General features: G+C 56.9%; 5 protein-coding genes across 9 annotated transcripts; 4 read left to right on the plus strand and 1 right to left on the minus strand.

The window, feature by feature from the left end:
* Positions 1–6,571: 6,571 nt before the first annotated feature.
* Positions 6,572–15,021, minus strand: SSC4D (scavenger receptor cysteine rich family member with 4 domains; the record flags this gene model as incomplete). The annotated part of the gene is made up of 10 exons (XM_080830459.1): positions 6,572–6,888; positions 7,506–7,583; positions 8,576–8,887; positions 8,999–9,073; positions 9,642–9,719; positions 10,847–11,161; positions 11,928–12,005; positions 12,652–12,957; positions 13,225–13,260; positions 14,853–15,021. 10 exons carry the CDS (start codon positions 15,019–15,021, stop codon positions 6,572–6,574), a joined length of 1,764 nt encoding a protein of 587 aa, XP_080686585.1.
* An 8,041-nt stretch (positions 15,022–23,062) lies between these two features.
* On the plus strand, positions 23,063–30,168 carry ZP3 (zona pellucida glycoprotein 3). 3 transcript variants are annotated; one of them, XM_080831062.1, is made up of 8 exons: positions 23,063–23,394; positions 25,087–25,205; positions 26,051–26,154; positions 26,234–26,411; positions 26,496–26,613; positions 29,220–29,311; positions 29,450–29,592; positions 29,936–30,168. In XM_080831062.1, the coding sequence occupies exons 1-8, from the start codon at positions 23,077–23,079 to the stop codon at positions 30,154–30,156; spliced, it is 1,293 nt and encodes a 430-aa protein (XP_080687188.1). In that variant the 5' UTR covers positions 23,063–23,076; the 3' UTR covers positions 30,157–30,168. The 3 variants fall into 3 exon arrangements, with proteins under 3 accessions (XP_080687188.1, XP_080687189.1, XP_080687190.1); XM_080831063.1 differs by lacking the exon at positions 23,063–23,394 and adding an exon at positions 24,646–24,852; XM_080831064.1 differs by lacking the exon at positions 23,063–23,394 and adding an exon at positions 24,687–24,867.
* Positions 30,169–39,644: 9,476 nt separating this feature from the next.
* Positions 39,645–75,713, plus strand: DTX2 (deltex E3 ubiquitin ligase 2). Of its 2 annotated transcripts, none has more exons than XM_080830376.1 (10): positions 39,645–39,791; positions 40,967–41,131; positions 52,730–53,086; positions 55,418–56,054; positions 62,118–62,218; positions 69,854–69,927; positions 71,321–71,479; positions 72,038–72,199; positions 73,414–73,503; positions 74,529–75,713. In XM_080830376.1, the coding sequence occupies exons 3-10, from the start codon at positions 52,819–52,821 to the stop codon at positions 74,754–74,756; spliced, it is 1,719 nt and encodes a 572-aa protein (XP_080686502.1). In that variant the 5' UTR covers positions 39,645–39,791; positions 40,967–41,131; positions 52,730–52,818; the 3' UTR covers positions 74,757–75,713. The 2 variants fall into 2 exon arrangements, with proteins under 2 accessions (XP_080686502.1, XP_080686501.1); XM_080830375.1 differs by lacking the exon at positions 39,645–39,791 and adding an exon at positions 66,753–66,893 and having other exon boundaries at positions 40,999–41,131.
* Positions 75,714–76,806: 1,093 nt separating this feature from the next.
* On the plus strand, positions 76,807–84,005 carry UPK3B (uroplakin 3B). Of its 2 annotated transcripts, XM_080830476.1 has the most exons (7): positions 76,807–76,950; positions 77,103–77,252; positions 77,477–77,714; positions 78,945–79,024; positions 79,842–79,971; positions 81,071–81,146; positions 83,708–84,005. In XM_080830476.1, exons 1-7 carry the CDS (start codon positions 76,863–76,865, stop codon positions 83,717–83,719), a joined length of 774 nt encoding a protein of 257 aa, XP_080686602.1. In that variant the 5' UTR covers positions 76,807–76,862; the 3' UTR covers positions 83,720–84,005. The 2 variants fall into 2 exon arrangements, with proteins under 2 accessions (XP_080686602.1, XP_080686601.1); XM_080830475.1 differs by lacking the exons at positions 81,071–81,146; positions 83,708–84,005 and adding an exon at positions 80,383–80,999 and having other exon boundaries at positions 76,817–76,950.
* A 7,110-nt stretch (positions 84,006–91,115) lies between these two features.
* UPK3BL2 (uroplakin 3B like 2) lies at positions 91,116–95,511 on the plus strand. The gene is made up of 6 exons (XM_080830550.1): positions 91,116–91,458; positions 92,977–93,129; positions 93,324–93,543; positions 94,026–94,102; positions 94,344–94,464; positions 95,244–95,511. Exons 1-6 carry the CDS (start codon positions 91,338–91,340, stop codon positions 95,350–95,352), a joined length of 801 nt encoding a protein of 266 aa, XP_080686676.1. The 5' UTR covers positions 91,116–91,337; the 3' UTR covers positions 95,353–95,511.
* Positions 95,512–107,887: the final 12,376 nt, after the last annotated feature.

Genomic DNA, 107,887 nt, shown 5'->3' on the forward strand with positions numbered 1-107,887 from the left:
AAGAAGATATATAAATAGCCAATGAATAGCCAATAAGAATAGGGAAAGATACTCAACATAATGTCATTAAAAAGATGCAAATCAGGCGGGGGATGGGGAATGGGTATTAAGGCAGGCACTTGTTAATGATGAGCACTGAGAATCGTATGTCAATAATGAACCACTGAATTCTTCCTGGAACCAGTACTGCACTGTAAACCAACTAGAATTTATTTTTTTTTTAAAGATTTTATTTATTTATTTATTTGACAGATCACAAGTAGAGAGGCAGGTAGAGAGAGAGGAGGAAGCAGGCTCCCTGCTGAGCAGAGAGCCCGATGCGGGGCTCGATCCCAGGACCCTGGGATCATGACCTGAGCCAAAGGCAGAGGCTTTAACCCACTGAGCCACCCAGGCGCCCCATAAACCAACTAGAATTTAAATAAAAATTTGAAGAAGAAAAAAAGATGCAAATCAAAACCAGGAGATACCACTTCTCAACCACTGGGACGGCTAAATTTTTTTGGTTTGTTTTTGTTTTAGATTTCATTTTATTTTATTTTTAATGGGGAGGGAGTAGTAAGAGTTAGCAAGGGTGTGGAGAGTTGGAACCCAGGTGCACTGCAGGTGGGAATGTAAGATGGTGCAGCCACTGTGGGAAATAGGTTGGTGGTTCCTCAAAATGTCAGAGGTGGAATTACCACATGACTCAGGAATTCTCTTCCTAAGTACATACCCAAAAGAACTGAAAAATTCTCAGATGCTTGCACGCCAATGTGCATCGCAGCATTAGTCATAATTGTCAGAAGGTACAAACAGCCCAAGTGTCCATCAACAGATGAATGGATAAACACAATTGATTGCGTCCATACAAAAGACCAGAAAAATTCCTTTTTCACCAGAAAAAGGAATGACGTCCTGATACATGCTTTAATGCAGATGAACGTTGAGAACATTATTCTAGGTGATAGAAGCCAGACACAAGGCCTCATATTGCATGACTCTGTCTCTATGAAATGTCCAGAATAAGCAAATCCACAGAGACAGAAAGTAGATTAGTGGTTGCCAGGAGCTGAGGGAAGAGGAATGAGGAGTGCCAGCTAATGGGTGCAAGGGTTTTTTGGGGGGAAGGGGGATGAAATGTTCTGAAATTAGGTAGTGGCAATGGTTGCACGACTCTGCGAATATGCTAAAAAACAAAAACAAACCACTGAGCTGTATACTTTTCAAGGGTGAACCTCATGATAACTGAATTTTATTTTAATGAAACTGTTATTCAAATAGGGGAGAAAGGGGGGCACCTGGGTGGCTCAGTTGGTTAAGCATCTGCCTTCAGTTCAGGTCATGATCTCATGGTCCTGGGATCAGGTCCAACGCTGGGCTCTTTGCTCAGCGGGGAACCTGCTTCTCCCTCTCCCTCTGCCACTCCCCCTGCTTGTGCTCTCTCCATCTCTTGCTCTCTCTCAAATAAATAAACAAAAATCTTAGGGAAAAAAAAAAAAAGAAAAGAAAGCAATGAGCAAAAATGTGGCGGTCAGAGGGCTTGCAAAACAGGAAGGAGAAGGAAAGAGGTAATAGGAGAAAGGGAGGGTCCCAGCACTGGCATAGGCTGTTAGGGCTAGAGTAGAGAAAAATGAGTGAAAAGTATCTGGAAATGTGAATGGGGGGGAGGGCAGTGGTGGTGTGTATGAATATACAAGGGCTTTGTAAAAAAAAAAAAAGTATCTAGGGCGCCTGGGTGGCTCAGTCATGATCTCAGAGTCCTGGGATCGAGCCCTGCATTGGGCTCCCTCCTCAGCAGGGAGTCTTCTTCCTCCCTCTGCCTCTCCTCCTGCTTGTGATCTCTCTCTCTCAAATAAATCTTAAAAATCTTTAAAAAAAAAAACCACCAAAATATCTAATTTTCAATTTTCAGCTCTTCATTGGGTCTTTGCTCCAAATCACCAGCCAAGTGTGTTATAGGTACAGCCCCGAATTGGTGAAACCAGGAATAAAGGGCTTAGTTAGTGAACAAGAGAAAGGAAAATTACAGGGGAGGCAAAAGCAGATAAAAGATTCCGAGAGTCAGGTGCCTGGGTGGCGTGCAGTCAGTTGAACGTCCAAACCTTGGTTTTGGCTCAGGTCATGATCTTGGGGTTGTGGGATCAAGCCCCACTCAGGGCTCTGAACTCAGGGCAGAGACTGCTTAAGATTCTCTCTCTCCCTGCCCCCTCCCCGCTCGTGCTCTCTCTCTCTCAAATAAATGAATAAATCGAAGGAAGGAAGGAAAAGGAAAGGAAAGAAAGGAGAGGGAGAAAGGAACGCAAGCAAGCAAAAGTCAGCAAACATCCGGAGTGCTTGGCGGATTCCAAGGTTCTGAAGAACTCCTGGAGGTTTTGGTAGGGATTCCGGGTATCTGGGAAATACCCAGCTGGCTTGGTTCTTTCTTTCTTTTTCTTCCAAGTGCCAGTGTGTGGATGGAGGGTGGGGCAGAGGGAGAGGGAGAATCCCAACCAGGCTCCACACCCAGCTTGGAGTCTGAGCTTGATGTCAAGACCCTGAGATCATGACCTGAGCCAAAACCAAGAGTCAGATGCTCAACCAACTAAACCACCCAGGCGCCCCGGTGACTGGGTCCTTTTAAGTAAATTTTAAGAGGCAAGGCGCACTCAAAAAGTTGAAAGAGGTGGAAGGTATTCAAGAGATTGCCATCTGGGGCACCTGTGTCATCCATTTTCCAATGGATTCCTATTGCCCTTAGAATAAAGCTCCCCACAACTTAGAAAGCCCCAAGTGTCTGGTCCAGGTCTCTTCTTGCTCTGGAGCTCCAGAGCCTGGCCCTGCACATAAGGGCTTCAGAAATATTTGCTCATGTCCTTCACTCACCCGACAACTAGTATTTGACCAGCTGCTGTGCATGGCATCCTGTGCACGAAGCTGGGCATGACAGCTCCAGCCACAGCCCTCAAAGGCCCCCTGAGCTAGTAGAAGAGACAGCCAAGTCAGCAGTCTCGGCAGGGGTGAGTGCTGTCCCTGGGGAGGTACAGAGTATGAGGCTGGCTGTGCCTCATCCACACCGGGAGGAGGAGGCATCAGAGAGGGCGTTCTGGAGAAAAGGAAAGCTAAGACATGAGGCTAAATTAGAGTTGACTCAGGGGAAGGAGGGGAGAGGGTGACGTGTAGCACAGGCAGAGAGAACAGCGTGTGCAGAGGCCCGGTGGGAAGGGAGCCCAGACATTAGAGGAATTGAAAGTAGTTCAGTCTGGCAAGGACCTGGCAGCAAGTGGCAAGAGATGATGCTGGAAACACAGGCAGAGCCAGGCTGGAGAGGACCTTGCAAATTGAGCTAAGGAGTTGAGGAAGAGCACTGGGGAGCCATGGGAGGTGTTTGAGCAGGGTAGTGGCAGCGTTAGGTTTGTAAACAGGTGTGGGGAATGGGCTGGAGATAGGGAGACAGTGAAGAAGCTGGGGTGAGAAATGTGGGATGGAGAGAAGTAAGCAGATTCTAACAAGGTTTGGGAGATAGAATTAGTAGCGTTTGGTGACTAATTAGTTTTGGGGGGTGGGGATTGCTGGGGATAACACTCAGGTTCCTGGCTTAAGCTAGTGATTGCTAGCGTTACTTACCGAACAGAGAAACCCAGGTTTAGGTACAGGTGACAAAAGTTCTGAGTGGGACAGGCTGAGTTTCGGGAAAGCCTGTCCCACTCAGGGACAGCAAGTCAGCAAGCAGTTATTATGTGAGTTTCCCCAGGGCATAAGCACTGTCTTTTTTTATCTGTGTGCTCCCAGTCAGCAGGCCCTGGCCCCACAGAATATTAAAAAGGACCCACGACAGGGGTGCCTGGGTGTCTCAGTGGGTGAAAGCCTCTGCCTTTGGCTCAGGTCATGATCCCACGGTCCTGGGATTGAGCCCTACATCGGGCTCTCTGCTGGGGGGGGGGGGGGCCTGCTTCCCCCTCTCTCTCACTGCCGGCCTCTCTGCCTACTTGTGATCTCTGTCTGTCAAATAAATAACATCTTTAGAAAAAAAAAGGACCCACGACAGAGTCATAACAACAGTGCTAGCCTTGATAACTGGGTGGAAAACAGGTCTTAGATAAACCCCACAGGCCAGGGGCCCCTGGGTGGTTCAGTTGTTAAGCATCTGCCTTTGGCTCAGGTCATGATCCCGGGTTCCTGGGATCCAGCCACGCATCAGGATCCCTGCTCAGGAAGAAGCCTGCTTCTCCCTCTCCCTCTGCTCCTCCCCCAACGCATGCTCGCTCTCTCTTTCTCTCAAATGAATAAATAAAATCTTAAAAAAAAAAAAAAAGGACGATAATGCTTCCACAGGGCTGCTTTGAGGGTTGACAGAATGTTGATGAGAGCAGTTTGTTTAGATGGGAGAGAGGGGTCCAGGGATGGGAAGCTGTGATACTTCTCAGGACAGGGAGGGGCACACCTGAATGTGGGTGTGGCCAGAGGGGCTGAGCAGAATCTGAGTGCGAAGCATGCACTCAGCTCTGGGGGTTTCAGGCTGGCAGGAGGGTCTCTGTCCCTCTGCCCCGACTCCTGACTCAAGTATTTTTGTTCCTTTCATTGCTTGGTCCTCATCCTTCTAATGACACAGTGGGTCTCAGCTCCCTGACAAATGGAGACAAAGCCATTCCTGCCAAGTGCTGATGGACTGTGGAGCTCAAGTGTCTGCCTGGCTCCTTGGCTGGGAGCCAGGACCCAGGTCTGGAGCCTGTGGGAGGCAGAATAATGCCCTCCCCCACTCTCCTCCCCCAAGATGTCCCTGTCCTAATCCCTGGAGCTCCCAAATGGGTTACTTTACAGGGCTAAAGAGATTTTGCAGACGGGATTAAGTTAAAGACTTTGAGATGGGGGAGTATCCTGGATGATCCAGGGCTTCCCATAATCACAATGGGCTTCAGAGGACCGAAGAGGGAGAGGCAGGAGCGTCAGGAAAGGAGATGAGGTGATGGAAGCAGAGGTCGGAGTGATGCACTTACTTGCTGGCTGCAAGGAGGTCATGGAGCGGGTATGGGATGTGGACAGCCTGGAAAGTTAAGGAAATAGATTCTCCGGAAAGAATACCAACGTGCCAATACCTTGATCTTAGCGCAAGGAGACCCCCTTCAAACTGATGACCTGAGAAACTGCAGGATAGGGGCGCCTGGGTAGCCGTCGGCTGAACATCCGACTCTTGGTTTCAGCTCAGGTCACGGTCTCAGGGTCCTGCCACCGAGCCCCGAGTGGGTCTCCACAGCCAGCGAGGAGTCTGCTTCTCCCTCCCCCTCTGCTCTTCTCCTAGCTCACTCTCTCAAATAAACAAAACCTTAGGGGGAAAAAAAAAAAAAAAGCTTTATAGGATAATAAATTTGTGTTGTTTTAAGCCATTCCATTTATGATAACAGGGTACAGCAGCCATGCGAAAGCAGAGAGCCTGCAGGCCAGACACGGAAGACAGAGGCTTGACCACGCCCGTTGCTTTTTACCCACTCCGAGCCTGAGAGGGGCTCTGGCAAGATCCCCCTCTTCTCTCTGCCCCTGGAGCTCTGGGTGAGCTGCCCCTGGGAATGCCCCAGTGCTGCTCTGCTCTCATCTCCCTGCCTCTTCTCACGTTTCGCTTCTAGAGACCCTGCCCATCTTGCAATGTGTCTTGGAGCAGACCCTTTCCTTCAGTGGAAAAATTTCTCTATATGCAAAAGGAAGGCAGAGATGGGCTCGGAGACCCTATGGGGCCTCCCAGGCCTTGTATCATGAGTCAGCATTTCCAAGATGTGGGGGCCTGCTGAGAGCTCTCCTAAGATGCTTTTGGACTACCCTCCGTTCCCAAGCCAGTTTTCTCCAGAGTCCTAACCAGTCTTTCCTGCTGCTACAAATGATGCACTTTTGCCCACAAGTTAAAAGATTGGAGTGGGGGGGACAATGCTTTATTGACTTGGCACCTATGAACAGGTGGCTACAGGCCCCCAGGGTTCTTTGCTGCTGCAAAGTGGGGGCTCTGTGGTGGGGGCAGCATAAATCAGAGATGCTGGTTCCAGCTGCTCAGAGGGGCCACTGTCCCTGCTTTGGCCCCTCCAGTCCCCTTGTCCAGCCAAGCACCATCTGAGTCTGGGCCCTCTTGGAGAAGGCCAGGGCAATGACCGGGATTCTTCTGCAGCCCCAGACAGTCAAAGGTAAGAGCTGTGGGCCTCTCTTGCCTTCCCTCTTCTTGGGGAATCCCAATATGGGTGGGGGGTAAGGGAGATACCCCATTTACAGAGAGCCCCTGAGCCTCCTGGACCAGGGTCCAGGAAGTTGCTATAACAGGAGCCCCACCAAAGAAGAGCGTTAAGTCATTCCCTTCCCCCCATTTTATGTTTTGGCTGTGCAGAAAGTGGGAGCTCTCACTGAACCGGGCCCATGGTAGTTGATGACAGGTGAGGTCACACAGGAAGTTGATGGGTAGAGTCAGGCTCTAGGCTCCTCCAGGCAGGACCACACTGTCTGAGTGGGTTCTCTCCCAGACAAGAGGAGGAAAGGGTACAGTGAACTGAAGTTGTCACAGGAGGAGGGCTTCCTGGAGGAAGAGGGAGAAGCCACAGCAGGCTCCCGGAAGAGATGGTCTGCAGAACGGGCTGGGTCACAATGACCGGCACAGGACACTGGCATCCTCACTGTGGTCACAGTTGTGGGCATCCCAGCGTATGTGAGAACAGAGCAGAAGAGCACTCTCATCTCCTTGGCATTTGACGTTGTCCAGGAGGATAGGGCCTCGGCCTGGGCCAAAGTGGGCCTCACCGGGGGCTGCCAGGGCCTGGCCACAGCCCAGCTGGCGGCACAGGACAGTGGCTGCCCGCAGGTCCCAGGCGTCATCGCAAACAGTGCCCCACCGTTGCCCTAGGAAGAGTTCTACACGCCCCTCACATTGGTGGGCTCCGTTGACCAGACGCAGGTGTCCTGTGGAGACAAGGATCAGGGCTTGCAGGGGCTGGCCCATGCCAGGCCATGAAGGGGTAGACAGAAGAGGCAAATGGTGGTGGTCTGAGACACAGCATTGCTCTAGGGGCTGATGGGTAAGGGCAGACAAATCAGATTAAAATAGGATGGGGCAGCAGCCCAGACTCAGTCTCTGGACTGGAAGAGCATGTCCCAGCCTTTGTGGGGTGCTCTGCACATCCCGAGGGCTCCATGTCTGTTCTTAGTCCTCTGTTCATAATCCCAGACCCTAAGCCCCAGCGGGGCTCTCTGGAGACTGTGATTGTGTCCCCTGAAGGTCATCATCTCCACTCGCTCATAGGTTTAAAAGTGAATCCTTTATTTCTCTCTCCAGGAAGGAGCCACATTCCCTTACTTTGGTTCCTGTCCCTAGGAATCCTGAAGATTGCTCCCTTAAAATCCCCCTCTTTTTGGACACCATATCTCTATTAATGAAAACAGAGACTAGCACAGAACAAAGACTCTCAAACCTGGTGCAAATTGGTTGAGCTGGGTAACCTCAGGCTATGCTCTCCCTTGATTCTGGTCCTTCCTATCCTGATGCCTCTACTTCCATCTTTAGGGCTGTGAGCACCTACCGTCCCTTGGCCGAGGAGTGGGTGCCCGGGTGGTCTCAGAACTATCCTGCTGGACTTGCAGTCCCAGCTCCTCTGGGCCTGGCTCAGCAAGGACAAAGAAAAAGAAAGAGGTGGCCGTCACATTAGGGAACACGTTCCTTGAGGTCAGGTTACCTCCCGGCCTCCCAAGGGAAGCCTGATTCAGGGGTAGAGAAAAGTTGTCCTGATGGACAACTGCTCTCTGCCACTTGGATCAGAAATGGGGTTTGCTGGGCCGCCTGGGAGGCTCAGTCCGACTCTCGGTTTCCACTGGGGTCAGGATCTCAGGGTCGTGGTAGGTCTCCCCACTCTCTCTCTCCCCTCTGCCCGTTCCCCGCTGCTCATGCTCTCTCTCTCTCAAATCAATAAATAAGGATTGTTTTTCTTTTACCCTGGGGCCCAAAGCAGAAGCCTTTGAAGCTACCCCTTTGCGGCCAAAGTTATTAGGCCCAATGCACCAAAGGAGGGTGAAGTTATCAATTTCCACCCCAATCAATGAACAGAAGCATTTAAAACAGGTCAGACTCTACAAACACCCCTTTCCACTGATTCCTCCCGAAGGTCAGACGCTTGCTCCCAGAAAGCTGATGAACTCTCTCTGCTTACTAGAGCTTTGTGGGTCCTTGACCCAGCAGAGCCAAAGTACCGCGGCCCCTCCCTTAACACAATTTCCAGACTTTGTCCCGGGCTTTCCGCCTCTCACCTCCCGCCCGCCCCTCACTGCCGCAGAGCTCACGCCCTCCCCAAGCTCCACTCCCACTGCAGAGGGCGCTCCCTTCCCGGCTCCGCCCGCGCCGCGCAGCCGCAGAACGCGTCGATGGTCGGGCTCCGCCTCCCTCTGCGCAGTGCGCGCGTCCTCTCCGGTCCCGCTCACGCTGCCGTGCCGCAGAGAGCGCCCACGCCTGACCCCGCCCATTCTCTACAGCCCGCCTTGTCCCGCCTGCGCTGCAGTACGCGCCTGCGCGCGGCCCCGCCCATTCCGCGGAGGCCGTGCGGCGCGGCCCCGCCCGCGCCGAAGTACGAGCTTCTGCTCGGGCCCGCGGCGGCGTTACCTGAGCAGAGCGCCCCGGCGTCTTCGTGGTGGCCGCAGTTGTGCTGACCCCAGCCCAGGTGGAAGCAGTCGCTCAGGCGGGCCTCCGTTCCGGCGCAGCCCACGTTGTCCAGCAGCACCGGGCCGCGCCCGTAGCCGAAGTGGCCGAGGCCGGTGGCGCCCAACGCAGGCCCGCAGCCCGCCTCGCGGCAGGCCACGCGCGCATCCGCGAAGTCCCAGTCATCGTCGCACACGGTGCCCCAGCCCCCGGCGTACATCACCTCCACGCGGCCGCGGCACGGACCCGGGCCGCCCACCAGCCGCAGCCGCCCGCCTGCGGGGCGCACAGGCCCGCGGCCATAGGGGCTGGGCTGCGGCCTCTGGCTTCCAGAGCCCCAGCCCCACTCTCGCCCACCCTCCCCAGAACCCTGGCTCTGCCACTTACTTTTCTTCCCCGCGGCCCAGGTAGCGGTGGTGAACAGTGCCATCTCCCTGGAAGGCAGGGCACCAACTCCTGTAGCTGCAGAGACAGGGTATCTAGAGCACTTGAAGGGGACAAAGAGGCCTTCTGGCCTGCAGCAGGGCACAGGGACGCCTACGAGGTCCCCCAGCTGTACCACACCTGCACCCCACGCAGCTTCAATCCTAGTGTCGCCATGTCGGTCACCTGTGGTGCTTGGGAAACTTAACTGGAAGGAACCGAGTCCTTTTTCCAGGCATTATCCTAATTTCGATCCTAATGATAGTTCCAGACCCAATTCCAAATGTGCAGGCAGCCTCCCTTCAACCTTCAGCTCAACCCTCTCAAGGCCTCTCAATTTCCAACCTCAGCACCCACCCAAATGCTACCTCAGAGCTTCAAAGCAATCCCTTACTGTCTCCTCCCACCTTGCTGAACTTTCCAGAGCTCTGGATTTCATCCTTGCTCCACCTGCTCCTCGTTCTCTCACCCACCTCTTCACCATCTGGCGGGAAGACCTGGTCAGCGGGCCAGGGCCCCCTTCCAGTAGATCCAGAACAGCCTTTCTAATTCCCAGCCCTGCCTACCTTGCCTCTACCGTTCCAGCCTGGAAGGCTGGGCTCCTTACCTTCTGGCTCCGTGTGCCAGACCCAGTCCTCTCTTGTGGCCAAGGGTGGTAGTGCTGTAAGAGTCGGGGGGCCCAGCACTAGAGCAGGAGAGAAGGGAGCAGGGTCAGAGGCCAAGGTTCCTGGTCAGCCTTGGGCTATCAGGGGAGAATGGGAGGGTGTCCCTGGAGAAGACAGATTTTACTTCCAGTGAAAAGCCCAGTGGGGCTCAACCCCACTGGGGTCCAAGGAGGTCTGCCCTGCTTGACTGTGTATGTAATTTACTTGGGGTGCACTGTTGTACATTCCAAAGTTTATAAGGGGCTTGCAAAACAAGATTCACTCCCATCTTAAAGACAAAATAGGACTAGAGAGAGCAAGGGTCATGCTGGAGACTGTGCAGCAAGGTTAGCTGTGGCTTTTCCAGGGTTCGGTATGTGAATATGGGTCAGGCTCTCCCATCGGTAAACCAGGAATGAAGGCCCCTGGTTTGCTGTGAGACATGGGCAAACAATTTGTATCTTGTAGACTGGAGTCCAGCTGTGAAGTGCCATTACTGGTCCTATTCTTTTTTTTTTTTTTTTTAAGATTTTTATTTATTTATTTATTTGACAGAGATCACAAGTAGGCAGAGAGGCCGGCGGCGGGGGGGGGGGGGGGGGGGAGAGCAGGCTCCCGGCTGAGCAGAGAGCCCCATGTGGGGCTCCATCCCAGGACCCTGGGATCATGACCTGAGCCGAAGACAGAGGCTTAATCCACTGAGCCACCCAGGTGCCCCTGGGCCTATTATTCTTATTTGCTCAGAGAAACTCTTAAAATGGGAGAAGGACCAAGTGGGTGAAAATACTATTATAAGAGCATCCAGAATCTGGATACATCGCTGGACTACAGTGAGAGAATTCAGGAGTATCTCTGGTGCAATTCTAGAGTAATATTACTTTACTCTTTAGTATTCCATGAAGAGTGCCTAGAAATTGCTAGAAAATTCCGGGGGCAATCTTGGGGTGCTGCTAGATAATTCTGGAGTATTGCTGGCACAATACTGTGAAACCTACCCCAAAGACTTACAGAGGCACTACTAGAGCAGTACTGAGACGGACATTAAAAGGAATTTCGAGGTCTTTCTGGAAAGCACCGGGGAGCATTGAGGCACCCCCACCCCAGCCTTCCCCCGGCCCGCCCCGTTCCCGCCCCCGAGCACGCCCCCAGCCCGTCCCCAAGCTCGCACCTGCGCAGAGCGCGCCGGCGTCCTCGTGGTGGCCGCAGTTATGCACACCCCAGCCCAGGCTTAGGCAGGCTGCCAAGCGGGGCTCCCCGCCTTCGCAGTGCACGTTGTCCAGCAGGATATGCCCCGTGCCATAGCCGAAGAAGGCGTTGGTGGTGGCGGCCAGGGCCGCCCCACAGCCCAGCTGGCGGCAGACCACGGCAGCATCCGGCAGCCCCCAGTCGTCGTCGCACACGGTGCCCCACAGGCCACCGTGCAGGATCTCCACCCTGCCCTGACACGGGCCCGTGCCCCCCACCAGGCGCACGCTGCCCTCACCTGGTGGGGGGGGGGATGAGGACAGGGCGCATCTCCCACAGGGCTCTGCCTCCCTCACCATCAGTGCACCTGACCCGACGCACCCACAGTGCCTCAGGCCCTGTGCCTCAGTACCCACAGTGCATGGTGCCCCAGGACCCAAAACCAAGGAGGAGCTGCTCACCCATTTACCCCACGGCACTGCCTCCGCACAGTCCCAGATTGGGGGAGGTTTGTGGGATCAGGACAGACTGGCTTTGCGTGTGTCATTTCCTGCCTAAAACCAAACTTCCTAGCGCTGGTTCATGCTCTCCTAAGCAATCCTAACCCTCTAGGATATGCTGTTTCCTCACTTACTACTTCAGTGAAAGCCGCTTCACCTCTCCAGGTGCATTGCCAACAACTCTTCCTCTAGGAAGCCCTCCTTGATCTCGGATAGATGAGACCCACTTCTTATCTGTCCATCCTTTAGGGCACTTTCCATTGTCTCGCTCTACATCATTACCCACATTTCTGTACATATCTGACTTTCCCTTTGCATGAAGCTCCGGTATTCAGCTCTTTCGCTAAACTTGTGCTGACTATGTTTACTCATCCCACGGGAATGGATTCCTCTCTCCCTATCCAGACTGTGAGCAGCCTGGGGGGCTGCGAGGGGCTGGATGGGAAGGGAACAACTCAGCTCACCCAGTGGTTATCCCTGTCTTCCCACCGTCAAGGGTAGATATGGGAGACTCCCCTTGGGGTCCTTAAGGCCCAGGTGATCCCCCGTGTTGCCCTTACTTACCTTTCCCATGCTGGGGAGTTGTAGGGGGCACCCTACTCGTGAACACTTTCCTTGTTGGGGGCTGCGTGGGCAAGAATTCTGGGAAGGAAGCAGGGTGGGAGGGAGGAGGATACATGGATCTTTCTGCTCTTCATCCTCACACCCACGGTTGTCTGAGCAGCCGGGCATGGGCCCCTAAGGTACCTGCCATAGGGCCTCTGGCCACACAAAGGGTCAAAGCCAGGAACCCTGGGGTATGAGAGGAGAAGGGGCCCCCTGAGTCCAGAAAGCCGTAGCTTCAGATGACTTCTTAGAGCAACATCCCATTACTTGAGAACATACTGGAAATGCACATTTCCAGGCCCCGCCCCAGACCTGCAGAATCAGAAACCCACCGTCTGTGTTTTAATGCGCCCACCAGGTGATTTTCTTGGAAAACTAGAACCCTTACTCTCAAGGTCAAAGCCTCTCAGAGATTTCTGCTGCAGCTCCACACCAGATGGGCCTCACTGCCAGTACTGACCCCACTTGTTTGATTTTAAAAATGGGGAGAGGCCTCTGCTGGAACAAGAACGCTGGTTCTCCTTCAGCCAACATCACACCATGAAGCGGAAGGACCACTGGGACCCTGACAATCAGAACTAGCCAACGCCACCCCTGGCTTGGCCTCCTGCGTGGAAGTCCCTTCATTCATCCCGCCTGCAGCCCTGCTGCCTGCCCTCCCTGGCCGCAGGTCTCTGCTTACCATCGCATAGGACAGCCACGTCTTCGTAGTGGAAGCAATTGTGGACGCCCCAGCCTCGGCTGCGGCACTGGCTCAGCGCGGCTTCCTGCCCGCCACACTCCACGTTGTCCAGCAGGATGGGGCCTCGGCCTTGGCCGAAGGCCAGGGGCCGCGGCACGGGCAGCGCCAGGCCGCAGCCCAGCTGTCGACACACCACGTTGGCATCCACCACATCCCAGTCATCGTCACAGACGCTGCCCCAGGAGCCGCCGTGCAAGACCTCCAGGCGCCCCCGGCAGCGGCTCGGGCCCCCCACCAGCCTCAGCTCTGTGGAGAGGGTTGAGCTGGCACCAGAGGGATCGCAGGGCCTGATGGGCAGGACGCCCACCTTGCTGTGAAGCCGTGGGAGCCTGAGGATCAGTCCCCTTGGGGCCTCATTTCTCCCTTTCGGTCCAATGGGGAGACCAGCGCAATCCATTTGGGGGCCTTAGAGTTACCGTGGGCTGGTTAGTCATCACTCCCCAAGGATCTGTTTTAGCCTCTGAGTACTTGGGGGCAGGGCAGGGTGTGGGCAGGAGGGGCAGAGACACCTACCTGGAAAGGGCAGTGGGGCGGGCTGTAGGGCACCGGCTGAAACAGAACGAGGAGGAGCATTGGCCCCTCTACACCCTCCCTGGGCCTCCCGGCCCTGGGGACACAGCCTCCCCCACAACCCCCCACCCCCATCCTTACCACCACCCCCTTCCTCTTCACTTCCCCTGCCTTCTCCAAGCTTCTCCTCTCTCTCCCCGCGACTGCCCCAGTGGGCCTCCTCGCTTCACCCATCTCCCATCACCCCAGAGAGATCTGCCTGAAACAGGGGCTTTTTACCCCCTCCACTGCGAGACTCCACATTTCCCACAGGAGTCCCCGACCCTGAGCTTTCTCTGCAAAGCCTTCTCGTACCTTCTGACCAGCTTCCCCTGACTTTTTTTAAAATTATTTTTTTAAATTTAATTTAATTAAAAAAAATTTTTTTAAGTAATCTTGACCCAAAGTGGGGCTGGAACTCACAACCCCGAGATCAAGAGTCACACGCTGTGCCTACTGAGCCAACCAGGCCCCCAGCATCCCCCCACCTCCGACTTCTTTATATCCCATCAGTCTTGTCTCTGGGTCTTTAACCCTGCAGTGTCCTCTGCTTGAACAGTTCTGCTCATTAGAGCCCTGCAGCTCCTTCCAGATACAGCTCGGAAGCCCCTCCTCCGGGAAGCCTTCCTGGAGCCCTCAGCTAGAAGTGCTCTCGGTTTCCTCCCAATCCCTGGGCACCAGCTACATGCCCCTTTCTGGGCCTTCTGCCTGGTAATGTGGCTGTGCCCATCTCATCTCAGCGTTTCCTGCCCCCCCCCGCCCCCGCCCCAAGCCATGGTCACTAGCTCTGCCTTAAGTGCTTTGGGGATTCGTTAGGATATCCCCCCCAAACATTTACCTATTCAAGACCTTCTGCTTGAGCCCGCATGTCTGTACACGCCAGGCACTGTGCTCATTTTATGTGCCTGGCTCACTAAACCATTAAGACGACCTATGAGGTGGTGGGTAGGGTTGTGCACATGGGGAAGGTTAGTTTTCGTGAGTTTAGGCAACTCCCTCAAGGCCATACAGTGAACAGGGAGTAGAGCTGGGATTCCAACCCAGACAGCCACACTCTTCTTCATCACACAATTCTGGGCACATGGCCTGAGAGGCGGGGAGGTAAACAGGGAAACTGGCCTGGTATGGGAAATGGAAAACCCCTAACAGACCCTCGCTTGCATGCAGGATGTTATAGGTCCCAGACACGTTCGTGTACGTTACTTCATAGAATCCTTACAACAGTGCTCTGAGGTGTGTACTACTGTACCCATTTTACAGATGAAGAAACTGAGACTGAGTTTCTTCTTTTCTCAAGTTAGGATCATCCCTAGGATCATCCCTGCCTTTCGAATAGCCACTGCTGAGCCCACTCCTGTCCCTCCTTCCCTATTTCCAATGTCCCCCACCTGCCCAGACTCTGTGTAGGTTGAGCCCTCACCTCCAGCACTGAGCCCTCCGTTTCCCCAATGCAGACCCTTAACTCAACCCTGAACAAGGGTCAGCTGGAAAGAACTTCGGAAACCACCTCACTGACGAATCACGTCCCACCATAATGTTACAGCTGGGAAGACCCGAAGGGGACGGGTCAGGAGTTAGGGGAGGGCACTCACCCAGGGGCAAGAGGAGGAGGAAGGACAGGGCCGGGGGGAGGGGTAAAGGGGCGTCGCTCCTGTCTCCTGGCCTCCACCCGCTGCTCCTCTCTGTCCGCGGGGGATCAATTCGCATCTCTGCTTCCCCGAGCATCCAGCCAGGGGACGGCGGCCTTTCGGAGGGTCCCATCAAGGGGCGGTGGAGGAGTCACAGCTGGAACATCTGGAATTAAAGATCCCCCGTCACTTCCAGCTGGAAGGGGCCCAGCGAGAGCTTCAGAGGGATGTGACATTTCTGCTTGCATCTGTCATTCTGAGTGGAGACAGGAGCAGGGGCAACGGCGGGGACCGCTGGGCCAAGGACGGGGCAGAGCGCAGGACTCTAGCCAGCAGGCAGGTCTGGCGGGAGCGGAGGGGGTGTGAGAGCAAGTGGCGGGAGGCAAAGCTGGAGGCCTGCCCGGTCCCAGGCCCACGCGGGCCTGGAAGTCGTGCCGAGGGCTCAGCGCATCCCGAAGCCCGGTGTTGGTGCCCCGGGTGGTAATCCACAAAGTTTTAGTGGGTGATAAAAGGATGTTTACTCTTTTCTTTTCCTTTTCTTCTTTTCTTTCTTTCTTTTTTTTTTTAAAGATTTTATTTATTTATTTGACAGACAGAGACCACAAGTAGGCAGAGAGGCAGAGAGAGGGGGAAGCAGGCTCCCTGATGAGCAGAGAGCCCGATGCGTGGCTTGATCCCAGGACCCTGAGATCATGACCTGAGCGGAAGGCAGAGGCTTAACCCACTGAGCCACCCAGGCGCCCCTCTTTCTTTCTTCTTTCAACAGTGCTTTCTATTTATGGCAAAGGCTTCCGGTTTTCCATTTACTTGGAGCAATATGAGGTTTCTCTAAAGGGACGCGTGGCTCAGTCGGTTAAGCGTCTGCCTTCGGCTCAGGTCATGATCTCAGGGTCCTGGGATCGAGCACCGCATAGGGCTCCCTGCTCAGCGGGGAGCCTGCTTCTCCCTCTCCCGCTCCCCCTGCGTGTGCACTCTCTCTGTCTCTCTCTCTCTCTCTGACAAATAAAGTTAATTTAAATCAGAAGAAACGAGTCAAATTAAGGGGGGAAATCCAGGAAATATGGTTTCCATGACTCTCAAATATGCCAAAATGGTGAAGGGGCGCGAGACTAGTTGCCACGTGGGATGTTCTATCCCTCTGGAGTAAGGAAGCCCTTGAAGACGCTTGTTTAAGTTTTGGATTGAGGAGGGGCTCCTGGCTGGCTCAGTTGGAAGAGCACATGACTCGTGATCTCAGGGTCATGAGTTTGAGCCCCCATGTTGGGTGTAGAGATGACTTAAAAATAAGTAAATAAATTTGGGTGGGGGGTTTCTGGGCAGCTCAGTCGATTAAGCCTCTGACTGTTGATTTCAGCTCAGGTCCTGGTCTTAGGGTCATGGGATCGAGTCCCACGTCAGGCTCTATGCTCAGCGCAGTCTCCTCGTCCCTCTCCCCATCCCTTCTCAAGAAGATGAGTGGACAAAATCTTAAATAAATAAATTTTGGATCGAGGGATACAAGCCCCAAAGTGTGTAAATTGGAAGTGTAGCACTCAGCGAACATTTGCCCCCATGTAAGCGGCGTCCGGGTGAGACCCCTTGTCCCCCTTCCTGGCAGACCTTCCTCCGAGTCTGATACAGTGCCTGGACAGCAGTGGGATGGCTTGTGCGGGGGAGATGGGGTTCTGGTTTCGTGGACGGATCTGGGATGTACTGAGAGGGAGATACCTCCCAGCAGGAGAGAGCCCCCGTCTCCCCCTGGCTTGGCCTCCGTCCCGGCGTACAAACAGTCTGGTTGGGGAAGGACTGAAAACCTATCTGCATGTGGGCACGGGGTTTTCAATGCTCCATTCATGGGGCCCAGGACAGCCCCCAGTGGAATAATCAGCTTTTGTCTTCCCTCTGCCTGACCTGGGAACAGCTGGGAGATGGGGAGTGGAGGCCTGGAGGAGGGGCAGCCGTGGGCCAATCTTTGCTGAGGGGCTCTATAGTGATGGGGGCCTGGCTCTGCCTCACCTCCGGGACCCCAGGTGGAAGTGAGGCTTAACTGTTCCCTGCCCTCCATGAACTGTGACTCTCTGAAGCTCTCACGCTCCCTCCCCATCCTTTATTAGTGCACCTTTTACCTTTATAGCTTTGGTGGGGAGGCAGGCAGCATAACTCGATGCTCATCTCTACACCTACTAGCTGTGTGCCTTCACTGTCCTCATCTGTGAAATGGGCTTAGAAATACACTTCACTCCAACCATTGTTGCTGGGTTAAAGGAGCTAAAGTTTATAAAAGCTTTAGCCCAGTGCCCGGCCCACCCTAAGCTTGGTACCCATTTTACTGTTACTACTCTTTGTGGACCTTTGAGGGCAGAGGCAAGATTTTATCCAACGGCAGCATCTGGCACAGGGTGGGTACCCAAGAAGTGTTTGTTGAACGACTGAATGAAGTTTAGGGCTGCAGAATCATAGAATAAAGCTGTCAAAAGGGGCCCGGGAGATCATCAAGGGTAATTCCACATCTGACCAGTAGAAAACTTGCCATTCTCTCTCTCTCTCTCTCTCTCTCTCTCTCTCTCACACACACACACACACACACACCAGCAAAAGTGAAGTATTCATACCTGGGGGAATGTTCTAGGCTCTTTCTGTCCCCTCTTCCACAGTCTTTCCAAGGTCAAATTTCAAATCACTTTTTCTGCCCCCAGGAGTTTAGGAGGGGGAAGGATCCCCCGAAAGCAAATCAACACAGACCTTTCTTCTTCTTTTCTTTCCAGAGCTGGAAGATGAGCAGAGGCAAAGTCCCCGTCCATGGAGCTGGCTGGTGGCCCCAGCCTGTCCCCACCCGACCTCAGGGGCAGAGGGAGGCAAAGGGAGAGTGGAGGTGACCCGCACGGTTTGGAGCAGCCCCAGAGAAGGGGCACCCAGGCAGAGGAGGAGCTCGGGGGTGGGGGGATGGACTCTCAGGGCCAGGCAGCCCCTCCTTCCCCTTCCTCCTACCCCAGGGCTCGGGTTTCAGAAAGGCAGCTCAGCCAAGCATCCCTGAGCTCCTGCAACAGGCCTGATCCAGCCCTGACTCCGGTTGCCCCAGGGAGTCCCCTCGATCGAGCCCTGACCCACGCGTCCCGAGGTGGGTTTGGAAACACGGCCCCAGAGTGCGTGCGGTGGGCTCCCCGTGCAGGTAGGGCCTCTGATCTCGCTGCTCATTTTGCCTTCGTGTTATTCCCCTTGACTCCTGGTGCCTTTGGAGCTTTGGGGCTTTTGCAGTTATCGGTGACGGGAACAGGCATGTGGCGTCTATAGCTCGAGGCTTCCATAATGCTTTGCTGGAACTGTGCACCTTCCCTCCCGAACCACAAACTCTCAAAGCCAGAGCGCCCCCGCAGGGCACTTCCCCAACCTGGCTGCGCACCCACATCAGCCCCGGGGAAGGTGGGGGGCTCCTTAAAAATATATACAAATTCCTGCCCCCACCACTCTGCTATGGACATTCACAGATAGGGTCTCCCAAAAGTGTACTTCTGAAAAGCTCCTGGGGATCGAACACGTTTGGGGACCAGGGGTGTCGTCCAAACTGTCTATCCTGCAGGTGGGAAGACGAGGCTAAGAGAGGAAAACGGAAACACAGCCCAGGCTCCTGGAAGGGCTTCATTTCCTGGCTCTGGGGCCTGATCCTGCTTCCCGTCTCTCAGAGAAAGAGATAACTCTCTGCGGGGAGGTCTGCCGTCACCCTGCTCCCAAATCTATTCACCCTCGTGTGCTGCACCCAGCTCTCCTTCCCTCCTGGCTCTTTCTTCCTCCCCTGGCCTGACCGAACGGCTCCCCCGCAGTCCAGACCCTGGTCCTTCTGCCTCGTCAAGGACCTCCCTCTCTCCATCTGTGCATCTTCTCCCCCATGTTCAGCTGCTCTTTCCCAACTGGATGCTTCACACAGGGCTTCTGAGCATCCTCAGGTCTCTGTCGTGAAAAGCAAGTGACAGGGGCTCCTAGGTGGCTCAGTGGGTTAAAGCCTCTGCCTTTGGCTCAGGTCATGGTCTCAGGGTCCTGGGATCGAGCCCTGCGTCGGGCTCTCTGCTCAGCAGGGAGCCTGCTTTCCCCTCTCTCTCTGCCTGCCTCTCTGCCTACTTGTGATCTCTCTCTCTCTCGCAAATAAATAAATAAAATCTTAAAAAAAGAAAAGAAAAGCAAGTGACAGAAAACCCTTTCAACCTGTGGTTGGTAGGTCCTCAGGGTAGAAATGGTCAGGCCCTAGTTTCCGTGTCTGTCCCTGGCTGGAGGATGCCCCAGGAGTGACACTTTGGCTCTGATGCTCAGGCCTTAGAAGGTGCCGGAACTAGAGGCTGCCTGCTGCTTGAGTTCCTCACGACTCATCAGCAAGTTCTTTCTACCAGGGAGATCGGAGCAGGCGAGCACTGGGCCTGGATGGCTCAGTCAGTTAAGCATCTGCCTTTGACTCTGGTCATGGTCCCAGGGTCCTAGGATTGAGCCCCACGTCAGGCTCCCTCCTCAGTGGGGAGCTTGTTTCTCCCTCTCCCTCTGCTGTTCTCCCTGTGGGTATCTCTCCCTCTCTCTGTCAAATAAATAAATAAGTCTTTAAAAAATGAAATAAAATAGATAAATCCATAAAAGTGGGGCAACGGGCTGGCTCAGTTAAAAGAGCATATGACTTTTTTTTTTTTTAAGTACTGTGGATTTTCAAAAATCCTATCACCTAGAAGTTGAACATATATTTCCAGGTTTTTAAAAAATATTTTATTTATTTATTTGAGAGAGAGAGAGAGCAAAGGTAGAATCTCAAGCAGACTCGGCTGCTGAGCACAGAGCCCTAGCCACGGGGCTTGATCTCACAGTGCTGATATCTGGACCAGAGCCAAAACCCAAGAGTAGGATGCTCAACCGACTGTGCCACCCGGGTGCCCCCAAATGATCATTTTCTAAATGATCCTTCCTCCTATGATAGTGTTCTACTGTAAGGAAGCTTCTTCCCTTTCATGGAAAAATATTCCCATTTTTGTGTTTTTATGCATTGTCAGAATGGATGCCCATGGATTCTTACTTTATTCCTACTTCGATGTGGAGTCCTTGTTGCACAGTTGTCCCCAGCTTGGCCAGTGGGACCACCTCCCCACCCCCCATTCAATTTGGCTTGTGTCCTTTTGACACGTCCTCATCATTTTGTGATCATTTTTTTTTTGCCATAACAAGATACTCCAGATTGATCTTGTACTTTCCTGGCCCTTGCTCTGGAATCAGCCAGTCCTCCAAGGAGCCCTGGGTCCCCCAGTTACAAAGGATTAGCATTTAGAGACCAGTATCTGGGCTCTAAGGAATTTCAAGGAAAACGCTCTGGGCTGGTGGCTCCGCCTTTGGTGATTTTGGCCACCAGGGGGCAGCACTTCTCAGAAAAATGCAAAAGACCCAGAATCAGGGCTGGTTGGGGAGACTGGGGGCTAGACTGGCCAGTCTCCTCCATGGTCCTTTTTCTTGAAAGGGGACACACAAACTTACTAGGACTTTAAGTGCATACACTCCTCCGTCCTCGCCCCCTCCCCAATTTCTTCCTGTCTTATTTTTTGTTTGTAAACTCTAAGCCCAACGTGGAGCTTCAACCCACCACCCTGAGATCAAGAATCACATGCCCCACCAACTGACCCAGCCAGGTGTCCCGTGTCCTTTTTATCCTGGAGCCTTCTAGGAGGGGTTGGGTCCGGGCAGAGAGGGAGAGGGACTGGATCCCAAGGTTTCAAGGAGGCCCTCATTTCTAGTCCCCAAGCCACCCCACCCTATTTCCAGCACAGTCCGCAAACATAGCTGTGAGCTACAAGCATGGAGAGACCCCTTCCCCACAGGGCCACCACTCCTAAGACAGAGTGTCTCCAATTAGCTGTTCTTCGGGGCCACAGGCCACAGCTGTCTCCCTTCCTCTGGCCCTGGTGGGTAGGTTAAAAAGAAAACCACAGGCCCAGAAAGGCATCACTTGTGTTAAGGACCCAAGTCAGTAAACCAAGATTTAATACCTAATCTATCTGCAGTTTCAACCCCTCAGAAATGTAACCTTTTTTTTTTTAAGTATTTATTTATTTTTAAGATTTATTTTAGAGACAGTGAGAGAGACTGCAAGGGGTGGGGGGTGCTGGGCAGAGGGAGAGACAGACTCTCAAACAGGCTCCCGCTGAGCCCGGAGCCTGATGTGGGGCTCAACCTCACTGTGCTGAGAACAGGATCCAAGCTGAAACCGAGTCAGAGATTCAACAGACGGAGCCATCGAGGCACCCCAAAAGATTGATTTATTTATTTTATAGAGAGAGGGAGAGAGAGCACATGGGAGGGAGGGGCAGAGGGGGAGAAGCAGACTCCCTGCGGAGCTTAGAGCTGGACCTGGGACTCAGTCCCATGACCCTGAGATCGTGACCTCCTGAGTTGAAATCAAGAGTCAGACACCTAACCGACTGAGCCACCCAGGCACCCCAGAAATGTAACCTTTAACCAGCCAACCTAGGAACTCCCTGCACTAGGGTCAGCACTAGAACGTTTACTGCAAGATCCCTTCCCTTCCCCTTTGGAGGGTGACCTTGCCTAAAACAATGAATTCTTTCTAGTGATTTCCTTTGTTCTACTCCCTGTGTTTATTTTTTTAAAGATTTTATTTATCTATTTGAAAAAGAGAGAGAGAGCGCATGAGCGGGGTGGGGGGAGAAGGAGAGAGACAAACACACCCCCACTGACCACAGAGCCCGACTCAGAACCTGATCCCAGGACCCTGAGATGATGACCCGAGCCAAAGTCAGACGCTTAGCCCCCTGAGCCTCCCAGGTGCCCCTTCCTCTCTACTTTTTTTTTTTTTTTTTAAGATTTTATTCATTTATTTGACAAACAGAGATCACAATTACGCAGAGAGGCAGGCGGGGGACGGGGGGTGGTGGTGAAGCAGGCTCCCCGCTGAGCAGAGAGCCTGATGTGGAGCTCGATCCCAGGACCCTGAGACCATGACCCGAGCCGAAGGCAGAGGCTTCAACCCACTGAGCCACCCAGGCGCCCCCCTTCCTCTCTATTTTTAAAAACCTTCCATTTCCTGTGGCCCTTTGGGGCTCCCCTTTACCTGTTAGATGTAAATACCTGCGGATTCATGAACCAAATAATAAAACCAATTAGCTCTTGAAAATTTCCTGAGTTGGGGCACCTGGCCGGCTCACTCAGTGGAGCATGTGATTCTAGACCTTGGGTTTGTAAGTTTGAGCCCCACGTTCGGTATAGAGATCACCTAAAAATAAAATCTTTGGGGCACCTGAATGGCTTAGTTAGTTAAGCATCCAACTGTTTCGACTAAGGTCAAGGTCTCAGGGGTGGTGGGATCCAGCCCCATATCAGGTTCCACTGGGAGCTGTTTAAGCAACTTAAATCTGTGGTTTTATTTCTGCAGAAGTAAGCATTTGCAAGTGAGTCCGCACTTCTGTCCCTAGGGATTAGGTGCCATTAATTTTTTATTTTTATTTTTAGGTAATCTCCACACCCAACGTGGGGCTCAAACTCATGACCCTGAGATGAAGCGTCCCACGCTCCACTGAGCCAGCCAGGCGCCCCAGTGCTGTTAACCTGCGTAGTTCTCCTCCCCGGCTTCCCGGCAGTGTAAATGTAAATGTCAGCCCTGCCAGTCCTTCTTCACCTTCTCCCACCAGGACTGATACAGTAGCCCCCTGACCCACTTAAACTGACCTCCCCTCCTACCTCCTGTAAAATTGAGCAACGACCCCTAAAATTCCCTGGTCTCCTAATGAGCCCTCCTCCGGTTCTCTCACTTGGGATGAGCTCCCTGCCGCCCGGGATCAGTCCTCCCCACCCTCCTTTCGAGACCTTTCTCCCGATCTCCCCCGTAGACCTGGGACCACTCTTAACTCCCTCGCTGGGCCGGCAAAGGACTGACACATGGCAGTGGGAGTAGGGAAGGGGCAAGATGGCCTGCCCACGCTTGTCAGATGTAACTTGAACACAGATCACTTGGGGAGAGATTCAGAACCAGATTCTGACTTGGTAAATCCGGGATGGGACTGAGAGTCTGCCGTTCTGACAAGCTCCCAGGTGATGCGAAGCCGGTAGGTGGGGGAATGGCCCACTGATTGGTTGGGGAAAGGAGGCGCATGGGAGCCCAGGTGCAGGCTGCATCATCGGGGGGTATAAGATGGCTGGGGGTGGGGGTGGCACCCGGGCGTTACCAGGGGGAGTGATGGGAGCAGCCATGGGCCTGAGCTGTGGGGTCTTTATCTGCTTTCTGCTCTTGGGAGGCACGGAGCTATGCTACTCGCAGACCATTTGGAGTGATGAGACCAGCTCCCTGTTGCCATCTAGGCCCCCTGTGGTGGTGGAGTGTCTGGAGGCCCAGCTGGTGGTCACGGTCAGCAAAAACCTTTTCGGTACTGGGAAGCTCATCCGGCCTGCAGACCTCACCCTGGGTCCGGAGAACTGTGAGCCCCTGGTCTCTGCAGACACGGAGGATGTGGTCAGGTTTGAGGTCGGGCTGCACGAGTGTGGCAATGGGGTGCAGGTGAGAGCTGGCCCCCTTGGTGGCTGTGGGGAGTATGGACACAGGGCCAGGGAGAGGTGGGGCTGGGCCGGAGCCCTCTTGCTTGCTGGGGGCGGGGAGCCGCTGAGGCTTGAAGTTTGGGATCGGTGGTTTGGGGGGTGGTTGCAAGTGCTCGCCTCTAGTGACTGGAATCAGGTAGGTGGGGTGGAGGCCAGAGACGGCCGTGCACTTGGGGCCAGACAGGGCATCCCCCACTCTGATTCCTGAGAGTCCCTGAAACCCTGGAAGGCCTCGAGGGGAGACGTGGCTTTGAGGGAGGGGGCAAAGGGCTTCTTGATCACCCCTGTGTTAAGGAAACTCGAGGCACAAACTGGGCCCCTGGGGGTAGCCGCTGGAAGGGGGTGGGGACCAAACTGGGCCCCTGGGGGTAGCCGCTGGAAGGGGGTGGGGATGCTTAATGCGGGAGGCAGGTAAGAGCTAAGTAATTCAGGGACAAGGGGGCCTTCCAACGAGGCAGGGCTGGACTGGGCGCGGGACCCCTAGCTGGTCCTCGATTCCCTGGGCCACTTCCTGCCACCCTCCAGCCCTGTCCTCTCCTCTGTCCTGGGCTCTTGCCCACCAGGCCTTGGACTCAGCTTGGCTGGGGTGGGGGCAAGCCCAGTAAGTACCCGGAGGCCTCCTGGGGCTCTGATCGTCTATGCTGCTCTCCCATTCCCACCCCAGGGCTTGCCCCGAGGCCTCCCGGCCCTTGTTTTCCCAGGAAGAGGACAGGGAGCCCAGAGAACTCTGGGGTTATTCGAGGAATTATCCTAATTGAGTAACTCCCAAACCTTGGGCATTAAAACCACCGGAGGGGCATGTATAAAACCCTGATTCCCATCTCCTGTGCTAAACCAGACCAGCAGCTGAAGCCAGCTAACTGCGTCCCCCGGGTGACTCCAATACACACAACCTGGTCCCGCCTTTTTCCGGGGCGGGGTCTCCCATTCCTGCCCGATGATCACTTGGGGCCTGACCCTCGCTGTCTCACGCCGCTGTAGTTGGTTTGATGCCCTGAAATTCTGAACTGGGCAAGCCACAAATGATGCTGCGGGTCCATCCGGGGCCCCAGCTAACAGAAAGCTAAGACTCTCCCCTACTGACTGCGTGGTTTGGGCAGATCCCCTGGCGGTGGTGGCGGGGGAGGCTTGGAGGATGTCAGTACCAGCAGCACCTGCCTGAGCTCTTCCTGCCTCAAACAACCGCTGACCCAGTTTCCCCTTCTGTGATGTGGGTATGAGAAGAAGTCAGAAAAGGAAGGGCAGTTTGGGTCTTCACGGCTGTGGCCATGAATTAAAAACTCCTGAACTTTCTGGGTTCTTCAAGATGGTTTTCTTGGTCCCAGGCCTTCCCCGCCAGCCTTCCACCCCCAAAAGGAAACGGTGTTGGGATGGGGGTGGCAGCCTGGGCTGGGGAGCCCGTGCCCGAGACCTCTGGCCGGTGGGCACCGCTTGGGTCTGACACAGCCCAACCAAACCCCTTGGGGTGGCATCATAATTTTGGGGTTGGGGGCGGGAAACGGAGGTTCGAGGGTGGGACCTGTTCCCACGAGTCAGCGGGAGGGTGGGCTTTGAGGCCAGGGCCTGGGCTCTCCCCACCTCCGCTGGGCTGCGCTCCCTCTCGCCCTGATGAGCCGGTGATGCTGGTGGGGTTAACCCCTCCTGTTCCGTTCAGGTGACCGACAGCGCTCTGGTGTACACCACCTTCCTGATCCACAGCCCCCGCCCTGTGGGAAACCTGTCCATCCTGAGGACTAACCGCGCCGAGATTCCCATCGAGTGCCACTATCCCAGGTAAGTGTGGGGCAGGGCCCCTCCCATCAGCGGCATCTGGCAAGGAAAGGTCTAAGTAAGTACTTGGGTTGAGATCACTGCCCTCTGCCCCAGGAGGGAGCGGTGAGCACGCCTCTGAAATGGGCTGGGTTGCCGCTGTCTCTTGGAAGCTGCAGGGCTGCCCAGCCCAGGCCCATCTTGAAGTTCAAAGTTGGAAGTTCAGGGAAAAACTCCGTGCAGGGGCGCCTGGGTGGCTCGGTGCGTTAAACCCTCTGCCTTCGGCTCAGGTCATGATCCCAGGGTCCTGGGATGGAGTCCCGCATCGGGCTCTCTGCTCAGCAGGGAGCCTGCTTCCCCTTCTCTCTCTGTCTGCCTCTCTGCCTCCTTGGGATCTCTGTCAAATAAAGAAAATCTTTAAAAAAAAAAAAAAAACACCAAAACTCCGCGCAGGGGGAGGTTCAAGGCTTGGGTGATCACAGCCCGCTGGCTTCCCCCAACACATGCATTCAGGTGAGGGAAACCCATCAAGCCTTAGCAGGGAGGGCTGGCTGCCTCAGACCCAAAACCTGAGCCTCTGGGGTTAACCCTGATCAGCCGATCTGGGTCTAGAGGCCCAACTCCGAACTCAGGTGTATCCCATTTTCATGCCTCAGCTGCGATGGCTTCACCCATCGAAGGTGTGGAGTTCGGAGGGCCGAAGGGTGGGGTCAGACTTCTGTGTCTGTTCTGTGGCCTTGGACTCGCTGCCTGGGTGGGCCCCAGCTGAGGACTCTGCCGAGAGGTAGAAACGACAGACACGCCCCCACTCCATCGAAGCCGGCTGGGGTGAGCGCGGGACCGGTGTGGACGGCTGCTCTTCTCCACAGGCACAGGAACGTGAGCAGCCAGGCCGTCCTGCCCACCTGGGTGCCCTTTAGGACCACGATGCTCTCAGAGGAGAAGCTGGTTTTCTCCCTCCGCCTGATGGAGGGTGAGCAGGGAGGGCCGGCAGGAAGGGGGGCTGGCAGGGAGGGCTCTGCTGGTCTAACCCCGGACTGTGTGCCTTTCAGAGGACTGGGGCTCTGAGAAGCGGTCCCCCACCTTCCAGCTGGGAGACGTCGCCCACCTCCAGGCGGAAGTACACACTGGTAGCCACGTGCCACTGCGACTGTTTGTGGACCACTGCGTGGCCACGCTGACACCGGACCGCAGTGCCTCCCCTCATCACACCATCGTGGACTTCCACGGGTGAGGGCCGGGCCACCTCACTAGGGAGCCTTTAGAGCAACCTGACCTCAGCCCCTGACTCCTGTCCCCTCCTTCTCTTCAAAGCTGTCTTGTGGATGGTCTCTCCGATGCCTCTTCATCCTTCAAAGAGCCCAGACCCAGGCCAGAGACCCTGCAGTTCACAGTGGACATGTTCCACTTTGCTAATGACTCCAGAAACATGGTAATGAACCTTCAAAAAAATAACTAGGGGGGGCCAGTTGGCTGGCTCAGTCAGAGCATGTGACTCTTGATCTCAGTGTTGTAAGTTCAAGCCCCACGCTGGGTGTGGCGCCTGCTGTGGGGGCGGGGACTTGGAATAAGATTGAGCCATAGGGCAGGCTGACCAGCCTTACTGTCTGGGGGTCATCAGCTACCTCCTTAAGCAATGACTTGATAGCTCCGTCCCTGTCCCTGTCCCAAAACTCTGAACTCGGCAGATAAAGCCGTGGGCTCTAGTGAGATCTTCAAGGAAGAAGGATGGGTGGTAGAAACCCATGAAAGGTGGAGAGAATCTGGGGTCTTAGAACAAATCAGGAGGAGCTGATGACAGGCAGGAATTTCTTTCCCTACAGTAGTCTCTCGAACTTGATCATACACTGGGCCAGTGACTTTTTGAAACTGGAGTTCATCAACAGCATCTGGGGGGATTTCTTGAAATGGGTCGGGCCCAACCCCCAGGACTTGGTTTTGTGTTCCTAACACATCTCCAGGTGTTGCTGATTTTGCTGTTCTGGGAACCACCCTTTGAACTGCTAAGCTAGAAAGCCCAGCCTGAACCTTGGGGGGCTAGAGAGGAAGGGAGCTAAGGTGTGGACTGTTTCCGATGGCTGGGGCAAGAAGCACAGGTAGGGCTGTCTCTGGCCAGAAAGTGCTGGTGAAATTTTACAAATAAAAATCAAGTAGATCTTAAGTTTCCCGAGCTAGGAGCAGGGGATGCAAAGTTTAGAATTGCTGGTCAGGAAGTGATTGTAGCAGGGATTCCCCCCCCCCTAAATTCTGGCTCTGTACTAAGCACCTGGAAAGGTCATATAATCCTGTATCTTCACTGATTTGGGGTGAGGACTAGCACCCTTTTTCTAACTTATAATGGAAATCCTCATATGATGAAAAAATCTTACAGCAAATACCTATACACCTATCATCTAGATTTCTGCCATCAGACTAGTGAATGAATGACCGTAAAATATTGTTTTACTTGGAAGTGATCAAAAACTACTTAAGCTCCTAGGGGACTCTAGTAAGCAGCTGGGGTTACAAACCACTAAACCAAAGGCTCATATGGCTGAGGGGCATTGAGGGGTGAACACAGTGAATTTGTAGATGACACTGAAACTGCCCCCCCCCACGCCGCCCCAGTTCTGTCCTGAGAACAGGAAGTTTGATACCGATGGGTTGATAACAGGAGGGGTGTGAATCAAGGCTATTGGGGAGATGCCCGGAAGCTCCTGATGGGTTGGGTGGGGCTGGGGATCAAGGACAGACTGTGAGAAAGGGTTCTGATCACCCAGATTGGTGACCTTGTATGTCCTATGGGAGAGGACCCTAGTTGGGGTAGGGAGTGCCCCTGACTTCAGAGGTGTCCTAGTGGGGAGGAGAAAGGGGATAAGGTTTCATGTGGGGGGTGGTCAGCACAGACGCAACCTGAACTGGTATCTGCATCTCTAGGGATTTGGGGGGCGGGGGGAGGGGCGGGGCACCAGAGACCAGAGGATGATGCTAATCGATGGAAGGTAGCCTGAGTGCTAGGAAGATTCTCCCAGTAAGTGGGGTGGTTTGGCTGACTGTGTCCCAGGCACAGAGAAGTAAACCTCGATTCAAGAGGAACAGAGAACCATTCCAGAGTCCTAGGCCCCAGTTAACATCAAAAAATGTGCTGGGAAGAAGCTTGAGGATAAAAGCAGTGGTTTCCTGAAATAGGGATTTTTTAAAAAAATACTTTATTTATTTGACAGAGATCACAAGAAGGCAGAGATTGAGAAGGAAGCAGGCTCCCTGCTGAGCAGAGAGCCTGATGCGGGGGCTCGATCCCAGGACTCTGGAATCATGACCTGGGATCATGGCTTTAACCCACTGAGCCTCCCAGGTGCCCCTGAAATAAGGATTCTAAGGGACCCAAGAGCCCTCCGCTGGGGCAGATAGAAAGCTGGTAGCCTGGGGTGCCTGGCTGGCTCAGTTGGTGGGATGTAGGACTCTTGACCTTGGGGTTGAGTTCTAAGCCTCATGTTGGGTGTAGAGTTCACTTTAAAAGTTCAAAAAATAATAATTCAAAAAGCCAGTGGCTAGAAGTACATCCTTTTGTTCAAATTCCTGAAGTGGCTTCCCTGCTGGTGTGCTCAGCCACTAGGTGGTGGCCAAGGTTTGTGGCTCTGCAGAAGACTTCCAGAGAAGGTGGTAGAACTTCTGTGCCCTTGTGGGGTTGGCAGGGGGTACCAAGACACTACCTGGAGGATGAAGGGGGGAAACCTCTGCCTGGGGATGCCTCTGCCCAGAGGACCCGGGCTGACCTGAGCCCTGGCTTTGTGTCAAAAATTCCCCTATCCCACCCAGGTCGTAGGGCAGTAAGTGATTGGATGGAATTCGGGGAAGAAGGGAGCTGTTGTGTATAAAGCCGGTGGGTTGCAATCTAGAATCTGATCTGCCATTTGCTCAAATCTGGACAGCTTCTCTGACTCTCTACTCCTGTCTCTAAAATAACCAGTAACCCTGGGGGGAGTTCCAAAGAACAGGCTTACTCGAGTCACCGGTGCAGCCTAGAATTCCACCAAGTAACGGCTCTCTTGCCTCTAGATCTATATCACGTGCCATCTGAAGGTCACTCTGGCAGACCGGGTCCCGGACCAGCTAAACAAAGCCTGTTCCTTTATCAAGTCCAGCAGGAGGTGAGGGATAGACTGAGACACGGGGGTGGCAAGCCTGAGTGGCCTCCCTGGGGTCTGTTCCCCTAGTATGGACATCAGCAGCTCGCTGATTCCTGAGGGCAACACAGCCATCCCATCTTCCTGTCTCCCCCTGCTCAGGTGGTCCCCCGTAGAAGGCACTGATGACATCTGTCGCTGTTGTAACAAAGGCAGCTGTGGCCTTCCAGGCCGTTCCAGGAGGCTGTCCCACCTAGAGAGAAGGGGGCGCAAGTCTGCTTCCCAAACCCGAAATCGCAGGCATGGTAGGTGTTAGGACCCCTCTGGGGCTCTTACCTTCCCCTCTGTCTAAGGTACCTGCTGTCCCGGCAGGGTGACATTCCTCCTTGGTGCCCCACGTAAGGCTGCTCATTGCTGGGGGGAAGGCTGTTCTGGGCTTTCTTACATAGAAGCCCTGGGGGGTTCATGGGGGGGCTCAACCCCCACCCCAGCATCAGCCAGGGGTTCAGAGTAGGGTGGGATCTGCAGTGTGGGGAGATAACACAGCTTTTAGAGGAAAACCTAGTTCGATCTGCTGAAACAGCAAAACCCTCAATCTGACCCCTGCTTTGGGACTAAGGTGACCCTTAGGTGCCCTGTGTCTTTCAGTGACCGAAGAAGCAGAGATCACCGTGGGGCCTCTGATCTTCCTCGGAAAGGCTGGTGATCCTGGGGCAGAGGGGTCCACCTCTCCTCGAGCCTTTGTGGTGCTGGGCTTGGGCCTGGCCACGGTGCTATCCCTGACTCTGGCTACCCTCGTCCTGGTCCTTGCCCGGAGGCGCCGTGCTGCTTCCCGCTCTGTGATCTGCCCTGTGTCTGTTCCCCAATAAAAGAAGAAAGTGAGCTCTGGGGTGCGGTGCGGTGATGTCATACAGGGGGGAGGGGAGAGGGGGGCAGACGGGAGAATAGACACAACACGGACTGCTGTGTCCAGCATGGGCCGGTCTGTCCGCAGCGGAGAGGCCAGACTGGGTGGTGAAGGCAAGCCTGCCTCTTGCTGGCTTTGTGCAACAGGGCGTTCCCAGGAGTGGGGCTCACCTTCCCAGGCGACCATCATCCTGTGGCTCCAAGGAGGCCAAGATGTCAGCTACTGGGGGCAAAAGGGGGCGGTGGGCCTTGCCAGCCCCGCTTCTGAGCTAGCAGAGGGCCCGGTGTGTCTCTGGACCCCATGCACCTGAGATGGGGTTGGGGTGGGGCAGAAAGGACGGAGTCGGCTTCTCTAGGGGCAGCAGGCTGGAGACCCAGAGGTGACCGGGTCCAGGGCAGTGGTCTGGACAGTGGTGACCTTGGGCCCGAGGCTGCCGTAGGGGAGCATGTCTAGGGTATAGGGTAAGTGGGAGCGGGCTGTGGCCAAGTCCCCTACTCCGACATAGGGTCCTCAGATGCCCTGAGCCCTGCTTGAAGCTTCCTGTCACTGGGGGGAGCTGCTTTCTCCTCCCAGGCCCCAGGAGTGCCCGAGCAGCTTGTGGGCCCCTCTCCAGAGCAGGGGGGGATCCTCTTCCTCTGACAGCTGTGGCCCTTAGCTGGCTCTAACCTTACCCCAGACCCCAACTCCTTCTCCTGACTGGGTCAAGGGCCCCCTGACTTGAAGATCCCAGCCTTGCCAGTACCTTCTGTGAGGCTGAGGCTCGTTGGCAAAATGGGACTGGCACCTGTTGGGCAGGATTATTGGACATAAGCTCCTTTTGGTTCTAAGACATTTAATTGTGCCTCTGGGATAGTTCCGTCTCTGCAGCCTGGGGCCTGGCTGAGGGCAGGGGCTCAGATGTGTTGGCAGAGGCCTAGAGACAGGTTTCGAGTACATTCAGGGGATGTTGGGGTGGCTCAGTTAAGTGTTTGCCTTCGGCTCAGGTCATGATCTTGGAGTCCTGGGATCGAGCCCCACATCAGGTTCTCAGCTCAGTGGGGAGCCTGCTTCTCCCTCTGCCACTCCCCCTGCCTGTGCTCTCACTGTCAGAGCCTTAAAGGACCTTCAGAGCAAGGTTTTATGGTTCTGGTTCTTGCCCTCTAAGTGTGGGGTGTGAACATTCAGCACCACTGGGTGATTAGTGGAAAGGCAGAACCTGGGGTCCTGTCCCAGATTGAATCTACATTTAAAAATCTCCAGGTGATTCAGGTGTGTTAAAGTGCAGGGGGGCGGGGGGGGGGATTTGCATCAGGAAGGAATCCTACCCCACACTCTCCCCCCCACCCCAAGCAGTTCTGGGTGTGCTATGGGAGGGAGTAAAAGACTGGAGGTAGGAGGGGGTGCTTCCCGGAGCTGGTGATCCTGGAGCAAATCCATGAAGAAACAGCAGGTCCTAGCTGGACAAAATGGGAGAGGTGGTTGTGGAGGGACGGACGAGAAGAAGGAAAAACACTTTCTCATGGAAGAATGGACGACCTGGATGCCTGTAAGAGGGGGGAGGGAGGGAGGCCTCCTAAAAAGAGTCACAGTGTGAGAAGCCACCAAATGGGCAGTCCATGTCAAGACTCAGGAACGGGGCGCCTGGGTGGCTCAGTGGGTTAAAGCCTCTGCCTTCGGTTCAGGTCATGATCCCAGGGTTCTGGGATCGAGTCCCGCATGGGGCTCTCTGCCTCCTAGGGAGACTGCTTCCTCCTCTCTCTCTGCCTGCCTCTCTGTCAAATAAATAAAATCCTAAAAAACAGAAGACTCAGGAACAGCAGAACATGGCCTGGAGGCACAGCAGCAGCCTGGCTCTTTGCCACTGCTGGCCCGGCGTGGCGGGTCCCTTCATGTGTGAGACACACTGTCCAGGGGCTGAGTGAGGAGGGTGCCTGATGGCCTCCTGGTTCACGCAGCAGGACTCAGGGCAGGGGGCGGGGGGGGGGGGCAGAGGGCCTGTGTCCCATCCCACCCGGCTCGACTCCTCACCCAGCCTGTTTCCTCCCACTTAGCATCACCGCGTTTCGGACGGAGTTCTCCAGCCTTCCCGGCTCTGGGGAAAAGCAATGTGGTACTTGGGATCCAATGAAGGGACTCCAGACGAGTATCCCTGGAATGTGCTTCTCAGCCTTCAGCCCAAGATCGGCCACATGCCAATGGAGAGCCAACAGCTTAAGAAAAATTTTTGCCCCTCCCTTAGCTACCTAGAGGTATTGAAATTTGGGCGGGGGTGGGGTGGGGGGGGAGTGTCTTTCCCAGAATGGGAGTTGTTACCAGAAATTTTATCTGAGTGACCCATCTGTGTCTGTGTGTGTGTGTGGCAGGGTGGGGGGACAAACATTTTTTTTTTTTTTACGATTTTGTCAGAGCACCCAAGCAGGGGGAGTGACAGGCTGAGGGAGAAGCAGGCTCCCTGCTGAGCAAGGAGCCCGATGCCGAACTCGATCCCAGGACCCCAGGATCATGACCCGAGCTGAAGGCAGACACTTAGCTGACTGAGCCACGCAGGGCCCCCAAACCCCTGTGATTCTTGCCCTGTGAATCGCCTTACCCTGCCCACCGCCTTCCTTAGCTCAGATGTTCTGTAAACTCCACTTCTCCTTTGTCTTGGGGATCGCTGCATACCGGAGCGGTTCCTTCCTACAGAATGCAATCTGATTTTTCTCCCGTTCATCCATCTCCTGTCAACCTGTAATTTACCCACGTCGGTTTGCACGCTGGGATGTCAAACCGCAGCAGGCCGAGCAAATAACTGCTCGAGACAGAGGCAGGGTGGGTGGGTTCCTTTTGTTTAGACTTAAGATGATTAGATGAGGAAGCCTGGCCTTCCTATACAGGGTGGGTGTAACGTGATGCAAGCCCCTGAAGGAAACGCGCCTAGGCATACCTTGTACTTTATGTAAATGAGGCTGGGTGGAGATTTTAGTGCTCTAACCAGGTAAAGGTGATTGTGGGTGGGTCCAGAGGTCACCACCCCATGGGCCAACTGCACGGGGCCGGAGTCAGATATCCCTAAAAAAGACGTGGGTGGTGGGACCCCTGGGTGGCTCAGTCGTTAAGCTTCTCCCTCTGGCTCAGGTCATGATCCCAGGGTCCTGGGATCGAGCCCCGCATCGGGCGGGAAGCCTGTTCTCCCTCTCGCACTCCCCCTGCTTGTGTTCCCTCTCTATGTCTCTATGTCAAAAAAATCTTAAAAAAAAAAAAAAAAAGGTCGGGGTGGTCTGGGCCTGTGGGAGGTCTGGTCTGGGCAGCTGCCATCACCGGAGGGGTGGTTTCGGGTTTCATTTGCCTGAGTTCAGAGATAGGGGAAAGAAGAGCCGAGAAGAGTGGGGGGAGGGAGGGAGTGTAAGACAAAGTTGAGTTTGAGCAGGTGCACAGTGAAAGGTCAGGTCTTGGGGTCTAGCTGGTGACAAAATTTAGACCAGCCAGATTTGAGACCTTTTGGGGACGAGAGAATTTTCACTCCCCCCCCACCCCCCCGCCGCCTCCAACCAGCATGTGTTGGGACAGAAGGGTTCCATAAGCTACGGCTACTTCCAGGACAGGATGCCGAGGGGACTGTCCCTGGGACAACCACCCATCCGTTATCTGCCCTTCTGTTTCTGGGGCTTGCGACATCCTGGGAACTCCTCTCATTTGACTTCTGCCGTCCTCAGAATGAACAGGAAGTGGCTGTATCTGGTGGCGGGGGAGGAAGTGTGACTAGAATGTGACCCGGGATGTCAGCCCCAGCCAGTTCGAGACCGGCCTCTGCTCTGGGCGAAGCTGGCCTCGGGGCGGGGCAGGGCAGGGCGGGGAGAGGTGAGGGCAGAGGGCCCTGCCTTCCAGACGGCGGGGAAGTCTGGGGAAGTGCGGAAGAGAGCCGGCCCCTGAGGGTTGTCTGGATTTCCATTGCTTACAACCACTGTTGCCCTGGTGTTTGGGGCAGCTTCCCACCTCACACATCCTGTGGCTCAGTCCTTCCTGGGTTTCAAACTTTGCCTTTGGGCTTCCTGGTAGCCAGGGGGAAAAAGGAGAGGAGGTCGTTAAAAGGGACCAGGCTGGGCAGGGTGGGTAAAAATCATGATTGCACAAAGTGAAAATGTGTCCAAGGTCCGGTAACTCCTTCTTTGAGGGAAACCGCAAGATGTGAAAACCGGTTCAAAGGAGAATCCGAAGACTTACATAAAGATAATCAGGAATGCAGAAATGAATTTGCTGATAGATGCAAACTTGGCTTCCTCCAAAGGGCAGAAATCAATTGCATCTTCACAGACGGGCTGGGAATCCTTTGCAATCTTTTGCATTACTACAAGCTTTCTACAATATACAGAATACCTTAGGGGGTATTTAATTTAAGTACCTTAGGGGTGCCTGGGTGGCTCCATGGGTTAAGAGGCTGCCTTTGGCTCGGGTGTGATATTAGGGTCCTGGGATCGAACCTTGAGTTGGGGTCCCTGCAGAACAGAGTCTGCTTCTCCTTCTTCCTCTCCCTCCCCCCCCTCCTTCTGCCTCCCCATTCGTGCTCTCTCGCTATAATCTTTAAAGGGGGGAAAAAAACGTAAAAGAGTAGGCAAGGCAGGCTTTTATAGAATCAGATAATCTGGAAGGTTGCTAGAGGACATCAAGTCGTCTTTTTGCCCATGTCCAAGACTCACACTCTTGCCTAATGGGTGTTAGATGTATCAGGCATTTTTAGCAAGAGATTCTAAGCAGCTCCTAGGGACTAATGGAAGTTTTGGGGGGAAGGCTAAACACCACCAGAAAGATGGCTCTGTCTCTCGTTGGGGGGGGGGGGCCCTTGCCCTCAGCCTTTAGGAAACCTGGCTTGTCCACACAACACCCTGAGCCCTGTCTTGAGCAACTCCGGCTCCCAAACCAGAATGCCAGAGTATTAACTTACAATGAGAACTGGGGCGGAGGGCAGAGGTCGAGTGAGATTGCCCAGTGTTAAAACAAACTTCTCGGATGAATTAGCTGAGTACATCCGTTATTTCAGACTCGCAGCAAGGGAACCAGCAAAAAGGACAAGCCAGTTCAAAACATGTTCCAAGGGGCCAGGACTGACATAAGATAATGCTTTTAGGGGCTTCACTCCTGGGGCTGCAAAGCCATCATGCTTTTGTTGGCTGTGTAGGTCACACCTGGGTCCTGAGCGGGCACCGTTGCCCAGAGATGCCAGGTGCTGTCTATTAATCAGAAATAATGAGCCAGGCAGCTGTGGCTTCTAATCAGACAATCCCCCCAGAGTGTCAGATGGAAGCCAATTAGCCGAGGCACCAAGCAACAAAATTCTGCCTTTCCAAGCAAAACATCAGAAAGTGCTCGAGCCCCTTAGCGGAGAGGCCGGGCCCCCGCGTCTAGCCTTTTCCCACATTTACGTTGATCTTTTCTTGTTCCTGGGTGAGCTGGGGGCCGGTTCCAGGATTGGAACCTTCGGAAGCGGTAAACCCTGGCCCCTGGAGCGGAGTCTGAGGACTTTCTGGGGGAAAAAAAAAAATTAAGTTTCTTTGGCCACCAGCTCTCCCCATTCTGTGGCCAAGAGCCACATTCTTTCTCGGGCCACGTCATTTCATTCTCAGTTGCTAGGGAGCCTTCGGAGGCCTATGGGCGGTGGCACAAACTCCAGTCTTTGAGACATGAAAAAACAGCGGTGACAACAACAAAGCTCCCCTTCTGGGCAGACGATTTTGTTAGGGCAGAGAGCCAATGCCAGGAATGTGGCAGCTCCTCTCCCAGGAACACTGGGCTGGCATCTTTAACCTTCCCTTCCGTACTCTGTGTGTGTGTGTGGACGGGGTGGGGCACGCTCATATTTTTCAAACCAGCCACACAAACAGGTGCACATTCTCTACGCTCTATAAGTTCCTTTTTTTACTTAACAAGAGCTCTTGGCCACCGTTCTATTAGCTCCTGTGACTCCTCCTCATTCCTCCTACTAGTGTTCCAAGGTCATTTAACCATCCCCCGACTGCTTCCAGTCCTTTGCCACGGACATTGTTTTTTTTTTTTTTTTTTTTAAGATTTTATTTATTTATTTGACAGAGATCACAAGTAGGCAGAGAGGCAGGCAGAGAGAGAGGAAGGGAAGCAGGCTCCCTGCTGAGCAGAGAGCCCGATGCGGGGCTTGATCCCAGGACCCTGAGATCATGACCTGAGCCGAAGGCAGAGGCTTAACCCACTGAGCCACCCAGACGCCCGGACATTGGTTTAAAGTTCAGTCTGCAAGTGGCCAATCCCGTTTCCCTCCTTTCCAGCTCCCCTCAGACATCCCGCTGCGGCCTCGGAACACAGCACACTCACTCCCTCCTACCTAAAAATTTAAAGTCCGCGCCCTCCCCCCCCCCACATTCTCCCTCTTGCTGTTGCCCTATTTCGCTTCTTTTCACGACCCAAACTCTTTATTTTTCCCAAATAAAAATAGTCTTTCTTTTCAGGTTATAAAAAAGGAAACTATTCTTTGGGACACACTCAAATGATGCAAGAAGAGTACAAAGAAAGTGAAAGTCACCTGCTCTCCTCATCAGACGTGACTGTGTTGGCTAGTGTCCTTCCTGGCACATCCGGTCACGGGCGACCTTACGTAAGCAGCCTCATTCCGCACATGCCGGGGCAGCCTCTTCTGCCCCCTGCCCTGCTGTGTGCCAGACACAGGCTGTTCTTGGAAGAGCGGGACTGGACCGCACAACCTTCCCAGCCACAGACATCTAAGTGCATCTACATGCTCGAGCCCATGATTCTCTGTGGAAACCACTCCAGTCCCCAGTGGCCTTCCTGTGGCAAAGCTGGAGGTTTGGGGGCATTTCCTGAAAACTGCAAGATATGACAGAGCCCAGAACTGGGAGGCAGGGGCCCTGGGTTCTGGAATAGGCACCCCTCCCAGCAGACCACCTTGTTGGGCCTCTCAGAAGTGTCTGTCACCACTGAGTGCCACCTTCATGGGACATTCTTCTTGATTCTCCGCCACCACGTTCACGCCGGGCTCCCCCCACAGTCCAGCCTCCTTTCTGGACACTTCGAGGTCTCCTCTGTTCTTCAAAAGTCAGTGTACCTTAGCCCTGGACCCACCTTTTATCTTCCGTGGTCTTTCCAGGTGACTCCATCGCATTGCCCGGGACTCTGGGACTCCCAAATCCCTATCTCTACCCAGATGCCTGGATTTGCTTGCCTCCCTACCGCACGCCCAACTTGTTGTGCGCCACCTCATGGGAAGATACTCCACGCACCGAGCCTTCCAGGCTGTTTCCTACTTCCTGCTTCTGGGAAGCTTCTCCACCAGGGCCTTGCCCCTGGCCCCCATACTGGTCCCAACCTGGTCAGCCCCATCCAGCCGCCCTCAGAGCTGCAGCTCCTCCTGCTGTCCGAGTTTAGCGGTCCTCCCTTTTCCAGAGCCTACATTCCAGAACCTTCTGAGCCCAGCCTGCCACCGTTGTTCTGTTGGAGCCTGTGGGTGTGTAGTGTGCGCAGTGGAATGTGGGAGACAATAACGATCACTCAAGCATTTCACCGAAGAGAAAGGAAGCACTTAAGAGAACACCTTTTGAGGGTGGGAAGGCTTTTCTAATGCTTCAGACCCTTTTGTCTGCTCCACCCTCCCCGCCCCCACCACGCCCCAGCAAGGCCAGTCCTATCGAGCTGCTCAAGTTGGGGCTTAGACACGACCAGCTCTGCCAGTTGCCAGCTCTGTGACCTTAGACACATCGCTTAAACTGTCTCAGTGTCCCCATCTTTAAAATGAGGATAACGAGAGGGCGCCTGGCTGGCTCATTCAGTGCGACTCCTGATCTCAAGGTTGTGAGTTCAAGCCCCACGTGGGGCGTGGAGCCTACTTTAAAATAAAACAAACAAAAAAAAGAGGATGATGTTAGTACGTACCACATGGAGAGGATTTACTGTGAGGTGATGCGCGTCTAGTGCTTGTCACATGCTAGGTGCTTTGGAAATGTCGTAGATGGTTTTGGCTGAGAATACGGAGATTCCGAGAGAAAGGAAATGTCCCCCTTCTAACTTGAAGCCACTGCAGTCACCTAGTATAAATCACAGCGAGAAAGTCACCCTTCAGTTCTAGAAAGAGGGCTGGCATCATGGGGGAGAACCTGACTTTGGTGCCTCCCCAGACCCGAGGCCTATATCCTCAAAAGTCGGGTCCTGGGTCATGAAGAGTCCTGGCCTAGAGTCCCAGAAGAGGGCGCGCCACAGGCACTCCTTCCCCAGCTTCACCTACTTGGGATGGATTAGTCCCCCTCTCTGAGCCTTATCTTCCTTTTCTATAAAGTAAAGTTTTGAACTGAGTGATGGGGGTGGGGGTGGGAGGAGATGTCTCTTCCTTAAATCCCTGATGAAAAAAAGGTGAGTGACATTATATTATGTAAAGACTCTCAACTTTAATCCAAGATTCAGAGAACTCTGAACGCCCCTGAAACTGTGTGCAAGACTATATGTGTGACCTGTATGTACACGGGTGTGAGCATTTCTCTCTGAGCATATTTTGGGAATAGCTTTCTTTAGCTCTGTAAAGGAGGTCTGTGATCCCAGAAGAATAGTCACCATCCTGGTTCAGGCCTTCTATCTGGACTACAGCAACAGCCTCCAAATTGGTCTCCCCGCTCCTTTCTCTGTCCTTTAAACCTATCCTCCACCTACCACACAGGGTATCCTTCTAAACTGCAACGCCGGCCGTCATTCCCTTGCTTGAATCTTCCTACTGGCTCTAGTTGCCTAAATTCCTTGCATGGGCATTTAAAGACAATCATGATCTCACCCAGCCTGCTCCCCACACTCATACCCTGGTGCATTCTAATCTATTTTGTCTGTCCTCAACCCCTCTGTGTCCTCTCCTGCCCTGGCCACAGGGAACATTTCTCTGCTTCCTGAATGCGTCAAGCACTTTCACAACTCTCTTCCTTTGCAGGAACTTCCCTGTACTCCATCTGACAAATCCTGTATGTGCTTCAAAATCCAACTCAGGTGTCTGACTCCTTTGTGATGTCTCCCTGACACCTCCCCCAAATTAACCACACCCTTTGTGCTCCAGCTCTTGTGTTAAACACATTTATCCCACTGAACTGTAATTACGTGTTTGAGTGTCTGTCTCCCCAGGTAGAGATGAAGCTCTCCAAGGAGAGAAACCAAGTTTCTGACTCACGTTTTAATCCCCAGTGTCCAGCACAGGGCCTGGCACCACGTATGTACGGTAAAGACGATCTAAAATGAGTCAATAAGTTAATGAAGGAAGTCAGTGAGTGAGCAAACTAAGAAGGAAGAATGCATACACCTGAACAGGTGCGTGTTGGGTTGGGTCCCGCCCCGCCCCGCCCCGCCCCGCCCCGCCCCGCCCCGCCCCGCCCCGCCCCGCCCCGCCCCGCCCCGCCCCGCCCCGCCCCGCCCCGCCCCGCCCCCCAACCCACGGAACTACATTTCCCAGAAGGCCGCGCGTCCTGCGCATGCGCACCCGAGCGCTAGGAAGCTGCGACGCCGAGTTTCACTCTGGCTACCTCCTCAGAGTCGGAGCTTCAGTAGGAGCCGTGCCCAGGCCGAACCCGAGCTGTAGCCCGAGCGCGGCGGTGCCCTCCGCCTGCCCCCTCGCCTTCCTCAGCTTCGGTGAGAGGGGCGGGCAGGCCACCTGCCTGTCGCCGGGGCTGGGGTCCCGGGGACGCGGGGGAGACGGAGCCGAGCTGGGACCGGAAGGGGGCGGGCGTGGGAGTGAGGGAGGGCTGGGCCGGGCCGGGGAAGAGCCCCGGGGTGAGGTCCGGGGGGATTGGGAGGACCCGCCGCGGGGCTGGGGCAGCAGGCGGCGGGAGCTGGGGAAATCGGACGCGCTGGCAGCTTGGGACAGGACCGGGTGCGAGGGTGAACGCCGGGTGGAAGCCGAAGGGCTGGAAGGGGGAGGGGCGCAGACCCTGGGAGTTTGGGGCGGTCGCGAGGAGGGGACCCCTTCCTACAGGACGGGGGTCGAGGCGGTAGGGTTATTGCCACCGAGCTGCGTGGTTCGGGGTGTGGATTCTGCTGGGCTCTGCCTCCGGGTGGACGACTCGCTAGAGCCCGGGGCTGTACTTTGGAAGAGTTTGCCCCCGAACTCCGCTTCCTTCGCCTCAAGTAGGGGTCGCCCCGCCAGGAATCTCCTGTTTCTTGGGGTCCTGGGTTACTTTTGAGGGGTGCATAATGTATGTTGAAGAGGGTTTAGAAGACGCTCTTTTCTGAAGCCGTCCTTTCGTGTGCCCCCCCCCCCCAACTCCCCTCGAGCCAGCTGCTCTCCTCCGCACTGGTTCCACTTCCCTAAGTGCCAGTAACAATGGAAATAGTGTGTGCAGAGGCGCTTGGACCGTTAAGAATTAACTCAGAATATTTCTGCCTGCCATCCTGACTCGTCTAGAGTTCTAGAAGGCGGATTTCTGGTAGCCAAAGTCAGGCTTTACCATCGTGCTAACAACTATAACAGGCCTCTTGTTCATTCGCTGTGTGACCTTGGGCAAACTTTTACCCTCTCTGGTGTGCTCATTTTCCTGGATACTTACACTGTACACTGGCTTATGAAGTCTGTTTAGGCCTTCCCATGAAAGAGCTGAGGTGTTTGGTTTTTTTCCTCCGTCTCCTTGATTATTGAGTGGGTAGAGAGGGAGACTGTTGTACCTTTGCCCTGCCCAGGCTGTTGGAAAATAAATCCGGTGCTTTCCAGTGCCCAGCCGCAGCGCACAGACCCAACATCTGTGCATTCGTTTTCACTGACTGCCGTTTCTCAGTTTAAAACCTGATCGTCTTTTTCCTTGTTGGCAAAGGTGCCCTGGAATTTGTGTGGCCGAGTCCCCAAGGCTTTCGGATTTGTTCAGTTTCTGTTGTTTGCGTTTTCTATCAAGATGGGAACTCAAACAAGTCATTCCTCCTAAGGATCTAGTGTCTTCGTCGAGAAGAAACAGTTTGTGCCGGCCCTCCAGAGAGAAAAGGTAAGAGCCGCGGGGACTTTTCATTGTTGCCTTCTGGATCTGGTTTTTCAGTAGAGGAGGTGGAGAGCGGGGAGGGTAGAATTTGAGGCCTCGGCGATGAAAGTCAGCCTTGGGAGTCGATTGTTGATTGCCAACTGTCTCAAATAAAGTCAAGTGCTTTCTTGCCAAGGGCTTCTCCTGTTTAACCAGTCCTAGAAGATGCTTTCCACAGTTTCCACTCAAGGCATGCTTTACGGGGTGAAGGACGCAAGTCATGATTTCTGCATCTGAACTGGAAATTGGTATTTCTTTTGTTGCACGAACAAAACTGGGTGCCTTCTTTGTGTCAAGGCCCATACTCAATGGTGGGGCACCCTGATGAGCGACAAGGGCTCTGTCACCTTGGCGGTCATCATTCGGTGAAGCAGACAGACGGACCGTAGACGGTGGCAAGGTGTTGTCGGTGTCCTGTGTGTTGAGGGAGGAGAAATCACAGGGCCGAACCCCAGCCCCCGGTGCCCTAACCCCATTTGTTCAGGAAGTGGTAGAAGGGAAGGTTCCGGAAGAGGATAACTAAGGTGAGTTGTGAGGGAGTAGGACTTGAAAAGGAGGGGAGAAGCCCAGCAGAGGAGTTGGCGTCTGCGTCCAGAAGTTACCCGGTGCGCCTAGGCCACCGGAAGTAGCTCCATGTGGCTGGAGCACCCGAGGAGGCTGGCGAGGTAGGCAGAGGGCTGAGTGTGGAGGGTTTTGTGGGCTGTGCCAAGCCTCTGGGGAGCAGGATTTTAGCAGAATTCCATGAGGGCATTTTAAACGAGCTCACGGGCTGGAAAGTACGGGATGGATTAGGCCGGATTATGCTCATTGTGACTCTTTGCTTACACCACGCCAGCTTCTGATAGACGGGGAGTTAGACATGAGACGTTGCCTTTGGTTTGCTTGTAGCCTCCTTGAAGAGATAGAATGGACGTAGAGAACCGTACCGGGCAGACAAGGGCTGTGAAAGTTGATAAGAGGGTGTTTTCTTTCAGTTGGGTGCCTTGAGGCATCATGGCCGTGCTGTTTAAACTGGTTTGTTTTGTTTTGTTTTTTAAGATTTTATTTATTTATTTGACAGAGAGCAAGAGAGCACCAGCAGGCAGAGCAGCAGGCAGAGAGAAAGGGAGAAGCTGGCTCCCCACTGAGCAGGGAGCCCGATGCGGGGCTGGATCCCAGAACCCTGGGATCATGACCGAGCCGAAGGCAGTCGCTTAACCAACTGAGCCATCCTGGCACCCATGGCCGTGCTATTTAAACTGGGTCTTGGAAGTATGGGTAAGGGGAGGACGAGTGGCCAGGTGCAAATTCTGCATGGAGCCAAGGCACGGAGGTGGGGAAGCTGGGTGTATGGGGGGAGGAGGGGGGCGTTGTCACTTAAACTGTTGGGGGCAGTTGGGTTGCGGAAGGGGAGGTGTAGACCAAAAGGGGGTGCTGAAGGCAAGCACACGGGCAAATACTGGTCATAGGGAGGGACCAGATCGTGATGGGCTTTCAGTGTCAACCCAAGGAACTTGAAATGTGTTCCGGAAGTATACTTCGGGAGGCTCGGTCTTGCACGTGGCTCTCAGGCGGACCAGGAGGGACCGCTGGAGAAGCCAGTTGGAAGAGAATACTTACCAGGGTGAGAGGCATTAAGGTCCGAAGCCGATGCTGGCAGCAGGGGCTGAGGAGGTGAGGAGAGAGGAGAGAGCAAGCCATGGCAGCTGCACGACTGTGGAGGAAAGGTGGTGAAGAGCTGAAACCCAGGTTTTTCTCCTAACGGCCTGGGACAGGGACTCCAGAGGGGAAAGCAGAATTAGGAAGGAAGGTGAGTCAGGCTTCAGACATGGAAGGCGCCCAAGGGGCCAACAGGAATGGGGCCACGGGCCCCACAGAAACTGGGTGCCAGGGCTAGTGCTTGGCGCTTGGGGTAAGATGTGTTTGTTTTCATGTTTACCTTGGGTAAACACAGAGCTGGGTTAATTCACACTCATCACAGTTCACGCGTGGCTTGCTTTTATTTCCTAAGGGATTTTTAATGAATGTAGCCAGCGCCTGCATTGCATTGACCCAAACCCAAAGCTTGAGAGGAAAGTATACGTGTAATCCTTTGATCTTTCTCCCCATCCTGAGCTAACCAGTATCCCCTCGCTTTCGGGTAGTTTTGTCATACCTGCGTGTTTCTAAGGGAAAAAAAAAATACATTGTTGAGATTTATCTGAATTATCGCATGTCGTCGTCTGGTTCATTTGTTTTCACTGCCGAGTAATCCATGGGCGTGAGCACACGACAGTCATGTATCTAATGTCCCGCTGCTGGGCACGGAGGTGTTCTGCTGTTGCAGATGTGCTGCTCTGGACATTTCCAGGCACATCTGTATTACATGTGCGAGAGGTGTTCTTGGGTATGAACTTCGGGGTGACATTTTGCTGGGCTATAGGGTAAATAAAGGTGCCACTCTCATAGACAAAGCCAGACTGTGTTCTCAAGTGGTTGTACCAGCGTGTGTGTTCCCATTCCTGCCGTCGCTCACTACAGGCTGACTTTATTTTTGCCAATTGAATGGGTATAAAACGGGATCCTTGGGATTGTGATTTCTGTGTTCCTGACCCTGACATGGGATAAAGATAAGCTCGTTGGCACACGTGTTTCCTGTGAAATATTTGCTTGTGATTTTGGCCAACGTTTTGTTATTTACTGATTGTAAGGGTTCTTTACAGATTCTTGATTTTGATCCGTTTGTTCATATTGTGAATGTTTTCTTTTTTCTTCTTTATTTAAGCCATCTTTTGTTGAACCATTCTTTTTTTTTTTTTTTAATGATTTTATTCATTTACTTGACAGACAGAGATCACAAGTAGGCAGAGAGGCAGGCAGAGAGAGAGGAGGAAGCAGGCTCCCGGCTGAGCAGAGAGCCCGATGCGGGGCTTGATCCCAGGACCCTGAGATCATGACCTGAGCCGAAGGCAGAGGCTTTAACCCACTGAGCCACCCAGGCGCCCCTTGTAGAACCATTCTTAATTTTAATGTAGTGAAATTTTGTTGCTTGCTGTTTTCTTTTGTAGTCAGTGTTCTATGTCGCGTTTATTTCATTTATTTTTTGTCAAGGTTTTATTTATTTGTCGGAGAGAAAGAGAGAGATAACAGGCAAGGGAAGCAACAGGCAGAGGGAGAGGGAGAAGCAGGCTCCCCACTGATCCCCAGGACCCTAGGATCATGACCTGAGCCGAAGGCAGACACTTAAGGGACTGAGCCACCCAGGAGCCCCTCTGTGTCTCGTTTAATACCTCTTTTCCTGACCTTAGTCCTTGCCTTTAGGACTCTGTGTCCTAGCGGAGGGCCGGTAGACACTTGGGCTCAGATGTTACATGGACATTGGTTGTCAGAAGAGCCCCCTTCTGGGGCGCCTGGGTGGCTCAGTGGGTTAAAGCCTCTGCCTTCAGCTCAGGTCATGATCCCAGGACCCTGGGATCGAGCCCCACAAGTCTCTGCTCGGCAGGGAGCCTGCTCCCCACCCCCCGCTGCCTGCCTCTCTGCCTACTTGTGATCTCTACCAAATAAATAAATAAATAAAATCTTAAAAAAAAAAAAAAAGAAGTGCCCCTTTCTGCCTGTGGGCAGGAGTGGGTGTAGGAAAGATTTCACGGGGTGGAGAGCTTCAAGCAATATTTCCTCCTAAGTTGCTGAGGAAAGCCGTATCTGTAGAGGGAGAGGCACTTTCCTACTTTTTGACAGAGAAATGGAGTCAGAGAAGTATTTGTCTCAGAGAGTAGGTCCAGGACGGTGGCAGCGCTGTGATGGGTGTGGGGGGAGCTAGAGACTAACCCGTTAGTTTGCACGTCGTCCGTGGCCGGTTTCCCACTCTCGGGGCAGAGTTGCATAGTTGCCTCAGACACCCAGTGCTCTGCAAAAGCCTGGAACCCATCCTCTTTCGGCCCATAGGGAAGAGCTTGCCGACCACTGTCGCGGGGCATCGTGGTAAGTGTGGTAACCCGACCAGTGTGTCCCAGCCACCACAGTGGTTCACCTGGTTGTTGCTGGATGGGTAATGAGTCTAGGTCAGCGCTGCAAATGTTGTCAGTTTTTCTGCTTTCCAGAAGCTGGAAATTTGGATTTTTTTTTTTAAATAGTGAATATTCCAATTTTTAAACAGCAGCTCAGTTTAAAAAAACAAAGCAAAACAGAAAAACCTGGAAACTGTGTTGGCGAGGAAAAACCTATCTGGCAGGCCAGTGTGTCCAGCATCAGCGTACCCCTTGTGTCTTGGTGGACTCTGGAAACAGATTTGGGTTGCCTTAGGCCTGTGGATTCTTGGGCAGGTTGCTTATCTTCTCTTGCCTCCCGTCCTCATCGGTAGAGTCAAGCGAAGACCCATGCCTGGGACCACAGGGCTCGGAACAATAACCCGTGTAAGGGGCTCAGCGCGTGGTGCCTTGTAAGCCCTTGGTTGGTGGCCATTGCTCTAACTCCTGCCACTGCTTCCACGGCTCCCCCACTTTGACCCCCTGGGGAGGCCTGGGACCCAGGGCTCCGTCCTGACAAGCTGCCAGTGGTCACCTCGGTCCTAGCAGAGAAAGATCAGCGTAGTGGTTCTTGTGCTGGTGGAGGAGGTTGGCTACAGGGAATTGGAAGGTTGCTAGGGCCTGCCCCCTGGCCACCCCATGGCTTGATTTTTATGTATTTATTTATTTATTGACAGCAGGGGGAGGGGCAGAGGGAGAGAGAAAATCCCAAAAAAGCGCCCCGCACCCCCGCTTCGGCACAGAGCCTGAGGTTGGGCACCATCTCACAACCCCGAGATCATGACCTGAGCTGAAATCAACCGACTGAGCCAGCCAGGTGCCCCACCTGTTGGCTTTCTGAGCCCTGTTTGGAAGGTTCTGCTCTGACCTTCCCCTGGAGGGCTCAGGCAGGCACCCACTAGAAGAGGAGTTGTCCCTTCCTGTCCCGCAGCCCCATGTGTAAGGGACAGATCAAGTGTTCGTGTCCTTCCGTCTCTCAGAAACCTAGTACACTCTGGGTGGCACCGGCTTGAGCGATCTGTTTTTGAGACAAAAGCCCCTTCTGCGGTGCCCGCCTGTTGCGGTAGTTCAGGGATGTGGATGGTCTGTTTTATGCCTTTTCTTGGAACTCAGAGATGGGGATGTGTCCTGGCAAAGAGGTGCCATGGTACTTCGCGGAGGTGTGCTTGCGAAACCGCCCTGGGGTTGTTAGCAGCCTTCAGAGTAATGGTGCTAAGTCACGGTGGTGGGGTTGGGGGGTTGGTTTATATTTTTGGTCTTTTAAAAGTGCTGGGCAGGGGCACCTGGGTGGCTCAGTGGGTTAAGCCTCTGCCTTCAGCTCGGGTCATGATCTCGGGGTCCTGGGATCAAGCCCCAAGTTGGGCTCTCTGCTCGGCAGGGAGCCTGCATCCCCCCACCCCCTGCCCCTCCTGCCTCTCTGCCTACTTGTGATCTCTCTCTCTGTCAAATAAATAAATAAAATGTTTAAAAAAAAATAAAAGTGCTGGGCATTTGAAAGAGATGTGTTACTCATAACGGAAGTAATACTTTCCCACTATAGAAAATGTGAAGCGTTCAGGTAGGTAAGAAAATCAATCCAGAGACCTTCTACGGTTTCTCTTGTTGAAAGGCAACCGGTGTAAACACTCAGTGGGTTTCCATGGAATTTCCTCTATGCTTCTCTTACCTGGTCAAAATATGGCAAATATCTTTATGCCAGAGGTTTTCTATAATCTCCTTAGATAGAGTATGGGGTCAAAGCAAGTGAACATTTCTAAACCACTCCATACGTGTTAGCACACTTCTCTGGAAAGGGTTTATCCTTTCCAGGGGTGGGAGGACTCCGTGTACTCCTGCAGGCACCAAGTTGTTGACATTAAGCTTTGTTTGTTTGTTTTTTTTATTTTAATTTTTAAACTATTTTGATAGGCAAAAAAAATAATGTCCCATTGTTTTAAATTTGCATTAAAAGCAACATTTCTAGTCAGGTAGGACATTTCTTAGCCGCGTTTGTGTGCAGGAGTGGCCTCTCCCGGGTCAGTGGGAAGGCTTCCTGCCAGGGCCCCTGGTGGCTGGCTGCACTGTCCCGAGGTCTTGGAAGGTCATGGTCCTCGTGTCAGCTGGTGGGTGTGGAGTTTCAGGCCGAGCTTCTTGGAAAGGCCCTGAAGGAGAGGCGGCTTAGGAAATAGGCCTGCTGGCTTCCCGTCCATGCTCCCCAGAACTCTCCGTTCTGCAGGAGAGCATCCTGGGCCGCTGGAGAAGTGGGCGTGGCGGCCGTTTCTGTGTCCAGAGCACCATTCTTGCATTTTACATATCAGTGGGCAGCTTGCCATTCCATTTGCAAATAGATTCCCGTGCTCATCAGACTCCGGGGAAAACCCATCCAGCCGCCTGAGTGGGAAGGTGACTGTCCCAAAGTCACCAAGGGTGGGGCGTGCTTGTCTGTGGGTGGGTTCTGACCGCTATCTCCATCTCCCCTCGGGACAGTGGAGGGTGGGGGCCGGCCACTGTTGTCTGAGTAGATGGAAGGGTGAACCACTGAGCCCAGGCATGCATGAAGCCAGTACCTATTTCGGTGGGCTTTGGAGGAATGCAATGGGGTCCTCACATGTTGGCCAGGTGACGATCACTCAGCCTGAGCACTGCCTTAAAAACCACACTCTGGGCGCACTTGGGTGGCTCAGTCATTAAGCGGCTGCCTTCAGCTCAGGTCGTGCATGATCCCAGGGTCCTGGGATCGATCCCCGCATCAGGCTCCCTGCTCGATGGGAAGCCTGCTTCTCCCTCTGCCCACTCCCCCTGCTTGTATTCTCTCTCTCTCACTGTCTCTCTCTGTCAAATAAATAACTAAAATCTTTTAAAAAACCCCAAAAACCCACACTTGGGGCCCTCTTCCCAGGGGGCGCAGCCATTGTGGGATCCACTTGTGTGGTTCCCCCACCCGGAGGCCCACAGTTGGGCAGGGTGATTTTCGTTCAGATTCCTGTGCCAGCTCAGACCTTGTTCTAAAGCTCTTCTAAATCCTCTGCGGATAGGAAGACTCTGGGACACATGTAACTTTTTTCTTTTGTGTGACAATGCATCCGCGGTAGGACAGCCGCAGTCCTCTGTGCCTCAGCGCGGTGCCCGTGGACAGGATTTGCAGGTAAATCCGGCAAAAGAATGTGAAGGAGAGCAAGGAGATTTTTCTCGTGGTCAAAGTTGTTGATATTTTTTAAAAAGTAACTTTGGGCTCGTCCTAAGAAGTATTATGACCATTGTGGAACATTTACAGGTACACAAAGGGGTCAAACCAAACCAAACCATAATTCCCTCACTCCTGTTAACATTTTAGAGTTGTTCCTTCCAGCCTTTTTTCCCCCTTCCTTCCAGCCTTTATTTATTTATTTAAAAGATTCTCTCTCTCTCTTCCTTTTTTCTTTCTTTGACACAGAGAGAGTGAGTGTTATACAAGCAGGGGGAGCAGCAGAGGGAGAGGGAGAAGCAGGCTCCCCCACTGAGCAGGGAGCCTGAATGGGGCTTGATCCCAGGACCCCCGGAGCCAAAGATGCTTAACTGACTGAACCACCCAGGCACACCTTTTCTTTTCTTTTTTTTTTTAAAGATTTTATTTATTTATTTGACACAGCACAAGCTGGGGGAGCAGCAGGCACAGGGACAGGGAGAAGCAGGCTCCCTGCCCAGGAAGCCCTATGCAAGGCTTGGTCCCAGAACCCTGGGACTTGGCGGCTGTCCCCTGTGTGCCCGAAGGCAGATGCTTAACAGACTGAGCTCCCCACGTGCCCCTAGCCTTTTTTCTTTCTTCCTTCCTTCCTTTTTTTTAAATTTAATTTTATTTATTTGACAGAGAGAGAGAGAGAGAGAGAGCACACAAGTAGGCAGAGTAGCAGGTAGAGGGAGAAGCAGGCTCCCCGCTGAGCAAGGAGCCCAATGTGGGGCTCGATCCCAGAACCCTGGGATCATGACCAGAGCTGAAGGCAGTCACTTAACCAACTGAGACATCCAGGTGTCCCCTTCTTTCTTTTCTTTTTTTTTTTAAGTTTATTTATTTTTAGTAATCTCTACCCCCAGTGTAAGGCTCCAGCACATGACCCCGAGATCGGGAGTCGCACGCTCTTCTGACTGAACCAGCCAGGTGCCCCAGTTCTTTATTTCTTTTGGCCTCAGTTCTCTTATAAAATGGGGGACACACCCTACCTTCAAGGGCGTTTGAGGGATGAGAGAGCCTGGAGGACCAGAGCGCCGCACAGTAGGTGCCCAGTAAACGACACACCTTCTTGGCCAGCAGCGGAGCGGGTGCTTTTCTGTGTCCTGTATTTCGTGTTTGTCGTGAGCATTATCCTAGGTCCGTAAGCCTTTTGTAAACATCTTTGAGGACTCCTATTCCATCATTAGGTTATACTGTAACTTCTTTAAGAAGTCCCTTATTGTAGGTGTTTAGTTCCAGATGGAGGCTTTTTTTCCATGGCCAATTATAGTAATTATTATTTTCATAATTAAGGACACCCTCAATAGCCCCTGTCTTTAAGAGCCGAAACAAATTAGGTTTTTGAAGTACAGCTTCACGATGGCTGAGGTGGTTGTAGGGAGCGGGCACCTTGACGCGGCCCTTGTGTGCCCGTAATTGCCGAGTTCAAGTGGAAAACTGGTGGGCGTTGCCGGGCCTCACTTCAAATGTGCCCCAGGCCCCCGGAGCAGAAGGTTCTCCTCTGTTTTGTCCGCTGGTGTTTCAGACCCTTGGGGATATTGGGCATTTGAAGAGCTGAAGCCCCAGCTTCGGGTCAGCCCTAGCTCTGCCCTCGGGGAGTTCCTGTTCCAGTGGGGAGACAGACACCGAAACCAATAAATGTCGGCGTTCGTGTTGGGATAAGTGCAACAGGCCGGGAAGATGCCCGGGGTGGGGTGGGGGTGGGAGGTTGGAGTCGGCGCTTTTCTGGTGAGGGTGTGGGTCAGAGGGCTCAGGAGAGGGAGCTGCTGCGGCTGAGTCTGGAAATGGCACATTCGCTTGGGTTCCTTGGTGGAGAGAGGACCAGAGTCTGGACACATGTAGCACCAGGATGAACAGATGGGAGGCGTTGGGCAGTGGCTTTGAATGTTCCGGCACTTGCTAGAATTAGGCTGGACCTTAGGCTGGACTTAAGGAGGAGGCCGTGGTCTGATGGGGGACAGTGGCAGTTTGCCGTGTCGTCGTCTTCTCTGGGTCTCCAGTACCCCAGCAGTGCCTGGGTGAGGCTGGGCCCTTGGTGTGTGGAGGCCAGACGCGTTCATGGGAACCTCAGCTGCCGTTCTAGCCGGTATCTCTCAGGCTGTCTGGCAGAGTTCTGCGAGTTGGTTCATCTGGGGATGCGCGGACATGCTGGAACATACCACGTGTGCTGATACACGCGCGGCCCCCGCTGCCTGAGAGACGAGTGATGCCTGCCAGGAGGTGCCAGGAGGAAAGTCCGGGCTCAGGATTAATGGGCTCTGAAACCAGTCCTGTGATTTGTACCTGGATGTGGTTACAGAGGCTTCTAATTGCAGTCACAGAACTAATAAGCAAGCCCGCCTGCGGGCATCTCAGGTCTGATCCTCCTGAGTGGGAGGTGTGCTTTCGTTGGAGCAGTCGGCCGCCCGGGCACCCGCAGGTGTGCTCCCGAGTTCTTGCAGGCCTGACTCATCCATCGCCCGCGTTCTCGTGCTCAGTGCCGCCCCGGGCCACGGCTCCTCCCTCAGACTTGAAGGGTGGGGATGGAGGTCCTGGAGTGGGGGGTGGGGTGGCAGGGAAAGGGAGGGAGGACAGGCTCGGCGGCTCTGCTGTGTGCCGGGGGCTGTGCTGGGTGCTCTGTACAGAGCTGGTGGAACACCAGTGAGAGGCACTGAGAACAGATGTTGGTGTCATCATTTTCAGGTGGGACAAAGCAAACTGGGCGAACTTAGGTACCTTTGTCAAGATGATACAGAGAGTAGAGTAAGCCGGTGCCTGTTCGTTCTCACGCGCTGCTAGATCTGCTTTCCGTGTGGGGCAGGTGTCTTGGGCCTTCTCGAAACCTTGGTAGTACAGTGCCGTCTCAGGGACAGCAGCAAAAGCCCAGGGGCCCAGCCTTGTTACCAGCCGTGTAAGCAAGTCACCGCCACTCCCTGGGCCTCCGTTTCCTCATCTGCAAAATGGGGAAGACAGTTTAGTGTCCGTGAGGGGTTTGTGTAGAAATCAGAGCAGATGCTGTGACTGGGAACCCTGGGCCCTGTGGTCGGCGGTGGGGGATCATGCTGGAACAGTTGACGGTGCTCAGGACTTCGGACGGAGTCTCCTCTGTCCTGCCTCCTCCTGTGAGTGGAGCCCGAGGTAGAGTCGAGCTGAGCTTTCCTGTCCAGGAAATGGGCATTGGAGCTGGGCTGATCTCGTGTGCTCTCTGTTGTCGCTTAGCTGTATTTGTGTGCCCTTCAATAAGACCTTGACCTCTTTTGAGCCTTTTCACAAAGTGAAAGTACCACTTCGTCAGCCTGTTAGGCATACACGAGACAAGTGTATATTTGGCATTTGTCACTAAATTGGTCCTGTTCCTCTGGTACTCTGGGAGCCTGCCGCGGTACCGTGTAGCGCTCTTCTCCTAACAGCTGCGGGCTACTTCCCACTCAGCAGTGTTTTGAACGAATACGTATACAACACTTAGGACAAGGCCTCTGCCGGGGCTGGTAGTAGGACTGTGCACAAGGCAGACTCCCGGCTTGCTGCTCTCTGGAGAGGCAGTAAGATCTGGAACGTCATCCTACCTGTGCGTGTCTGTAGGCGTCAGAGTTCTGGTTGGTGCTGCACGGGAGATCCTTACATGATGGGCGGCCAGGGAAAGCGTCCCTGAACCACGCAGCCTGGGCCTCAAGGCTGAGTAGGCTTGACAAGGGCAGAGGATGGGCTGGGGTGGCCGGGACAGGAGCGTCTCCAGAGGTGGATGCAAACCCTGGCCTGACCGGTGGCCAGTGAGGCCCAGACGGGGGTGCAGAGAGGCCAGGCTTTAGCATCCGTGAGATTGTAATGTTTAGCTGGGGTACCCTTCGCGGCTAATGATGCCTCCCGGGACAGCCTGGAGCCCTGGGCGGAGCTAGTACCGGGGTCCTTTGAGTCCCAGCTCTGTGGTTGACCCTCTAGGTGTCCCCGAGCCTTCCCCTCCCCAGTCCTTTCATGTCTGTAGCATAGCAGGTGTCTCGCAAACACACCTGCTTCGGACACAGTAAAGTCTCCACCACACAGTGTAAGTGAGGGGTGACCACGGCCTCAGTGCCCGAGGGATTTGGGCTTACTCATGAAAACACAGGAGAGAAGGATACACTCAGTGGTTAGGTCAGAGGGAAATGACTGGTGAAAAGAAGCTGGGCTGGGGATTAGCATCCAGAATTCATTCCACTGGATCTCCCTGGAGGTTTGAAGAGGCAGGGAGAATGCTTGACTGACTGAATTCTTCCTTGCTGCCGGAGCAAAGAGACGGGATCAGGTCCTCGACTCACAGTGCTCTTAAGGTATTGGGGGAAAAGTGATTGTGGAAAAGTAGGATTTTTTTTGCCCCTTCACTGAGGCCGATTCTCGGGGGATGCTCTATGTGTGGGTAACTGTTTGTCCTTTTTACAGGTCTTCCGGAAGCACTGGGCAATGACCCCGAGACTCCAGCCCAGAGTGGTCTGAAACCGTTTGGGAAAGCAGAGGGAGTCCTGGGGAAGATGGCCATGGCCCCAAGCCCTTCCCTGGCTCAGGTGTACGCCAGCCCCGTGGCGGTGGCCGTGTGGGAATGGCAGGACGGGCTGGGCACCTGGCACCCGTACAGTGCCGCCGTCTGCAGCTACATCGAGCAGCAGTTCGTCCAGCAGAAAGGCCAGCGCTTCGGGGTGGGGAGCCTGGCCCACAGCATCCCCTTGGGCCAAGCTGACCCCTCGCTGGCCCCTTACATCATTGACCTCCCCAGCTGGACCCAGTTCCGCCAGGACACTGGTAAGACACTTCCTGCCTCTAGTACGCGTCCGAGCGCCCATGTTAGAGTTATACATAGGAGTGACTCTCACAGCTTCGTCCTGTCCCTGAAACGTGCCCGCTTGGGAGGCAGGTGCTGTGAATGGTACAGGGGCAGTGTGAAGGTACTTCTCAGTAGTAGGGAGTGCCTTGAGAACACCGCGCAGGGGCCCCCCTGGACCCCCACTTGTCTCCCAAACCCAGAAGGCCTGTTTCCACCGGCAGAGATTGGAGGGTCTCGCAGACAGGCTGGCGTGGATGTGGGATGCTAGTAAGGAGGGCCCAGGAAGGAGTCCTGCCGCCGCTGCACGTGTCTGTGTGACCTGGTTACACGGGTAACTGCACTCGCCCGTGTGCTCATGGGTGGGCTTTTTGTGTGTTTTGATCCATATTACAGAGACTGGAACCACCATCTTCCTCCTAGAGCTGTGCCCTGTCCCTCTAACCCAGCGGTTCTCAACTGGAGGTGATTTTGTCCCCCAGGACACTTGACAGTGTTTGGAGACATTTTTGATGGTCACACACGTGGGGCAGGGAGCCACTGGCTTCTGATTGGTAGAGACCAGGGATGTTGCAAAGACGCACAGGACTGGCCCCTTGCCAAAGGATTCTTGGCCCAGGATGTCACTGGTGCTGGGACTGAGAAACGCCGCTCTGATCCCCGCGCCAGGGTCCTCGGGAGTACTGGAAGCTAAGGCTTCCAGTCGACTGGCTGCAGAGGGAGGTCCCTGCCTTCCGGGTGTTTGCAGTCCACTGAGCAAGACAGCAGGCAAGATGCATCGTGTGGAAATTGTGCATTGCGTGAGGTCGCGGCGGGTATCAGATCAGGGAATGGAGCCATAAAGTGTTGGGAGAGACCAAAGTTTGAACTGAGGTGGCCGGATCACCAGGAAAGAATGAAGACAGGCCCGAGGAAAGGGCAGGTTGTTCCTTGAAGGGACTTTGGCTTTTATGCTGAAAGGGGGAGCGGTGGGAGGATTTGGGCAGAGGCGTGCCCTGGTCTGATTTGGAGGTGGAGAGTATCCTTCCGGCTGCCATGTAGGCAAGGCAGGGGCGGGGGGCGGGGGGGGAGGTCAGGAGACCAGTAGAAGTGAATTGTGGTGGTGATCTTTTGGCAAGTGCTGTTGGAAGCATGGCTCAAGTTCATTGTCTTCTTTTTCTGTGTAATCTTCGGGTTTGGCTTATTAATGGCATATAAGCCAACCATAGGGTGTTTCCTGATAGTTGCTGCTTGAGAAATCAGAGGGAATGGGACATCCATGTAAGGGACTTAATGTAACCATAAATAATGAGTTTTATAAAGTTTTAGAGGCATAAGAAATACTCACGGCCTAATACAAGGAAACAGCCCAAAAAGTTTTCAGAGTGGTGGTCAGCTCCCTAAGTGTCCGTGCGAAGGAGACCAGATGGGAGGAAGTGCACGGCCACATAAGCCGTGTGGTTGGCTGGTCTTGATTGCCGGATTATGGACGGTTTAATTTTGTTTTTGTTCCAGTTTTTTTTTTTTTTAAGTGGGGCTGCATGTTTTTCATCACTAGAAATATTTTGAAAAACCCTGGAGTCTGAGCCGCAGCTGTTCTTTGACCCAAGTTCCCAGCATCCCCCACTCCTGCTGAGGAACACAGGCCCCCTTCTGCCACTAGAGCCCTGTGGGCCCAGTTTTTTTCTTCTTCTTCTTTTTCTTTTTTTTTTTTTTTTTTTAGATTTTATTTATTTGAGAGAGCACGTTTGAGTGAGCACAAGCTGCGGGGAGGGACAGAGGGAGAGGGAGAATGAGACTCCCCGCTAAGCAGGGAGCCCGATGTGGGTCTCGATCCCAGGACCCTGAGACCATGACCTGAGCTGAAGGCAGACGCTCAGCCAACTGAGCCACCCCGGTGCCACCCCCCACCTAGTTTCTTCACCTAGAGGGAGCTTTCTGCCCCTCTTGCCCAAAATGTGGAAAGCATAGCCGGTGCCAGCCTCAAGGTCAAACAGCAGCACGACCCTATACACACTGTGACCATGCTCGTTTATTTTGGTTGTAGAAAGAGAATTTTTTTTTTTAAAGATTTTATTTATTTATTTGGTAGACAGAGATCACAAGTAGGCAGAGAGGCAGGCAGAGAGAGAGGAGGAAGCAGGCTCTCCATGGAGCAGAGAGCCCGATGTGGGGCTCGATCCCAGGACCCTGGGATCATGACCTGAGACAAAGGCAGAGGCTTTAACCCACTGAGCCACCCAGGTGCCCCTAGAAAGAGAATTTTTAAACGCCTTCTGTTTTGGGGGGGCTATCAGGTTCACCATTCATGTATCCTCTTCCTTTTCGAACAGGTACCATGCGGGCCGTGCGGAGGCACCTGTTCCCCCAGCATTCGGCCCCTGGCCGGGGCATCGTCTGGGAGTGGCTGGGTGATGATGGCTCCTGGACGGCTTACGAAGCCAGTGTGTGTGACTTCCTGGAGCAGCAGGTGGCCAAGGGCAACCAGCTCGTGGACTTGGCTCCCCTGGGGTACAACTACACCGTCAACTATGCCACCCACACGCAGACCAACAAGACTTCGAGCTTTTGCCGCAGCGTGCGGCGCCAGACGGGAGCCCCGTACCCGGTGACCACCATTATCGCTCCGCCAGGCCACACAGCAGTCGCCTGCTCTTGCCATCAGTGCCTCAATAGCGGTGGAACTGGCCCGGTGTCAGGCCGCTACCGCCACTCCATGACCAACCTCCCCGCGTACCCTGTCCCCCAGCCCCCCCACAGGACCGCCATCGTCTTTGGGGCCCACCAGGCCTTTGCCCCGTACAACAAGCCCTCGCTCTCTGGGGCTAGGTCTGCACCCCGGCTGAACACCACCAACCCCTGGGGTGGGGTGCCACCCTCCCTGGGGAGCCAGCCCCTCTACCGCTCCAGCCTCTCCCACCTGGGACCGCAGCACCAGCCCCCAGGACTGTCCGCAGCCGGTGGAGCCAGGTATCGTGTCGTGGAGGGTCAGCTTGTCCACCCGCACGCCATGTCAGCAGGCTTGGGTTTCTGCTTTTATTCCGCTGGGAAGACGCACTCACGTACCCGCAGGCCTGGGCCCTGCCTCCGGTGGCTTCTGGTGCCCAGGGGCCGGCCGTCCACAGCCCTGCCTTGCACGGAGCCTGCCTGAGCTCCGGTGCCTGAGTGCCGGCAGTTGCCTCGTGGGTCTCGTTCGCTCAGTGGAGCTCAGTGGAGTCCGGGCCGACGTAGAGCCTTGGGGCTGCTCCTGCGGGCCGCATAGCTCTGCCGTGGGCCTGAGGACGTTTCGTTGACTCCTCTGTGCCCGGCACCGAGGACACAGACGTGGAGGGTGCAGTCCCCTCCCGCTTGGCCCGGGGAAGGCTGGGAGCCCAGTTCGGTGCTTCCCGGTCACTTGAGTGGAGAGCAGCGTGGCGGGTGTGTGGCGGGTGGCCACGGGTGGCTTGCACGCTGGTGCGGTCGGCCCAGTGTCTCGTGGAGCTCTCTGCGCCTGCAGGAGGATGGTGAAAGGAGCCCCACCCGGACCGGAGGGCACGGAACAGTCGGGGGAGCCCTGGGGTGGCCAGTGGGGTCTTGCTCCTGGGGTGGCGAGAGACCTGTCGCTCACGAGGAGCGTCGTCAGGGCGCGTGATTGAAGGCGTTGGGCTTGGGGGACATTCAGAGACTGCTAAGCGTTAGCTGGGAGGGTGGGGGGGCTGGTTTCTGAGAGGGTGACTGGTGGCTGGACATGGGGCCTGTCCCAGGCCTGTGGCTGCTCTGCCTCATCCCCCCTGTTGGGTGGGGCTGGTGTTGGCCTCTGGCATTTTTGAAAGCTGGGTTTCAGAGGACTCTGCCAGCTTCTGTACGACACGGCGACTACTGCCGTTCACTGAGCTCGTATGGCCGGGCTGTGTGAGTGACGGCAGTAATCCTCACAAAGGCCATCTGTCCCAAGCTTACGGGGGGCACACTAAGGCTGGCAGGGCCCCCAGCAAGTGGCAGAGCCGGGATTCAACCCAGGGCGCAGAGCAGGCCATGAGGGACCCACAGGGATCTCGAAGCTCTCTTAAAGGCGGCGTGAGAGGAAGGCAGAGGCGTCCTGAGAGGGGGTGTGGCGGAGTCCGTAGACTGGAGGGTGTGGGCCAGGCTGTCATCCTGGGCATCTGCTCCTTCGGGGGCTGGGGACATGTGGACCAGAGGCCTTTCTGGGAATGGGGTGACCAGAACTTTCGCTTGGCCTCCTCCCTGGATTTTTACATAGACGTTAGCAAGCAGGGCTCTGTGCTGTCTCAGCCCTACCCAGCGTCCCGTGAGGCCCCCTCCTCCAGGATGCCAGCCAGAAGCTTTCAGAGAAAAGTGTGCTGTCTGCCAGCCTAGAATGGTTATCAGCAGGGCTAGAGCTGCTTCTACTAGGTCAGTTTTGCTGGGCCTCCTGGGGCTCCTTAAGTTCCAAATTATTTTGAGGGACATTTCTAGACAGTTCCAGAGCTAGGATTCTGGGATCGAGCCAGGTGACTTAATTCATGGGCTTCGTTGCTTTCTGCTGGTACCGGGCTCCCCTCGGTCTCCCCTGATACTTCTCTGGCGTCCCCCCTCCCCCGCCTGAGGGCCCCGGGAGACTGCCAGAGTGGGGCCTCCTGGTACCGGCCGGGCAGGTTCCAGAGGGGAAGGTGGCTGGGCCAGACGGCCTTACGTGTGCTTCTGGGCCGTGCGTGTTGCTACTTGCCCTGCCTGCCTTGGTTGTCAGCCAGGAAGGGAAGCAGGCCAGCTGGCTCTGTTAGTTGAAACCATCTCAAAGGGGGCCTGCCTCACGAGGTGGGTGTACCTGTATCTCCTCCAGCTTTTCAGGAGCTGGGAGAGGCGCCGTTCACTCGCCTGGGCCTATCCCTCCCTGTTTTGAAAAACAGGGTTTCCCCCTGTCTTATTTGTAGGGTGGCCCTCTTCTGTGAACCCCTTTCTGATGGGTGTTGTAGAGCCGGGGCGGGGGCGCTGCTTAATGAATCCTGTCCTCTTGACCCAGCAGAGCCAGGAGAACTGAAATGCTTGACCCCTCGGTCTCCCTAGGGGCCTTGGTATGGTTCTCTAGGCCAAGTGATCCTCAGCCGAGTTAGGTGGAAATCTCCCAGGGGGCGGCAGGGCTGGTGGCACCGTGGGCTGGGGAAGCCTGGGAAGTGGCCTTATTTACTGGTCGCCACCGGAGAGAACATGCGAGAGTGAGCGAGATCAGAATCTGTGGAACCCATGTGGTTTTTATTTGGGAAGCCGTGCGGTTTCAGATCGCTTCTTGCTCAACCTGGGTAAAACCTTGGCTGTTGGACTTCTCTGTGGCCCGGGAAGCTTTCCGAGTAGGCAGTAATGCGCTGAGCTGCCGGGTTTGAGAAAATTTCCTGGTAGCTGAACTTGATCCCTTTAAGCACCAGAACTTGTGTTTTAATGATGCTGGACAGAAAACTTTCCAAATGTGTCATGCGCCCGGTCTTCTTTAGTAGAGGGTGTGGTGGCTTAACGTTTTGATGGCTGGAGGTGATGATCGAGCCCGGCTGTCGGTCGCTGCTTTGGTGTGGCTAGGCCTGGGGATGCATGCCCCCGCCCTGAGTGGCCCTAGGATATGGCTCTCCCAGTTTGCTTCCATCTGCTCTGTTTTTGCTGCTGCTGTTCTCCCGGCTTCCAGAAGCGTTCCCTCCTGCTGTCCGCCTGGCTCGCATGCTCAGAGTCCCGGGGCGAGGGGGCTTGAGGGGTGCTGACTGGCTCTAGGCCCTTGGGTCAGCTCTGTTCCCTTGCCATGTCTCTCCTTTCTCCTCCTCAGTAAGATTAAGGATTTGGGCTGGGAAGTCCGAAGTTCCTTTTGCTCTAGTATTGTGGTGTTCGGGATTTCTGTGGGGGGGGTGCCTGGTGGCCCTTCGGCTTTCCGGTATATCCCCTTAACTGCTCTGAGAACAGGGTAACTGTGGACCTTGGTATTGGGCTGCAGATTAAGCCTCACAACCACCCTGAGGGCCTTTTGGAATTATTCTCATCTCGCAGATAGAGAATTTGAAGCTCAGAAAGGGGACTCCACTTGGCCGAGGGCACGCAGCTTGAAGCCAGAGGGGGCGCTGGAAGGGGGGGCTCCAGATTGCACATCTAGGGCTCCTTGTAGGGCACCTGCCCTTATACGGCACCCTGCCGGCAGGGCTTGCTTGCTGGTGCTGGCTCGCTGGTGCTGGCTCGCTGGCCCGTGCGGAGCTGGTGGGAGGCATTGCGTTTCTTTGCTCCAGCCTCCTGCCTCTGTGCTTTGCCTGGGACTGCTACGTGCTGCCTCCATAGAACACTGAAGTCCTCATGTCTCATGTCCTGGGCGCCGTTCAGAAGCTCCGGGAGATAGTCCCAGAGAGGAAAGCCAGGTTGGGCCTAGTAGGTAGACCCATGAACCGGGGAGGCTGTGACTGGAAGGAATTCTCGGAGAAGGGCACTCCATGGGGCAAATAGTGCCCATGTTGGGGAACATTCTGGTCGTCTGGGCCCTTTGAGGATGGTGGAGGGAGATTGGTGACATCCGAGGTCCTGTCCATCCTGAGAGTCCCCATCTTGGGAACCGCTGTGTCCTTTTACTGCTCTCATGACTGCAGGGAAACATCTGGCAGAGGAACTGGGATGAGTGATAGGGGAAGTGGCAACAGTGTGAGACCCACAGAACTTAGTCACGGTTCCTGGCCCCAGTTCCAGGGTGAGCTTCCCAGTGGGAGCCTTAATGCCTGTCTGCTTTCTGCTCCGGTTCTTGGTGGTAGAACCTAAGGCCTTCTCCTTCAGATATGTGCCTCTCCCCAGCAAAGGAGGACCCCGCTTCTGGGACCCCCTCTGGACCAGCAATGAGTAACCCACTAACATGGGGGAGGTGTCGAGCCAGGCTTCGGCTTTCCGGCTCCCTGGCTGAGGGCTCAGGCTCTGTGTCCCCTGCAGAGCTGGCTTGGGAGATGGAGGATGTCTGGAAGGGCTCTGTCATCCAGGACTCCTTCACTGTTCTAGAACCTGAGAATTGCAAAGGCTGTCAGAGATGATCTACTGACCTTTTTTTTTTTTTTTTAAAGATTTTTATTTATTTATTTGACAGACGGAGATCACAAGTAGGCAGAGAGGCAGGCAGAGAGAGAGGAGGAAGCAGGCTCCCTGCCGAGCAGAGAGCCCGATGCGGGGCTCGATCCCAGGACCCCCGGGATCATGACCTGAGCCAAAGGCAGAGGCTTCAACCCACTGAGCCACCCAGGTGCCCCCTACTGACCTTTAAAAAACCAAAGTGGAGAGACAGGCTTAGGGTGGGTGGGGTTTGCTCCAAATTAGATGGTTTAGTGGGGCCAGAAGCTTCGTTGATGCAGGTGTTCTGCACGCCCGGCTCTTCAGCGGCATGTTCAGAGCTCTGCAGAGTCAGGTCTGTTGTTTTCTTGGGCCTGAGAATAGCTGAGGAGGGCAGGAAGCCCTGATCTGGGCCGTGCCACACAGGTGATTCTCTTCCGGGAGAACAATCCAGAAGTGAAAACAAAACAACCTCTGCTCAAACAAATATGGGAGTGCCTGCTCTGCTCCCAGCTCTGTGCCGGTGGGGGGGGGGGGGCGGGGGGCCCTGCCAGCTTTAGCACCAGCTGAGTGTAAGGTTCTGGTTTGGAGCCATGTCGTTTCCACCAGCAGGACCTGTGCCCCCTGGGCTGGTGGTGGGGAAGGATCTGGGGCAGCTTCCAGAAGCGCTCACTATAAACTCGGCAGGTTGTTGGTTTGCTGGCGGCTGCAAGGGCACTACGGCAGATCGGAGCTGTCCATCATTTCCGGAGCACCATCCTGGCTCCAGGCTAGGCCAGTGGGACAGACGAACACAACCCGGCCCTGTCCTTGGGGAGTTCAGGTGTAGGGACTGCGTGAAAAGGTTTTATCACCCTTCTCGTGGCGCCATCTTGAACATCGGCAGGGATGGACCAGAAGACACAGGAACTGGGGTGGCAGGTTGACGGCGGAGGGGTCGTTTACCAGGCATCTCGGGCCGTCTACACCAACCATTCTCCATTGGGGGGGGCTCCCCCCAAACCATAGTGGCATAGATTCATTATCACTTGAAAAATACAATGGCTTAAAACCAAATGAATGACCCAAATATAGTTATTATGGGAAGCAAGACCATCGTTTAAAAAAAAAAAAACCCTGAAATTTTTAAAAAAAGATTTTATTATTTGAGAGAGAGCATGAGAGTGGGGGAGAGTCAGAGGGAGAAGCAGACTCCCTGCAGAGCAAGAAGCCGGATGCAGGACTCGATGTTGGGACTCCAGGATCATAACCTGAGCAGAAGGCAGTCGCTTAACCAACTGAGCCACCCAGATTCCCCCAAACCCTTTAATTTTGAACTAATTTTAGATTTACAGAAAAGTTACAAAAATAAGACTTATCTTGTAAAGCCAGACAGTTGCCATCCTGGGGACGTTACTGTTAACCAAGACGTTTCTCGATTCTCACCTTGTTTGTCCACTACTGCTCCCGTTCTGTCCCGGGATCGTGTGGGATCCCGCCTCACATCCAGCTGTCCTCTCTCCTCCCCACCCTCCCTTCAGGAGGAGTTCCGCTGTCTTTATCGCCCGTAACCTTGACACTTCTGAAGAACTGCTTTGTCGAATGTTCCTCAGTTTGGGCCTGTTCAGTTGCTTTCTCATGCTTGAGGTTATGCCGTGTGGCAGGAACCACAAAAGAGGTGTTACGTCCTCAAAACGCTGTTTCTTGGGGTTGCGGATGCTGATTGGTCATATTACTGGTGATATCTGTCTGGAGTACGTGTTAGAGTGGTCTCTGCCAGATTTCCCCTCTCCAGGTACCATAGAGCCCTCATTCCGACAAAGCTAGTGAGCTCAAAATTCTTTTAGGACTGTCTAAACACCCCACAAAAAAACGAAAGTCCTCGCTCACACAGCGGCAGCCACGTGGAATGAAACTGTAAAGGGGCCCCGGCAGCACCAGCGTATTCGCACCTCGGGCTGGCTCTGGCTCTTGTTTCCGCTAAGTTGGCTCCTACATTCAGCTTTGTTCTCTCTTCTCCCTAAGTGCCTCCCTCCCCAGCGGTCCTGTGAGCAGCCCTGGGAGCGTCCCCGCCTCGGTGCCCGTGCAGATGCCGAAGCCCAGCCGGGTCCAGCAAGCCCTCGCAGGTAGGCACCCTGCTGGGTCCTGGGTTCCAGAACAGGCTGTGTCTGACAGGGCAAGACACGGAGGCGGAGGAAGAATCCGTGGGCAGGGGAGGAGACCGTGGGACGGGCGTCTGGTTACCCTCTCCGTTCTCACGGAAAGCCACAGCGGCTCCTGGGGAGGCCAGTGCCTCTTTTCCGTGATGGCATGCCCTCAGTTGGTGAGCCTGTCTCTCACGGGGCGGCCTGCCTGATGACAGTGGGTCCCCTGGTGTGGACCTTTCCCCATCTTTGAAATTTCCACGTCATTTTATTTATTTTTTTTTTCCATAAAGATTTTGTTTATTTGGCAGAGGGCAGGAGAGAGCGAGCGAGCGAGCACAAGCAGGGGGAGCAGCAGAGGGAGAGGGAGAAGCAGGCTCCCTGCTGAGCAGGGAGCCTGATGCTGGGCTGGATCCCAGGACCCTGAGATCATGACCTGAGCCGAAGGCAGATGCTTAACTGACTGAGCCACCCAGGTGCCCCTCCATGTCACTTTAATTATGGTTCGAGTCACTTGTCTGTCCTGAAATGCTTTATGCGTTTCCCTGAAGGGGCCCGCTGGGGAACTCAGCTGTTTTGGCTGGAGTTATGCTTTGAATAAGTGACTTTGCGTCCACGTAAATCTTTTGTTAACCAGACGCCTTTGAACTGTTTTTAAAATTCTTTTTATAGGTTAGGGAGTTACTGAAAGTTACTTTTTAATAAGTAGGAAAAGCCAAGTGTCTTAGAAGGGAGTGTAGCAAGGTTGAAGCAGGGGACTGAGCTAACCCGAGTCTGTGTGTTGAGTGAGTCACTGTGGTAGCACGGGGGTTCGAGGGGACAGGCCTGGGGCAGGGAGACCCGTGCGGAGCCTGACTTCATGGCTCAGGGGAGCCAGCCGGGGCCTGACACGTGCCTCGGCGGTGGTGGAGGTAAGAGCTTTTGACTTGGTGGGTAGGTGGGTCACGAGAGAGGAGGAATGGATTGAGGCCCGGTGTGTGGCTGTCGACGTTACTGGGACACTCAGGAGGGGCTTTGGGTCTATCTTCCTTCATTTCTTCCCAGTAACAGCTCTGTGAGGTAGAAACTTTTATTCCCACTTTATACCTGAGGAAACTGAGCCTCAGAGAGAGTTCCAGAAACTTCTCATGATCAACCGACCAGCCCTTGGCAAAGCCGGGACTCAGCCCCAGGCATTCCGGGCCCCAGAACCTGGGTTGTCAGCAGTCACACTGTCGCTTTCCAGCCCGGTGGGAGCATGGGGAGGGGCGGGGGGGCGCTGCTAGGTTGTAGGGGGGCCGGGTCCCGGGACAGTGGGCATTTGGATGTGCAGCTCAGAAGAGCCGTCTAGGGTGCATTTGGGTGGCCTCTGCCCTCTCGGGGTGGGTGTATGAGCTCACAGAGACTGCGGGTGGGATGCGGGGAAGGGCCCTGGAGGGAGGTGGAGGGACCAGTCGGAGAGGGGGTAGAAGGTGGTAGAGAGTGGGGCCCTGTGGACCCTGCTTCAGCCGCTCAGCCATCAGCCCTCCGCTGGGGCAGAGAACGGTGAGCAGAGATGCGGTGACTGCAGAGTTCCTGCCCAGTTAGATCTTCCTGTGGGCCTGTGTGTGGGGTGGTGATCACTGGAGAGAGGTTGTGGGTGACCAGGCGCGGCCGGCACATGGCTGAGCTCCAGCCAGCTCTGTAATCGCCGAGGCTTAAATAAAAACCTTCCTAAACGCAGCTCAGAAGCGGTCCGGGATGGAGTAGCACTCGCTCCCTTTCCGGTGCTCCCGAGGCTGACGACCTCTTAGCCTGCATCCCAGGGTGTCCTCCGTGTCCCCTGGCCCCTTGGCTCTTAGATCAATCCTGGAGGTAGGCGAGTCTTTTAACTTCCATTTTATTCGCTGGGGAAACAGACCTCGGAGATGGGGGAACACGGTCTCAGCCAGCAAGGAGTGGAGACCGGAGCCTGTGGCCAGATGCCGCCTTCGCTAAACACAGGCTCTGCCTCGTACCTGTTGGTGGGAACCTGAGGTCCCGGGGAAGGAGAGATCCGAGCCAGCCCCCAGGAAGTGGGGTCTGGAGAATGTCTTCTTTCCCCGAGCCGCATTTGTGGATTCGGGAATACTCAGGCCACTGTGAGGGGGACGGGGAGGGGTTTGCGGGTGGGTTTACAAACCAGGGGTGACGCTGTGGAAGGCCTGGGTACCCTTCTGTGCGGGCAGAGGACCGTCACGGAGGGGCCACCTCCAGGTCAGGCCAGCAGGGCCTCGGGTGACAGCCTCACTGGCTGCGGCCTGGCCCAGCCCTCTCCTTGGAGTGTCTGCGTTTCATGCTGCCGCAGCCCGCCCAAGGCCAGGCAGCCAGGGCTGAGTGGAGCTAGGAGCCAGCTCTGTAAGACCGGTCAGAGGCCGGGCGTGGGCCGGAGCCCTGGTCGCTAGACAAAGGGCCAACGCCCGGTGTCCGAAAGGAGGTGTTTGCACATCTGGCCGCTGCAGGGGCTGCTCTCTCTGGGGGTCCGGTGGATAAGTGGGACCCTCTCAGGTGGGGGAGCTGTGGCTGTGCGGGCTGCTACAGTTATTTGGGGATGTTGGGCTTTGGGGGGGGGCTGTCCCTAAGTCCCGCTGTTGGGAAGACGTGACGGCCCGCTCCTGGCGTTCCCACCCAGCCGTCCTGTCCAGTGGGCATTGCTTTTGCGAAGCGTAGGTGCGGGGGGGATTCTCACACTTGCTCCCGGGGAGGCAGACCCACGGAGCAGGGGCCCCGGCTCTGCAGGCTTCTCCGTTGGGATTTCTGTGTCTGTGACTGGGGCTCGGGGGCGGGCCCTGCCCTGACGAGGGCAGAAGCCTTGTTCGTGCTGGCCTCACCGAGGCCACCCGGCAGCACTCGGGGGTATCTGGGTTCCCCAGCAGACAGGTTCTGTGCACCTGCTGTGACCGGGCCCTGCCCTCGGTGCTCAGTGCAGGGAGGACAGCTGTCGCGACACCCATACACGAGTCCTTTCAGGGGGTAAGAAAGGACACAGACGGCGGGGAAGCGGCCCTTTTAGGTGGGGTGGTCAGGGAAGGGCTGCCTCCTAGCTCACGCGTGGGGAGAGGTCTGCCGGAAGTGGAGCAGAGAGCGCTGGGGGAGGAGGTCGCGGTCAGGGCAAAGGCCGGGGTTCTACTAAGGCAAGCATTGCTCCTGTCCCCTCCGTCGTTGTGCCCCCGGCCCTCTTCCCTCGTCTGCTTGTCCTGCGGTCTGCCTGACATTTCGTTCAAACCCCCTTCTGAGCTCAGGAGCAAGCAACGTGGAGACGCTGGTGGCGTTGCGTGGCCCGATGAGCAGGTGCCAGGTGTGCTCTTCTGGTGGGTGCTTTGGGGTCTGTTGTGAGCGGCTGCCACAGGGCACCCTGCCCCGCTCCGCTGTGCTGCCCAGGCTGCTGGCTGGCCTCTGCTTCTGTCCCTGACTGGGCACGTTCGCCACTTTTGAGTCTTTGCTCTTCGAGGCCGTGGTGGCAGGCCTGGATGGGGCCCCGGGGGCAGGTCTCCCCTTACCCGCCTGCATCACCTCCGGAGTGGGCAGCGCCATCTGCTTGGCCCACCCAGGGTCCCCACTTCCTGCCCCAGGCTGCCCTCGGGACCCAGCACCCGAGCCTGATTCTGAGCACTCGGAAAGCCTCCCTTCGCCTGTAGCAGAGGTGTCACTGAGCGAGACGGACGGCAGGGAGATTGCACAGCGAGGCAGGCCGAGGGGCTCCCGTGGGAGACCGCGCTGTGTTCCAGGGAGCACCAAGGCCTCGGAGAGTGCCAAGAGAGCGGCAGGTGGTGAGGGTCCGCCTAGAGTATGTGTGAACCACCAGGCTGAGGAGTGAGGGCTCCCCCCGTGGGTGTGCCCTCGGTGCTACCCTCCAGGACAGAGCAGGCTGTTGGAGCCTGGACTGAGGGCAGAGATGGGAGCCGCAGCCCGAGACCTTTGCTGCTCCAGAGGAGCGGCCACAGAGGCCACGGGAGGCCTGTCGGGGAGCAGGCCCAAGGCCAGCGTTCCTGCCGCCCACCCTAGCAATGGCACCGGAAGCATCTAGAAGGGCCAGATGGAAAGCAGCACCCCACTGGAGGGAGGGTGACCAGGAGCCCAGAGGGCATGGCCAGGGGGAGCACGGGGGGAGGACTGAGCACGAGACTCTGTCCGTGTCTCCATAGCTTGCTCGCGTCCTTCCGTGTCACCCCTTTGGTCTCCTCCTCGCACCTGGCACCGGCAGCTCCCGCTTGGAGTGGCGTCGTGCCCCCCTCGAAGCAGAAGGCCTTGTCCCGCCCCCTTCCCCATACGCCGGGAGCACGGGCCAGCTGGTGGCTCAAGCAGACCCCTGTGGGGATCTGATGAGCCGGGCATTTCCCTGGTTCGTGGCCCGGGGCTTAGTTGCCTTGAGCGGCCGATCCCTCCGGAAGATCCGTGGGTCCTGCTGGCCGTTCACGGTGCCACCTGGACTCAGCCGGGGTTTGTGGACGTCCCGTGCCGAATGACTCCTTCTAACGTTTCTCCCTTCTCTGCATGTCTGATCTCGCACCCCGTGTAGGCATGACGAGTATTCTGCTGTCAGCCATTGGACTCCCTGTGTGTCTTAGCCGCGCACCCCAGCCCGCCAGCCCTCCCGCCTCCTGTCTGGCCTCTAAAAGTCACAGCTCAGTTAAGAGATTGAGGAAAATGCCCATGAAAGGTAGTTCCTGCTCACAAGTGCTCTCTGGCCTCTGCTAAGCCTCCGAGTCTTGCTGCCTCTGACTCTCCTGCATCGGTCGCTCTTCTCTGACCCCCACGGCCTTTCTCTGCTTCCTTTACCCCCAGGGGAGGGGCTCAGCGGCCCTTCTGCCTGCCCTCGGCGCGGAGGTGGGCCCTGGAAACCACTTACCCCCGAAAACCCAGAGTTCAGCTCCTGTCGTCTGGCACAGCTGGGGTGTGAGGGGCCTGTCCTTGAGGACTCTGTGACTGGACAAGCACGAGCGCGGGGTGAGGCCAGCTCGGGATGGGGGTGACTCTGTCCCTCTCGGCAGGGCCAGCATGCATCTCAGGAAAGGGCCCCAGCCCTGTCTGGCCCCCACGAAGGGCAGCTTCGGAGGGGTCCCCCAGTGGCGCTGCTCTGCCCGTCACGTGGCTGGGGAGAAAGGGGTTCCGGAACCGCGGCAGGTACTGTGGGTTTTAGCCAGACTTAGTGAAGGAGCCTGTGGGTAGTGAGTTCTAAACCTGCCTTTTCGGAAGCCGATGCTTCCGTCTTTGGGCTGGAGGCGCACAGAGCACAGAAAGCCCTGCGACCCTGAGTGCGGTGCGGTGAGGTGAGCAGGGAGCACGGCCCTGGCCTAGCCGGCTTGGGTTCCGGTCTTGGTTCTGACTTCATGTCCCACACCCGGTGTCTCCGTTTGTGAGCCGGCATCTCCTACTTCGCAGGTTGGTGGTGGACGGAATGAGAAGAGCACACGTGAGGCGCCCAGCACGTAGTCATGGGGGGCTCTGATCATGCCCACTGCCTGTCTAACCCCAGGCCTGCAGGTGGCAGGAAGGGCCAGGGAGTGGCGGGGCTTTACGCCCCGTTCCCCACCTCACCCCTGTCCCGGCAGCTGGGCCGGGCGGGCCCGGAGCTTCCCAAGACACTCCGACTTGCCTGGGAAGAGCACAGGCTCTTGGCGGACACTCTGATCTTCCTTCCTGGGCTCAGATGTCCCTTTCTTGGGGCTGGTGGTCCCCTGGCTGGCCCCCTTAAGAGAAGTGTGGCTCCTGGGCTACCTTGGGTTTTAAAAGGCTGTCCGGGCAAGGGCGAGTGGCGGGGGAATGGGTGCTGAGCCAGACCTCACCAGAGGTGGGCCCGAGGCTAGTCCTGGCAGATGGGGTCCCGGGGTCCCTCTGCTTTTCTAAATTGCTTCTCCCTCACTCTGAATAGCTACTGGGATGGCTGCCAGTGCTGGGGGTCCTTTGTGCTTTGGCCTGGCTTTCTCCCCAGTGACCAGTCAGTGGCCTAGAAATCTGCGTGTATGTGTTGTATGTGTTGGGGGAAAGGTGCATGCGTGCGTGCGTGTGTGTGTGTGTGTGTGTGTGTGTGTGGTGTGTGTGAAGGGGTGGAGGTACATTTGTGTGGAGGGGTGTGTGTGTGTGTGTGAGGGGGTTGGAGTGGGTGTTTGTGTGGGGGTGTGTAGGGCACATGTGTGAGGGACATTTGGGCGTGTGTGGGATACATGTGTGATGGGGTGGGGGGACATTTGTGTGTGTGTGTGTGTGTGTGTGTGTGTGTGTTTTGAGGGGGTGGGGTATGTTTCTGTGGGTGGGGGGTATATGTGTCAGGGTGGGAGGACGTTTGTGTGGGGGGTATGTGTGTGAGGTGGGTGGGGGTGCATTGGGGTGGGGGGTCTGGGTGGGGGGGATGTATGTGAGGGTTTGGGGAGACGTTTGTCGCGGGGGTTGTTTCTGTGTTAGTGGGGTCGTCCTTTGTCTGTAGCTGCCTCTCACAACACTCACGCTTTGGGTCAGGATGACGTCTCCATTTTTAGGTGAGGGGAGGTTCAGGTGATGTGCTGTGGTCCCTGCGTGACAGCCAGAATCAAACCTGACGTCGCCTGCTCCCAGCCTCTGCTCCCCTCCTCGGTGTCCCCTGGCCTTCTCTGGTTTTGAGGGCCCTTGGATGTAGAGCCCTTAGGCATGTCTGTCTTGGCAGCCACACCTGGTGGCTCTGAGCTTAAGTTCAGGCCGGGGTCCCTCTGGTGACAGAGGCTCGGAGCGGGACCTGCCCAACGACCCCGAGGCGGGAGGAGGAGCTTTCCCCGGCTGCACTGGTCTTCCTGGCCATCCTTTCTGCTCCCGCACGGCTTTGCTGCCATTCTCTGTCATTCTGCCGCTGCCTCTGGCTGGAGAAGCCCTGGGTCTGCCCACTTCTCTCCCCGGCTGGGGGAGTCTCTCGTCTTGGGGGCGTGGGGGTGCCCGTTGTGGGGCCAGGCTCAGGGTTGATGCCGGCGCGGGCCGCCCTCCCAGCTTCGTGCACGTGGGTGGTCTTGAGAAGAGTGGGGTGGCCGGGGTGCCCCTCTTTCTGCATCGGGGCTCCTTCCCGGACTCGGCGTGTCGCTGAGACCCCACAGTCCAGGGCCAGGCGAGAGAAAACCAAGGCTTGTCGTGACCATATCCGTGTGGCATCGTCCCCGGTCGGCGTGCACACAGACGCCCGCCGGGCAGGCACCTGCTGCACGTTCAGCTCCTGGACCTTCTCTCGCCTTGGCTTTCTCACAGGAGTAATGGAGGTTGGGCGAAACGGCGGTGCCGGGACACGCTCCAGAGCAGTTTGTGGTAGAAGCTGCCGTTTGACTTCTCTGTGTGTCCTCCGGCCTCCCGAGCAAATGTGCGCGGGGATGTGGTGGAGGCCCGGCACGCGGCTCCTGAGGGTTGGGCCCGGCAGCTGTCCCTGGTCCTCGTGCGTCGCCTCCAGGGCTCCTGGGGCCGGGCCTCCCACGGGTGGACCCTTAGGGCTCTGCCCGGCCGAGCTCCGAGCGTCCGCGCTGACGCCGCGTCTCTCCTCTTGCACGCTCGCTCCTCTCCGGGTCCCTCCTGGCAGCTTGGGCCTCTCCCTTGTATTCCTTCCTCTCTGGGCTCCGCAACGCCAGCGCGTACTCCTCGGGACGCCGCTGACGCTCTTCTCTCTTGCAGGAGGAACTCCAAAGCCGGAGCCGGAGCAGGTGATAAAGAAGTACACGGAAGAGCTGAAAGCGGCCCCAGATGAGGCACGTGTCACGGGAGCCGCGCTGCTTCTGGTTTGCTTTGGGGACGAGGGGTGGCTCCGGAGGAGGGTATCGGCCTTTCCTCTGCTGGGCGGGCACGAACCGAGGTGCTGCCGGGTGCCGGCCGTGCTCCGGGTCCTGGGGTGTGATCTCCCGGCGTCCCGGAGGAGGCAGGCCTTCCCAAGGGGAGGTGGCCCGGCCTCAGAGGCCCGCGTTCTGATCTTAGCTGCGCCGCTCACGAGCCGTCGTTCTGAGCAGGGCTCCTCACCGGGCCTCCGCGTGGCCCTCTCCCTGTGCCATCCTGGAGACGAGGGATGGGAGAGCCCGCCCCAGTCGCCGAGGACCGAGCTGGGGAAAAGCGAAGTGGCTTTGTCCCCATAGCGGGCCTGCCAGACCCTCATAGCAGCTTCGGTTGGACCCAAGCTTCTATGCTGAGCTGTGTTTTGGGGGCTGCTGTGCCCCTGGTCTCTGATTTGAGTGGAGAGTCCCAAGGACTCTGGGGCGGGGCGTGGGGGTGGGTCGTGGGTTGAAGGGCAGTCGCACCAGGATAGAACGGAGGCCTCTGCCCTCTTTTTCTCGCAGCTGTGGCTGTTAAAGGGTTAGTAACCTGGAGGTCGTCCCCATGTCTCCCACCCTCCCTCCAGTGCTGTCTGTGTCCCCAGGAGACAGCACACCAGTCTCTGTTCTTTCCTTTACCTCACGCCCCCTACCCCTGGCATAACTGGCTTGCTCTGCACCAGCCTCCTGGCCTCCAGGCTGCCACCTGGACAGCCTCCAGACAGCTGTGACAGTGCTGGTAGCCCCACCTTGAAACCCCTCGGCGGGTCCCCTGACGTGGGAGACAAAGCCCCGCTCCCGAGCTCGGCCATCAGAACCTTCAAGATCTGGTCCTGTCCCGCCTGCCTCTTTTACACCCTACTCACCCCTGCTCCCTGCGGCTGCCACTGCCCCTCCCAGACTATGCCGGTTTCTGCTTCGGAACGTTCTCCTCCCTTTCCCTGCCATGCCCGTTCCCGTCCTTGTCCACCTTGTCCCTTTCCCGTGTGACAGCCAGCTTTGCGGCCCTGTCCTCTCCATTTCCTGCCCCGCTATTTCCTGTCTTCCGGCCCATGTCTGCTGTCTTCGGCCTGTGCTGCTGTCACCGCTAAGGTCCCTGAGGCCCCTGTGCCTGTGGCCGTCTGTCATCCCCTCTGCTGTGCTGGGCCCTCTGAGGGCGTGGATCCTGGTGACTCATCTGTCTTCCTGCCTTTGGACCAGTAGACGGAAGGACTGACTGCCCATGATCCTGGTGTTTCAGCAGGACCATGAAACACCTTTTCCTATTAGGACCCCCCACCCCCCGCCTTGTGGCGCAGCGGGCCGTCAGTGAGCGTGCCCTGTGCTGGTCTCCCTCCAGGACTGCATCATCTGTATGGAGAAACTGGCTGTGGTGTCCGGCTACAGCGACGTGACCGACAGCAAGACCATCGGGCCGGGGGCCGTGGGCCGCCTTGCCAAGTGCAGCCATGCCTTCCACCTGCTGTGTCTGCTGGCCATGTACTGTAACGGGAACAAGGTGCCCGCGCGTCTGCCCCCGGGGGAGCGGGGTCGCCTGCCCACAGTCCTTCCCCGCTCCTGCTGCTGCCCTGCGGGGGGCCCAGGACACTCTCGGAGGCAGCCTCGAGCCGTCTGTGGGCCTGGGCCCGTGGCAGGATGGAGGTGGCAAGTGACCCCTGGCTGCCGTCCTTCGGTGGCACTCGGCCGGAATGGACCGAGGTTGGGAGGACGGGGAGGCAGGCCTCGGGGTGTGGCGTGGCCCCTCCTGCAGCACCCCTGGACCGCTCTGCGCCAGCCAGGGGGCGTGTGCCAGCAGTTGACCGGGCCTGGGGTCTTTTGTTGGGTTTGAAACCTGTTTGCCCGTGAAGACTTTTGTGCACCAACCCGATTTGCCTACTCGATGCTGGTCTCCCGGTGCCTCGCCCCTGTGCCGACCATCTCTCCGGGGAAGCGGTCGGGTTTCTGTGCTGGGAGGGAATGCGGGGGACGAGCCGGGGACCTGCTGTGGGGCAGGGGGCCATGCTAGGCGCTCTCTCAGGGCCACCGGCTCAGTCTGTGGTGCTCTGCTTTGCCTCAGGATGGAAGTTTGCAGTGTCCTTCCTGCAAGACCATCTACGGGGAGAAAACTGGGACCCAGCCCCGGGGGAAGATGGAGGTGTTCAAGTTCCAGGTGTCCCTCCCCGGCCATGAGGACTGTGGGACAATACTCATAGTTTACAACATTCCTCACGGCATCCAGGTAAGGGGCCCGGCACGAGAGGAGCCTCCTTGGACCGTTCTGGGATGGGTCCTTCTCAGTCTGGGCCACTCTTCTTCCTTACGCTGCCCCTCTCCCAGCAGTGCAGTCCCTGGGGCAGTCGGGAGGCACCAGTCTCCCGATTTCAGGCTCTCAGGAACCAGGAGGCACCGGTGTCTGCGGGTAGAACAAGCTCTTAGGGCTGCGGAAGCCAAGAGATGGCCTTCGGCCCTTCCCTAACGCAGGGAGGGCATCCTGGAGGCGGAGACGTTGTGGCTCGACTTGTACTGGGTAGAAGGCCAAGTGTCTAAAGCAGGAACAATGCTTGTGTTGGGGGGCTGAATGACGGGGGATCCCCCAGGGCAGGGAGGCGCCTGCAGAGGGGAGGCCAGCTTGGGAGGCCAGCTCAGCGGCCAGATCCAGGCCTGCTTCGGGTGTGGTGTGGTGGTGCCGGCTCTGATGGCAGGAGCAAGACAGGAACCCGAGCAAAAGGTCCCGGGGTCCCAGTAGAGACCCAAAGAGGACCCTAGGCCCTCCTGCTTGGGCCCGCATTGACCGCAGAACTGGTGGCAGGTGGGCAAGGTCCAGCCAGGGCAGTGGAGACCGGGACCCACGGGGGCCCGTCTGCGACAGGTGGCGCGTCCCTGTTTTGTTCAGTCACGTGCTTCTCCGAGGTTTCCCTCCGTTTCTTCTGAGTGGGTCGTAGTGAACTTTGAGAACATCCCTGACAGCCTCAGAGCCCCAGAGCAGAGGGAGTGTCGGGGGGGGGGGGGGTGTGGCGTGCCTCTGAGTGGCAGAGCGCACGAGCAAGACCTTCCACTGTGGCCGCCCTGTTCGCGGTCCCTGCCTCGGGCCCCGCTGCGGGCCCATCTCGGGCAAGGGGTGAGGGCGTCCGGAGGGAGGCCTGGCCATCGTGGCCACAGAGCCCAGTGCCCACAAGGGCGCCAGTGGGGTGGGAGTGTGCGTCCTGGCCTTGGATGAGTTCCAGTCTCGTTAGGGAGGGGTGGGACGTTAGCAGGAGAGTCTGATGCCAGACCGAGTGGCATAGGGTCAGGGAAGGTGGTCACTGAGGGAGGCCGGGTCACATTGGGTCTGTGACACGGATTGGGCTGGTCACGGGTGTAGGAATAGCCCTGGCCCGAGAGGCAAAGGGTGGGCTGGGCTGCTGGGCACCTCTCAGGACCCTCCCAGGCCCAGTGTCTGTGTTCCTCCTGCAGGGCCCGGAACACCCCAACCCTGGGAAGCCGTTCACCGCCAGGGGATTTCCCCGCCAGTGCTACCTTCCAGACAATGCCCAGGGCCGCAAGGTGAGGCAGGGCCCCCCGGCTGGTAGGGTCCCGGCTGCCTGTGGGCAGTCGGAGCGGGTGGGTGGGGAGGGCCTGGCCTGGTGGCCATGCCAGCTCTGCCCTGCTCACCTGCTGCTTGTTCTTCTGGGGCCGCTCGGGGTGCTGGCCCCTCCTTCCCGGGGGTCGCTGTGCATTGGGCATGCTCCCCCGGGAGAGATGACTGGAGGGGAGGCCTTTTCCAGCAGCCTCTCGGGCCAGGTCACCTGTTCTTCGGTCAGGCCAGCGTGACGACATTGGTGGGTGGGGGCGGTGGAGGGGAGGAAGGGATAGGAGAGGACTGGGAGACTGGGACAGCCTGCGGAGCTACCTCTCACACTGGGACTAGGGAGAGCATTCCCGGCAGACAGAACCCCTTGAGAGCGGCAGCCGGTGGGCCCGGCTGGAGGCTGGGAAGAGTCTGGGGGAGGACCAGAGCCCGGTGTGGAGGCAGTGGGGCATCGGGTGCCCCTAGGCTGCCCTGGGTGTTGCCGACTGGAGGTTTGAAAATGCTCCCTCTGGCTGCTGTGAGTGTGGCCTGCAGGTAGCTGAGCAGCGGGTGGGGGCGGGGGTGGGGGACAGAGAGGTGGGGGTTCCCTAACTTGGACTTCGGGCAGGGTTAGCCTGGCCCCAGGTGCGGCTTGAGCAGCGGGTGGCGGCACCCTCCGACGTGGGGGGTCCTCTTGGGCCATCAGGTCAGCAGGGGGAGTTCTGGAGGGGGGTCAGGACTGGAGCTGGAGGGTGGGGACCCCAGCAGATGGGGCTGACTTGGATCGGGTCACTTAGGAGAGTGGCCAGCCCGGGCCCTGCCAGTGGTTCACGGTACAGGTCGAACAGTCCAGGCAGGTGCCCTCTGTGCCTGCCCTGGTCCCGACTGGTGGGGCAAGTCGGACCAGGGAAGGGGAGTGGCCAGCGGATTCTGGCCCCCTGCTGCTCCGGGGGGTGAGAAACCCATACGCAGACTTGCGCTCACTCATTAGCCCCTCCGCCCCTTCCCTCCCCCACTGCAGGTCCTAGAGCTGTTGAAGGTGGCCTGGAAGAGGCGACTCATCTTCACAGTGGGGACGTCCAGCACCACGGGAGAGACGGACACGGTGGTGTGGAACGAGATCCACCACAAGACGGAGATGGACCGCAACGTGACAGGCCACGGCTACCCTGACCCCAACTACCTGCAGAATGTGCTGGCTGAGCTGGCGGCCCAGGGGGTGACCGAGGACTGCCTGGAGCAGCAGTGACACCCCCAGCCTGGCCGGGCCCCACCCTGCCCCACCTGCCTGCCTCCGGCCACCAGCCGCCCTCTCCCCGCGCCGCCAGCTGGGCTGTCCCCGGGATGGGCAGGCAGGAAGGTGCCTTTCCTCGGAGGCTGCGGTGTTTGTCGGGGGCCTGCCTCCCGCCCCCCTCCTCCCCTCCAGGCCTGGATCTGCGTGGGAGTTGGGCAAGCCTGGGAGTTCTACTCGCGGGGGCTTAAGATGCAGCTACCTCAGAGCGTGGGGCCCCGCCCTTGGGCTGCTTTGGGTCCGTAGTGCTGGGGGCCCGGCGTGGGGTGAGGCGAGACTGCCCCATCGCAGCCCCGGCCGCCGTGGTTCCGGGTCAGCTTCTCATACCTCAGATGTTCTGTTTGCAATAAATGCCCTATAGCCAAAGTCAGCAGGCCCTGGTGTGTTTGTCGGCGGAGAGGCTGTGCGTGTGCGCACGCGCGTGTGTGCTGCTGCGTCCGAGCAGGAGCGAGCCCGCCGACTGCCCATTCGACCCACATGCCCCAGTGACCAAGGCTGCGGTGAGGCCGGAGAGCCCACCCCCCCCCCCCCGAGTTGGGCTGCTGCCCCAGCCCCTGACCCCATCCTCAGAGTTCTAATTTCTCGACCCTCTTAGGAGGATCCAGTACCCCGGCCTGCCCTCTGCCTGGGTTGTGGCCTGGGGCTCCAGGGACACCGGCCGCATCCTGAGCGGGCCAGGGCTACTTTTGCCTCCATTAAGCCCCTTTTCTCCATAAGAAAAAAAAAATTAAAGTCTGTTTTGTGTGTTGGTCTAAAGATGAGTATATTATATGTTAAAGCATTTTTTTTTCCCTCTATAAATTTGAGTTTTGCAGCAGGGGGGCTGGGCTGACTCAGTGGAGCATGTGACTCTTGATCTCAGGATCTGGAGTTCGAGCCTCATGTTGGGTGTGGAGATGACTTAAAACTAAGATTTAAAAAAAAAAAGGTAGTTACCCTATGAATCAGCGATTTCACCCTTAGGCGTGTATCCAAGAACAGAAAACAGGTCCACACAAAACTTGTACATGAACGCTCGTGGCAGCATCATTCATAACAGCCCACAGCCCAACCGTCCGTCCGCTGAGGAGCCGGGAAACAAGATGCCCGGTCTCCGTACAGTGGAGGGAAAGTTCTGGACTAAGAACAGAGGCTGGTCACAGGCTACAATAGGACGCTAAGGGGAAGAAGCCAGCCCCAGCGCGCCACTGGTGTGATTCAGTCCATGCAAAGTGTTCAGGACAGGGAAGTCCGCGGAGGCTGAGAGCAGATGCCTGGTTGCCGGGGGGAGTGGGGAGTGGGGAGGGACTTCGAATGGGTACAGCGTGTCCTCTCGGGGTGATCTGCATGTTCTGAACTGAGTGGTGATGTTTGCACAACCTTGAGAAAGCCCGCTGAGCCGTACACTTTGAACGGATGAGTTTTATGTGAATTATCTTTTTAAAAAAAACTGTATCTTAAAAAAAAATAGAGCCAAAAAGAGTTAAGTAAGTGGGAGGCTTGTCAGCTGTCAAAGGGCCTTTTGCTGACTCCAGACTCTTGTTAGACAAGATCGTGGCCTTGTGCAGGGAGGGCAGGGGGATGGGCCCCGGGGCTGGAGCTGAACAGGTCAGGTGGGGCGTCTGCATCCCCCATCCTGCTCCCACTCCCTGGGTGGGGATGGAAGGCCAGAGGGCGGCCCCTGGCACCTGGGGTACAGGAATCTCAGGCATGTGGCCCTGTGCCCATGTTTCCAGAGACTGGGTCTTCTCGGGGGCAGAGAGGCTGGCTGGGACCCCAATTCAGACATGGGACTCTGGGGGGCTTGGCTGGCATCTGGAGGTCTGGGGGCATCCCCCTCGGTCCTGGCCTTGGGCCCGGGTCTGAAGCACCCTACAGGCCTGCCCAGCTCCCTTAGGGTAGGCTGGGTGAGTGGGAGAGGGTGGGGCGCAGTTACATTTTCAGGTCTTTCCAGGCCTAGGCCAGCCTCCCTCTGCAGCCGGACTAACCAGCTCCTCCAGGCGCTGGGGGCGGGGGTGTGGCCGGAGGAAGCCAGATCAGCCCCAGGCTGTGGATGTGGGAGAAGGGAGAGCTCGGGGGGCCATCATGGGGTTCCCCCAGAGGCAGCCTGGCCTATCGCCGCTGCTCCTCCTGGCGGGGGCACTGGTCTGGCCCCTGCCTTGTATGAGCCTGGGTGAGTGGGGCTCCTGGGATGAATTCACCTGGCCGGACCCAAGGGGCTGGGACACCCGCTGGGGTGACTGGATCCTGGGACCCCCCCCCGCCCCCACCGCCACCAGGGGAGAGCAGGTTCCAGGACCCTCATGCCTATCTCTGTGGCCACAGAGCTGATCCCCTACACGCCACAGATAACAGCCTGGGACCTAGAAGGGAAGGTCACAGCCACCACGTTCTCCCTGGAGCAGCCTCGCTGTGTCCTGGACGGGCTTGCCGGCGTTGCCAGCACCATCTGGCTGGTGGTGGCCTTCAGCAACGGTGGGTCATGGTGCGGGTCTGGGGCGGCGGAGGAGAGTCCACGGTGGTGGACCGGGCACTGGGCTTTATCGTGCCGGGCTCTGAGAGGGGTGACAAAGTTACCTGGTTTGTGCCTGGAGGGAGCCTCTGGGCCCTGAGGCACGGAGGGCCAGGTTTTGGGGGACCTTGGACCCAGCAAGGGGCTAGGCTCCCTAGCCCCACCTGTCTGTCCCTTTTTCCCACAGCCTCCAGGGACTTCCAGAACACACAGACACGAGCTGAGATCCCAGCCTTCCCACAGCTGCTGACGGAGGGGCACTATATGACACTGCCCCTGTCCCTGGACCAGCTGCCCTGTCAGGACCCCGCGGACGGCGGCAGGGACGTCCCCTTGCTGCGGGTGGGCAATGACCCCGGCTGCATTGCCGACCTCCGCCAGCCGCCCTACTGCAACAGCCCTCTCCCCAGCCCCGGACCTTACAGGTGGGTCACCTGCCTGGATCCTGGGACAGACAGGGGCTGTGCTGGGGGCGAGGGGGGGTCTCGGGCAGGTGAACTGCCTTTCCCAGCCTCTCCCCAGAACTTTCCCCTTCACAAGCTCTGGTTTAGGCCTCTGTGGGGTCAAGGAGCACTCACCCCAGCTTGGGGGCAGGCAGAGTGTGGCTTTTCCAGGAGGCCGGCCCATGACAGGACTGGTGGGGACAGGCTGGGGTCTCAGGCCCAGAGTTGGGGACTGGGTGGGGGCGCTGGGCTGCAGTCACTAGCCCACAGGCAGATCTGGCAGGAAGGTCAGCCCCCGGCTGAGTTCAGACCCAGCCAGTGGGTATGAGGCAGGCAAACAGACTAGCACCCACTTTTTCAGGTGAAGGAGCTGAGGCACAGGGCAGCGAGGGTTTGCCAGGGTCACGGTGGGGAGCCAGAGCGGGAGAGCAAGTGTCCAGATGGCGGCCGCCCGGGGCCTCAGGGAGTCCAAGCCCAGCCGAGAGGACCAGCTCGGGGCGCAGGGATGGTGGGCATGGTGCAAGCGGGACCGGCCCTTCCATCCGCAGCCTCCCTCTGCCCCCTGCCCGGCCCCCGCCCTGACAGGACAGCTCTCCCACTTCCCCCCTGCCCACTTCCTGGCTCGGCCTCCTCTCACCTCCTGCCCCCATCCCCAGCAGCCACCAGAGCTGGCTGCCCTCCGTGCCCGCCGGTCTGGGTCCCTCCACGCTCAGACGCCTTCAGGGTTCCCCTCCTGGAGCAAAGATACAACCTGAGCTCCTATGCGCAGCCTCTGGTGCCCTCAGTGCTCAGCCCGCCTCCTCCCCGGGTTCCCAGGCTCTGAGCGCGCCCTGACCTCACCCCTCCTTCCCTCCCTGGACCTTTGCTTAGGGCGCCAGAGCCTACCGGGGGGACTCGTATGGCTCCCTAGATGCCACTTGGCCAGCCGTTTTCTCTGGAGTCCTGGGGTTCCCAGTTCTATCCGGCCCACTGAGTCACCCTGAGGCCCTGTGCATGTGACAGTTAGTGACTGGGGTCCTCCTAAACCGGATGGGGTTTCTGGAGAGCAGCGGCTCAGACACACTGGGACCTGCTGGCCGAAGTCACTGTGGTCAGAGCGGTCTCAGAGGATCCCCCCAATGTGCCCCAGAAGAGCCTGGCCCAGAACCGCCTGGAGCTTGGCCGCTGTGGGCAGGCTCCGGGGCTCTGACCTCCCCCTTCTCCTCTCCACAGGGTGAAGTTCCTCCTGATGGACGCCAGGGGCTCACCCCAGGCCGAGACCAGGTGGTCCGACCCCATCACTCTTCACCAAGGTAGCGCTGGGGGAGGGACTGCTCTGGCTCCTGCCTAGCCCTGCCGACTAGTCACCCCCTGCCGCCACCAAACCAGGGATAGGGACACAGTGTCCAAGTCCAGCCCCTCCCCCGAGCAGAAGCTTGTGCAGGGGAGGTGGGGCACCGGGTCAGCCTCACTGGCAGAGAAAACGGGCCTGTCCGTGCTCAAATGTTGGTCAGCACTCAGGTGCCCAGGTCCCAGCCCAGTCGTGGGCAGAAGCAGCCTTGCCCTCCAACGCCAGCCCTGGGCCAAGCCCTGCAGGTGGAGAAGGGCCGGGACATGAAGGAGGCCAGGGTCAGAGTCAGGGCCGTGGGTTCTGGGAGATTTCCCTCAGCAGGGCCCTAAGGTGCCCGGGATTCACCGGGCCAAGGAAACTGCACATGAGGGGAGGCCAGTGTCCACTGTGAGGGACACCTGGGAGGCAGGCTGCAGAGGCCGGGGTGTTGGAGGGGGAGGGGAGAGGGAGCAGAGGGGATGAGGGGGTGGGTCTTGTCGTCTGAAGGCCTTGAACGCCAGGCTCCAGGGAGCGGGGCAGCCACGTGGTGGGTCCTGAGGTCTGCTGCAGCTCTGCCCGCCGCGGGCAGGGCAGTGGGCGGGCACACTGGCAGGAACAGCCTAGAAGGTGGGAATAAGAGGCCGGGGCCATGGGGGGTCCAGGCCGGCAGGGCACGGATGCCTGGCTGAGATGGACAGAAGGGTGGGCTCGGGAGGCTGTTAGGCCTTGAGAGGCAGCCTGGGTGGGGAAGGGACTGCCCTGGGGTCATGGGGCAGCCTCTGAGCGGCTGCTGTGCGCAGGGAAGTCTCCAGCCTCCATCGACACGTGGCCAGGGCGACGCAGTGGTGCTATGATCGTCATCACCTCTGTCCTCTCCTCCCTGGCCGGCCTCCTGCTCCTGGCCTTCCTGGCAGCGTCCACCGCACGCTTGTGAGTGCTGATAGCCCTGGGGCCTCTCCCCCACCCTGGGGGGAGGGGTGCCCTCCCCTCTCACTGGTCCCAGCGCCTGGAAGCTCCTTTGCAAGGATGTTCCAGGAATTTCCACCCCCAGTCTCCCTCACCTGGAGGGCAGGGAGGCGGCCCAGGAGCTCCTCGGAAGCCAGGTTCAGAGAAAGGGTCACCTCCCTCTGCCCTGCCCTTCTTGTGCCCTTGGCCCCCCGCCTTTCTCCTCCTGGGCCCTGTTTTCTCTCCAAGGAGCCCTCAGTCACTTCAGAGACCTGATACCGGGGTAGTCAGGGCAACCACCTGGAGGAGGTGGCCCAGCAGCTGGTTCTAGAAAGAAAGAAAGGGAGAGATTGCGGGAGGACCGGGGACCCAGTGCTGCCTCCTCTCCCCATCCAGCTCCAGCCTGTGGTGGCCGGAGGAGGCCCCGGAGCAGCTGAGAATTGGCTCCTTCATGGGGAAGCGCTACATGACCCACCACATCCCACCCAGCGAGGCCGCCACCCTGCCGGTGGGCTGTGAGCCTGGCCTGGACCCCCTCCCCAGCCTCAGCCCCTAGCCTGGCCCTTGTGGCTGGGGCGTGGCTGCGGCCAGTGTGGGGGCAAGGACGGGGTGCTTATTCCCAGCCCCTGCACACTCCCCCCAACCCCTGCCTGCAGTCCCACTGATGTAGGACAGATGTCAGGGTTCAAAACGTCTTTGGTGCAATAAGGTGGTTTTATTCAAGCACAGGGACAGGACCCAAGGGCAGGAAGAGCGACACCGGGGTGGTGAGGAGTGGCCCGTTATATATACTTTCGAGTTGGGAGGGCTTAGGGAGAGCGTACGTCTCTAAGGAATTTTGGAAGCGAGGTTTCCAGGATCCTGAGGGGGCCTAGCTGTTGTTAGGAAAAGGTCATTTATTACTGTTTAGTAAAAACTGTCACGAGACTCTTTGATGTGTATCTGTGCGTCATATGCTTGGAGGATAATTGCCAACATGTATCTCGAGGGTTTAGAGATAAAAGAAGTTTCCAAATGAATTTTTATGCGTAAAGTCGACTTACAGGGTCCTGGGGGTCAAGCTAAGATTGCCTTTTGCCCTTAGCAAAATGTCAACATCCAGGCAGCTGAGTCCCCGCAGGAATGTCACTCTGCCCGTTTCAAGGACTTGTCAGTGCGCTGTGAGTAGTAAGGAAATTTAATAATTTTTCTTCTGCCTCGGTTTCCCACGTCACCAACACTGGCAGCCCTGCCTTTGCCTTTCATTGTTCCGTCATCCCTAGCGAGGGTCCGGGAGAGGCTAGAGGTAATGTGCAGAGGCCGCCCCGACCAAAAGCTTCCAGGCTCCGGGAGCGGGGTGCAGGGAGCCGTCCTCTGCCCTGTGCAGGGGACAGGGCTGGGCCCACAGAGTGTACCGGGCCTGAGCCTCACTCTGTCTATCCGCCCCATCACCCGCGTCCCCGCTAGCGTCCGGCTGTTGGCAAGGCCGGTGGTTCTTGCTGTGGCCACACGGGGGCGCCGACGCGCCGCAGCCGTCCAGCCTCGCACATGCGCACTCCCATTCCCAGAGGGGCGGGACATTGGGGGCTGGCGGGCTGCGGCAGTGACCCGAAGCCAAAGAGTAGCCGCCACTCGGTGGGGTTCCCAGAGGTCGGGGCTCCAGGCCTCGTCTCGGTCAAGCCAGAGGGATGAGCAGTCATGCTCCCGCCTGCGGGCCTACTGTGTGTCGTCCAAAGTGCACAACCGCCACCGTTTTCTAGATGGAGAAACCGAGGCTCCGTGACTTGTCCACCCCCACCAGCCGCAAGACCTCCTGCAGGTGCAGGCGGAAGCAGATTCAAGTGCAGTCAGGAGCTCAGGCTCCAGGGTCCTGCATGACATGGGCCATGGGAGGCAGCCCCTTTGGGCAGCCACTCTTGAAATTCTGCTGCTCTGACACCTGGGACCGTCTGGGGCTCTTGGAATCGGAGAAGGGTTCAAAGTATCCCCCACGCTCACCAGCTCTGTCCGGCAGAGCCCGCCTCCCACTGTCCTGTCCAGGCCTGGCTCCAACACCAGAGGGAGAGGCGCTCTACCCCAGGACACCCAGCTCCGGGCCTGCCCAGGGGGGTATGGTGAGGAGGAAGACTGGAATGAACCAGCCCAGGGCTGGAGGGTAGAGCAGGAACAGGAATTGCCCTGCCCCGGGGCTTTTATGTGTCCCAGGGCCCTCTCGTAGCTTATACTGATCCTAGACACAGCCCCAGCCATGCCCCATGTGTGCCCAGGGCACACGTCGCGGCACAGTGGGGTAACGCGTAGCCCAGGGGAAGAAAGCGACCCCACCTGGAGGTCAAGGGGGCTTCCCAAGGGTGGCTTTGGAGAGGAGTCTTGAGGGGCACATGGAAGTGAGTCAAGTAGGGGCGGAAGGAGGGAGGAAGAGAGAGCGAGAGAGTCGGGGAGTCCAGGGGTAAAAGGGCTCACCCTGTGGGGGCAGCGGCTGGTAGTAGGGACGAGGGGCCTGGAGGCCAGGATGAGGGGGACTGGCCTGGTGTTCTAGGCACATGGAACCAGGCCTGTACCAGGGCAGACAAAGGGAGTTGGAGAGGAGGGGGTGGATTCCAGAATATTCGGGGGGTGGCCAGAGGAACAGGGACTTCGTAGATGAAGGAGACGCCGCAGGAGAGGCCATCCTTGGGTTTCGGGGGTGGGGGGGGTCTGCGACTGCAAAATGGAGGCGCTTTATGTCCTACAAGTGGTTCTGTCCCCCAGCCTGCCTCAGAGCAGACCCCCCCCAAAAGGGGGTTCTGGGGAATGCCATCTTGGCAAATGGGGGAGTTTGGAAGAACATTCACAAGTTAGTATTTTACATGGATGGCCGCCTACCCCGGGTCAGCGGGAGGCTTTCCTAGGAGCCCTGCGGACGGTGGGTGTTCTGGTTCAGGGCTGTGGCGGCAGGCATGCCAGGGCATGCCAGGGCATCGCAGAAGCCCCGTAGAGAAGGGGAAGCAGGACTGGTCATGGCCCAGCATGGGCCCCACCCGACTGGGCCCCGTGGAGACAAGACCGGGCCCCACGGTCATGCCCCAGAGAGGGTCGCCAGCTGGACCCCACCCTGCGCAGGCCAGCCCATGACAGCCTTGAGCAGAGTCTGTAATGACAGCCATGTTATGGCGAATCTTTTATTAAATGGCCTTTTAAATTGTCCCCAGGACTGTATTTGAGGAAAGGCCTCCAAATCCAGTGGCTAAAAACAAGTTCATTGTTAAAAAAGGAAAAAACAGCAGAGATTGCGGGGGTGATGACTCACAGATGACTCATGAGGCCAAAAATCAAAGGAATCAGGTGGAAACCGGGGGAGGGGGGCACCACTGCTCCCTCTCACCCTCTGGGTTCACTTTGTTCCTCTTTGCCTCTGAACCACGCGTTCCTGCCCATCATCTCTGCAATCCCCAGCCCGCCACCCCGTCTCTAGCTGGTCTCTCCACATCAGGGTTCCTGACCCCCACACCCATCCTCCTCCCAGCATGCAGAGGGGCCGGACTATGAACTTGATCATGTCCACCTTTGCTCACAACTTGCAGAGTCTTCCCACTGCGAGACCAGAGTCTAGATTCACCATCTCAGTTTTGAGACCCCGTCGACCTATTCCTTGCTCCCTGTGTTCCAGACACATGGGTGCCTAGTCAGCCCTCCTGCCACAGGACCTTTGCACTTGCTTTCCCCTCTGAGTGTAAAATACTTCTTTCCTTTGCTCCTCCAGATCATCCCTTAGCTCCTGTGTCTCCTCTTCAGGAAAGCTCTTCCTGACCCTTCAGCAATCTTGGGATCCCTGTTCTTTCCCTTTGCTGCATGTTTTCTATTTTATAATTAGACATTTAAAAGGGTGAGTTTTGCCTCTCTCCCACGGGACTGGAAACTCCGGGACAGAGACCGTGTGTCTGGTTTGCTCGCCGTGGCACCGCTAGAGCCCGCACAGTGCCTCGCTCCCCAGCAGGTGCTTCATGAACGTTTGTTGACTGACCACTTTATAAAGGGCAAATAAATCTTCGCCTTCTTTTAAAAAAATACCAGCTTCATTGAGATATAATTCAAATACCGTGCAATGTACCTACCTAAAGTGTTCCGTTTGCTGATTTCTAGCATGTTCACAGAGTCGCGCATCAGAACCAACTTCAGAACATTTGAATCATCCTGAAAAACCCCGGGATTGGCAAAAACTTGTGACTGGCAAAATTTGGGGGGAAGAGAACCAGAAGCCCTGATATTTATTTGCCTGTCATGGGTCCCCTCACTCGCTGTTCCTCTCATTTGGATAAATCGCTCTTAATCATTTTTCACTGGGTAGAACTACATTCCACTGGTGGGAAAAGTGGGGTCTCTCACCCACCCAGGAAACCGTCTCCACAGGGCCTGGAAACCCCTCTCCAGCCCCCAGGCCCTGGCATGTTCTCAGCCACAAAGAGCAGGAACCAACCTTGGGGAGCTCCGTGGGGAAGGAATGTTCTAGAAGAGATTAGGAAGCTCCTGGAAACTCTGAGGAAGCCGGGGTTGGAGATCACGCTGGGAATCCTAGCGCAGGACAAACTGCATTCCTTGGGTCCCGCAGTGGGAGCTTCTGGGCTGGTCGTGGGCATGGTGGCCGCGGCCTGGGCCGGGAGGGTTCGCCGCGGCACCCACTCCTCTGTCTGGGGTGGGTGCGTGGCTGGTGGGCAGACCGGCTGCCTGGGAGCCCGGGCCATGCTGACGGGCCTGGGTGTGGGTGAGGGGCTGACTGAGTCCTTGTGGAGGAGGGACGCCTTTTCCTGAACTCTCCAGGGCTGGGTCTGGGAGGACACAGTGCAGAAAGGCAGTGTCCCAGACATACGAAGGGAGTGGCAGCAGCTAGACAGACAGAATGGCAGCCAGTTGTCACTCTAGGAAGGTGGCTGTGCCCCAGACGGATGGGGGGTGTGCTTTATACGCACTTTGGTGAAAGAATGTCATTAAATGCCGGGGGCTCTTTGGAACTTTGCTGGGCTCGGTGACTGTCGGCCTTCTAGGAGGGCCCGCAAGGCCAATGTGGCGGGGAGCCTTGGACTCGTCACACCTCTCTCCTCACTCTGCAGCCTGCCTACCCCACCCCGTCGCTCCCTCACAGGGAGGGGGGAGTGGTGTGGGGGCTGAGGGGGCAGTTACTGGAGTCCCCACTTCTGGGAAGGACAATGGCCCCGGGGACCCAGCCCAGAGACCCGCCCCCCCCAGGCCATACAGAAGGCTCAGATCCAGTCCCTGTCCTTAGGGAGTGTCCCCCACACAGGGGAGGCGCATGCACCTGAGAGCCAGAAGTGTGGAAAATTCTTATGTGAAAACTGTAAGCCCTAGTGCCTCTGAATGCAGCTGTATTTGGAGGTAGGGTCTCTAAAGAGGGAATTAAGTAAGGCCTTTAGAGTGGAACGTCATCCGATCCTACCGGCGTCTCCATAAAAGAAGAGGACACGGGCACCAGGGCTGCACGTGCAGAGGACAGACCGTGGGACCAGGCCGCCCCGGGCAGCCGTGAGGTCGCCAAGGAGCGAGGTCTCCGGAGAACCCAACCCTCCCACCGGAGCGTGGGCTTCCAGAGTGAGAAAACAGATACTCGGTGTTTGGTTTTGAGTAAGCTCCAGGCCCAACGTGGGGCTTGACCTCACAATCCCGAGACGAGGACAAGGACGGCAGGCTCTACCGACTGGGCCGGCCCGGCACCCCAAGTCTTGCTGGAGCACCCCGGTCTGCGGCATGGAGCTACAGCCGCCCGAGAGCACTAATCCCCCCGCCACACAGCCCGGTGGGCGAGAACATTCGTGGAGGTAGAGCACTTGGGTGTAGGCCGGGGTCCGCCTGCTCACCGTGCCCGGCCCAGCTTCCTGGGTGGCCTCCCCCGCCCCCACAGAAGCCAGAAGCCTCTAGAGCCATGCCCCGCCCCTCTCCTTACATCCCTGCTCTGCTCCCAGCCTGGATGCCCCTGACTCCGAGGTCAGAGCCCCGAGCACGAAACAGAAGCCCCAGGGCTCTACTTTCTGCCAAATTTACTGGGGGAGCCCTACCAGAGAGCCCTGCTCTGGCCTCAGTTTCTCCTCCACAAAATGAGTGAAGACCTCCCAGCTCCTAGGCTCAGACACTCCAGTCCGCCTCCCCGAAACCCCACTCCCTGTGTGTGACACAGGCTAGAGTTACCCACGGGAAAGAATGTGTTGCCCTTGACAACCATTCTTCTCCCTGACATCTCTCCCTGAGGGACAGAGAGGAATGCCTCATTAGTCATCCTGGCCTCTCCCTCCTGGTCTCCAGCCCTGCTCCCTCTGCTTGCCGGCGGAGGCGGCTCAGAGCCCCCACGAGTGTTTCATGGAACCCCCAGGCTCAGCCTTGACCTCTGATCCCTGCGCCTGGAACCCTGTCCTTGTCTGAGCCCCAAATCCGTGGGGCCGGGGCAGTGGGAGAGCCCCTAAGGCACGGGGTGTCATGGGGTGCAGGTGGGGGGGATGGGCAGGAGGGGTCGGGCGCTGAGAGGGGGCTCAGATCATCAGACATCCCCAGGGTGCCTCTTTTGAGTGGGGTCTTTTGATGGCCTATTGGAGGGATGAGTGGGTAAGGTGCCCCCTTTTCCCAGTCCCCACTTTGCCTCTAGAGCTTCTGCCCACAGTGGTCCTGGCACATAGTAGCCCCTCAGTAAACAGTGCAGCAGGTGCACTGAACATAGTGACTAAAAAGTCCCCAGTTTTCCAACCTCCAGCTGCCCTGTGTCCGGCTGGGGAGATGTAGGCCCAGAGCAGGGAGGACTTGACCCGAGGCTTAGGTGGGTCAGGGATGAGCCCGGGTCACTGGCCTCTTGGCCCCCGAATTGTGAGATTTCACTCAAAGGAGGCATTCCCCTACTTAAAGAGCCTTCTGGTTTATGATTGCAGGTGTGTGATGCTTTCATGAGCCCAGGTAGGTGGTGAGCTGCCTGTCTTGAGAGGTGTTCAAGCAGACCTGGGAGGGGCTGGACCACCATGCAGCAGAAAGATTCAGGACCAGGGTGGGGTCAATGAACTCTGGGGTCTTTCCCCCTTGATACTGGCACAAAGGGGTCTTTGTCAGCGTTCGGTGAGCGGCCCCAAGGCCACGCTGGTGCAGGCGTAAGGGCCTGGGTCACCTGCACTCCCGCTGTCTGCACCAGGAAGCCCTAGACTGCCTACCTGGGGCATCGCTCTGCTGGGGCGGGCGGAGAAGAGCCTGGCCGCCCCTGGAAGGGCCCCGCTTCTCCCTGTGCACCTCCACAGGACAGGCTGTGATGGCTGCCACGGGGCTGGGGCCTGTTTGGCGACATGGAGTTGGGTGGGCCTTTGGGAGCCTTTAGCTGGGTGCTCTGTGTCTGGGGGCTGGCGGAAGACCCACCTCGTCCCATGAGTCACTCCAAAGGTACAAGGCAAGGCAGGTCCTTGGGAACAGACAATTCGATCTGGCTTGGCATGCCCCCCGCCCCCCGCCCCCCACCCAGTCCCTCTGGGCATTCTGGGCCCGCACCCTTCATGCTAGGACTCACTGGGGCTGGGGACATCTGGACCAGGAAGCACGGACACAGCAGAGAAGCTGGGTTCTACCCTGAGGCCACAACATGGTAGTTGTCAGTCCAATCCTGTAAAGCAAGATGGTACCCACGGGCCCACTGGTGGGGTACACAGAGCAGGGAGGGTTCCATATTCGCAGTCAAAGTCATCACTGAGCACAGCTACGGTGCCAGACCCCGGACCCGGCGCTGGGGACACGGTGGGGGACTTACCATTAATGGAGAAGAGACACATTCGTCCAATTAACGATACAGACAGTTAGTATAGTTGGGGGAAATCATTTATACTGTGGTCGAGTAGCATGTTGGGTAAAGTTGTCAGGCTGAAATGGCCTGACAGGGGCGTCTGGGTGGCTCAGTTGTTAAACGTCCGCCTTCGGCTCCGGTCCTGATCCCAGGGTCCCGGGATCCAGCCCTGCATCGGGACTTCATACCTGTACTTGGCGGGACAAAGTGAGCCGGTGGTACCCCAAGTGGGCTGTGGACACCCCTGGTACGTATGGGAGCTTGTCCTGGGCTAAGCTGAGAGGGGACCCTGAGAATTGCCTCTGTGCTTGGTGCATGAGAGAAATGGCATTTCAAATCACTTGGGAAAAAAAGAATATTTTTTTAAGGTGTTGTACGATTTTCTAGTTTGGGCTTTTTTGTTTCGTTTTTTGTTTTTGCCTTTTTTTTTTTTTTTAAAGTAAGCTCTACACCCAACATGGGGCTTGAACTCACGACCCCACGATCAAGAGCCACGTGCTCTATGCACTGAGCCAGCCAGGGGTCCCAGTTTTGGGGTTTTTATGGAGGCTTTGTTATGTAGGCATAATCGATTAAGCCATTGGCCACTGGGGATTAATTCAACCACCAGCCTAAGTCCTCTCTCTGGAAGTAGGAAGGAAGGGGCAGAAAGTTCCAGTCTTCTCCTCAGGCTGCTTCCCTGGGCCACCAGCACCCCTCCCCCGTCCTGGGGTTCCCTAGGAGCTTTCCAAATGTCACCTCGTTGACATAAACTCAGGTGTGGTCGAAAGGGGCTCGTTATGAAAAACAGAAGCGTATTTCCCGTTTACCACGGCAGAGCTCCTTGAGGGAACCGAAGATACCCCTCTGGGCTCTTTGTGTGGGGCGCCACAGACCAAGACCACGGTGTATCTCCCAGCAGCCACAGGTGAGTGATACGGGGACACACACCAAACGGAGGACAGAGGGGGCCTGGTGGTAGGTGCAGGAGAGGGAGGGACACGGGCAGGAAGAGGGAAATACAAAAGAAAGTGCAGAGTATGGGCCGTGAGTTCCCACAGGTCCCCCAGGGCAACACAGATCTAAAAGGGACAGAGTCCTGCATTGGCCAGACCTGGACCTGGGGCCAGTCTCCACCGGGCGGCAGGAAGGTCCTCTCTCTCTCCGTTGGGCCCTGGTTTCTCATCTGTGTAATGAGATCAGTCAAAACGCCCGCCCTGCCTACTGCTGGGGAGCCCAGGAGATGAGTCGCCTTCAAGAAGATGAAGCACGTTCTCCCCGTTATGATGTCCGCTCTCAATGCCTTTAGAAGGTAGAGGGAGGGAGCCTGACTGTGGCTCCGGTCATGATCCCGGGGTCCTGGGATCGAGCCCCGAATTGGGCTCCCTGCTCGGCGGGGAGCCTGCTTCTCCCTCTCCCTCTCTGTCTGCCACTCTGCCTACCTGTGCGCTCTCTCTGCCCAACAAATACATAAAATCTTAAGAAAAAAAAAGTTTACAAAAATAAAAAGCGGGGGACTTAAAGAAAGCCCTCCCAGGGCTGGGTCTGTCCCAGACCCTGAGGTTGGCCTCCCACTCTCCTCCCCTCCCTGCACCCCACGAGTATGGGAGGGCCAGGGCCCGAAGCAGGAGCAGGGCACAGGTGTGTGCAGTGATGATGCCCTTGAGGTTAACAGCACGTGACCTCACGGCGATTGGAAGACGGAGATGCGCACCCGGGGCCAGGCGAGCGTTTGGGGGAGGTGCCAAGGCCGACCAGAGCCCGTTTCTGGCAGCACCGGCTCCCGGCTCCCGGGGGTAAGTAGGACTGAAAGTCGCTGGGATTTGCAAAGTAGCAGAGCCTGGGGGAAGAGACTGGCTGAGTGGCAGGAGCCTTGAAGAGGTCCTCTTTGTGGCCCTTTGGCAGACGGACACCCTCCCCACGCCCACCCAGACTCACCCTGCCCTCCTCCGCCTTCCCTGAGCTTTTCCTCTGGTTTCGGCCCCCAGTTCCCCTGGCGCTGAGTCAGTCACGAATGGAAATGCAGTGATTTCAAATCTTGAAAAGTCTGAAACATTCTGCTGGCATGTCTGAGTAGAGGTGGTCACAAAATATCTAGCAAGCTTGGGGCGCCTGGGTGGCTCAGTGGGTTAAGCCTCTGCCTTTGGCTCAGGTCATGATCCCAGGGTCCTGGGATCAAGCCCCACACTGGGCTCTCTGCTCAGCGGGGAGCCTGCTTCCTCCTCTCTCTCTGCCTGCCTCTCTGCCTACTTGTGATCTCTCTCTCTGTCAAATAAATAAAATCTTTTTTTAAAAATCCAGCAGGCAATTACATAGCTGGTGGGAGTGTTTACCCTTTTTGAAGTTCACCACAATAGGCAGTTGGCATCATGTAAGAACTTTGGGGGGAAAAAATAGGGTACGTGGGCTGGCAATAGCATGAAAATGCATTATAATAACTCGAGAATATTTATAATTGTTTCAAATATGTGTTTGAGGGGCTCTTAGGTCCTGCAATTGCCTAGGGGTCTGACTCTTGCTTTTGGCTCCGGTTGTGATCTCGGGATCACGAGATTGAGCCCCGCATTGGGCCCCGTGCTCAGTGTGGAGTCTGCCTGGAATTCTCTCTCTCCCTCTTCTGGTGCCCCTCTCACTCATGCTCACATGCTCGCTCACTCTCTCTCTGTGTCTCAAATAAATAAATAAATATTCAGGGGGAAAAATTAGATAAATACATAAGTAAATGTTTTTTTTTTGTTTTTGTTTTTTAAAGATTTTATTTATCAGATAGAGATCACAAGTATGCAGACAGGCAGGCAGAGAGAGAGAGAGAGGAAGGGAAGCAGGCTCGGTGCTGAGCAGAGAGCCCGATGCGGGGCTCGATCCCAGGACCCTGAGATCATGACCTGAGCCGAAGGCAGAGGCTTTAAACCCACTGAGCCACCCAGGCGCCCCAAGTAAATGTTTTTTAAAGCAGTCCCCAAAGGAGTTTGGGTTTTAGGAGATTGGCTCTGGCCAGGGGCAGAGGTTGGGCTAAGGAGGGCTGGTGCTTGGGGCAGGGATGCCCCGTGAGGGAAGAAGAGAGAGCGAGTCACCTGGATACGGAGAGGAAGGGTGGTGTTGGGGAGCCCCCCTCCAGAGCCCGGGCTGCAGGGAGTGCCCCCGAGCTTGCCTTTGGGTGTGATTGACCCATCCAGGCTCTGTCCCGGTCTGGCTGGGCTGATCTTGGACAAGCCCCTGGAGGGTAACTCCCTTCAGCATGGGGGGCAGGGGAGGGGCTGTGGGGAGCTCTAGGGGCCGGGCTGGGACTGTTGGCAGGACTGTCCCTGGGGCTCCCTGGACCAGGAGCTACCGCCTCCTTCCTGGGGGCCCTCCCTGGCCAGGCCCTCCTGGAGTCAGGGGTGGGAGGGTCCGGGCTTGTCCTGGGCCGCAGCTGCTGATTGTTCTTTTCAGACCCCTCCCTGGGATGCCAGATCGTAGGGCCAGCAGATTCTGCCCCCGAACCTGTCCAACCAGTTGTTTGGGGAGAGGGGGCGCCTGGGAGGAGCAGCGGAAAGTGCCAGAAGCAGACTCCTCCATCCCCTAGCTGACAGCCGAGGCTCTGGGACGCCGGGGACAGATGCTGGGACAGACAGCCGGTCAGATGCTCGGCCTGCCCATGGGGCTCAGTGGGGGTCAGTATTGGCCGCTGATGCCACTGATGCTGCTGCTGGCCGGCCTCCATCAGGGGACAGGCCTGGGTGAGTGAAGGGGGCCGGGGCACCGTGCCTCCGGCTTCAGGACAGACCCACCTCCCCCAGCCACCTCCTGAGCCCCAAGTGTGGGGACTGGGTCCTGGGTGGGTCAGGGGAGATGACCCACCAGAGAGGTCACAAGACAGACACCTGTCCCCACGGGAGAGTGGGCAATGCTTTCTGCCTCTTTTTAGGGTTCTCATCCCCATGCATCCTGAACCCCCATCCGTTCTCACCAGTGCCCCCCTCCTTCCCCTCCTTCCTGTCCCTGAGGGGAGACTTAAAAACAAGGACAACACCCCCAAGGAAGCTTTCCTGGGGTGCAGGTCACTGTGGGCTCTTAAACTGGAGGCGCTTAGAGGGGTAGCCCCCCCCCATCTGGGCTTCTCCCCTCCTTCTCCTTCGTTAAGTGGACAGTAAGTGCCTACTGTATGCAGGTTCCCCGGGGGTGGGGGGGACAGAAGCGAGGGCTCTGAGGAAGGAGAGGTCTGGCCTTGGCCCTTTGGAGCGGAATGAAGTGGAAATGAATCATACCAAACCGAGAGAGGGAGAGGCTTCTGGAGACTGGCGGGAAGGCCGCCTCCCCTTTCTGCTGCCCTCCAGGGTTGGGGGCTGGAGAGAGGAGGGGCAGTGCCCTCAGGGGAGCCTTCTGGGCACCGAGGTTGAGTCCTTCCCCCCCCACCCTCTGCCCCCATCTCTGGCCCAGGCTTCCCTGCCCTTCCCCAAGCCGAGAGGAGGGTAAGATCCAGAAGGGGAAGGTGCCTGGGACGGGGAGGGAGGTGGCAGAGCACTGGGTGGGGAGAAGAGGATATCCTCCCCTCTCAGCCAGGACACCTCCTGGAGGCACGTGTCTGGGCCTGGGGTCTTGGTGGGGACCTTCCTGCATCACCCCCCATCCTCCCAAGCCACTCAATCCTCTCTTCAAGCAAACCAGCCCGGATCATGGGGGTGGCCGTGGAGGGACTGGAGACACCCAGAGAGTGCCAGAGCTCAAGGTCACTGGACCCTGTCAAGTCCAGCCTAGGGTTTAGGCTCAGTCTCCCCAAAATCGGAGTCTCACCCCAACAAGGCCTAAGACCCCTTCCCCACAACTGTGTATGCTGCTGGGGGAGGGGCCTCCTGTGCCTCCAAGCCTCCCCCGGCCCTGCCCGAGGCCGGGGCCCCAGTGACAGGTGCGGCAGGACCTCCCTCCCGGCCTCCCACGGTGCCTACCCCTAGTGAGCTAGCAAGGCAGGGGGCAGGGGCCGGACTCAGTCCACCCACCCTGGTCCCACGGGCACAGACTTGTTAGGGAGCCCTCCCGATTAGTGTTTGCCCGTAGCGTCCAGGAGAAGCCTGCAGGCCTCCCTCAGATCAGGGCTCCCAAATCTGGTCTGTGCCTTCCCCCTCAGACTGGGCCTCAGACTAGGGCTTCCAGGACCACGACTCCTCCCTCAGACAGGGGCTTTCAGGACCACGACTCCTCCCTCAGACTGGGCTGTGGGGGCTTGGTTGTCTTGGTTGAGCCCCTTCTGTCTGCCCCAGAGCGCATCCGCTATGTGCCCCAGCTCGCAAGCCCCAGCCTGGCGGGGACCCTCACCCAGTCTACCTTCACGCTGGAGCAGCCAAAGGGCCAGTTCAGTCGCCTCAACATCTCTGACTTGGACGCCATCTGGCTGGTGGTGGCCCACAGCAATGGTGGGTGCTGCGGGGAACAGGCCTTGGTTTTCCCTCTGTGAGATGGGCGGGAAGCCTGGGAGGAGTCGCAGGTCTGGGGGGAGGGGAGGCAGGTCTGGGGGTGGGATGTGGCAGGAGGGCTGCACGGCCCGGCGGGAGGGGGTGGACCCCTTGCCCCCGGCAGCCCACGCCATCTGACCGGCGGCTACCCTCAGCCACCCAGAGCTTCACAGCCCCGCAGAGGGTTGAGGACATCCCAGCCCCTGCCGACTTCACCCGGAGGGGCTACTACCTCACACTGATGGCCCACCGGGCCCTCTATCCGGGCAACCAGACTGGGAACCAGCTCCGGGTCCTCCGCGTTGGCAATGACACCAGCTGCTCCCTGGCCAAACGGGGCTGCAACGCCCCGCTGCCGGGCCCGGGCCCCTACCGGTGAGCTATCACCGGGCCCTCACCTGAGCCTGGGGGCCCTCACCTGAGCCTGGGGCAGCTCCCAGTGGTCCGCAGGGAGGTCTTGGGGAAATTCTCCCTTCTTTCTCCAGCAGCGGGCCCCGCACTTGAGCCTTCTGGACCCAGCAGGTGGTGGTTCTCTGTCCAGACAGGGGGAGCCCCAGCCCCATCTCCCCTCACTTGGGGCTTGAGTCACAGATGTTGAGTGCTGGGCATCCAAACCATTCCACGCACACATTTCCTACGTGAGGACTTTAAGGCCCAGAGAGGGTGAGGGAGGCACCCAGGGCTACACAGCTGGGAAAGTCACAGCTGGAATTGGAGCCCCTTCTAGAGGGTTCTAAGGCTGGCTTTGAGGTCCTGTCTCCTCTTCCCCCCACTCTCCAGGCCCTGGGAGTCAAGGGGTCAGACGGACAGGTGCCAGGGCCAGAGACCTCACCCCCGATCCTGGGTCTCTTTCTCAGAGTGAAGTTCCTGGTGATGAGTGACAGGGGACCTGTGGCTGAGACGGAGTGGTCCAGCGAGACCCGCCTGCAGCAAGGTATGGGGGGGGAGGCAAATGAGCAGGTCAAACACTGGGGCTGGGGGCCCTGGGGCCTGGGGGGGGCTCCCAAGGCTGGGCTGGGCTCGGGAGAATGGGCCAGCCCCCCATCAGAGGCACCACTACCACTGAGCTGTCTGCAGGTGCTGGGGGCCCCAGGCTGGGGCGAGGGAGGGTTGGTCTGGTCCCCTTGCTCAGGTCAGGTCTCTCCTCCCTGGGGCGCCCCCTTCACGCCCCTCAGCTGAGGCACTGCAGGCTGCCCCAGGGCCCCAGAGCGCGGGCACCGTGGTCATCATCACCATTCTGTCTGTCCTGCTGGCTGTCCTCCTCACTGCCCTCCTTGCTCTGCTCATCTACACCTGGTAAGTGGATGGGGGTCTCGGCCCCCTGGGAGGGGTGGGGTCTCTGACTGGAACCACCTCTTATGCCCCTCCCGCTCCCTACCCAGACGACGGCAGGTGGCGGGGCTGTGTGTGCAGGCATGAACCCCTCCTCCTTCGTCCCTCTCTGCCTGCCTGTTGCCCCGTGGGAGGCGGTGGTGGCAGGGGCGTGTCCACACTGGAGCGCGCACCACTCGCCCCCTGGCGGCAGCAGCCGGAATTGCGAGTGGGGGGGGCTCGCAGCAGACGCCCCAGTGGGATACATCCAAGGGGAGAATTGCTTTTAGTCCAAGTCCTGAGTTTTGCCTCCAAACTTCATCTGGAGCTCGGATGCTGGGGCCTGGTGAACCGGAGGTGCCTGCAACTTCCTAGAGGAAAGGGGAAGGCCGGTGTGGGTTGGATTTGGGGAAGGGAGGAGGAGAGCAGTTCTGGGAGGGAGGGGGGCTGCCTGGTGGGGGAGGGTTTCTGGCAGCCAGGAAAGCAGGGGTCTTGATTCCCCGCTGAGAAAAAGGGCTGTGTCCTGAGGGCCTGGGGTTCGATCAGGGGAGATAAGCAGCTCCTGGAATGCAGGGAGTAGAGGAGAATGGGGTGCTGGGAGGGCACAGCTGCATTTGTGAAGTTTAGGGGAATAGCCTGGTTCCCTTTGGTATTCCCAGCCTGGCCAGCGGAGCCTCAGTTTCCCCAATGCTCCTATGCCTAGAGCTCCAAGCTGTAGGACTTGGACCGGGCCCTAAGTTCATCTCGTCTCCCCTCCCCTGAAGCTATGACACCTGCGGGAGCACTCCCATTTCGGGCCCAGAGCAGTCGGTGTGCGTGAGAAGATACGACACCCACCACGTGATCGGCCCTCCAGCCACGGGGGGCTCCTGAGGGGTCCTCGTCTACCCCTCAGCCTCCGCCCTGCTACAGATCCTGCCTCTTCGGGATCCCCGGGAAGAGAGCGTTTCCGAGTGAGGGTGGGGGGAGGGTGTCCTTGGCCCCCAATTGGGCCTGTCCTTGTCAGAAATAAATGTCCCCAGCATCCCTGTGCTCCTCGGAGTTGTTGAGAGGCTGAGCAGTCCCCCTGAACTCCTGTCCCCAGCCTCCCTGGGGGGCTGTGTGTGTCTGGCACTGGCTGCTCTATCCTCCCAGCGTCCTCCCTGTGGCCCCCCTCTGGCTGGAGGGCTCAGAACCTCTAAGCTTGCCGGCCAGCCCAGCCTGAGGCTCACTCTGGGCGTGGGGGGCAGGGTATGCAGGTGAAGCCGACCCTTTCTCCAAACTGAGTTCTGGGGCGTCTGGCATTTGTGACCATCAGCCCCACTCCGTGCCAGGCTCCCCAGAGCAGGAGATGCCCCACGCAGTGTCCTGCCCTCAAGATGCCCCCTGCTGTACAGGGAGGAGAGGGATACCAGCCCTTCTAGAACGGCGGGGGCGCAGGTACCAGAGATCCAGATGGGGCTTCCAGAGAGACTTTCTGGGCACGTGTAGCGTTGGAGAAGGAGCAGCCCTGTGCCAAGTGACACAGGAAGGGTGCTCAGGTTGGGGGGAACAGCATATGCAAAGGCCCAGAAGCCACCAGGGGCTGGTGGATGGGCAGGTTTGGGGTGGCTTGAGGTTAGGGTAAGGGATGGCAGGGAGGCTGGAGGACAGCCTATGCTGCGTGTCCTGGGGGCCGGAGGCGGGGAAGGAAGGCAGTGGCTGGGTTCCCAGGTGCCTCTTTCTGGGAGGTGCGAATGGCCCTAATTGGTTTACTAGCCCTTGCAGACACATCCGGGTCCTGCTCTGGAGGAAGTGCTCACATGACCGTGGGGCAGGCAGGCTGGGAGGGGCAGGGAGGGGAGGGGGGCAAATGGGCCTCCATGCCCTGCCTAGGTCAGCCTTGGCCTCGCCAGAGCCTTTCTGGGGCAGCCATGAGCCCCTACCCCGGGGCTGGGAACTCTGGACATATTGGTCACCCTCTCTGGTCCTCAGTTTCCCCTTATGTAAAAAGGGAGGGTTGAGCTGGGTGACTAAGTTCCTCACTGCACAAATCAATGTCCTGTAGGGTCAGGCCTGGCAGGAGACAGATGGCACGCTGTCGCGCAGGAAATGTTTACAAAGGTGTGGTCAGCGGGCTAAGGGATATAACAGAAGAGGGCCCTGACTGGGGCTGCCCAGCCCTCCCGTACCCGAGGGGCCCACGGGAGGGAGTGGTGCTTCCAGAGCCAGTGAGCAGGAGTCCTGGGGGAGGGTCTGCCCCCCAGAACTAGGGGCTGTAGATAAAAGAACACAACTACCAGAAGGAGGGGGAGACAGGGGAAAAGCCAGAGGACTGCACCCCAAGACTGCCCCCCACTTCAGACAGCGGTAAACAAGGACCGGGTGCCCAGGATACCCCCACTCTGTCCGACTTGGCTACGATGCGGGGATTCCCATGACCCCATCCTCGGACTGGGTCACTTGCTAGAAGGGCGCACAGAACTCAGGAAAACAGTCTCCTTACTGTTACCGGGTTATTATAAAGGCTACAACTCGGGGGCAGACTAGAAGAGATGCATAGGGAGAGGTGGGGGGGCGGGGGGCGTGGAGTTTGCATGCCCTTTCTGGGCGCACCGCCCTCCCAGTGGGGCCGCCAACCCAGAAGCTCTCTGAACCCATAGGCTAGGGTCTTTGTGGGGGCTTCCCTCATGGAGGCGCTGCTGATGAAATCATTGGCCGTTGGTGATGGAACTCAACTTCCAGACTCTCATGAAGGTCGTCCCATCAGCGTGGCCTCAGGTGTGGTCGACAAGAACATGTTACAAAAACATAAGATGTCCCGGGGCACCTGGGTGGCTCAGTCGGTTGGGCGTCTGACTCTTGATCTCGGCTCAGGTCATGATCTCAGAGCCTCTCCTCCGAGCCCCTCACCCACAGGACCGGCTCCCATGGCCCTTTGCAGCCTCCAGCCTCCCCATCTCCATCCTCTGGCCCCCAACCAGACCCCGGTTGTCCCCTGCAGCAGGAACCCAGGTGGCCCAGTGGACAGTCATGGGAAATCAGGGGGCTCTGCCCCCCACTCCCTGCAAGTGTGCATTTGTACCCCGTTCCTAGCGTGGGACCTAGGGCTCTGCTGGGAATGCTGGCTCACACAGAGGGGTGTGCCAGAAGTCAGGCAGGCAGGAAGGGCGATGAGGCCCTGGAGAGGAAGGGAACAGCGAGTCCTGGAGTCCAGGGGTGGGCTGCTTCTGCGTCTGACCCCACCAACTTAAGCTTCTTCGGGGGTGTTTCCATCCTGGGGCACAAAAATGCAACCTCACTTGAGAGACAGGTCTCTCCGGGGTCCCAGCCACCTAGCGGGGAGACCTCTCTCCAGGAGGACAGTCCAGCCAAGGAGGTCATCTCCTCCACTGTCCCCGGACCCATTGGTGAGTCCCAGGCCAAGAAGCAGGCTCTCCTGGGGTCCCCCTGGGGACGTGCTGTTACGGGGCCAAAATCTCTCCTTGCTGGGGTGCCGGGGTTTGAGCTGCCCAGAGTCACATCCAAGGTCCCTGTGCCATCTTGATGGGCCAAGGGTTCACACATGATGTTCCCCTTGCTCTCCTGCTGCTAGTCCCACCTCCCATCACCTTCACGTGGAGCCCAAACCCTCCCCGTCATTCAAGCCCAGCTTAAATGTTGCCCTTCTCCTTGTGGCCACCTGGCCCCTCCAGCCCAGCCCATCAGATGCCACACATGGAGGGCACAGTGAGTCAGAGGACCGGCTGACTCTCGCACGGTACCTACTACACGGTATCTACCAAACAATTCACATGTGAGCCTCCAAATCCTCAGGCAAGGCTATGATAGGCTCATTTTAGAGAGGAAGACACAGATGCATGGTGAGGGCCATCAGGGGAGGGAACCCAGCTCGGGGGTGGGGGGGAGGGCAGAGAGGGTCTCAGAGCTCAGCCGCAGGGACCGCAGGGCTCTCGGAGGGGAGACAGGGGTGCCCAGCCCTCCCACCCCTGCCTCCGATCTGGACAGCAGCCTGGACGGTCCCCTTACCTTCCCCCAGCTCCCACCCCCAGCTTCCGTAGCGGGAGGAGGAAGCAGGGCGTTTCTACCCCTTTCTGCAGGGTTCAGGAGGTTAATGAGAGCAAAGCACGGAACTCCACTCAGGAGATGCACTTCTGGGAAGTCAGGAACCTGGGTCTGGGCTGAAGGCCAAGGGTGGGGTGGGCAAGGGCACCTCTGGTCGTGGAACCTGACTGCCCGTGTCCCTAGGGCCACTGCTCGGCCCCTCCCACTGGCCAGGGGACACCCCCCCCAACTGGGGAGTCTTCAAGAATCTCAGAGACCTCTTCTCTCCCCATGGCTCACCTGCTCCAACCAGGGTTGCTGGGAGGTGGGCTGACACGGCTTTGGTGGTCCCTCACTCACCAGCCTTGAGCCTAAGGCTTGGTTGGCAGTTGGAAGGGAAGAACGGGTTCTGACCCCGGAGGGATGCCAGGCCTGAGTTAAGGACCCAGGACATTGAAAGCAGCAGACAAGACCTCGAGTCTCCATCTTTAGGCTTGGTCCCAAGGTGTAGACATTCGTCCCCAGACCTTCCTCTCTGTCCCTAGCTGTCTGTCATCCTCTCCAGGCTGCATGCTGGGCACTGGGGGCAGGAACAGCTTAGCCATAGTCCCTGTCCTATACGGGGGAGGGTGGCCAGGACAGAGGGACAGACCCCAAGTAGACAGACCCCAGGTAGACCGTCCTGAAGTGCCACAGGAGGTGCTCAGGGAACAGTTTTGTGTCCTGTTCGGGCTAAGGAAGGGCTCTGTGTCTGCCGACCAATCCGGTGGGCCCTTCAGCTATGACGGGGGCGGGGGGGCCCTTGGACCACAGGACGGTGGGGGCGAGATCAGAGCCGCCCTGCTCTGCCCAACAAGGTGGAAGTAGCTCGAGTTTCCTCTACTGGGCTGTTGGAGGGAGGTGGAGAGGCCATCTGGTGGGCCCCCTGGGGAGAGGTGGGGACAGGTGTGCCATGCCCGGGGAGGGGCCTTAAGAGTTGACCTGTTCAGGACTCTACCCTAGAACCCCGCGATGCTGCTCAAAGGTATTTCCCCGAGAGAAGGCAGCACGAGTGTCCCGCAGAAGACACGTGAAGGACTCACGTCCACGGCCGTCTTATCCATGACAGCCCCGGGCTGAACACAGCACAGGGGTCCCTCCACCGGCCAAGGGAGAAGGAGATCGTGGGAAGCCAGGCACGGAAGCTGTATTCCGTGGGATTCCATCCAGATAAAAGTCAGAAGCAGGCAAGACTCACTGTCGGGACAGAGGTTGTCCTTGGTGGGTGGCAGTGACTGGACCGGGGCACGAGGAAGCCAGCTCAAGGCTGGGAATGTTCTAGACCTTGGCCTGGGGGAGGTTACCCAGGTGTAAGCATGCGCAGAAATCCTTCCAGCTGTACAGTTAAGACGTGTGTGTTTGACTGCCTGAGAAAGGGCCCTTGTTTACCCGTGAGCGTCCAAGGAGCCCGCACCGAGCAGCATCACAGACACAGCGGCCAGCAGGCGGGGGCCCTGCCCTGACAGGAGCTGGTCCCCCCCACCCCGCCCTGCTCGGCCCGGCTGCCCCTCGCCCAGGCACAGGCCGGAGAGATGTGGGTCGGGCAGAGTGTGGGGGGGTCCAGCAGGGGAAGGGGGGACGGTCACACAGAAGGTGTAGGAGGTCGGTGGGGGTCCTCCTGGGGGTGGCTAGGGCAGGGGACCCCAGTGAGCCGAGGCCAGGGCCCCCCCGAGCCAGAGGAGTGGAGGAGGGGGTGATGGGGAGCGCCGCCGGGAGGGGCGTTGGAGCGTGACGGGTGTGCGGAGTCTGTGCAGGAGTCAGGCCCAGACCTGGGAGCTGCCCCCACGTCCTGTCCCCCAGGACTCCTGGTTCCTGTCAGCCCAGCCTGGGCCTGGGCCGAGCTGGAGCAGGGAGGCGGTGGCGCCAGAAGCCACAGCAGGTTTACGTTCCGGCTGCCGCCGCGCGGCTCTCAAGCCAAGTCCCTGCCTCACACGACATCTTTCTCCCTTCGGAGCCTGGAGAGGCCCCGTCAGGGCCCTTTGAGCCGGGGTCTCCTTGCGGTCACGCTCTCCCCACAGCCTTGGGCTGTCCCTGCTTGAGACCTGAGCCTGGCCGCTTCACCCGCACTTCCTGGCCCCATCCCTACTTCTTCAAGGCCAGCCTGGGGCCACCTCTTCCGGGAAGCCCACCAGGAACACCTCTACCCTCCATAGGAAGGCTGTGCTGTGCTTTTGGTTGCTCCCGGACCCAAGACTGTGCACTCCCTGCCCGCAGCTTTCAACACCGGGGGCTCCTGGTTTCTCACTTGTCTTGCCATGCCTCAGTTTCCCACTTTGGGGAGGCGGAAAAGTAGTTTTCACCCACAGGGGTGGAGGCCGAGGGGGTTACCAGAAAGGGGCCTCTGAGCTCCCTGCTGGCAGCCACAGTTTGCTGCCACTGGGATCCCCGTGCACACAGGGCACCTGAGGGACACTTGTCACCAGCCCTATGCCTGCCTCTGCCCACCTTAACTTCTGCCCAAGACCATTCTTGGCCACCTGGGGATGCCCAGAGAGGCCTGCAAGCTGTTGTCCCCTCACCTCCCAGCAGGGAGTCCCTGGGGACAACTGGGTGGGGGGACAATATTCTCCTTCCCTCTGCCCCCACCTCAGTCCGGGGGCCAGGATGTTCCCCTCTGTTCCTGTCTTTTCTCTTTCTGACTTCCGGTCTCTCTTTCTCCGCTTCTGTTTTTCTCCACCTAGTTCTCTCTGTCTTTCTCTCTGAGTGGGGTCTCTTCTCTGTCCCCTCAGGGAGGTGGGGGCCATGCGAGGAGGGGGCAGCTCCATGGAAGGGACTCGGCCGACATAACACAGGGCTTGGTCCCAGCCCCGTGGTGTGGACCCGGGGTGACAAGGGCCGGCCCTCACGCAGCAGGGGTTCATTCTGAGCTTTCCTCAGCCAGGAAGGGGGGATGACAGAGAATGGCCCTCGTGTGCTCAGCATTGGAAGGTGCCTCCCGAGGTTTGGTGACATCGGCCTGCTCTGATGAGTGGCACAGCTACTCTCTGGGGTGCACTTTATACATTAGGCAAGTGAGGCCCAGAGAGACAGTTACTTGCCCAGAACCACACAGCAAATCCTATCGGGGAGGCGGACTCAGGATTTGAACCCAGCGCCGTGTCTCCAGGACCCACCCTCTTCACTGTGGGCCTCAGTTTTAAAAATTGTAGTTAGTGCTCCCTTTCTACATGGGGTGGGTGGCGTGTCAAGGCCAGTGGGAGGACGGGGGGAGCTGGGGACAGAGCCCCCCACCTGGCCTGCGAAGGCCTCTTAGTCTGCCCTTCGGGGCTTCTCACAGCTGGCGAGTCCAGATTTCCCGGCACACTGCTGTCACCCAGCCCAGAGACTGCCAGGGCTCCCGGTGGCCCTGGGTTCAGTCCAGGGTCCTGCACCCAGAATTTCTGGGGGTGCAGCTGGGCCCCTCTAACCTTTGTGTGGGGGCTGTCCTCACCTCCTTCAGCACATCTGTCGAGCTGCCTCGCCATTCCCTGCTCCTTCCTCTGACCCACTTTCCCTGATACCCCTTAATGGTAATACCTTAGCGCCCCCTTCTCCCGGCCTGTCACCTCCCAGTGGACTGGACAGGCACCAGCAGTCACAGCCTCAGCGGGAAGGATGGTAAGGTGTCACAAAAAGGCCTTTCTTCTGGGCAGCGACAGTTGTCTCCAAGCGACAGTGGGCTTGGGGCCTCCAGCTCAGGAAAATGCACGCGGTCCGGTTGGGACAAAAGAAAAAAAAATTAAAACCCCCACATGTAAAAGATAACAAAGGTTTACTTAAATTTCTTCTAAATGTCACACCGTGTCAGCTTCCCTTACTGTTACATTTAGTGTTTTAAAACATGTCCCTGGGCACGAAAACAATTTGTAGGTCACATTTTCTCACTTGGGAAAAATTCCCAAGATTCCCAAGAATGCGTGATGTTTGTAGAAAAATCCAGGCCAGCAGCAAATCACAGGAGTGTTTGGTACCCAAATGGTTTCCAGAAGCTAAGTTATAACATCGTTTTCAAACGTTCCTATGACCAAAATACACACACGAAGTTGGGGTATATCTGCATTTTTTTTTTAAGATTTTACTTATTTATTTGACAGAGAGAGAGAGAGAGAGATCACAGGGAGGCAGAGAGGCAGGCAGAGAGTGGGAGGAAGCAGGCTCACTGCTGAGCAGAGAGCCGGATGCGGGGCTCGATCCCACGACTCTGAAATCATGACCTAAGCTGAAGCCAGAGGCTTAACCCACTGAGCCACCCAGGTGCCCCCATCCGAACTGAGTTTTTAAGGAAACAGCTCAGCAGTGAGAAGTATATTCATGCCGTTGTGCAACACACCTCCAGAACTTTCTCATCTTGCGAAACTGAAACTCTATACCTACTAAACAACAAGTTGCAGGCCCCCTCCTTCCATCTCCAGCCCCTGGCAACCACCATCCTGCTTTCTATTTCTAAGATCCTGACAACTCGAGGTCTCACATGTAAAAGGAAGCATGCGGTGTTTGCCTCGTTGCGACTGGTTTATTTCACGGAGCGTGATGGCTTCAGGCTTCATTCATGTTGTAGCATGTGACAGGATTTCCTCCTTTTCTTTTTTTTTTTTTTCCAGTAAACACTAACATCCAGTTTGGGGCTTGAACTCAGGATCCTGAGATCACGAGTCACATGCTCTACCGACTGAGCCAGCCAGGCACCCCCAGGAGTCCCGTCTTTGGCAAGGCAAGATAATATTGCATCGCGCGTGCGTGAACGTGTACGCGTGTATCCTATTATCTTTGTCCATTCGCCCGCTGATGGGCATTAAGGTTGCTTCTAATTCTTGACTATTGTGAATAACACAGCAGTGAACATGACGGTGCAGATATCTTTTCAAGACCCTGTTTTCAGTTCTTTTTTTTTTTTTAAGATTTTATTTATTTATTTGACAGAAAGAGACACAGTGAGAGAGGGAACACAAGCAGGGGGAGTGGGAGGGGGAGAAGCAGGCTTCCTGCCGAGCAGGGAGCCAGATGCGGGGCTCGATTCCAGGCCCCTGAGATCATGACCTGAGCCGAAGGCAGAAGCTTAACCCACTGAGCCACCCAGGCACCCCTATTTTTAAATTTTTGAGGAGACTGGTATGGGTGCATTTTAATCCATTTTGTTCCAGTTTTCTTTTCTTTTTTTTTAAAACATTTTTTAAAAATTATTTATTTGACAGACAGAGATCACAAGTAGGCAGAGAGGCAGGCAGAGAGAGAGGGAGGAAGCAGGCTCCCTGCTGAGCAGAGAGCGCCACTCGGGACTCAATCCTAGTACCTTGGGATCATGACCTGAGCCGAAGGCAGAGGCCTTAACCCACTGAGCCACCCAGGCACCCCTCTTTTCTTTTTTTTTTTTTTTTAAGATTTTATTTATTTATTTGACATAGAGAGAGAGATCACAGGTAGGCAGAGGGGGGGTAAGCAGGCTCCCCGCTGAGCAGAGAGCCCGACGCAGGGCTCAATCCCAGGACTCTGGGATCATGACCCGAGCCGAAGGCAGAGGCTTAAACCACTGAGCCACCCAGGCACCCATTGTTCCAGTTTTCCTTGTGTTAGTGTTAGGTGTACAATACGACGATCTGATATGTGTGTATACCTCACGTAATTATTGTTTTCTTGGGATGTCCACTTTTAAGATCTACTCTCTTAGGAACTTACAAATACACAGCCCGGTACTGTTAACTGCAGTGAGGACGGTGTGTATGACCTCTGAGCTCCCCCCGCGCCCAGGGTACACACAAGGGGCTCATCCTTGTCCAAGGCTCCTTCCCCATCCCTGCGGGAGCTGGAGGGGGAGCTGGTCCTGCCGCCCCTTCTGAGGCTCCCTGGAAGCTGGAAGACCCAGACCCTGTAACTCCCAACACGTTCTTCTTCCAACATGACCCGCCTCCTGTGAACTGGAACTCAAGACCTGTCCCCGTCTTGGCTTGCCTGAGCCCTGGGCACTTCTGACCGGCGGGGCTCGGGATCATACTCTGTATTTTCCGCTGCTTTGGTATAATGGTGAGCACAACCCACGCTGGATTCTTTTGTTTCGTATTCTTCACTATTATACTCACGTTTTTGTCTGATTCCAAAGAAATTAAAACATTTTTGTGGGTCCCTAAAAATACGTGGGCGGAGATAGTCCATTCAACGGAGCCGGCGGGTTGGGGGTACAGTACGTTTAGGGTGGGAAGGAGACCCACCTGCTAACACTTCAGAAGGTCAACCTTGTGTATTTCCAGCACCCGCGTCCACCCACATCACTCCCCTGCTCCAAACCCTGCCCGGGAAAACGTCAGAGCTCTCCCCACAGTCGGAGCCCTCCGTCAGCCACTTCTATCTGCTTTTCCAGTCTCCTGGACCCTCACTTCCTACTCTGCCCTCTTGGATGTTTCCAGAACATCCCAGGCTTCATCACACCTCCCCACCTGGGCTCAGGCTGCTCCCCCCACGGAGACCATTGCCTTCCCACCTGCGACCACATAGCAGACACGCCTCCCCGTCCTCCCTGACCCGGCTCAAATGCCACTTTCTCTGTGAGATCTCCTGCGCACACCTCTCCCCTCCAGATTCCCCATTTGTTTCTCTGCTCTAGCACTTACCCACCCCTTTATGCCCATTTCTTTCCTTCGACTGTAAACCCCTTGAGGGCAGGGACCAGGGCCTTGTACACAGCAGGTGCTCAATGAATGCTGAGTCCATAAGCAGGTGGCTGAGTAAAGGACCGAATGGACGAGGAAGATAGGAAACAAGGGCCCCACAAAGGGGTCTGCTCTGCCGTCCTCCACAGAGGAAGGGTCTGGACGCGGGGTGGCGGAGCCAGGGCTGGGCTCCCCTCATGGCCCCGCCCTCTGACTCACCCCTCCCCAGAGACTGGTTTCTGGGAACGCGCTGACAGCTTGGCTGGCCTCCCTGGCTGAATCCTCTTTGTTGACCGCCGTCTTCCCGGGGAGTTTCAGTGCTCAGCGGCAGCGCTACCAGTGCTCCCAGGGTGCATGGCCAAGGCCGAGGCAGTGGTGGCTGGGGGGTGGGGGGCAGTGCTCATGTGTCTGCGGCAGGGACCATATGTGGGGAGGGGGGCAGAATGGCAGGGCGGAAGGCAGAGCTGGAGGCCAGCCAGCTGCAGCCCCCACAGAGCCTCTGCCTTCCTGCAAAGTGGGGCTCACTGCGGGATGCCAAGCCCCCCCCCCGAGATGCCATGGGAATCTCAGGGAAAAGGGGGTGATGGCACCTGAACCCCCTTCCTCTCTCCAGGGTCGTCCTCCCTCTCCCCTGCCCCATCTTCTGAGGTAGGTCCCTCCCGGTGCAGGTGCTGATGGCACTGTCACTGGCCTTCTCAGCCCTGCACTGATGGGGCAGGGCGGGGGGGATGCCACAGAGAGGTACTACTTGTGACAGCAACACCCCGGTGTCTGGTGTCGGCCTGAAATGAGGGGTCCGTGGTTAGGGCCAGCGCTGGGGGGTGTCCTGACCAAGCCACTTTTGGCATGTGCTTTGAGGCATTGTTCTTGGCTGGGTACACGCTTTGGGCCTGGTTCTCGTCCTCCCAGAGAATCTGTGACACACTCCATAGCCTTCTAAAGAATCCCTTTCTGTTTAAATTAGTCAGAGCTGGTTTCTGTTGCTTGGAACCAAAAACCAGAGCAGCGTGGCCCAAAAAAGCTAAGGGGGTTGCGGGTGGCATCATTAAAGGTCTAGTGCCAAGACAAAGGGAGGGTTTGGTCTGTTCGTGTTTGCTCTGTGTAGCACAGCACAGCAGGGAGGCTCAACCCTTCTCCGGAAGCCACACTCCAGAAAGGCCCGTGACAAACTGGAGGCTTTCTAGGGACAATGACCAGGTCAGTGTGGGATCTAGAACTCATGGCAGGAGAAGGGAGCCTGGCTTGGGGTTGAGTAGGCAGAAGGCTCTGGGGAGAACGGCCATGGTTTAGGCTCCAGAAGCCCACTCTGGTAGCTTAGTGGGGTGGGGGACAGGCCTGGCTCACAGTTGGAATAGTTTGTGAGGTGAGGAGGAGGAGGTGAGCTCCCCAGTTTTGGAGGTAAACAAGGCTGGATCCTGAAGTGGACAAAAGAGCCCGGCCTGGGCTTCCCTGGCTCCGCTTGGGGGTGCGGGTCACCCGGGTAGGGGAGGGATCAGCCTGCAGTACCCCCAAATGTCAGACCTGGCAGAAGCTCTGTGGCCCACCACTCACCAACCAGGTCTCCATAACAGCCCACAGCCTGGGGGAGGCAGGGAGTGAGACCCCCATCTACCAAGAAGCCAACAAAGCTGCTTCTCATTCTCCAGGTGACCCGGGGGTTGGGACACGCCTGAAAAATGACAAGGCAGAGGGGGCAGATCTCAGTGACTGTGAAGACTGAAGATGTCCCCGATAAACCACCTAAAAACATAGCCTTGGGTACCCTGAGAAACCATCATTTTCCCACGGATGATGCAGACGAAGATCACAGATTGATAACGGGGCACGCGGGGGACAACAAGGGGGAGCCGGCACGCTCCTGGAGGTCCTGTGTCCTCGGAACCACCACCGTGGCCCCAGAAATCTGCATCCCGCGTACGCACATCATCTGGCCCAAGGATTCCGCTTCTAGGAATTTATCCTTGGCTGCATTTGCTTACATACGAAATGATGTGCGAGCCAGGCTATTGTCTGGTGAAAGGAACAGCCCATCCACGCACAGCAGAGCTGTGGAAGGGATGAGGGTGCGTCCCCACACTGGAAAATGGGGCAGTTTGGCAGAGAATGAGAATCTGTTTAATGTATAAATATGTATGGCTTTCCAAGATAAAGTAAGAGAAACTGTAAGCAGAGCCTGTTAGCCATTATTTGCATGTAAAAGGCAGACACATATGTCTGCTCTCGCCTTGTAGTCGGAGAATGTCTCCAGCACGCTGTGCAAGGAATCCGGGCATGTGGGTGCCTTGGGGGAGGGAATTTGTGTGGCTGGGAGAGACGAGAGACTGACTTTTTATTGAAAACGTTTATTTACTTTTTACTTTTATTATATATATAAAGTAGGCTCTAACGCCCAGTGTGAGGCTTGAACTCACAACCTTGAGATTAAGCGTTGCATACTTGGGGTGCGTGGGTGGCTCAGTGGGTTAATCCTCTGCCTTTGGCTCAGGTCATGATCTCAGGGTCCCGGGATCGAGTCCCCACATTGGGCTCTCTGCTCAGCGGGGAACCCACTTCCCCATCTCTCTCTGCCTGTCTCTCTGCCTTCTTGTGATCTCTGTCAAATAAATAAATAAAATCTTAAAAAAAAAAAAGGAGCTGCGTACTTTACCAGCTGAGTCAGCCAAACGCCCTGAAAGCATCCTTTAATTTTAAAATATTTATTATTATTATTATTTTAAAGATTTATTTGTTTGAGAGAGAGACAGAGA

Source organism: Martes martes (genome assembly GCF_963455335.1).
Source record: "Martes martes genome assembly, chromosome: 18".
Lineage (NCBI taxonomy): Eukaryota > Metazoa > Chordata > Mammalia > Carnivora > Mustelidae > Martes > Martes martes.

Excerpts from the sequence above, each read along its gene's own strand:
- DTX2 (XM_080830375.1), top strand. The coding sequence starts at position 52,819 with ATGGCCATGGCCCCAAGCCCTTCCCTGGCTCAGGTGTACGCCAGCCCC. Across the intron at positions 69,928-71,320 it reads TGAAAGCGGCCCCAGATGAG|GACTGCATCATCTGTATGGA; the intron begins GCACGTGTCACG and ends GTCTCCCTCCAG. Across the intron at positions 72,200-73,413 it reads ACATTCCTCACGGCATCCAG|GGCCCGGAACACCCCAACCC; the intron begins GTAAGGGGCCCG and ends TTCCTCCTGCAG.
- UPK3B (XM_080830475.1), top strand. The coding sequence starts at position 76,863 with ATGGGGTTCCCCCAGAGGCAGCCTGGCCTATCGCCGCTGCTCCTCCTG. Across the intron at positions 79,025-79,841 it reads CCCCATCACTCTTCACCAAG|GGAAGTCTCCAGCCTCCATC; the intron begins GTAGCGCTGGGG and ends TGCTGTGCGCAG. Across the intron at positions 79,972-80,382 it reads GCAGCGTCCACCGCACGCTT|CTCCAGCCTGTGGTGGCCGG; the intron begins GTGAGTGCTGAT and ends CTCCCCATCCAG.
- UPK3BL2 (XM_080830550.1), top strand. The coding sequence starts at position 91,338 with ATGCTGGGACAGACAGCCGGTCAGATGCTCGGCCTGCCCATGGGGCTC. Across the intron at positions 91,459-92,976 it reads CCATCAGGGGACAGGCCTGG|AGCGCATCCGCTATGTGCCC; the intron begins GTGAGTGAAGGG and ends TGTCTGCCCCAG. Across the intron at positions 93,544-94,025 it reads CCGGGCCCGGGCCCCTACCG|AGTGAAGTTCCTGGTGATGA; the intron begins GTGAGCTATCAC and ends TCTCTTTCTCAG.
- ZP3 (XM_080831062.1), top strand. The coding sequence starts at position 23,077 with ATGGGAGCAGCCATGGGCCTGAGCTGTGGGGTCTTTATCTGCTTTCTG. Across the intron at positions 26,614-29,219 it reads CTAATGACTCCAGAAACATG|ATCTATATCACGTGCCATCT; the intron begins GTAATGAACCTT and ends TCTTGCCTCTAG. Across the intron at positions 29,593-29,935 it reads AACCCGAAATCGCAGGCATG|TGACCGAAGAAGCAGAGATC; the intron begins GTAGGTGTTAGG and ends TGTGTCTTTCAG.